The 127,367-nt window shown below is 36.6% G+C and overlaps 1 protein-coding gene and 1 pseudogene across 2 annotated transcripts; both read right to left on the bottom strand.

The window, feature by feature from the left end:
• Positions 1-17,413: 17,413 nt before the first annotated feature.
• On the bottom strand, positions 17,414-86,735 carry MTX2 (metaxin 2). Of its 2 annotated transcripts, XM_002812611.5 has the most exons (10): positions 86,306-86,735; positions 58,984-59,031; positions 57,996-58,042; positions 31,968-32,040; positions 28,532-28,608; positions 26,930-27,022; positions 26,399-26,437; positions 25,886-26,011; positions 24,715-24,791; positions 17,414-17,862 (listed from the first exon to the last, which is right to left on the bottom strand). In XM_002812611.5, exons 1-10 carry the CDS (start codon positions 86,343-86,345, stop codon positions 17,691-17,693), a joined length of 792 nt encoding a protein of 263 aa, XP_002812657.1. In that variant the 5' UTR covers positions 86,346-86,735; the 3' UTR covers positions 17,414-17,690. The 2 variants fall into 2 exon arrangements, with proteins under 2 accessions (XP_002812657.1, XP_024099525.1); XM_024243757.3 differs by lacking the exon at positions 24,715-24,791.
• A 25,821-nt stretch (positions 86,736-112,556) lies between these two features.
• LOC100460949 (small ribosomal subunit protein uS2-like) lies at positions 112,557-114,750 on the bottom strand (annotated as a pseudogene).
• Positions 114,751-127,367: the final 12,617 nt, after the last annotated feature.

Here is a 127,367-nt window from a genome sequence, read left to right as displayed (position 1 = left end):
ATTTTAGACCAATATCCTTGATGAACATTGATGCAAAAATCCTCAATAAAATACTGGCAAACAGAATCCAGCAACACATCAAAAAGCTTATCCACCATGATCAAGTGGGCTTCATCCCTGGGATGCAAGGCTGGTTCAATATACGCAAATCAATAAATGTAATCCAGCATATAAACAGAACGAAAGACAAAAACCACATGATTATCTCAATAGATGCAGAAAAGGCCTTTGACAAAATTCAACAACTCTTCATGCTAAAAACTCTCAATAAATTAGGAATTGATGGGACGTATCTCAAAATAATAAGAGCTATTTATGACAAACCCACAGCCAATATCATACTGAATGGGCAAAAACTGGAAGCATTCCCTTTGAAAACTGGCACAAGACAGGGATGCCCTCTCTCACCACTTCTATTCAACATAGTGTTGGAAGTTCTGGCCAGGGCAATTAGGCAGGAGAAGGAAATCAAGGGTATTCAATTAGGAAAAGAGGAAGTCAAATTGTCCCTGTTTGCAGATGACATGATAGTATATCTAGAAAACCCCATTGTCTCAGCCCAAAATCTCCTTAAGCTGATAAGCAACTTCAGCAAAGTCTCAGGATACAAAATCAATGTGCAAAAATCACAAGCATTCTTATACATCAATAACAGACAAACAGAGAGCCAAATCATGAGTGAACTCCCATTCACAATTGCTTCAAAGAGAATAAAATACCTAGGAATCCAACTTACAAGGGATGTGAAAGACCTCTTCAAGGAGAACTACAAACCACTGCTCAAGGAAATAAAAGAGGATACAAACAAATGGAAGAACATTCCATGCTCATGGGTAGGAAGAATCAACATCGTGAAAATGGCCATCCTTCCCAAGGTAATTTACAGATTCAATGCCATCCCCATCAAGCTACCAATGACTTTCTTCACAGAATTGGAAAAAACTACTTTAAAGTTCATATGGAACCAAAAAAAAGCCCGCATCGCCAAGTCAATCCTCAGCCAAAAGAACAAAGCTGGAGGCATCACACTACCTGACTTCAAACTATACTACAAGGCTACAGTAACCAAAACAGCATGGTACTGGTACCAAAACAGAGATATAGATCAATGGAACAGAACAGAGCCGTCAGAAATAATGCCACATATCTACAAGTATCTGATCTTTGACAAACCTGACAAAAACAAGAAATGGGGAAAGGATTCCCTATTTAATAAATGGTGCTGGGAAAACTGGCTAGCCATATGTAGAAAGCTGAAACTGGATCCCTTCCTTACACCTTATACAAAAATCAATTCAAGATGGATTAAAGACTTAAATGTTAGACCTAAAACCATAAAAACCCTAGAAGAAAACCTAGGCATTACCATTCAGGACATAGGCATGGGCAAGGACTTCATGTCTAAAACACCAAAAGCAATGGCAACAAAAGCCAAAATTGACAAATGGGATCTAATTAAACTCAAGAGCTTCTGCACAGCAAAAGAAACTACCATCAGAGTGAACAGGCAACCTACAAAATGGGAGAAAATTTTCGCAACCTACTCATCTGACAAAGGGCTAATATCCAGAATCTACAATGAACTCCAACAAATTTACCAGAAAAAAACAAACAACCCCATCAAAAAGTGGGCGAAGGACATGAACAGACACTTCTCAAAAGAAGACATTTATGCAGCCAAAAAACACATGAAAAAATGCTCACCATCACTGGCCATCAGAGAAATGCAAATCAAAACCACAATGAGATACCATCTCACACCAGTTAGAATGGCAATCATTAAAAAGTCAGGAAACAACAGGTGCTGGAGAGGATGTGGAGAAACAGGAACACTTTTACACTGTTGGTGGGACTGTAAACTAGTTCAGCCCTTGTGGAAGTCAGTGTGGCGATTCCTCAGGGATCTAGAACTAGAAATTCCATTCGACCCAGCCATCCCATTACTGGGTATATACCCAAAGGACTATAAATCATGCTGCTATAAAGACACATGCACACGTATGTTTATTGCGGCATTATTCACAATAGCAAAGACTTGGAACCAACCCAAATGTCCAACAATGATAGACTGGATTAAGAAAATGTGGCACATATACACCATGGAATACTATGCAGCCATAAAAAATGATGAGTTCACGTCCTTTGTAGGGACATGGATGAAATTGGAAATCATCATTCTCAGTAAACTATCGCAAGAACAAAAAACCAAACACCGCATATTCTCACTCATAGGTGGGAATTGAACAATGAGAACACATGGACACAGGAAGGGGAACATCACACTCTGGGGACTGTTGTGGGGTGGGGGGAGGGGGGAGGGATAGCATTGGAAGATATACCTAATGCTAGATGACGAGTTGGTGGGTGCAGCGCACCAGCATGGCACATGTATACATATGTAACTTACCTGCACATTGCGCACATGTACCATAAAACCTAAAGTATAATAATAATAATAATAATAATAAAAAAAAAAAAGAAAATCACTAATAAAAACTTGCTGGTTTTATGGCTTGGGGGGCATCATGGAACCTGCCGACATGTGATGTGTCCCCCGGACACCCAGCTTTAAAATTTCTCTCTTTTGTACTCTTTCCCTTTATTTCTCAGACCAGCCGACACTTAGGGAAAATAAAAAAGAACCCACTATCGGGGTCAGGTTCCCCCGATAACAGCAAAATAAATAATCAGCAGAGTTAACAGACAACTTACAGAGTGGAAGAAAATCTTCACAATCTGTACATCCAACAAAGGTCTAATATCCAGAATCTACAAAGAACAAAGAACTCAAATCTGCAAGAAAAAAGTATCCCATCAAAAAGTGGGCTAAGAACATGAATACACAATTCTCAAAAGAAGATACACAAATGGCCAACAAGCACATGTAAAAATCACTAATTATCAGGGAAATGCAAATCAAAACCACAATGCAATACCACTTCACTCCTGCAAGAATGGCCATAATCAAAAAATAATAGATGTTGGGGGGATGCAGTGAAAAGGGAACACTTTTACACTGTGGGCAGGAATATAAACTAGTACAACCGCTATGGAAAACAGTGTGGAGATTCCTTAAAGAACTAAAAGCAGATCTATTGCTTGATCCAGCAATCCCACTACTAGGTATCTAACGAAAGGAAAAGAAATCATTATATGAGAAAGATACTTGCACACACAGGTTTATAGCAGCACAATTTGCAATTGCAAAAAGATGGAACCAGCCAAATTTCCATCAATCAATGAGTAGATAAATAAAATATGATATACATAAATACATATATACACACACACATGCACACACACACATAACCACACACATACACACATGGAATACTACTCAGCCATAAAAAGGAAAAAAATAATAGCATTTGCAGTGACCTGGATGGAATTGGAGACTATCATTCTAAGTGAAGTAACTCAGGAATGGAAAACCAAACATCACATATTCTCACTCATATGTGGGAGCTAAGCTATGAGGATGCAAAGGCAGTGCTTAATTTTTTATTGCTAGTGTGACAGGTTAGGTATTTGAGATAACTGGGGAAGACACTTTTTAAACATGGCTTACACTCAGTTGGCTGAAGATCACATTGTCTTATTAGTGCCTTTACACTCCTAATAAACAAGTTCCATCTATTGCTTACGAGTTATGTTTTACATAAGCATAATTAAAATTTTAGAGGTTTACATCTTAAGTACATAGCAAATGCTTATCTTTTACAAATGAAGTATTCTTATCTTTAGATAGCCTATACTCGTAAACATATTTATCAATTTTAATTAATAGCAACATGTTTATACAAAATATGGTTTAGGAAGCACACACACACACAGAACGTAAACTGGTAGCATGACGAGTCTTCTACAAAGTTTTTCAAATAACACAATTATCTTCTAGGAAATTGTGGATTATTCAAATAGATTCAAGAAGTAGAAAGCTTGGACAGACAATACCCAAAGGATGAAAAAACCAACTAATTGCACCTAGAAAATAGCAAATCAGGCTTTCTAAAATACTCTAAGAGTGGAAAAATAAGTTGGTTTTTTTTTTTTTTTTTTTTTTTTTTTGAGAAGGAGTCTTGCTCTTTTACCCAGTCCAGAGTGCAATGGCGCTATCTCAGCTCACTGCAAGCTCCGCCTCCTGGGTTCACGCCATTCTCCTGCCTCAGCCTCTCGAGTAGCTGGGACTACAGGCGCCTGCCACCACGCCCGGCTAATTTTTTGTATTTTCAGTAGAGACGGCGTTTCACCGTGTTAGCCAGGATTCTCTCAATCTCCTGACCTCATGATCCACCCGCCTCGGCCTCCCAAAGTGCTGGGATTACAGGCATGAGCCACCGCACCCAGCCGAAAAATAAGTTTTATGGACAAGTTCTATTGAACTTCAAAGAACAGGACTCTATATTCTGTAAGAACTGTTCCAGAGCATAGAAAAAGATGGACAGTTTCCTAACATTGTAAAAGGCTCACAAAACTTGAGAGACAAAACTAGAGCAGACACACACACAAACTCTAAACTAAGCAGTTCATGAACAATATGCAAAAATCCAAAAATAACCAATTAAGAAGCTTCAGCAAAGGAAACAATCAACAGAGTAGAAGAGACAACCTACAGAATGGAAGAAAATATTTGCAAACTATTCATCCAACAAGAGACTAACATTCAGAATATACAAGGAACTCAAAGCACCCAACAGCACAAAAGCAAAAAAACAAATAATCCAATTAAAGAACAGGTAAAGAACCTGAACAGATATTTCTCAAAAGACATGCAAATGGCCAAGTATATGAAAAAATGCTCAACGTCACTAATCACCAGGGAAATGTCCATCAAAACTACAATGTGGTACCATCTCACCCCAGTTAGAATGGCTGTTACCAAAAAAAAAATAATAATAACAAACACTGGTGAAGACACTGAGAAAAGGGAACTCTTATACATTGTTAGTGGAAATGTAAATTAGTACAGCCATTAGGAAACACAGTATGGAGGTTTCTCAAGAAACTAAAAACAGAACTACCATATGATCCAGCAATCCGACTATGAGTATTTATCCAAAGGAAAGGAAATCAGTATATCTATGAAATATCTACACCCCCATCTTTAATGCAACACTATTCACAATAGCCAAGATTCAGAATTGACCTAAATGTTCATCAACAGATAAATGGATAAAGAAAATGTGGTATATATACGTAGTGAAATACTATTCAGCCACAAAAAGAATGAAACTCACAGCAACATGGATACAACTGGAGAACATTATGTTAAGTGAAATAAGTCAACCATTTCTATGTAGATAAATACTGCATGTTCTCACTCACACGTAGGAGCTAAAAAAAAAAAAAAACAAAACCTGAGCTCACAGAAGTGAGGAGTAGAATTATGGTTATTAGAGGCTGGGAAGGATGGGGGAAAGGAAAATCAGGAGAGGTTGGTTAATGGATACAAAATTACAGCTAGATAGGAGAAATAAGTTCTATTGTTCTAAAGCACTGCTGGGTGATTATAGATAACAATATTATATGCTTTTAAATAGCTAGAAGAGAGGACTTTGAATGTTTCCAGCAGAAATAAATGTAAAATGTTTGAGGTGATAGATATGCTAATTACTCTGATTTGATCATTACACATTGCATACATGAAGTATCACTCTGTATCCCATAAATATGTAAAATTATGTGTCAACTAAAAATAAAAACTCCCAATATTAAATTAAATAACTGATATAATTAAAATAGTAAATAAAATAGGAGAAATCTTTTAATCATCCATAAATACTCTAAAAGTATTTTTAAGTGTTTGATAGAATTTCATTTCCATTCTTGACTTAAGCACACCGACACATAATATTCCAAAACAAAAACTTTACAATTAGAAGGAAATTTCCTTAATCTGATGAAAGGACATTTACTCAAAACCTACTTATACACCGTACTGAATGCTGAAATACCAGCAGCATTTCCATTATTACTGGGAACAGGATGTCTGCTATCACTGTCTTTCAATAGTGCACCAAGATCTTGCCCCTGCAGTAAAAGAAAAAAAAGAAGGAAAGAAAAAGGAAGAGAAGGAGAAGGGGAAGGAAGAGACATTACACTGAAAGGAAAAAGACTTATTCCTCATTAGAAAACCCAAAAATAACAAAAGCAAAATAATGAAAGAGATCAGTTAGGTGGCTTGATTAAAGATCAGCATGTAAAAACCAAAGCTTTCTGATTCACCACCAATGATTAACTTAAAAATGAAATGAAAAAAAAAAAAGATTTAACTGCTAATAGTCCCTCAAAACCGTAAAACAAGTAGGCAAAAATTTAAAAAAATGTTTAAGATCTATATGCAGTAAAATATCTAAAGCTTCAGTGAAGTACACAAAAAACTTAAAGAAATTTACCATGTTTTAAGAGAAAACTTTTTTTTAAATGTTGATTCCTATCTAATCATAAGAAAAGGATCTTTCTTGAGAGGCCAAGGCAGGCAGATCACAAGGTTAGGAGTTCGAGACCAGCCTGGCCAATATCGTGAAACCCCATCTCTACTAAAAATACAAAAATTAGCTGGGTGTGGTGGTGCATGCCTGTAGTCCCAGCTACTCAGGAGGCTGAGGCAGGAGAATCGCTTGAACCCGGGAAGTGGAGGTTGCAGTGAGCCAAGATCATGCCAATACTCTCCAGCCTGGGCAATGGAGTGAGATGCAGTCTCAAAAAAAAAAAAAAAAAAAAAAGAAAAGAAAAAAGAAAGAAAGAAAAGGATCTTTCACTTTTATTTAGCATTAACTTAGAAGTCCTACTAACCACAAAAAGACAAGAAAAGAAAACAAAATTTTAAAGATTAAAAAGAAACCTGCCATTATCTAGGGTTTATAGCTTTCATCCATGGAAAACTACAAAGGACCCTTAGAAAGATCATTAGAATAAGAGAGCTCAAAAGGATTTTACTAGATGGATTCCATACATGAGAACATTTTTTACAGCAAAAATCTTAAATTTCAATTAAATATCATTTATAATAAATAGAAATGGAGAGAACAGACACACAGGAACATAATCAACAAAAGATGGTCAAGAGCTCCATGGAGATAATCATGAAACTTTAATGAAGGACATTAGAAAAAACCTAAACATGGTAGCATGACACATTTATGGATATAAAGACTTAATTTTGTAAAAATAATGATTCTCTCTAAAACAACCCTGAAATTCAATGTAAATCCAATCAAAATCCTAGTTTTTGTTTTTGGTAGATTCTATTATTTGTCATCATAAATTATCATCAAAAATCCCTGTACAGAACAGGATCTGGGCAAATGGAAGCTGGTGTTTGGTAGGACAATTCTTCATACTAACCAAAACCTGAAGGACTTTTTTTCTCCTAACTTTTATATACGGGGGGGTATCATGCAGTTGAAAATTATACCTTTCTCAATACGTCTGATATCAGTTTCCCATTGACTTCCTCTACAAATCTCAACAAAAAGTAAACTGAATATGCTAAGCAATCTCATAAAGTGTTCTTTGCTGATATTACTTCTGATGTATGGTTTTATTTTATTTTTTGAGACAGAGTCTCACTCTGTCACCCAGGCTGGAGTGCAATGGCGCAATCTCGGCTCACTGCAACCTCCACCCTCAGAGTTCAAGCAATTCTCCTGCCTCAGCTTCCTGAGTAGCTGGGATTACAGGTGCCTGCCACCAGGCCCGGCTAATTTTTTAGTATTTTTAGTAGAGACGGGGTTTCACCATCTTGGCCAGGCTGGTCTTGAACTCCTGACTTCATGATTCACCCACTTCTCCCAAAGTGCTGGGATTACAGGCGTGAGCCACCACGCCTGGCCCTGATGTATGATTTTTAAGGTCTCGTTTGATAAAGTAGGCAAAACTTAAAATGAGAACACTAAAACACACAGAAATATTTTGCTCAACAGTACACAATGGGTTATGTTTCCAGTCACCTGCTCTGTGGTACTAAGGTCCACCACAACCATGTTAGATCCCAAGACCAAGAGGTCTAAAACTGAACTCTGACTCATACATAAGAATTGGGAAGGATGTCCTGAACAAGACACAAAAAGTTCAAATCATAAAAAAAAAGATTGATCCTCACATTGACTATATTAAAGTTAAGAATTTGTGTACATCCAAAGACACCATAAAAGGATTGAAAAGACAAACCACAAACTAAGAACAGATATTTATAACACTTATAACCAACTAGGTGTTAATATCTATAATACCAATAGGATTCCCATAAATCACTAACAATAGAAAAACAACCCAACAGAAAAATAGACAAAGCAATTATGAATAGCTTTTTCACACACACACGCACACACAAAGAAAATAGCCAATTAACATTCAAATATACTTAGCTCAATGATAATCTGGAAAATACTAATTAAAACCACATTTGAAAAAATTTAAGTCTAATAATCCCAAATGTTGGCAAAGATATAGACAAGTGTAAGTGTGTAAATTGGCACAAGCATTTAGAAAAACAGTTTGGAATTATCTAATAAAGTTAAATACACACATGCCTGACAACCCAGCAATTACATTCTTAAGTAAACACTCCTGTATATCTGTACCAGAAGATATGTACAGGATTGTTCATAAACAGCTATTTTTATATTGTAGTGGAAAACTGGACACAATCCAAAAGTGTACCAATGAGAAAACAGAGAAATAAAGTGTTATATTTGCCTATGAAAAAATACTATACAACAGTGAAAGTTAACCAGTGCTAGGCTCAAAGTAGGCGAAATGAAAAAATATAATGTTGTGTGAAAAAAGCAAAACAAAATAGAGTACACACAGCATGATTCCATTTAAATGAAGATCAAAAACAGAAAAAAGTTAAATCATGAGAATGATTAACACAAAATCAGGATAATGGCAACCTCTAGAGGTGGGGTAAAGAGCTGGGATTAGATGAAATTGCTGTCACATAGAGATCTTCTAAGATACTAGTAATGTTCTATTTTTTCACCTAGGTGTGAATATGATCTATGTAATAACGAAATATTAAGAAAAAGAAACATGTTTGTGTAACACATTTTTAAAAACAGACTTACATGAACATATATGCAACACATATTCTTAAGTAAATAAAGCTTATTCTAACAATGGGGGTATAGACGGCCCTAATTTGGTAACTGTTTAAGTGAGGTAGTGTTTGATAGGTATATGAGACTCCTTTTTATGACTTACTCTACTTTTATATATGTTTGAAATTTGTCATAATAAAACCTGTTTTGAAAATTCAATACTTTTAATTCTAAATGAGTATTTTTTATCAAGAATAAAAAGGAACCTAGATTTCCAGCTTCTGCTTACAATGTAGAAAGATTTAAAAAGCACTGCTCCCACCCTAACAACAAACACCAGACAATATGCAAATTCACCACGGTTCTTGAACTTATCATACAGCTGAGGCTGCAGGACCAACGAATCCAAAATCTAACTAAGGACAGAAAAGTCACAAGCACTTGCTTACCTGAAACAGATACTACTGGACAACGGTAAGAAAAAGTAAGCCAAATTTTTTAACTAATTGCTAAAGGTTTATTATAAGCGAACAAGAGTCTCTAAAACCCCTGGGGGGTCACAGACACAAGGGGAATTCATATTCATTCATAGGTTCTTCTCCAAGAACCTCACAGAAAGTTAAAAAAAAAAAATTGCAGACACAGTAGGAATCCTAAGAAAGTGACCCTTGTTCTTTGGAGAGAACAGCTGCAGCTGTAGGAAAGGCTTAAAACCCCCAGTTGGATCCTTCTCCCCTATCTCTATCCCTATTTTGTCACATGTTGATGGAACAAAAGGTGCCAAGGAAAATAAATTGCAAAGCCATATGAAAAAAATAAAAGAGGAGACTCCTACCTCACACCATACATTAAAATTAACTCAAAATGAATCACAGACTTAAATGTAAGAGCTAAAACAATAAAACTTCTAAAAGAAAAAATAGAAGAAAAACTTCGCAACTTTGGATTAGGCAAAGATTTCTTACATATGACAACAAACACTCCATAAAAGAAAAAGTTAATAAATTGGACTTTATTAAAATTTAAAACTTCCGCTCTTCCAAAGACCACAGTGAAAAATGAAAAGACAAGCCACAGACTGGAGTACAGTGTGTATTATTTGAACATAAGCTGTGATTAAAGATGTACATTGTAAGCCTTGGCTATTATTTAAAAATTGAGTTATAAATAATAAACCAATAGTGGAGACAAAATGGCCTCATTAAAAGTCAATCAAAAGAATAAACGGTTACAAGAAACAAAGAACAAACAGAACAAATAGGAAACACTTGGCAAGATGATGTTTTAATCCACCTATGTCAATAATTACATTAAATGAAAATGTCCTAAATGCAGCAATTAATACAGCAGTTCCCAACCTTTTTGGCACCAGGGACCAGTTTTGTGGAAGACAATTTTTCCACTGAACAAGGTGGGGTAGGGGTATGGTTTCAGGATGAAACTGTTCCACCCCAGGTCATCATCAGGCATTAGTTAGATTCTTATAAGGATTGGGCAACCTAGGCCAGAGTTCATAGGTGTGGCCAGCGTTCCCGCTCCTATGAGAATCTAATGCCCGCTGCTGATCTGACAGGAGGTGGGTCTTAGGCGGGAATGCTCACTTGCTGGGTGCTCACCTGCTGTGCAGTCTGGTTCCTAACAGGCCACGGACTGGGACTGGGACTGGTACCGGTCCATCGTCCGGGAGTTGGGAACCCCTGAATTAAAAGAGAGATTGTCAGATAATCCAAGACTCAATTCTGAACTGTTTATACAAACACAGTGTAGGCTGCCACCATGGCTAATGTCTGTGATCCCAACACTTTGGGAAGCCAAGGCAGGAGGATTGCTTGAGGCCAGGAGTTCAAGACCAGCTGGGCAACATAGCGAGACTCCTGACTCCATCCAAATAAAAAAACAAAGAAAGAAATATATTTTAAATAAAAGGTTACAAGTAGGCTAAAAGTAAAATGATAAAATATATAAACCTTGTGGCTGGGAGCGGTGGCTCATGCCTGTAATCCCAGCTCTTTGGGAGACTGAGGCAGGAGGATCACTTGAGGTCAGGAGTTCGAGACCAGCCTGGCCAACATGGTGAAACACCATCTCTACTAAAAATAGAAAATTAGCCAGGCACGGTGGTGCGTCCCTGTTGTCCCAGCTACTTGGGAGGCTGAGGGATGAGAAGGGCTTGAACCCAGGAGGTGGAGGTTGCAGTGAGCCGAGACTGCACCATTGCACTCCAGACTGAGTGACAGAGCAAGGCTCTGTCTCAAAAACAAAAAAACAAATAAAAAACATATAAACTTTGCAAACATTAATCTAAAGAAACCCTGAGTAGTAACTGAAATAATTAAATTAATAGCAGACAAATAACTGTAGAACAAGAAATATCAGGGATAAAGACAGCACATGTTGCTAAGGGGATCAATTCTTCAAGAAAAGATAATAATCCTAAATGTACGCACATCTAAAAAGAGATCTTCAAAATGCATGAAACAAGTTGATAGAAATGGTAGGAGAAAAAGAAGCCACAATTCAACATCCTTCTCTCAGCAACGTAGACTACTCCTCTCTCAGCAATGAAGAACAAGGAAGCAGAAAATCAGTAAGATATAGAACAATTAAACCAGCCAACCAAGAAGAAAATCAACCAACCTGATCAACTTAATATTTATAGAATATTCCTCCCAACAACAGCAGAATAAAACATTCTTCTTTTTGTTTGTTTGTTTGAGACGAGGTCTCACTCCCTCACCCAGGCTGGAGTACAGTGGCATGATCTCAGCTCACAGCAACCTCCACTTCCTGGGTTCAAGTGATTCTCCTCCCTCAGCCTCCCAAGTAGCTGGGATAATAGGCGTGCGCCACCACGCCGGGCTAATTTTTGTATTTTTAGTAGAGACATGGTTTCACCATGTTGGCCAGGCTGGTCTCTAACTCCTGACCTCAAGTGATCCGCCAACCTCGGTCTCCCAAAATGCTGGGATTACAGGCGTGAGCCACAGTGCCCAGCCCCTAAAACATTCTTTACAATTGCACGTGGAACATTCACCAAGATAACCACATTCTGAACCGCAATGCAAACTTGAACATATTTAAAAGACTTCAAATTATATAAAGTCTGTTCTAGAAACATAACAGTTAAACTAGAAACCAATAACAGAACAAAATCTGGGAAATCTTCAAATATTTTCAAATTAAAGAATACAGTTATAAATAACCCATCGATCAAAGAGGAAATTGGAAAATATTTTGTATTGAATGAAAATAAAAGCACAACATATCAAAATTCCTCCCAAGCAGTGTTTAGAAGGAAAGTTTATAGTATTAAATGCCCATATTGGAAAAGAGTCTCAAGTCAGTCTAAGCTTCCACATTAAGAAACTATTAAACCCAAAGCAAGTATAAGGAAGGAAATGACAACGATAGAACAGAGAAGAAACTGAGAACAAAACTACAGAGAGAAAAAAGAAAGTCAATGAAACTGGAAACTAGGAGGAAAGTTTTAATTGATAAGCCTCTAACCAGACTGACACAATTTACAAATATGAAAAGGGAAAGATGGGATATTACTATAGATGCCACAGATATTAAAAGGATAATAAAAGAATACAAACAACTCTATGCCCATAAATCCAATAACTTAGAGAAAATGGACAAATTCTTTGAAAGGCACAAGCCAAAGCTCACCCAACAAGAAACAGATGACCTGAATAGTCCTAAGTATATTAAAGAAATCAAAATTTTCATTTAAAATCTTCCACAAAAAAACCTCCAAGCCCAGGTGGTAAAATAGGTAAATTCTACAGAACATTTACAGAGAAAATAATAATACAAATCTAAACTCTTCCCAAATGTAGAATAGGAAAGAACCCTTTCCAACTCTTTTAATGAGGACAATATTAACCTGATACTAAAACCAGGCAAAGGCATTACAGGAAAACTAGAGACCAACATTTCTCATTACTATGGACATAAAGATCCTAAACAAAACACCCAGAAATAAAATCCAACAATATAAAAAGAGATAATATATCACAATAAAATGTGATTTATCCCAGGATACTAGAGCTGATCTAATATTTGAAAATCAATTAATATAATTAGCCACTTCAACAGAATAAAATTTTTAAAAACCTGTGATCAACTCGATGGATGCAGAAAAAGCCTTTGATAAAATATACCATCTATTCATGACCTTAAAAAAAAAAAAAAAAAACACTTGACAAACCAGTATTAGAAGGCAACTGCCTCAACTCAGTAAAGGGCATCAATAAAAACCTACTCTGACACTTAATGGTGAAAGACTGAATACTTGCCCCTTAAGATACCACAAACAAGGTAAGAATATCCATTTTTTCATTCCCATTCAACAATGCACTGTGCTAGTTAGTGCAGTAAGGCAAAACAAAAGCAAAACAATAAAAGGCATACAGATTGAAAAAGCTGAAATAAAACTATATTCACAGAAAACAGGATTGTCCAAGTAGAAAATCTCAGAGAAACTATTACAGTCTTACCACAAATTCAATCGCCATAATTCAGCAAAAATGAAAAAAATAAAGATAGAAATCTTATTTCAATTCTTAGAAATTTAAAAACAAATTAGGAAAACATTTATATCAGTCTAGATATAATCAAACCTTTAAATATTTCCTTTTAAGGCTCAATAAAATTTATAAATGATTTAATATATGTAAACATAAATAGATTAGACATACTAAAAAATAGTTGACCAAGAAGACACTGGTTTTAATAAACAAAAATGTCAGTATGTTAAAAAAAATTATAGTATCTTAAATTTTACTGTGGAATGTAACATCTTAAAATACCTCAATATAACACCTATATGATTAAATGACAACCATATACAACAGTAAAATACCATTCACTATTTGTTCATCAAAAAAGCATCAAGACCTATTATACTAATCTTTCATATTGACATATTTTATAATTTCTAATTTTTCTGGATTTAGGGGAGGGGTCCCCAACCCCTGGGCCATGGACCCATACTGTTAGGAACCAGGCTGCTCAGCAAGAGGTGAGCAGCTGGCAAGCAAGCATATAGCCTGAGCCTTGGCTCCTGTCAGATCAGCAGTGGCATTAGATTCTCGTAGGAGCACAAACCCTATTGTGAACTGTGCATGTGAGGGATCTAGGTTGTGTGCTTTTTATGAGAATCTAATGCCTGATGATCTGAAGTAGAATAGTTTCATCCTGAAACCATTCCCCATTCCCCACGATCCCATGGAAAAGTTGTCTTCTACAAAACCAGTCCCTGGTGCCAAAAAGGTTGGGGACCACTGATTTTGAGTACCTAATGAACTAATACTACAGCTACTCATCCAATATTCAAATCAATTAAAAAGTAGTACGTTGGATTTCTAAAAAGTGTCATAGAAGATAAAATTATTTTAAACACAATAATGTAGATCATTCCAGTCATCAAATATGATACTGTAGACATTGTTGATTTAAAGTTTCTCATATGTAAAACCGTCATTCTGAAAAACTACTTACAATTTAAATTTTTATTTAAATAAGGATGCATGTGCTTATTTTAAAATCACAATATATGTAAGTATTTTGGCAGCAAAACATTTGTCAACAAACTGGTTTTACAGTGATAATTTTTAACTACTATGACTTGGCTTTCCAAACTCAAATTTAAAAGATAAAGGAAAAAAAAAAACACTGAATCATGAAATGAGATGTCAGTTTCCATTTTCTATTGTATTGTTCTGAGGGTGATTCACCTCAACACTAGAAAGAAACAAGCCCTCTCAGAGTGAGCCATGTAAGTCTTAAAAAAGAGTAAGCATCTCAACTTGGAATAAAACAACCAGTTTCCCAGTGTTCCTCATATTAAGAATACAGTCAGTTATAATCATTAAGATTAGAATATCACAACCAGGCCAGGTGTGGTGGCTCATGCTTCTAGTCCCAGCACTTTGAGAGGCGGAGGTGGGCAGATCGCTTGAGCTCAGGAGTTTGAGACCACCCTGAGCAACATGGTGAGACCTCATCTCTACAAAAAATACCCAAATTAGTCAGGCATGGTGGCATGCACCTGTAGTCCCAGCTACCTGGGATGCTGAGATGAGAGGATCCATTCAGCCCAAAAGGTTAAGGCTGCAGTGAGCTGAGATTGCACCACTGCACTTCAGCCTGGGCAACAGGGTGAGATCCTGCCTCAAAAATAAAATATCACAACCCATGTTGACACTGCAACTTTATATCTTAATATAGAAAAATCTCAAAGAAAAAATCAGAATTGTGTACACTGAGGTACAAATGGTACTTGTACAATTAAATAAATGTGATGGTAGCACTAAAAGAAAAAATGCATCATTATATACCAGTACACAAAAATGTATAGAAAACCTGTCATAAAAATTGTACAAAAACACAGGTAGCTGGGGATTTTAATAATACACATTACAATATTAGCTCAGGAAAGCTACTAAGAGCACTATAGCCCAAAGACAGTACTCAAAGTTTATATGGGATTTAGACGAAGGCAAACCTAATATATCCTTTACATGATATAAATTTCTATCTTTAAAAAAAAAAAAAAAAAGCATGATGATGATAAGCCAAACTCGGCCAGGCACCATGGTTCATGCCTGTAATCCCAACACAGGCAGGAGCCTTGGGAGGCCAAGGTGGGTGGAACATTTGAGCCCAGGAGTTCCACAACAGCCTGGGCAACATGGTGCAATCCCGTTTCTACAAAAACATACACAAATTAGGCATGGTGGCACACCTGGACTCTCAGCTACATGGAAGCTGAGGCATGAGGATCAACTGAGCCCAGAGGAAGGTCAAGGCTGCAATTAGTCATGAGCATGCCACTGCACACCAGCTTGGATGACCGTGAGACCTTGTCCCCCCAAAAAAAAAAAACTTAAAAAAAAAAGCCAAACTGATGTCATGACTCATGGGTGTGAATTCCAACTCTACCATTTACCAACTTTATGACCTTGGACAAGGTATTTTTTGTGTCTCCATTTCCTCATCTGTAAACTGGGAATAATAACCTTCATGGTGTTTTGTCTTTGTTGTCAAGTTTTTATTTTATAATCATAAACTGAACCATTCAATCTAGCTAGATGTAGAAGGGAATAAGGAAAATATGGAACCCAAAGTACTACAGTGAGAGCACAAAGATAATGGGATATTGCAAACAAGCAGAGTGGAAGATTGCTCTCCTGAGCTACAGAAGGAATAGTCTGGTAGTTAACACAAAATTCAAATTTATTAGAGTTGTCCACAGTTGGCAATGGTGATCTTCTTGCTGATCTTGCCATTCTTGGACCCAAAGTATTCCATGGCTTCCATGACAGTCATACCCTCTCTCTCACCTTTTCCCAAGACCACATGCCTACTATCTAAGCCTTCAGTCTTGGCACTACAGATAAAAAATTGGAAACCATTTGTGTTGGGTCCAGCATTTGCCATGGGCAAGATGCTAGGACCTGTATGCTTCAGGATGAAGTTCTCATCATCGGGTTTTTCCCCATAGATGGTCATGCCACCAGTGCCATTATGGCATGAAGTCACCACCCTGGCATATAAACTCTGGAATAATTCCGTGAAAGCAAGAACTCTTAAACCAAACCCTTTCTCTCCAATGCTCAGGACACAAAAGTTTTCTGCTGTCTTTGGAACTTTGCCCGCAAACAGCCCAAAGGAGACGCGAAACTCCTACTTGGCAGCTATGTGGGAGAACATGGAGCTGACAATGGCTGATGGCAGGCGCCTCCAGATGGTAGCAGTGTCTGCAAAGCCATACTATTTTTATAAGGATTAAATGAGTTAAAATTCCCTGGTACATAAAAAGAAAATATAAAAGTACTATTATTCTAGACATTTTTGAGAAATCCTTTTTTACATTTGTCTCTTTAGAGCATCCCTGGTTTTATACGATATAAACTATGAGAAAATTTGAAAAGGACACAACATATAATCCTTAGTGTTTACATAAAAATTCCTGTTAATACCTTTGTGAAAACTATCTTCCCTTCCCCACAAAGGAATAAAAGAGCATTATTAAAACGTTCTTGTCTCAAAAAAATAAGGTTCCTCAACCTTTTCCTTTATCAAATGTAAATCACAGCTGCTCTGATGAAATGTTTTTTAATTAAGTTCTTAAATGTCAAATCTGCACCAAAATTTAATTACCTTAAAACCATCCATATTTTCTAAGTGCACACTTGTTAAGAGTGTTTATTCCCATTATCTGCTTCACCATGTATCTAGCAAGGGAATCTTGGGAGTATGTAACACAAATTACTTGCCTTAGAAAAGACACTGTTTATTCCACGTGTAAAATTCAGTGAATGACTTTCAGAAAAATCAAAAGAAAGTAAATGTAACATCCATACAGTTGTTTAAGCTTTATTTTTAAATGCATGCATGTTTCAAGGAAACAAAAATTTCAAGATACAGAATACAACATATCAGATGAAATAATTCAAAATTATTTTAATGTATACACAAATAACAATATAAAGCACATATATAAGATACATTATATAATTTGTTTTGAGGTTTCAAAAAGCAGTAATTTGGTTTTAAAATTCTGACATCAATATCTAATACAACATTCAAGTAAAACATATTTCGAAAGTTAAGACTTCTGAGACTAACACATAAACTCTATGACAGCCTGCCTTTACCACGATCTTCAAAATAGTGCTGTTCAATTCTCCTACAGAAAGCAAGGAGGTTGCTATAGTTTTTCACTTTCTCAGAAAGTTCATCATTTGTCAATTGTGTGGTAAGAATGGTGTACAGATGGCCAAATACCAGTGCATCAAGTTCAGTAGGCCTAAAAGTAGAAATGAGAGTAATGTGAGTAAGTAGCATTTAACTTTTACAATAAAAAACACAGTTGGCCCTCTTCACCCACAGGTCCCATACTCACAGGTTCAACCAACCTCAGATCCAAAATATTTTAAAAGATTAGAAATAACAATATAGGCCAAGCATGGTGGCTCATGCCTGTAATCCCAGCACTTTGGGAGGCTGAGGTGGGCGGACTGTTTGAACTCAGGAACTCACAACCAGCCTGAACAATGTGGCAAAACCTCATCTCTACAAAAAATACAAAAATTAGCCAGGCATGGTGGTGCTTGGCTATAGTCCTAGCTACTCGGGAGGCTGAGGTGGTAGGATGGCTTAAGCCCGGGAGGCGGAGGTTGCAGTGAGCTGAGATCACACTACTGCTATCATTTAGATTGTGTGTATTGGGTACTATAAGTAATCTAGAGATGATTTAAAATATATGGATGTACATAGATTACATGCAAACACTGCACCATTTTTTCTTTCTTTCTCAATACATTAAATTTACATAAGCAATTATGCGATTTTATATAAGAGACTTGAACTCTGCGGCTTTTAGTATCTGTGGGGGTCCCGGAACAAATGTCCTGTGGATACTTGAAAGACCCCCGTGGATATGTTTTTTAAAATCATTTTATTCATCAACTTAAAAGAAAAAAGCCACATAAGAAACAAATCCTACCACAACTTGATATAACTTTACTTGGAGTTTCTGCTATATGAAAAAAAAATATGATTTGCTAGTTGTGTGACTTGCTTTCTTTAGTAACAACATTTAAGTGTGTTAAAATAATATAGATGTAATGATCATATTCATTTAATTCATTACTTTTGTCACTAAATATAGCAGATCTCCAATGTGCCAGAAACCATACCAAATGCTAGGCATAAAAACAAGAAAAATACTCTAAGACATGTACATGAAACATAAATTATAAAGTTGTTTTAATAAATACAATTTATTAAGTATTTTAATAGATGCATAAACAAAATGCTGTCAAAGCACAAAGATTTTGCTGTGGTGATAGGACCAGAAAAATGATACCCAATCACAAATCAACAACAAGACACAACTTTAATTTTGCCACATTTAAAGTAACTTAGATTTCTGAAGGAGACAAAATCATAAGGATGGCTTCAACATAAAAATTTCTAGGGTTTTTTTTTCTCTTTAATTATATATTGCTAACAACAAAATGAAATCTACCCCACTACTAATGATCTATAAATGGGGCATCACCAATTTACATTACATTAAAATAATTACTAATGCAATATTACTAAAACAAGAAAATGCCATCATAATTACGAGCTAATTATTACTCTGAGTCCCATAGTGATAAAGTTTTTGAGAAAATATGTGCTAGCCTACATAAACGTGAAAATATGTTGCAGTAATCTGGTTTGGCAGAATAAATTTGGGGGTTGGTAAAAATCCAAATTTGAATTCCAATACTATCACTTACTAGCTATGTAGCCTTGAACCCTATTGATAAGTAGTCTCCTAGAGATGCACGGCTTTAAATACCATCTTGATGCCACTGACTCCTAAATGTTTATCTCTGGTCCTAATGTCTCCCCTGAGCTCTGGATTCATACATTCGAATGCCTACATAACGTCTCCACTTCAATGTGGAGTATCTGTGGAGCAGGATGTGGAGCATCTTGACTAAGATGTGTGGGATACTTTATTTTCTTGATAGCAGTAATTTACAGTATCCCAAACCTGCTTGTCCCCCAAACTTCCCAAAATAAAAGGCACCACTATCCAACCAGCTGTTCAGGCCAAAAATCTAGGGGCTACTCTTTGAGTCCTTTCTTTCACCCTTCTATATCCATTAGCAAGTCTGGTGAGACACTACCTCCAAAATATGCCCTGAATGCCACCACTTACTTATTCTTCATTATGATCTCATAGTGTAACCTACCATCATCTGTCACCTAGACCACTGAGATAGCCTCCTAAAGTGTCTTACTGCTTCTACTCATTCTCCATACCATAGTCAGAATGACTAATGTCAGCAGATCATACCAACTCCAAGCACAAAATATTCGAATGGATTTCTGTTCTACTTATACTAAAATGCCAAACTCCTTACACTAAGCACACAGAGCCTTGATAATCTGGCCTCTGCCTGCCTCTTTAGCCTCATATCCTACCATTCACAGCATACAACCCAAACTGGCTTTGTTTCTTGCATTTGAACGTAACAAACTCAAGCCAATTAGGGAGCCCTGACTACAACTATTCCTGCTGCCTAAAATACTCTTCCTCTGACTTCACACTGGCTCCTTATTTTTTAGAATAAGGTTTAAATGGCACATCTTAAAGTCTCCTCAGACCACCCAAAGTAAAGTGGACATGTAGTCACTCCTTATCATGTGGTCCTTTTTTAATTCTACATTTGATAATTAATACCATATAATTTTTTTTTTTTTTTTTGCTTATTGTGCATCTCCTCTACCAGAAAGTCCTGTAGAGAAAGGACCTCACCTACTTGGTTCCTGCTGTATCCCCAATACCTAGAACAATTCCTTGCACAAAGCAGGAATTGTGCAATAAATTTGTGTTGAATGAACCAATAAAAAGGTGACACACTTCTCATATCATATTATAACTGTGTTCACTTAACTGTTTCCCTCACTACACTCCAAGCTCTTTAAAGGCAATGCTGCATATATCTTTATATTCCCAGTTCTTAGCACAGTATCTAAGGAACGGAAATAGCACTTGCTGAATAAATACATGAATTAAAAAAGAAAGCATCCTAAGATGTGTGGAATATTTAATTTTCTCAATAGCAGTAACTTACATTCTTTGAAAGCCTTCCACTCTTTTGACATTCATGAAGTGTTAATCAGTCAAATGTGCCATCTATGGCCATGTTTAAATGGGTAGCCAACAGTATGGTTTTTAAAAAAAAAAAATCTCAGGGGTCCTTAGACTCAACAGCACCATAATCTTATCATCACAGGAATGAATTAATAATGAATAGATCCCTGCAAAAAACCAAGGACGTAGAGTGGATAAATGTGGAGCTGAGCTGAGGCACTTGGTGAGAATAATACAAACACCAACTCTTCCACATCCCTAAACATATTTCTTAAGAGGTACATCTTATCTTACCAATTTAGAACTTATTTTCCTAATCTTGTTTAGTGCCAGCTACCCTATACTTCTTGTACTAGAGCCTAAAAAAGGTGCATATATTCTCTGATGCAACTTCAAGTAGTATAGATGGGCACCCTTTATTAATAAATGAAGGCTCTGAAAGAGTTCAACTATCAATGTATGCTCAAATGAGAGTGCTCCAGAAGTACCCCTGAAGTGGTTTGCTGCAAATATATATCCACATAACTCCAGAGGTATTGAATTATATATGGGCATGAGCATATAAAAACTGATCTGATTTTACATAAAGACAGCAACTTTGTGGCAAGTTACTTTAGAACATCAACAGAAGTAGAACTCAACAGATTAAACCAAAGCACATACAGTTGTGTGTTGCTTAACAGGAATACATTCTGAGAAATGCACTGTTTGGCAATTTTCTCGCTGTGTGAACCTCATAGAGTCTACTTACACAAACCTAGATGGTGCTATACACCTAGAGTATATGGTACACCCTATTGCTCCTAGACTACAAACCTATACAGCACACTGCCATACTGAATACTGTAGGCAACTGTAACACAATGATAATGTGTATTTATGGTACACAAATACTTGTGTATTTAAACATATCTAAACATAGAAAAGGTATAGTAAAAACATATTACAATCTCAAGGGACCATGATCATATATTTGGTCCATTACAGACTGAAAGGTTGCCATACAGGGTATGACTGTATATATCCACACACACTTAACCTTTAAAGCATATTTTTTGTAATTTTTCCAAATTTGAGCAACTCCTTATACTGACTCTGACATATATAAATTACTGATTCCAACAAGTCTTTCTTTTTAAAAAGTACAAATAATATTTTAGTTGATAGGTGACAGTTATACAACCATATGCCTTTGTTAAAATTCATAGAACTACACACATAAAAGTGCCAATTTTACCAGATGTAAATTACACATCAATAAACCTGACTTAACAAAAAGACAAGCAACAAATATATTTTATCCAGTATTTCTACTGAACTGTTTAATCAAGTCAAGATCTTCATATACCTCCAATTTTAATTATCTTGCTATATCATGTGAAGAGAAAACATAACTTTCTACCCTTCTGCTTACCAAATAGTTTGTGATTATAATTCAAATATAGACAGCAATTCCCCTCCTATGAGCTCTAAGATGTTTCATATATTATTGCATTTATCTTTATAGACTTTATTAGAAAAATATTTCAGGGTGACAAATATATTTTTAAAGTCCTAAGAAATTTGATGCCTTCTTACATTATTATTCTTTCCACATTCCTGTTGGTTATCTACTATTTTTTCATTTGAATATCAAAATAAAAACAGTAAAATTCAACGTTTTCCTAACATTTTCCATTTAAGATTTTTCTGGCACTCAGTAAAATTCAACATTTTCCTAACATTTTCCATTTAAGATTTTTCTGGCACTCATCTTTTTTGCTTTGCTTATTCATTATTTCACATTTATTTCTCTCTGATACCTTCATAGTATCATCTAGTTTCAAAAGCATTTTGTCTGAGTGTTTCCTAATTGTTCTTTCCCATTATTAACTTTTCATCTCTTTATAGTACTACAAATAATCTACGTATCTTTTCTTTACATCCCAATCACTTATCTTTAGGGCTGTCACTCAAGTTTTGTAAATCAAGCCCCTTGCTTTTTGGCCTCTTTTCCCAATTATTATTCTTTCTGTGAGATCTCCCTTAACTACCCTTTTCCTTTTCTCTCATCAAGTAAAGGTATTTGGTTTCTTTCATGAGTCCTCCCAACATCCCCAGTAGTTGAGCTAGAAGGAAAGTTAATTCTAATTTTAGGGGATTAATTCTAATTGTAGGGGGTTAATTCTAATTTTAGGACTGGCGTATACATAGAGAAATTAGAGTAACTTAGAGCTATGTCAGAGCCAAGAATAGAATTCAGACCCTCTGACCTGCAGTATAATACTATGTATCCTGACTTAGGCCACAGCTCTATTCAACATAGTATCTCACAAAGTAATGACTCCTGCTACAGATAAAGGAATGAGAAAAAATGTTGGCACAAGAAAGTGAAATACCAGTTACTTTTTTCTAAATGTACTTTATTTGCATTTTAATATTAATTAAATGATCAAATAAAATTAAAAATTAAATCTCTTCTATCTTTAATCTTATTTTTAGGGAAAATGTTTATCTAAGTATCATGTAAAGGAAAATTATGTCAAAACTCTACATCATAATATCAATTAAATAGTTCTTCAAAAGCAAGGCTTTGGTGTTTGAACTGTTCTAAGTTAGAAGTTTTCATCACAAGTTTAAATGTAATTGTGCCCTTATGAAGAAAAATGATATCTTGATATTTCCACTGAGTCACATGCCAAACTCTGGTTACTAACACAATGACAATGAGTTTAATTGAGAAGAAAAGTAAGTTAGATCTATTCTCCTGGCCTCCTCTAAAGACAGTGTGCGTAACAAAACTAAAATAGAATAACGCATTTCAATAAAACACACCCCTTCTGAGCTTTTCAATTCCTAAGAATTCCTCTGTTAGAAAGAAAAGAAATCACGTAATACTGACATTTGGATACATTTCTCTTGTGTTAGGGACTGAAAAATAGAATCTGCATAGCAAACATCACTAGAAATAGGAACAGAGTTGCAGAAGCTTTACCCACCAGAATTTCACGGTTTGAATTCTGAAGATTTTTCTGCACAGACCCCAGATTTTATTTTAGTATCAATTATATATAGTATATATTACTTGGTTATAGATTAATATAACTTAAATATTTCCAAACTATCATCATAGTCATTTTTACTACAAATATTATCTTTATCCAAATATGTTTTGATATGGTTATAGAAGAGGAATGCTTATGATGCTATAACACATAATAGCAAATAAAGCCTTTTAGAAATTATTAATCTAAAAATCAAATAATTTTTATTAAAATGCCAAGAAAAGGTTAGACTTTCTAGGGAAAGTTTTGAGATTAAAATGCTTTAAGCCCATCTTACACTGGGTCACAGGACAGCCGATTCTGATATATTAAAATTATAATTTTTTAACAAAGGATAATTCATTCTGTGCCTTCATTAGATTCTTTTCAAAACTGCAAAAGTAAATCTGTCAATGAAACATTATTCAACTTACATATATACACATATATTTAACCTATATCCTTCATATTAATTTCTGTGTTTTATAAATATTTTCATTAACATTTAAAAGATAAGTTCATAATAGTGCTTGTCCATCAAACAATATTTTTTAATATTTAGTTTTATTGACTCTTCTAGTCCTCCAGGTATCATTCTATATAGAAAACCATAGTTACATTAATAGTAACTTACTTTCCTTCATGTCTGATAGTCCTTTACAAGTTTAGAATTTCGTTAAGATTTTGTAGTTCCATATATAGCACCTTGAACTACCTCATTAAAACCTTATCATACAATGATTGATTTACATGACTGCCTTTAAGAGAAATTCTTAATGATAAGGACCATATTTTAGAAATCTTAGTCTCCTAGAGCCTAGCATTGTGCCTGAGAGTAAAGAAGTGCCACAAAAATATTTGAGTACAAAAATTATAAAAATAGCTAAATCTTTTCTTGAAAAAGAATTCTTTTATGAAAAAAAGAAATTTGCAACCTAACAGTACAGAAAATTAACTTTAAAAAAGTAAAATTTCTTACTGCTTATTGAAGAAATACGGTTGTGTTCCCAGTCTTTGAGAGAGAGCTTGACAGCACTGGTCTACATCCTCTAAGACCTAACACAGGCAATGAACCCCAAGGAAAAGTATTTCAATTAGCAAAACAATAAAAAGTATCTAAAACGTAACTTGTATCACAGTTTATAACAAAAATATAAATTTAGGTTAACCTTTTATATTTTAATAAGACTATAGACCACATATATATGTAATACTTTCTATATAAGAAATAGGAAGAAATTCTCAGTGAATGTCCTTCAAAACACAAGTACATTTAAGTTACTTATAAGGATTTTGTCAAGAACAAAAGTGTCTTCCTGAATCCATATATTCAAATGGCTTCGCATATACCAAAAAATCTACTTAATAAAGGTAACACCATTGACCCACCATGAGTAAAAAGCATTTGAGTTGTTTTCTCACTAGTGGAGATAGATTTTTATTTATTCTATCCCTATTCGTTTACTGAAACCCCCTTGTGGCCAATGGCACACATCAGTGAGATGGCTGGCTAGTATTAAGGGTAGCCTTGGAAAACACGGGCATTAATTAACTTAATGATGCTTGTGGACAAGATAAGTATTTTTAAGTTTTGCTACTTTAGTAGCAAAAATATAGACAGACAGATAGATAGATAGATAGATAGATAGATAGATAGATAGATAGATAGATAGATAGATAGAGATAGAGATATGTTAAGTACTGTATTTAACAGGGCTTTTTTTTTAAGCCCTGATGCTGCAGATCTGTATTTAGTTACATAAAAGGTGCCCACAATGTACTGTTCAATTTAAAAAAAAGAAAAAAAAAACTCTCAGGTTATACAGTAGCAGGCATAATGATCCCATTTGAGAAAAGGTTACTAAGAAACATCTAGAAGAAGGCTCTCCAAATAGTTAAGGGTGGTAATTTCTAGGTGATGAGATTTCAGGCAAGTTTTATTGCTTTTTTACACATATCTGAATTGTATTGTTTGCTTTACATCAAGCATGTATGATTTTTTAGAAATAAAATTACTTCATGTTAGTGAAAATAACAGCAAATGGTTTTCTTGCAAATCTTATATATTTTTTTAAAGGAGTATCAATATAAAGAATGATTCTTTCAATGCATAAAAGTTGAGGGTTTTGTCAACTTCAACCTGAACTGACCTGGTCCAGAGTCTTCTTTCCCCATCCAATAGCTTTCATCTTACGTTTGACTTCCCACTGTTTCTGATAGGCCAAAATATGATTCAGAGGCCAAGGGTAAGGAGATCCATACCTAGCATGAGTGATCTAAAACAAAAAGATTTTGTAAAAAAGGTGATCCTTCCTAAAAGCAACGCCCGTTTTTACAAATAGAATTCTAAAAGAAATATATTTTCCGAGAACATAAATAGAGCAATCTGAAAAAAATACACAGCTTGCAATCTAAAAAATTAAAATTTTAAGACATTCCCTTTAAAAATATATAAACTTTTATGTACTTTGCAACCCGTTATATCAAACAATGACACATAGCTTCCCTAAAACGTATGTGCAAGCAAAATTAAAGTAAGTGAAAAACTATATCACTAATGGTATAAACCACAATGTTTCATTTATGAGCAGGGACTTGCGATTCTGAGCAAAAGTGTTTTCTCATTAAATTTTAATTAAGATAAATGTTACAGAACCACTCACCTCCCCTACTGTAGCTTCATCACACCACTGAAGATACAGCTAGGAACAAAAGAACAGTCACTAAACTTTAGAATACCAAAGAGGAAAAGGATAAAGAAAGTTATTTTTTGCCAAGGCAATTTTTTATAAGCTAATTTCATAAGTCACACATGTAGCGGTTTGTTTTCCTTAGCTGCTATCCACAATTATTAAATGTAATGATGGTATGTTATAAAAATATTTTTATTCACACAATACATGTCTAAATACCATTAAAGTGTTTTACAGATATTATTTAAGTAAATTTCAAAAGGCCAAAGTAAAATAATGAGTAGGCAAGAATCACTCCTTTTTATAAACAGAAAAACTAGAACTGAAAATGTCAGATAACTTGTTCAAAGGTAATAATCAAATAATTTAGGTAGCCATCTCAACTCTAGAATTACTTGACTATTTTCCCATTTCTCAATAACTTTAACCCATAAGAAAGATTATATTTTATGAGAATGAGAGAAAAAGCTTATTTTCAAGCCATATCATCTAGTATTTTACCTCTGCAGTCAACAGCATATTGTTGACTAATTCCATGTAAGCTTTCATTTCTGCTTTTTGGACTTCATCCAGCCCATCACTAAGAGAATGGCCCTAAAGGGAATTTAAAAAAATTTAAAAGAGCATCATATTAAATATACAAAAACTTTCAGTTATCTTACTAACAAATAATATAACATGCAACTATACAATGAATTAAACTTCCAAAATGCCCCCTAAAAATTACTTTATATAAAAGCATAAATAATACTCTGCTATCACTACAAAATATTAGTATGTACTTATTTGTCATTATACAAATGTATCTTTCAACAGAGAAAATTACACTATCAATTACACTTCTTTTACTTCACAAAAGAAGAAAACAGAATGGTCAGCAAACCTTGTTTAAGAGATTAACCTTATTTGAAATAAAGGAAATGTCAAAAGACTGACATGTGCTGTTTATAAAGTGGTCAAAGATGAAAAAAATACTGTTAGTAAAGATATGGGGGGAAAAACCCACTTATTTTAAAATTCTAATACACTATAGTAACTAGGAGATACATAAAATGATATAACCTTTAGTTCAATCTGGCAATCTATTACAAGATTTTAAAAGTACATAACCTATGACATCCTAATACCACTCTTAGGAATTTATCCTAAGGTACCAATACCAACCTTAGGAATTTATACAAAGATGTATATACAAGAAAACTTATCTTAGTACTCTATAAAAACAAAAAATTGGCCATGACCTAAATGCCCATCAATAAACCTGAGTAAATAAAATTCTAATTTATCCAATACAGGGGGAGGGTGTTGAAGGAAAAAAAAAAAAAAAAAAAAATATATATATATATATATATATATATATATATATATATATCTATCTATCTATCTATCTATCTCCAATACAGCAGAGCACTATACAACAATGTGAAAGGATTTTATATATATATATATATATCCAATACAGCAGAACACTATACAACAATGTGAAAGGATGATATATATCTACAGCTATTAATATGGAAGAATTTCCAAACATATTTATGATTTTAAAAGGTATGTTGCAAAATAATACATACTAGTATGATCTAGGTTTTTCTATATATGCAAAAAGAAAAGTCTGGAATGATTTTTCAGAAACACTAATGGGAGTTGTTCCTTAATAACTATTAAAATCTAAACTGAATAAATTAAAAGCAGAATCATTCAAATGGATAAATACATTCAACTTCAAACAAATCCTGTATCTCCCTTTTCAAAGGTCAGCCAGACACTTCAAAACCTAATAGTTTTTCATTTATGACCACAGTTCTAGTAAGCATAAGTTAGAAAATCATCTACCATTTTGTAAAGATCAAACCATCTCTTTTGACTAGATATTAAAATTACATACCTTTAATAAATTTGACATCAATAAAGAAAAAAAACCTACCTCTTTTGCCATTATATCATGAAAAAATACTAACTTACACTTCAGAAATATTTTCCAGTAGTTTGCATTGGCATTTTATAAAACTAGGCTGAAATCAATGTAAATGTTAAGACACATTAAAGAATGATGAATGACTTGGTAACTGTGATCAAATACATTTAATATCTTTTTATTACCTTGGCTTTAACAAATTGGACTATTGGACCAAGTTCTGATACTACTTGATTTCCCACATGAATAAAAGGTACTTTACCTGTTGAAAGAAAAAAAAAAGTATTTATAACAATACTTCCAGTATGTTAAAGTTTATGATAATTTTAAAAAATTAACACAAAACTCAGGTATTTATAAATAGGGATTTCATAAAACTGTAACTTTTGAAAATTTTTGTCAGATGTGTATATTAAATTCTGTAAGTTTTTAAACTGATTACTAACCAACTTTAGAAAAAAAGAACAGGTAAATTCATTTCTAGAGTTCTCACTTAGACATAATAACAGATCACATAACATCCTCTTTTCAGAGCCAACACAAACATATCACCATATAGCAGCAAACACTAATTATCCAAATTACATGAACCAAGCCAGGACATTGGTACATGACCACTGATATATTTCAAAGAAATTTAAGCTTTCTTTTCAGAGTACAGTGAATCAATCTATACTGTGAACTACATTTAAAAAACCTTTTTACATCTTTTAAGTCTTTGATACCCATTGAGATCAACATTTTAAGCGGTAATTGTATATCAATAAATCTCTTTGACTCAAAATAGCAAGAATTAAAAGAATTAACCATCTTTGAAGGCATGCTAGTTAGTGAGTCGTAATACCAGAGTATGTTCCCAACATGTGGGAAAAAATAATAGTATGTTTATAAAAACTAGCTTCTATAGATAAATGTCACATTAAAAAAGAAATATTTCACTTTAACAAATACTAATACTTGATGGAATTATTAGAGATGAGAGAACAAAATAATCTCCAAATAGCAAGAAGGGTCTACTCCAAATGCTAAAGAATGAAACCTGCTGTCAGACCTAGTTCAAATAGAGTTCACACTAACAGCAGGCTTCTTCCTGTTCCTTTTCAATAGATTGACTCCTCTCTGGCTCAGTCAGCCTGGGGGTAATGGATGAAGTACAGGGGCCTAACAAAAGCTTCAACTGCATCCATAGGACAACATGCATTACAAAGAGAAGGCAGGCCTTTTGGAACACAACAACTCAATAGATGTATTGAGAAGATATTTCCCCGTTGCCAATTCTGCATTCCTTCCTTCTACTGCTTTATAAATCTTGCAAAAAAATTTTTTTTATCTGGTTAAGCATTAGGCCATATTGTTTTCTTAACTCGGGATAAAATCTTTGTAATTACTATACTACCAGAATTATTACAGGTCCCCTGAGGTCAAATGATCTGAGAATGAAAACTATTTAGTACCTAGACAAAGAGTATTTTGGGGTATAATATTTTTAGAGCAAAGCATATTCCTTGTTTTTAATGACCAGTTTCAGGTTCTTGGAAACAAGAGTTTGTATTTTGTTTCTTTTCTTAAAAATACATTGAGCGTTGTCAATTCTGAAGCAAAAAGAAGTGTGGATAGTCAACTGAGTATTAATCTTATATATCTCTAAATATAAAGAGATATATAAAAACAAAGACAACAAATCAGAAGTGAATAATGTTTTCTGTCACTAGCCTGCTTAATGAAAATGGAGCCAATGTTATCTCCTTATTGCAGGTATCAGGCAAAAACACAGTAAGACAGTTATTTTCTGGTGCCAATCAAAGGTCATATAAGAAAACTGAGGGCTTTGTTTACCGTCTTAGACAGAATAATCACTTTTAAAATTTTTATTCTAAAGAAAGCAAGAATATGTTGCCAAACAAGTTGGCAGATTTAAAGAACGCAAGAAATAGGACCTTGGATGTCATCTAATCTGACTACCTTATATTACAGATGAAGTCACTGAGGCGCAGAGAAGTGAAATTTCTCAAAGAAATAGTTAATATGTGACAAAGTCACAGAAGGATTAGTTAAAGATTTCCTAACTCTTTAGGAAATAAGAGTTTAAGTCAACTGGTCTTCTGACTATTCCATACTCTCTGCTTTAAAAATCTACCACAAGATCAAAGCAGCAAATACAATAAAAAACATTTCCCTATCACCTCAAATCATTAAATGAAAGAGAATACCAATCTGAGATATGATAAAATTTAAATATCTTAGTAGAAAGTGCCATTTTCATCTACCTATAGGAGACTCCTATGAAAGAATGTATATTTTTGTATGTCTCTAGAATATTTATGTTTGTCTTTTGCGCAGTCTAATAAAAAGAAAATAGGTATCTACCTAAATGACACTAAGTATAGTAATTTTAGGAAACAGGTGGATAAACTATATTGATATCTCACTTGCCAAAGATCTGAACTTTAGCATTAGATTACTAACCTTTTTACATAAATATACAAACACTTTTTGTATGACTACATAGAGGAAAAGGATGGACAGAACACAACATAACTTATTTCACCAGAATTCTGTAGTTCCTAAAATCTACGTATAAAACCAACACAACAATGAGTCAACGAATGCCCTCCAAGAATCTAAAATATGTTTACATTTACAAGCCTAGAAATTATTTTATGGAAATATTTTCTAAATGTATATTCATAAACCTCTAAAACCAGGTATTTATATAAAACAACATTCAGTATGTACAGAAGGGGTGTCTTCATACCTTTTAACAATTTCTACTACCCTTAAAAACTTAAGGTGGAAAAAAAAAAGTTTAACACAAGTCACTCCTAAATTATCATATCAAAATGAAAAATGTCTCCCTAAAAAGCAATGTTACACACTTATACCAATCATTTATATTTAATAATTTATTCAAAAAGGAGTAATTCTACTTATTATTGCTCCAACAAAACCATAATTACAATAATCATCCATAATTATGTATAACATTTATTTATCAGCTTTGTAGCACATTTTTATATTAAAAATTCTTTGAATTATTTATTTAAAACAGTAATTTAGTCTACTGACATAAAGATAATACTGATTTTAAAAAACAGGAAGGCTAAAGCATCTCAAATCCTGTTAAAATTAAGCATTAGAAAAAATAATTAGAAACCAAAAACATTCAGTGATGACTTTAAGATCTAATGACAAATTAATTTTTCTACAATCTCTCTTCTTTCACCTGTATTATGGGAGAATATAATTTAGAAAGACGTGTTGAATAGTAAATGGATTCATTATTACTAAAATTTGTTTTCTCAACAGGAAAGTCTTATGTACATTAAGACTAGGGAAATCTGAGATCATGTATTTCCTTAACATTTACTATTTAAAACAATTCCCTTACTATTAAAACCATTTCCACATGTCAGTAACCATCTCTGATCACAGTTGAAATGAATAGATATGCCAACCCCAAGACTGTCAAATTTGCAATTGTTACTTTCTAAAACCATGGAAAGATTCTTCAAAGGGTATACAAAAAAATCAAGCATTTTAACATGTAGATACAAACTGGACTATCACTATAATTTTATCACTCCATAATATTAACAGAGAAGAAAAAAAAAACACACTTACCAGATGGAGACATATATTCTGCATTTGCCCTACAAACTACTTTGATAGGCAAGTTACACATTTGCAAAAAGGCCTGTAAATCAAGATACATACAATAAGCCCAGTAAAAGCATATGCATATTTGAACAGAAATTTGTATGCATTTCTTTTCTAAACTGAATAGTTTCATACTACAAAACTCTAATAGAAAACAATGAACCAATTTAAAGTGAAGGATTTGTTTTCCAAACAAAAATAAAATGTCATTTCACTACTTAAAAATCAGTATGATTTAGACATCAGTAAATACATGAAACTTAATGTATGTATACCTAAGGAATAAAATGTAAATTATCCACATTTATGTTACTGTATTAGTTTATGTAAACCAGCAATACTACATATTTTGCTTTAATTTTCTTAAGTAGATGACTAAAGTCCAAATTTTATAAGCTATTAATTGCTTCATTCCACTACTTTCTATAGGATCATCATCTTCCTCATTTTAGAGGAAAACTCAAAATACTATCTCTGCTACCTCAAAGTTCTCTCCAGTAATACTCTATATTCCAACATGTAGCTTCTGTGCTCACTAAGTCACTTTTTAAAGACTTAAATTGTTTATCTTTGTTCATAGTTACAAAAATGTTATAAGCAATTTAAATGTCTAATAATAAGTTTATGGGGTAAATCATTATAGTAAATCCAAACTATGGAATGCTATACACAATAAATTTTAAAACTCATGCTTTAGAAAAAATTTTTCATCAAGAAAAAATGTACACATTATAATATTAAGTAAAAAAAGTAAAAAAAAAGCAAAACTCTATTAGTAGATCACACTACTTCATTTTTAAATGTTTTTAAGACACCAGTGAACTCTGCCAAACCCACTGTTTTTTACAATACTCCAAGTCCACTCCCTTTGTTCTCTCTTCTATGACTTCTTGGCTTCTTTTTCTCTACTCACAAAATTTACTATTGTTATTTCTATAAAATCATTCAGTTATTCAATTGGGGAGGTCACAAGTTACAATGGTTCTGATTACCACATACAAATTGGAAGACAAACCTTTTGTCTATTTTGAAATTGAAAGTACTATAAATAGCTGTCAAAAGTAAGATAAATTAATAAATTAACAAGGATATTATTTATCATTTTACTCAACAGAGATTTCTCATAGGTTTATTATAATTCCTTCCTCAACTCTACATTAGAAATAAGTGTTAAGACTCTTAAGTGTTAAGGGTACAAAACAGTGATTAATATCTTGTACAAAGAACTCCATTTACCCAAAAGTATGTCAATTCTCTTCTGTTTTCTCAAAACTCCAGTCCTTTAGAGATGCCTGCCTCCAAAAATAAATCCCATGTGAGTCTGATTCCCCCACTAATTGCATCCTCTGATTCTTACATTGCTCTGTAACTTATGTATGCATGTCTGATCTCCCCAAGTAAATGGAATCTCTTACAAAACCAAGCGGGAGATTTTTTATTTTTATTTTTTGCAATTCTGTTCTCCTCCCCGCAATCTCCCTCATTTTCCCACAATTAACCTTTCATAGTGCACTACTTATAATAAGCAATATTGTTTACTGATTGAGCCATTCAAAGCTCCCAAGAGCTTATCATGGCAGAGGCTGTTATCCCTGCCACATATGTTCTCCCCTTTCCCTACAGTGGTAGAAACTGTATCTGCACACAAGGCTGCCTAAAATAAAAACTTATTTTCCGGGCTCCCTTACAACTGGGTATGGCCAACTGGACTAAAAGTTCTGGACAACTGCTGGGAAGTTTCTTTAAAAGGAGAAAGTATCTCCTCTTTTTCCTCCCTGTTGACTAGAATGTAAAAAGGATGGCTATAGCTATAGCAGCCAAACAGAACCATGAAGTAGCAGCTGAGTGCTGGAAATGGTGGAGCAACGAGAGTAAAGGGGCCTAGGTTCTTGATAATCATGTAGTCACCAAACCTGGATTACCCATGTTTGTAGGAGAAGTGAACTATATTTTTAAGCTACCACTATATTGGGTTTCTGTCACTCACTGCCAAATCCAATCTTAATTAATTCACCTACAGTTATGATTTCTAAGTCTAAACACCATCCTGCCCCACCAGAAGTTGATTCTTCTGTGTCTATTTAAGTGGAAACTAACGGTCCTTTAAAACCTATAACCAGTGATTCCAATTCATAGCAATAATAGTGAGCTTCCTGACTGACCCACAAAGATAGGGTAGGGTGGTGATTCTCAAACTTCAGCATGCATCAAAATCATGTCAAAGCATGGCTTGCAAGGAAAGAATTAGAGAAAATGAATATAAACAGTTCTTTCAAAAAGCCTGGATCAGAAAAAAAGGAAGAAGGGAGGAGAAGGGTTGCCTCCCTTCTATTACATATGAAGAAGAGTGGAGCTTACTAAAACACAAAGAGAAAAAAAATAATGGAGATAGGCTGAAACTACATAAAACAAGTGAAATAACTGATATACAAGATCCATGTGGCCAGAAGCGGTGGCTCACACCTGTAATCTCAGCACTTTTGGGGAGGCCAAGGCAAAAGGATCACTTGAGGCCAGGAGTTCAAGACCAGATTAGAAAACATAAGGAGAACCCATTCCTATAAAAAAGTTTAAAAAATTAGCTGGGCATGGTGGTGCACACCTTTAGTCTCAGCTACTCAAGAGGCTGAGGTAGGAGGATTGCTTGAACCTGGGAGGTCAAGGCTACACTAAGCCATGATCACACCACTGCACTCCAGCCTGGGCAATACGAGACCCTGTCTCAAAAAAAAAGAACAGGTAAAAAGGGAGGAAGTAAGACTTTAGCTGGAGAGATCTGTTTTTGTCAGAACAGGACACTTTTCCCACTGTAATGCAAGAGGTGGTGGGGAATCAGTGATGATGACTGCAAGTTGATAAGAAAGAACAAGAATGTGAGTGCTCATATTTTACAAAATAGAAGGAGAAATCTTTTGCTGAGAATGAAAAACTAAGAAGGGATTGAGGCCTTCAGTAGAACAAAAAAAGAGTTTGAAATAATTGTTTAATATATCTTCTCAAAGGCATGAATAATATTCAACTGTTAATAATAATATTGTATAAAATAGTAAATATAGTATATTTTGCTAAACTACATGCGTAGTGGTAACTATGCTAATTAATATTCCAAAATGCTGTATTTCACTTAAAATAAAAGCAGAATTGTAATGTTCTGCAATCAAACCTATGCTTCTTTTTTTTGAGACAGAATTTCACTCTGTCGCCCAGGCTGGAATGCAGTGGCGCAATCTCAGCTCAACGCAACCTTCAACTCCCAAAACCCATGCTTCTTAGTCCCATGCTTTTTATTTTTTTATAAAAACTGACAATTTTACCAATTAAATGACACTCAACTTACTACAAACCTCAATTGATAGCATAATTCTAGTTAGCCAATTAATCTGTAGTTCACAAAAAAGTTTGATGTCACAAAGCATTTTCATCCAAACTTTAAAAATGCAAAAACAGGCCACTCCCAGTGCTTCCAGAGGCCGAGTAGGGAGGATTGCTTGAGTCTAAGAGTTCAAGACCAGCCTGGGAAACATAGTGTGAGAGTTTCTCTCTACAAAAATTTTTAAAAATTAGCAGCACAGGCTGGGTGCGGTGGCTCATGCCTATAATCGCAGCACTTTGGGAGGCCAAGGCAGGCGGATCACGAGGTCAGGAGTTTGAGACCAGCCTGGCCAACATGGTGAAACCCTGACTCTACTAACAATACAAAAAGTAGCCGGGCGTGGTGGTGCGTGCCTGTAGTCCCAGCTACTCAGAAGGCTGAGGCAGGAGAATCACTTGAACGCAGGAGACAGAGGTTGCAGTGAGCTGAGGTTGCACCACTGCACTCCGGCCTAGGTGACAGAGCAAGACTCCATCTCAAAAAAAAAACCAAAACAAAACAAAACAAAAAAAAAATTAGCAGCATGTGGTGGCAGGCACCTATAGTCCCAGCTACTCGGGGAAGCTATGGTAGGAGGATAGCTTGAGCCCAATAATTAAAGGTAAGCTATGATCATGCAAAAAAAAAAAAAAAAAAAAGCAAAGCCAAAACATTACTATGACTATTTTCAATAATATAAGCACTCTAAAACAACAGCAAGGTTTGACTCAAACAGTATTTCCCCTTTCTCTTGAAAGATGGAAGAAAACACTGGAGAGGCTCACTTTCACCTTCCACTTTGACTTTCAATATCTTGTCAGCACACAAAAATACTCCAAATAACTGGCATGGCACACTCATCTAAAACATATTTTCTTTTCAATTCGGAAATAGCAATCTGCATATTTTTATTCTTATGGAAGTCAAAGAAAAATGTATTTCAAATTATAATAATGAATAATGAACTTGGAACAACTCAGCTAACTCTTATTCCTCGGTTGAATACTTTATTCCAAACTAATTTAAATGAATAACAACATAAAATAATTTGAATAAAACACTAGCACATCCTATCAGAATAACGTTTTATAACTATGCTGTCCAATATGGTAGCCACTAGTCACATGTGGCTCCTTAATTAATGTTTGAATAAAATTTTAAATTCAGTTCCCTAGTCACACTAGCCACATTTCAAGTGCTCAACAGGCACGTGTGGCTATTGGCTATTGTATTTATTGAACAGCACAGATTCAGAACACTTCCATCATCACAGTGTGATGTGATGATGTCTACTGGATGTCTATCAGATAGCACGGATATATAACAACAGTAATCAGTACATAAAGGAGACCTTAGCAAGAGAGGCTGCCATCATCTGAAAGTGATTATACCAAACATTATTTTTAAAAACCTGCATAATAGCACAGTGTCCAAAAACCCTGCAAGTGATACAATCAACTTTCAATGATGGCGACACATTAAATACCATATTTCCAATTTCTGAGAGAATATAAAGATTACTCATTTGCTGAGCAACTCCAGTTGCTAAAATGAGGAGGCAAATGTATTCTTATGTGAAAACTAAGAACTAAAGAATAAATTAAAACTGCACTCATTCTTTATAAATAAATTTAGTGAGTACCTGGTAGGAAATTTTTTAAATGCACACATATGTATATGTACACATAACATAATTGCCCGTACCTGATTTCTAAGACCCTGAAATTTAATCAGCTTGATGTAGTTTCAACATATTGAATACATTAATTGAATTTGTAAGATCAAAAAAATTCACTTGAAAGGGTAGGGTCTCAGGGGTAGGGTTTTTTACTCTAAAAAAAAATTCAAAGAAAAAAAACTATTACCAAATCATCAATAACTGGTTAAACATGAAGGACTAAATTTACACATTTATCTCTGCAACCTTTAAAAAAATCTATTAAAATAACAATGAAGAAATAGAAAAGGTATACACCCAGAAAAACATAAAGAATAGCAGAGGAGACAAAAGCAGACCAGAGATGTCAACCCATTTTTCTAAGATGGAAAGCAGACTTAGCAGGGCAGAGGGCAGAGGAAGCTGAAACCTAAGAGTTTGCACAGTAGAAGATCAATACATTTGCATCACAGAAACTAGGAAGATTCCAAAATTGGAAGCACCAAGTAACACAGAAGGCAGAGGTGAGATACAGGACAGCAAATAAAGGACTGGATGAAAGTCTACATAAGCATCAGACAATTAGCCCTCCCCCAGTCTAGCAGGAGACAAAGGTTTATTCCTTGGAGAAACTGAACTACAGGGACCCAAACAGCAGAGGGCACTGGGTGAGGTGCCACTTTGAAAGAGGCAAAGTTAAGGGTAAGTATACATACTGATCGAGATTCACACAGGATCCCTCTCTCTCTCAGCTCCCAAACATAGGATATCACTCCAGGATATCTCTCTGGAGAAAAAAAATCTACATATTGATGGTTTTATTGGGGGTGGAGTGGGCTAGGAATAGTGACAAACAAAAATGACCTCTCAATATGTAATCAATCTACAGTGACATCCACATGTCAAAAAGTCCCTCATCTCTTTAGCCTCACTCTTAACTATAAATTGTCAGCAGAGATCAATAGATACTTGAGGAAAGCCTCAAACAAAATACAGAGGCAAAACAAACCACAGAAAAAGGAACTGGCAAACAAAACTGCAGAGAGCAAGACAACTTCACTGAAAAATTATAATGGTGAATATTTACTGAGCACTTACTATATGCCAAGCACTTGCACAAGAACTTTACCCTATAAGGTATGTACAAGTATCACTATCTTAAGATGAGAAAAAAGAACAGAGATCAGGGTGTAGAGAGAGGGAGGGAGACAAAAAGAAAGGAGGGAAAAAAGGAAGGAAAGAAGTTATGTGCCTGGTATATAACAGGCAGATAATGATTACCAGATGAATAAATAAATGAATACATGAAAATGTAAACAATAACGTCTAGTTTTAGTCATGTGAATTTTTGAAAACAAAGCAACAGAAACTTCTGAAAACAAAAGTTTTTTTTTTTTTAAAAAGACACTTAGTCAAAATCCAAAACACAATTTACAGTCAACCACTGGTTGTAATATACAATCAATGTGACCTTTTGAGGGCACTTTGGTAAGGTCTATCAAAATTCTATATGCACATATCCTTTGAACTAGAAATGTTATTGCTATAAATACATAATATGAACATATATGTATAAAATTATACAAGATATGTGTAAGGATATTCACACTTAAGCCCTATTTATAACAGCAAAATAATCAATAGTTTGATACCTATCAATAAAAGACTGGTGAAAACAAATTATGATGCATCCATCAACGGAATATTTATAGCCTTCAAAAAAGAATAAGGTTGGCTGGGCAAGGTGGCTCACACCAGTAATCCCAGCACTTTGGGAGGCCGAAGCAGATGGATCGCTTGAGCCCAGGAGTTCAAGACCAGCCTGGGCAACATGGCAAAATCCCGTCTCAACTAAAAATACAAAAAAATGGACAAGCATGATGGTGTGTGCCTGTAGTCCCAGCTACTTGGGAGGCTGAGGTGGGAGAATCACCTAAGCCCAGGAGGTTGAGGCTGTAGTAAGCCATGATCACACCACTGCACTCTAGCCTGGGTGATGGGCATAAGACCCTGTCAAAACAAAAACCAAACAAACAAATAAATAAACAAATAAAATAAAGAGTAAGGTTGCTCCTCAACTGGATTTCTTACACTAAATTCCAAAAGACATTTCTCCTCTGGAATCTCTAATAAGGGCTACTGAATTACATAAGATGACATACGCCAAATGCAAAACTGCTTTTCGTGAGGCTGTTTCTTCTAATGACCTAGAGCAAAACATTAAAACATAGTTCAAAAAGGCCTACAAAGGCTATTTGGTCCACTATGAAACTTCCTGGTGAGCTAACTTGCCAGAAAGACATAACTTTGAGTACCTACAAAAATAAATTCAACATGTATATACTGAGCACCCACTATGTATCAAGGACTGTCCTAGCTACTGGGACAAGCAGGCAACATAAAGTCTCAGTCCTTATGGAGTTTACACCACAATGGAGACAGATAACAAGCAAATAAACCAGAAAATATGCATGGTAATTCCTGCTACTTAGAAATACAAAGCAGTGTAAAGGTATGGCTATTAAATATAGGGTAGTCAGATAAGGCCTCACTAATAAGGTAACATCTGACCATAAACCTAAGAAAGTTAGGGAGCAAGCCATGCAGATATCTAAGGGGAGAACAGTCCAAGTTTAAATACCTGAAGCAGGCTTGTGCTTCAACTATGTTTCAGCAACAGTTAACAAGACCAGTATGACTATGTGGGAGTAAGGAAGTGAGTATTAAGAGATGGGATCAGAGAGGCAACCAAAAATATCATGTAGGACCTTATAGGTAATTGTGAGGTCTTGGCTTCTACTGAGTGAGACAAGAAATCATTAGACGGTGTTGAGCTGGGGATTGCTGTAATTTGACCGAACACTTCAAAGGACACAAACAACTACACAGAGATTAGACTGTTGAGAGCAGAGCCACTGAAGCAGGAGAACTAATTAGGAGGCTTTTGTAATGATCCAGGCAAGATATGATGGTGGCCTGGACCAGGGTGGGAGTGATGAAAGTGATACGTCAGATTCTAGCTATATTTTTAAGGGAGGGTCAAGAAGTTTTGCTGATAACTCAATGTGGATATAGGAAAAAGAATTCCAAAAATGACTAAAAATTTCTGGCATAAACAACTAGAAAGATGGAACTGGTATTTACCAAGCTAGGAAAAACTGTGGGGTAAGCAGGTTTTGGTGGAAGGAAGGGGACCTACATGTCTTTAGATTGTTGTCTCTAATTATCACTTTTTGGACAGACTTCTGACGAGAAATGAATAGCAGACAACTCTACTCTTTTTACAAAGGCCTAGAATTGCTAAGAGTACGGCCATGTGCTTTGAAAACCAGATAAGCAAGTTCTATTAAAAATTTGAGAAGCCTAATCCTCAAGGCCACCCAACCTCTTTTATGCACACAACTGACAGAAAAGCCTACAAATGTACATCATACTATCTGTTAGCACTTCCTGCAGGTATGATACTTATCAAGGTGCTAAGAAATGAGAAGAACTACAGATGTCAGGCAGAATAAAAATATAATCAAGGACCATCTTCATCTTTGGTCTTTTCTGCTTCCTGCACCTATAGCCTACCAAGTTTAAAAACTGAAAAGTCAATTTAACATCTTGGTTAAATGAGAAGTTTTAAGAAGCTAAGAAGCTGTCCCATAAGAGCAGTATAATCTTCTGAAAATTTACTGAGAAGCTACACATGAAGGAACCACTGTTAGCTTGAATCCTTTAAAATCTCAGCAATTATGGCCCAATCTTCAGGACTTCAAAAGTAAACAAGCAGGTCTTATAATTAAGAAAAGCAGGTAAACAGAATAACAATGTGCAAATCAACAAAACAAAACATCTTAAATATTATACATATCTAATTTCAAGTCTTCAATCCCAAATATACTAATAATACTCCAGAAAGAAATGTTGGAGGAAATCAGTGAAACTAAATGTATCAGTGAAACTAAATTTTTTTTTTTTTTTTTTTGAGACAGAGTCTTGCTCTGTCACCCAGGCTGGAGTGCAGCAGTGCGATCTCGGCTCACCGTAATCTCTGCCTCCCAGGCTCAAGCAATTCTCATGCCTCAGCTTCCCAAGTAGGTGGGACTACAGGCGTGTACTATTACACCCAGCTAATTTTTTGTATTTTTAGTAGAGACGGGGTTTTGCCATGTTGGCCAGGCTGGTCACGAACTCCTGGCCTCAAGTGATCTGCCCGTCTTGCATTCCAAAGTGCTGGGATTAGAGGCATAAGCCACCACTGCACCTAGCCCTAAATATGATGGTTTCTGACAGGAGTAAGGGAACAGACTCTACAACACTTTTTAAAATATCAAATATCCTTTGTTTTAACTGCATTAAGTTAAAAAAAAAAAAAAAAGCAATACACAGTTCAGAAAATGGTAAAAAGGGCTCAATGCAGTTGAATGGAAATAGCCTTGGTGGCTACTGTGCACAAGAATGATGCTAACTCATTGAGATTGCTGTCTTTACCATCCTTTATTCTTACTTTCTGTTGCTGAGTCATAAACCCTACCACTCATGACTGGGCAACCACCAGCACATTTTACTGATTAAATGCCCTAGCAGAACCTAATGGATCCTAACAGAGTACAGATTTTGAAAGCAAGTTACCTAAGTGAAAAAAAGATTAGAGTGAACATACATTTAAAAGAAGGAAATCCTCTGCATCAGTCTTAAGAATCAGTATAGAACAATAAGGCCAGGCGCAGTGGCTCACGCCTGTAATCCCAGCACCTTGAGAGGTCAAGACGGGTGGATTATTTGTGGTCAGGAGTTCAAGACCGGCTGGCCAAAATGGTGAAACCCTGTCTCTACTAAAAACACAAAAATTAGCTGGGTGGTGGTGGTGCACACCTGTAATCTCAGCTACTTGGGAGGCTGAGGCAGGAGAGTCACTTGAGCCTGGGAGATGGACGTTGCAGTGAACCAAGATCGCACCACTGCACTCCAGTCTGGGTGACAGAGTGAGACCCTATCTCCAGAAAAAAAAAAAAAAAAAGAATCAGTATAGAACAATAAGAAGTTAATGAGCAGAAGATCAGAGAGAGCTCTCTGGGTAGAATCCTGGGAACTGTGTTAGCTTGAAAAAGTACCTTTATCTCAGAAGCTTTCTCATTTCTAAATTAGACAATCAGGCAGATTAACTGAAGTTCTATATGTAAAACACTTTATACACTATCTGACACAGAGTAATTCAAAAAATATCAGGTATTATTATTAATAGTAGTAACAACATTCATAATAATAAATACTCATTTGTTCATCTGCAAAGGAAGAAAGACCACTTCACCTTGGTGACTTCAAAAGAAAGCTGGCTTCATTTATTTTATTACCTTTTAATGTCTCCTTATGAGAAAAATTAAAATAATTATTATGTACTATAATTTAATTGTATTTACTTCTATAAAATCAAAATACCAAGATTGTGTACTGAAATAAAAATTTCTAGAAAGATGTTAAAAGAATAAAGGAAAATAACCAAAAATGCTTTTTTCTTTTTTTTACTTTTTTTTTTGAGATGGCATTTCACTGTTGTTGCCCAGGCTGGAGTACAATGGTGCAATCTTGGCTCACTGCAACCTCCGCCTCCCAGATTCAAGCGATTCTCTCACCTCAGCCTCACTAGTAGCTGGGATTACAGGCATGTGCCACCACCCCTGGCTAATTTTTTGTATTTAGTAGAGATGGGGTTTCACCATATTGGACAGGCTGGTCTCAAACTCCTGACCTCAGGTGATCCACCCGCCTCAGCCTTCCAAAGTGCTGAGATTACACGCGTGAGACACTACGCCCGGCCCAATAGCACTTTTCAAAATAATAGTGAATATATGCTTTATGTTTTCAATATATATAATTACATAATATAACCTTTTCTAACCAAGCAAAAACAAGATATCTAAATATTGATATAGATGTTTGTGAATAATTTTTAGAGTCATACACACTGATAAAACTGATAAATGAACTGACAGAAGGACTCCATCCCCCAAGAATATATGGTTCATTAGTATACATAGACAATGTCTATCTTGTTTACTACTTTAGTCCTCGGCATACAATAAAGTCCCAATAAACATTTGCTTAATGAACAAGCCATAGATATTCCTAAAAATAAATGTAAACATTCCTAAGTTCACAGAAAGCTAGTAAGCTATAGCAAAAATTAGCATTTTGTAATTTTATGGGTTCAGAGCTCACTGCTTTAAAAAGTTAGATGTAACTCTTGTTAAGTTCAGAGATATTTTAAAAAATCAATAGTTACAAATATCAGTAAGTTGATACTGCTTTAGAAAACAGTAACAGGAATTCAACTTAAAAACTATTAATAATGATCTGGCCCACAACCGCAAGAGGGCCGAACAGGAATGGCTCCAGTCCGCAGCTCCCAGCACGATCGACGCAGAAGACGCGTGATTTCTGCATTTCCAACTGAGGTACCTGGTTCATCTCACTGGGACTGGATGGAAAGTGGGTGCAGCCCATGGAGGGCTAGGAAAAGCAGGGTGGGGCACTGCCTCACCCAGGAAGTTCAAGGGGTCAGGGGATATCCCTTTTCTAGCCAAAGGAAGTCGTGAGAGACTGCCTGGAAAAATGGGACACTTCCAACCAAATACTGTGCTCTTCCCACGGTCTCAGCAACCAGCAGACAAGGTGATTCTCTCCCGTGCCTGGCTCAGTGGCTCCCATGCCCACAGAGCCTTGCTCACTGCTAGCACAGCAGTCTGAGACGGATCTGTGAGACAGCCCCCTGGCTGGGGGAGGGGCGTCCTCCATTGCTGAGGCTTGAGTAGGTAAATAAAGCCACCTGGAAGCTCGAACTGGGCGGAGCCCGCCGCAGATCAACAAGGCCTACTGCCTCTATGTTCCACCTCTGTGGGCAGGGCATAGCTGAACAAAAGACAGCAGACGACTTCTGCAGACTTGTCCCTGTCTGACAGCTCTGAAGAGAACAGTGGTTCTCCCAGCACAGCGTTTGAGCTCTGAGAACAGACAGACTGCCTCTTCAAGTGGGTCCCTGACCCCCGTGTAGCCTAACTCGGAGACACCTCCCAGTAAGGGCCGAAAGACACCTCATATAGTTCAGTGCTCCTCTGGGACGAAGCTTCCAGAGGAAAGAACAGGCAGCAATATTTGCCATTCTGCAGCCTCTGCTGGTGATACCCAAGCAAACAGGTCTGGAGTGGACCTCCAGCAAACTCCAACAGACCTGCAGCTGAGGGACCTGACTGTTAGAAGGAAAACTAACAAACAGAAAGGAATAGCATCAACATCAACAAAAAGGTCTTCTACACCAAAACCCCATCTGTAGGTCACCAACACCAAAGACCAAAGGTAGACAAAACCACAAAGATGGGGAGAAACCAGAGCAGAAAAGCTGAAAATTCTAAATCAGAGCGCCTCTCCTCCTCCAAAGGATAGCAGCTCCTCGCTAGCAATGGAACAAAGCTGGACGGAGAATGACTTTCACGAGTTGACAGAAGTAGGCTTCAGAAGGTCGGTAATAACAAACTACTCCGAGATAAAGCAGGATGTTCGAACCCATCATAAGGAAGCTAAAAACCTTGAAAAAATGTTAGAGGAATGGCTAACTAGAATAAACAGTGTAAAAAAGACATTAAATGACCTCACAGAGCTGAAAACCATGGCACAAGAACTTCATGACGCATGCACAAGCTTCAATAGCCGATTTGATCAAGTGGAAGAAAGGGTATCAGTGATCGAAGATCAAATTAATGAAATAAGGCGAGAAGATAAGGTTAGAGAAAAAAGAGTCAAAAGGAACAAACAAGGCCTCCAAGAAATATGGGACTATGTGAAAAGACCAAATCTACATTGGATTGGTGTACCTGAAAGTGATGGGGAGAATGGAACCAAACTGGAAAACACTCTTCAGGATATTATCCACTAGAGCTTTCCCAACCTAGCAAGGTAGGCCAACACTCAAATTCAGGAAATATAGAGAACACCACAAAGATACTCCTCAACAAGAGCAACCCCAACACACATAATTGTCAGATTCACCAAGGTTGAAATGAAGGAAAAGATGTTAAGGGCAGCCAGAGAGAAAAGTGGAGTTACCCACAAAGGGAGGCCCATCAGACTAACAGCAGATCTCTCAGCAGAAACCCTACAAGCCAGAAGAGACTGGGGGCCAATATTCAACATTGTTAAAGAAAAGAATTTTCAAAACAGAATTTCATATCCAGCCAAACCAAGCTTCAAAGTGAAGGAAAAATAAAATCCTTTACAGACAAGCAAATGCTGAGAGAGTTTGTCACCACCAGGCCTGCCTTACAAGAGCTCCTGAAGGAAGCACCAAACATGGAAAGAAAACAACCAGTACCAGCCACTGCAAAAACAGGCCAAACTGTAAAGACCATCGATGTTGTGAAGAAACTGCATCAATTAACAGGCAAAATAACCAGCTAATATCATAATGACAGGATCAAATTCACATATAACAATATTAACCTTAAATGTAAATGGGCTAAATGCCCCCAATTAAAAGACACAGACTGGCAAATTGGATAAAGAGTCAAGACCCATCAGTGTGCTGTATTCCGGAGACACACCTCACGTGCAAAGATGCACATAGGCTCAAAATAAAGGGATGGGGGAAGATCTACCAAGCAAATGGAAGGCAAAAAAAAAAACAAAAAACAGGGGTTGCAATCCTAGTCTCTGATAAAACAGACTTTAAACCAACAAAGATAAAAGAGACAAAGAAGGCCATTACATAATGGTAAAGGGATCAATTAAACAAGAAGAGCTAAATATCCTAAATATATATGCACCCAATACAGGAGCACCCAGATTCATAAAGCAAGTCCTTAGAGACCTACAAAGAGACTTAGACTCCCACACAATAATAATGGGAGACTTTAACACCCCACTGTCAATATCAGACAGATCAACAAGACAGCAGGTTGACAAAGATATCCAGGACCTGAACTCAGCTCTGCAACAAGCAGACCTAATAGACACCTACAGAACTCTCCACCCCAATTCAACAGAATGTACATTCTTCTCAGCACCACATTGCATTTATTCTAAAATTGACCACATAATTGGAAGTAAAGCACTCCTGAGCAAATGTAAAAGAACTGAAATCACAACAAACTGTCTCTCAGACCACAGTGCAATCAAATTAGAACTCAGGATTAAGAAACTCACTCAAAACTGCTCAACTACATGGAAACTGAACAACCTGCTCCTGAATGACTACTGGGTAAATAACGAAATGAAGGCAGAAATAAAGATGTTCGTTGAAACCAATAAGAACAAAGACACAACGTACCAGAATCTCTGGAACACATTTAAAGCAGTGTGTAGAGGGAAATTTACAGCACTAAATGCCCACAAGAGAAAGCAGGAAAGACCTAAAATCGACACCCTAACATCACAATTAGAAGAACTAGAGAAGCAAGAGCAAACAAATTCAAAAGCTAACAGAAGGCAAGAAATAACTAAGATCAGAGCAGAACTGAAAGAGATAGAGACACAAAAAACCCTTCAAAATATCAATGACTCTAGGAACTAGTTTTTTTAACAGATCAACAAAATTGATAGACCGCTAGCAAGACTAATAAAGAAGAAAAGAGAGAAGAATCAAATACACACAATAAAAAATGACAAAGGGGATATCACCAACGATCCCAAAGAAATACAAACTACCATCACAGAATACTATAAACACCTGAATGCAAATAAACTAGAAAATCTAGAAGAAATGGATAAATTCCTGGACACATACACCCTCCCAAGACTAAACCAGGAAGAAGCTGGATCTCTGATTAGACCAATAACAGGATCTGAAATTGAGGCAATAATTAATAGCCTACCAACCAAAAAATGTCCAGGACCAGACGGATTCACAGCCGAATTCTACCAGAGGTAAAAAGAGGAGCTGGGACCATTGCTTCTGAAACTATTCCAAACAGGGAATCCTCCCAAACTCATTTCATGAGGCCAACATCATCCTGATACCAGAGCCTGGCAGAGACACAACAAAAAAGAGAATTTTAGACCAACATTACTGATGAACATCAATGCAAAAATCCTCCATAAAATACTGGCAAACCGAATCCAGCAGCAGCACATCAAAAACCTTATCCACCATGATCAAGTCGGCTTCATCCTTGGGATGCAAGGCTGGTTCAACATACGCAAATCAATAAAGGTAATCCATCACGTAAACAGAACCAATGACAAAAACCACATGATTATCTCAATAGATGCAGAAAAGGCCTTTGACAAAATTCAACAGCCCTTCATGCTAAAAAGTCTCAATCAACTAAGTATTGATGGAACATATCTCAAAATAATAAGAGCTATTTGTGACAAACCCACAGCCAATATCAAACTGAATAGGCAAAAATGGGAAGCACTCCCTTTGAAAACCCGCACAAGACAAGCATGCCCTCTCTCACCACTCCTATTCAACATAGTGTTAGAAGTTCTGGCCAGGGCAATCAGGCAAGAGAAAGAAATGAAGAGTATTCAATTAGGAAATGAGGAAGTCAAATTGTCCCTGTTCGCAGATGACATGACTGCATGTTTAGAAAACCCCATCGTCTCAGCCCAAAATCTCAAGCTGATAAGCAACTTCAGCAAAGTGTCAGGATACAAAATCAATGTGCAAAAATCACAAGCATTCTTATACACCATTAAAAGACAAACAGAGCCAAATCATGAGTGAACTCCCATTCACAATTGCTACAAAGAGAATAAAATACCTGGGAATCCAACTTACAAGGGATGTGAAGGACCTCTTCAAGGAGAACTACAAACTACTGCTCAAGGAAATAAAAGAGGACACAAACAAATGGAAGAATATTCCATGCTCATGGATAAGAAAAATCAATATCGTGAAAATGGCCATACTGCCTAAAGTAATTAATAGATTCAATGCCATCCCCAACAAGCTACCAATGACTTTCTTCACGGAACTGAAAAAACTAAAGTTCGTATGGAACCAAAAAAGAGTCTGCATTGCCAAGACAATCCTAAGGAAAAAGAACAAAGCTGGAGGCATCACACTACCTGACTTCAAACTATACTACAAGGCTACAGTAACCAAAACAGCATGGTACTGGTACCAAAACAGAGATATAGACCAATGGAACAGAATAGAGGCCTCAGAAATAACACCACACATCTACAACCATCTGATCTTTGACAAACCTGACAAAAACAAGAAATGGGGAAAGGATTCCCTATTTAATAAATGGTGTTGGGAAAACTGGCTAGCCATATGTAGAAAGCTGAAACTGGATCCCTTCCTTACACCTCATACAAAAATTAATTCAAGATAGATTAAAGACTTACATGTTAGACCTAAAACCATAAAAAATCTAGAAGAAAACCTAGGCAATACCATTCAGGACATAGGCATGGGCAAGGACTTCATGTCTAAAACACCAAAAAACAATGGCAACAAAAGCCAAAATAGGCAAATGGGATCTAATTAAACTAAACAGCTTCTGCACAGCAAAAGAAACTACCATCAGAGTGAACAGGCAACCTACAGAATGGGAGAAAATTTTTGCAATCTACCCATCTGACAAAGGGCTAATATCCAGAATCTACAAAGAACTCAAACAAATTTACAAGAAAAAAACCCATCAAAAAGTGGGCAAAGGATATGAACAGACACTTCTCAAAAGAAGACATTTATGCAGCCAACAGACACATGAAAAAATGCTCATCATCACTCATCATCAAAGAAATGCAAATCAAAACCAAAATGAGATATCATCTCACACCAGTTAGAATGGCAATCATTAAAAAGTCAGGAAAATACAGATGCTGGAGAGGATGTGGAGAAATAGGAATGCTTTTACACTGTTGGTGGGAGTGTAAATTAGTTCAACCATTGTGGAAGACAGTGTGGTGATTCCTCAAGGATCTAGAACTAGAATCACCATTTGAGCCAGCCATCCCATTACTGGGTATATACCCAAAGGATTATGAATCATGCTACTATAAAGACACATGCACACCTGTTTATTGCAGCACTATTCACAATAGCAAAGACTTGGAACCAACCCAAATGTCCATCAATGATAGACTGGATTCAGAAAATGTGGCACATATACACCATGGCATACTATGCAGCCATAAAAAAGGATGAGTTCATGTCCTTTGCAGGGACATAGATGAAGCTGGAAACCATCATTCTCAGCAAACTATCACAAGGACAGAAAACCAAACACCACATGTTCTCACTCATAGATGGGAATTGAACAATGAGATCACTTGGACACAGGGCAGGGAACATCACACACCAGGGCCTGTCAGGGGGTGGGGGTGCTGGGGAAGGGATAGCATTAGGAGAAATACCTAATGTAAATGATGAGTTGATGGGTGCAGCAAACCAACATGGCACATGTATACCTATGTATCAAACCTGCACATTGTGCACATGTACCCTAGAACTTAAAGTATAAAAAATAATAATAATAATGATCTATGTAGAAATCAGAAACCACAATTCAATAAACATAAAAAGCTTTAAAGAGAGTGAATTTATTACCAAAAAATATGAAATGCTATTTGAGAGAACATTTGAAGACATATCACTTCATAGACTGATCTTCCTTAATGAAACTCTCACCTAGAAACTACTCCTGGAATATTTGAGTCAATTTTAGATACATCAACATCTGACAGCTATAGAAAAAAATCAGGTTATTTCTGAAAGCAACAAAAAAGACAACTAGAATAGAGAAAGATATAAGCTTTCCCTGTGAGAATTACATATAAATAACGTGCTGATAGAACCGATAAATGAACTGATAAAAGCCCCTCCTCCCAAGAATATAAGCTTCATTAGTACATACAGACCATGTCTATCTTGTTTACAACTTTCATAAAGTTGTAGGGTCAAAATTAAGCAAGAGTTATAAAACAGTCAAAAGTACAGAAAGAACAATTCTTGTAACCCAATAACCTAACACAACACCAGTTACATAGTTAGCACTCAATGAACAGTTGGGGAGAAAGGAAAAAATATATACATTCTTTTTCTGAGCTCCTATAATGAATGCTTTAAAATTTTGTTACTTACAAAAAAATTCCCAACTGATAAAAATAATAACAAAAAAAATTAAAATTCTTAGGATGAACTAGCAGATGGCAGGAACATATATTCATTTCTTTTTAATTAACTAATAGTAACTCAGTATTGAAACACTTGCCAATGACCAGCACCAACTGTCTTCTTTCCTCTTCTTTATTCCAAAGACAAAATGAACACTTGTCTTTCAAGTTAGATACACAGCATACTCTCTTTAGTTACACCTAAGCAGTAAAATCAGCATTGCTTGCCAATAAAAATATAAAAGTAATTCAAAATTTTAAAGAATTGCCTTTAATAAGTTTTTAAAGATTAGATGCTTTACACTGATTAATACCATGGGATTCGAGGGGTTATAAACACAGCTTCTAAATTTATGTAAGTCACATGAACAAAGTTATTCAAATTCTAGATAGGTAGCAATCCATTTTCAGTCCAACCAGGTAAAGCTATCCTTAGACAGCAGACCTCAGGTTTTTCTTCTTTAGGACAAAGCTTCTATTCATTTCCTAATTAAATTTGAAATATTTTATGTAAGAATTCACTAACGACTATTCTCAAGCATGCAATGCCATTTTCAGGACACAAAATAAAAATGATTGTGAATTTTAATTCATATCCTTTTTCAACCAGACACCAAGGAAAATTTGTGACAACTGAAGAATTATTTTCTACCTTACTGAAGAGGCATGATTTAAAATTAAAAACCATGAACAAATCTATCTATAAAATAACTCATTTTTATATCAAACAGCTGCAGACCCTGTAATTGAAATAATGTATCTAAGGTTATAAATGAAAAGTGTTAGGTATCATTCTTGAAGTGACAGAGTAAGTTCCTAATCCAGTTACCATAATAGCCATATTTGTAGTTTAACATAAATTAAGACCTTAATTATATTTGTGACTATTTTAAACAAAATAACAAATTCCTTTGTACCTGTGAATGTAATTTATAGCAAAGCCAGGTTCATTTTCCAAACCAATCTATTTCACACTGCAGAAGTACTCTGGTATAATGGTATAATGTAATTCTTATTGTAGAATGTTGAAAGAATAGATTCACTAAAAGCACAGAAGGGGTTTGAAGATAAATGAAGATGCTATTCATTCAAGGGTAATTTCATCTTAGAACTATATGAAAGATGTTTCACTCACACAGGGTAGTGTATGGCCTCAAATTTAAGTGTATTTTCAGCTCAAATATAAAGCTGCTAGATTGATTATGTTGATATTGTATATCTAATAATGAAAAATTCTAGCCTTTTTCTGTTTAAAAAAAGGCTGTTGTTTTTCCATCTTACTACTGTATCTTCATGGTTCTGTTTAATAGCAACAAATTATAAAATCCTGCTTGCTATTTACTTTTTAAACAAAAAAGTATACAGTTGATATTCTAAGTTGCAATCTCTCAGAACTGCAGCAGTGTGAATTTTTAAGTTAAATACGTATTTATATCAGTAAACCATTACCCTTTATAACCATTTTACGTTATTTCACTAATTACTAAAAACAACAACTCCTATAGCCACCTAATTCTATTTTGAATATACTTCATTTCCACAAATTCTACACTAATTTTAATGTTGTATATACACCATGCCACTTAAGTGTTGAGAAACTAATATTGAGATTTGTTTTTTAATCTGCTAAATTCTATTTGCAATTTAAGTTCACAATTATCTTGATAAAGATCACATTTTATATACTGAAATAATCCAAGGTCTTATGAGCATAAATCAGCAAAATGCTTTAACATTTCTGGTACACAAACTATAATAATGTAAGACAATCAGTCTGAAGAATTTAAACTCAGTGATATCAAAGAAACATCTGCAGCCTCCATTTTGCTTGTTTGGAATACTGAAAAGGATTTTACAAGTCTCTATATCTCATAAATGTTCACTAAATTCTATTTATCCCTTAGCTTTCCTTTCCTTCACCTAATCCTGAAAGTGAATTCAGAAGCCTCATCTGACAGAGGACGATCAAATTGAGAGGAATGTACAAATTTTAAAAACCTAAAACTTTATGAGGCTTTAATAAAGTTTTGTCAATTTTTTAAATCTTTTTCATAAAATATTATATTTATTAAAATATGTCCACTCATGTCATCCTACTTCTATTTACATCAGGTTTAAACTGATCCTTTAAAATGGCATAAAACCCTGAACAACTCATTTAAAACAAAATGTTCCAACCAAACTGAAAATTCAAAATCATTTCCTCTAAAATTCTGCAGGTAGCTGTCTACTATAGGCATTTAAATGACATGACAAATTTACAGCAGCTGTATTTTCACACTCAAAGTTTTGTCTCTAAGGCAGTAATCAACCTGCAGCCTCAAAAGAAAAACAGATATTCCTCTCTCCTGCTCTTTCCCAAACACTACAATTGGATATTATCATTAGCCAATAATTAATACATCCTAGAAAGCATCATTTGCTAAAAGGAAAATGCAAGGGTCAGCTAAGTATTTATCATCAAATCTGAAATGTGAGTGTTCATGGCCCAGCATTAATGGGGCCTATAAAAATGCTGACTTTTGGTCAGGTGCAGTGGCTCACACCTGTAATCCCAGCACTTTGGGAGGCTGAGGCAGGTGGATCATTTGAGGTCAGGAGTTCAAGACCAGCCTGGCCAACACGGTGAAACCCCGTCTCTACTAAAAATACAAAAAAATCGGCTGGGCTTGGTGGCACACATCTGTAATCCCAGCTGCTCAGAAGGCTGAGGTGGGAGAATCACTTGAACCTGGGAAATGGAGGGTGCAGTGAGCCGGAGATCATGCCAGCAGTGAGCTGAGATCACGCCACTGCACTCCAGCCTGGGCGACAGAGCTAGACTCCATCTCAAAAAAACAAAACAAAACAAAATGCTGACTTTTAAATTATATACTATATTCAACAGAAATAAAACAGTTTTTTTCTGTTGTCTTCCCTTTCATTTTTAGAGAAAAGTATTTATTAACAAAGAGTAAGAAAAAGTAAAAATATTAAATGGAACAAGGACATTCTCCTTCACTTGACCTTAAATGCTATTCTTACTTGAAGTAAAAAGGACAAAGTAAGATTACTTGTTCGTGCAATATTCTAATAATGATCATCAGTTTGAGACACTCTAAAAAAACAAATTCAAATTTTTATAATATCTAGATTAAGCCATACAAAAAAAAAAAAACCACCAGATTTTTAAAATTGGCTTCACATACATAAAGCGAAATTCTTTCTACAACTTACTAGAAAGTCTCTGTTGTGCAATGGATACCACACTGGACTTCTAAAACTTATTAGAAAGTAACATTTTATTATATGAAGACACTCACAAAATATGTACATAAATCTCTGAAGTCAAAATAGGCACTAATTCTGTATTCGACATCTTACATTCCTATTCCTTTCACTTTTTTCAAAAGAATTTCCCATTTATTACCTAACTTGAGCTTCATAATATTATAGAGGTAAGACTATCCCATTTCAAAGATACAAAAGCTAAGACATGTTCTTTTACTCCTTAATGTAAACTATTAATCATAAGATATAATTTACTAAGAAATGTCAGAAATAATTTGTGATTAAATGATCACTTATTGTTAGGTGAAACTTCAATATCTGTTATCACTGGACTAGACCAATATGCAGCAAAGTATTATGAGTGTGGACTGTTGATCCAGACTTCCTGGGTCTGCATTCCAGCTGTGCCAAGTACTATTTATGTAACTTTGAGCTGTTTAACCTCTCTGCCTTACCTTCCTAATCTGTAAGAAAATAGGAATAATAATAGTACCTACCTCATAGGGTAGCTGTGTGAAAGGATTATTTATGATACCTACCTTATACAGCACTTACCTCATACAGTTGTTATAAGGATTAAATGGGTTAATATGAATTAAGAGCTCAGCACAGTGACAAGCACAGGTGGCACTCAACCAATGTTGTTGTTGTTTTCTGTTTATCTCCACAATTTGTGGGTTCTATGAAATGTGGGCGAAGCATCTTTGAGCTTCAGTTTCCACATCTTTAAAATGAGGATAATTTTAGTACTGTGCACTAGGGTCATGGGAAGGATTGAACGCAATGCTCCACATAAAAGCTTTCAATAGTGTCTTATACAATGAAAGTATTTATACTTTTTATTTATACAATAAAAGCTTTTTATTTATACAATAAAAGCTTTCAATAGAGTGTCTTATACAATAAAAGTATTTATACTTTTTATTTATACAATAAAAGTATTCAATAAATATATATATGATAAAATATATACAATAAAAGTATTCAAATAATATTTCCCAGGTTCAATTGGATGAAACTGGAAATCATCATTCTCAGTAAACTATCACAAGAACAAAAAACCAAACACCGCATATTCTCACTCATAGGTGGGAACTGAACAATGAGAACACATGGACACAGGAAGGGGAACATCACACTCTGGGGACTGTTGTGGGGTGGGGGGAGGGATAGCTTTAGGAGATATACCTACTGCTAAATGATGAGTTAATGGGTGCAGCACACCAGCATGGCACATGTATACATATGTAACTAACCTGCACATTGTGCACATGTACCCTAAAACTTAAAGTATAATAATAATAAAATAAATAAATAAATAAATAAAAATAAAATAAAATATATTATTCAGTATCAATAAAATTTTGTTTGCATTAAAGCATTCAATATTAATTTTTAAAGAATGATACAAAAATTAATGTTCACACAAACACAAACATGTCCAAAAAAGATTCTTACACATAACATTTATTTTCAATTACTCTAGTGTTTTCAGGTCCTATCAAGGCTGCAAGCTTCCATTCCTCTTGGTGACACTGAATACGTGTATTTCTTTCAAAGAATTAGGAGAGAAAGAAGTAATAAACAGCATTCATTGCATATTTACAATATGCCAGGTACTCTTCTAAGTGCTTTACATATGTTAACATATTCAATCCTCATATTCAATATGTTAACATATTCAATCCTATCCTACCCAACAGGATAGCTTCTACTATATTTCTATTTTACGTTTGAGCAAACTTGAAACAAAGAGCTCTATTTAGGGTTTGCTGTTTTTTGAAACAGACACCAATTGGAATCTTCTATAAAAGACAGCATATACTCAATCAATAGACATAAACTTCTTAAATAAAACAATTTTGGCCAAAACGTTTGAGAGCATATATGTATTTGCTCACATTGTATTCTAAACCTGCAGTGTCTAACACAAAAGCCACTAGCTATGCGAGACTACTGGGCATTTGAAATCTGGCTAGCATAAATTGAGAGGTACTGTAAGTGTAAAATACACATCATATTTTGAACTTAATATAAAAAGTCCCATTAATAAATTACATATTGGTTACGTATTAAAATAATATTTGGATATACTGGGTAAAATAATGCATATTGTTAAAATACATTTTGCCTATTTCTTTTTACTTTGTTTAAATGAGGCTTCTAGAAAATTTCAAATCACATATGTGGCCAACATTGTGTATTTATTAGATGGCTGGTTTGGATTTGGGGGTAAGAGAGAATAGTAACAGAGAATTATTATCAAAGTTACTTTTTCCAATCAGCATAAGCTTAAGTCCTTCAAAGCACAAGTACAGAATGGAAGATCTCTCTCTCTCTCTCTGTCTCTCTAGTGTGTGCATGTGTGTATAATACTGCATATATACACATTCGGCTCAAGGGACCAGAGAAACATGCTATACTAATACTTCACTATACTCAACATACAAGAGTGAAGGAAAGCAAATCTAAGGGGAAATAGCTACAGGAAAAAAAAAATTATTTTTAAACTGAAATCATAAAAGTTCTTAGAGTTCAAAAAGACCTAATCACTCAGTTTCAGGGGTATAATAAACACCAAGCGTATGTGTTAAGTAAAATTTAAATTTCCTAATGGCCTAACTGGCAGACTATTAAATATCTGATGTTTGATATCTGGTATCTTCTAGAAAATAATCCAGTTTGTGGATACCTGTCACATTGTTTTGATCAATTTTATACATCAAATGTAGGCCTTTAACTGATTCTTCTAAACGAATGCTGGCCCACTATATAGAAGAAAATTACTCCATAAAGTTTATATCAGATATCTGGAAAAGTCACATTTATAGTCATGGCTACTATCAGCTGTCAAGCCAAAGAATATTGAAGAAAACCAAGAAATTTTAATATATGCTGCTTAATTTATCATCGAAGTGACATATGTAGGATAAAAACATTGAAATGGTTAAGGAAAATTCTACATTGTAAAAGGTCCTTTTTTCTGGTTTTATTTTTAATTGCAACTATGATTTGAGAAACCATAGAAAGCAAATTAATAGAAATCATAAAAATAGAATTAACAAATAAAATACACACTAAGATTTATTTTTTCCTCCCTTCTCCGGATTATTTAAAACGTTAGTTTTTTTAAATGGTAATATACTGGTATTTTGGTTTGTACTGAAAACTGGCTAACCCATCTATTCCAGGATTTGTCAACCTTGACAAATCTATTTACATTTGGGGCTGGATAATTCTTTGTTGTGCAGGGACTACTCTGTATGTTTTAGGATTTTTAGCAGCATTTCTGGCATCTACCCAATGGACGAGAATAGCACTCAACCCTTCAATTGTTTTGACAAGCAAAAACACTTAAATATTGTCAAATGTCACAGGGTGGCAGTAGGGGCAGTACTAAACAGCTGCCCAGTTGGAAACCACTGTCTATTTCTACCCAAAATACCTTTCTATTTGATGAAAATTACTTCAGCACTTCCTATACTAGTATTATGTAGTTTTAGGGGCTCTTCCTAAGGGATCCAGATAGCTTCAGCAGGGAAATCAGTAAACCTACTGAAATCACATGCAGAATAGTCTGGGTATATTTTCTGTTAAAATGTTCTACAGCTTTTGCCAGATCCTGAAAGGGTTATCCCCAAAATAGCAATTTTAAAAGGGTTAAGAATCAGTGCTTCAACTAAAATATTCGCAGTGCCTTCAAACTGTCTTTCCAAAGATATAAAGATTGAAAATATTATTTTATACACAGCAAATCATTTACTTTTACATTGGTTATCAAGGCATGATTACTTTCACCATACTTACAAACCATTCATACAACAGACATTTAGTGGATAAAGTCTACATGCTCAGTCCTATGTTAAACTACACAAGCTAAGTAAATAGCAGCTAAATATGCAAAATGTTTGGATAACTATAATTCTATAACCTACATCATAAACATTGTTTTTCAAGCAAACCATCCCCAAGTATCCTATTCTTCCTATAATGCAGCTTAAAGTTTACAGGGGCACTAATTTTTTTTGGATTATACAAATGTTATATACAACTTGAAGAGCTGTTACATTTCATAAATGGTTTAGGGGATAATAAACACTCATGTAATCAATAAATATATGAGGAGTGGCTAGAGAACCAGAACACTGCTACAAGATTACCAAGCAGATTAAAAACTAGAGGCCAATGAGTGCAATGAGCAAAACAATGCTTAAAAATATGTGATAAATAAATCTTAACAAATTAATTAGAAAATAATTGAGTCCACAAATGAACATATCACCCCAAATAATCAACACCATCATATCTAGCCAAAAGCAAAACAACTGCTAAGACACAGAATGTGCCTAGCACATAAAAGTGATTTCTAAAAAAATAATAATTTTTATGTTTATTTTATATACTGACAAGTGACTGAATAATATTACATAATAAGATTATTCTTCACAAAGAAGCAATGTTATGTAGATAATGGTAAATCACACAGAAAAAAATCTAAACATATAGTATCAGACTTTTTGGAAGGGGAAAAATATAATTGCAACTCAAAATGATGCAAACCACCTAGGGGGTGAAAAAGATATTACATTATTTACATATTTACCTGCACTGCAAGAGAAGCTGCATTGTCAGAAAGTAAAATTTGCTCCCCTGTGGAAATACAATGAAGCATAACTGTTAACCAAGTAGAATATAATATTTTTATTTTTAAAAAGTATTTCTATTTTTTCAAAGGTATCGCCTACCACTAATTTCTAAAGTTTTATATCAATGTTATTATATAATTATAATTTTGATTAAATTATCACAAATAATGATAAACTAGGACAGTTTCCTCTAAAACTATTTGATCACTTATCTCATTTTATCAGCAATGTAATTAAAATTGTTTACTTAAAATCGAATTCATTTTTCAAGTTTTCAAGAAATGTTCCTCTTCATTAAAATTAAGTAAAATCTGCTGAAACCTTTCTAGTTAAAAGTAAAAGCATTCACAATAATATAAAACCAGCTTGCAGTTAATATTGCACAGTGTGTCTAGGTCTGTCACACAAAAGAAAGATGACAAGTTCGCTGCAATAAAAATTCCATGCTTAGAAGACTAGGGCTGCTGCCTATTAGTCTTCATTACTTTGCAGTCTTCTGACAACTGTAGCAGGCTGCTAAGCCCCAAATGGGGTCCATAATGTGATCTGATGATATATGAAGAGCTGCTAAAGGGAGCCTGAACCATCCTAGCCTATACATTTTAACAGTTCCTTTTTACTGAGAGCCCACTTTACCACAGGACTTCAAAAATCTGCTGTCTCAGCTATTGGTGCAGTAAATCTGCCAACTGCTCCTGCAACCACATCATTTTACACCGCCTACAGCAGCCAATATAATGAGTCAATAATAAACTAAGGATCTTATATGCCATGAATAGTTGGTTTACACTGGCAGATACAAGTTTAGGTAAAACCTCCTAGACAAATTATACAAGGGAATCCCTTCTTTACATTTTACATTCTGCTAAATTGTATTACTGAGGATTTTTCTGTAATAAATATACTTTGATACAAAGCCATTTTTAATTGTGAACAAGAACTTACCTTTCAATTGCTGATATAATGTAGCATTTTCAGGCCAAGGTTCTGCAGCTATGGAAACAAGGCAGTGATAATTAGGCACACAGAGCAAAAACGTATCAATAACAAACCAAATTAATAAGCATGTACATTTGCCTACAGCATTTAAAGTCAATTGCTAAGGTTGACTTATACATGGCAACTAATCACACTATCTTAGATTCTATGGTAACCTGTATAAGTAGGTTAGATAACTTGTTTTAAAAGCACGTTTGGTTTATTGTTTGGTGATTTTTTTTTAATGGGGAAGAGGGGAAGATACCTTGCCCAATCCAAAATGAGAATTAAAAAAACAAAATAGCTCATATGCTACAATTCCTTTAGCTTCTTTCAAACACAGACATATCCTAAATATTACTCATATGTATAAAAAGATACTGATGTTTAATTCACTACAAAAAATATAGTGAAATAATATTTTTAATATTTTACGGTAAACTTTTAACAAAGTAAAATTTCAAGCAGACATTATAAGAAAGAATCAAATATATCTGTATCAAGCTGTCCATCTTTCCCCACAATCTGGCAGTATTTAAAAATACAGAGAAATCCTGTTGTATTCCAGAAGATTTCATTGCCTTGACCCTACCAACACCACCCCACAAACACAATTAGAGCGAAGTTGCATGATGAAGCATTACGTACCTACAATGTGAAATAATGCCAGTAAAGATAATTTTAGGCCTGAAATGAAACTTGACTTGACCCTTAATTTCTCATCCAGAGAAGACTGCAGCTACAAAGAGAATATTACCAACCTCCCAGTGTTTGGGAAAAGTACTAGATTGGAATTTTGTCTAATCAACTGCACTAAAGAAGCAATGGCTCCACTGACAGAATATATAGGATATCAGGATATCACTTGTTGGATTCTTCTTTGTAAAAGCCGTAAAACATCAGAATCACCCATTTTAATAACGTAACTACATTTGCTCTCAGCAACTAAATATATGAGATTTGATAACAATTGGTATATTTCTAATTGTGTTTATACTACTTTAGTCTCTGTGACATAGCAACAAATAACTTTAATATATAATTCTGGCTGATTTTTTAGAAGAAATTTATACATGTGAAGCATTTTTTTCTTAAGACTGATCATTTAAAATGTTCTAAAGCAATGCCTAGAATGGGAAAAAGGAACTCCTTAATTTGCTTTTACTTATGCTTTAGAATAAAAAGAAAAACACAGTATTATTACAATAAATAACAAATGTGACTTTTAGGTTTAGTTTGGTTTGGGCTACACAAAATTAAACTTGTATTTAGAGATAATGCCATGAAAACATCAAGTAAATAATGAACTACACATAGTTTTGTATGCTGTCACACACAATATTACACATATATGTAAGGGCTACTGAATTTCAATGCACATACCAACACAGCAATGAAACAAAATATTTTGCTGTCAACTTTTAACAAAGCAAAATTTCAATAAGAACCCAATTAACTTGTATAACAGTTTTTTAAATAAAAGGAAACAAAAACAAGCTGACATCAGCAAATTACTCAAAAAATAACCTTTTAGGATAAATTGTACGGTCAGCACACCTATATTGCTTACACCTATACTAAAAATACAATGAGATTCGTTTGTTATAAAATTCTAAATCATCGAAGATTCAATCATATGCATTACATTAATCTTACTAGCAATAAAGCATAGGAATAAAATTCACAAAATTTCAAAGAATAAATATTGAAATCAAGTTCCTTGGAGGCACAGATGTGTCATATGCATCTGTGTACCCTACACTGTACTACACTTTGCATACAGTTGACGTATGTACTTCATCTGTACACAATTACAATACAGTTAATTGTCTGTAGAAAGAAAGAAGATATTTGATTAAACCTACCATTTAATTCCCTAAACATGCTGGCTAATTAAAGTTTTACTCAATATTATCATCTATGTTAAGGTAACAGGATATTCTAATTTAAAATTGTGGTAATTTTAACTCTTGGTTAGCTATTTTGTGCACATACTAGGCATGCATTACAAATTTTTAAAACAATGAAGTATTAGGTTGGTGCAAAAGTATTGCAGTTTTTGCCCAAAAACTGTATTAAATCTGTATTACTGTGTTAAAATTGGTGATTCTGATGTTTTATGGCTTTTACAAAGAAGAATCCAACAAATGATGTCAAAAACTGCAATTATTTTTGCACCAACCTTTACATACACTAGCATTAAACATATGCTGAATATGATTTAAGTGTTCTCTGATAAATCAGAAGCTACTTCACTACTCTGTAATGTAAGAGTTCTTATATGAACAGCAATTTATGTGGTCAGTAATTTCAGTTACAAGTTAATTCATCAGCTGGGTGCCGCGGCTCACACCTGTAATCCCAACACTTTGGGAGGCTGAGGCGGGTGGATCAAAAGCTCAGGAGTTCAAGACCAGCCTGGCCAAGATGGCCATCTCCACTAAAAATACGAAAATTAGCTGGGCATGGTGGCTGGCGCCTGTAATCCCAGCTACCCAGGAGGCTGAGGCAGAGAATTGCTTGAACCCAGGAGGCAGAGGTTGCAGTGAGCCAAGATCACGCCACTGCACTCCAGCCTGGGTGACAGAGGGAGACTGTCTCAGGAAAAAAAAAAAAAAAAAGTTAATTCATCATCACCCCCATGGATTCTCCAGATCTCATCCAAAAGACAAATATGAAAGTAATAGAAAGTTTGCAACATATTACTTCACTGCAAATAAGACTAACGAAGCTTCCTACAAATACCAAAAGCTCTGTTAAGAATCTAAAGCTGGAAATAGGTGAAAAGGGTGAATATTTTACTCAATCTAAGACATCAACTCTGTTTCAACTCAGAAATCATTATTGAAAATAAATTCTCAGAAAGTAACTCTACCAAAACATCCAGTGTTTTCATCACAAATAGAACCTATGATTTAAAAAGAGAAGGCAAATAGACTGATATAAACCCATATAGCCAGCAGCTAGGAATTGCAGTTTATCATGCAGTAGACAAGAAATGGTGGAGTATACAAAGAATGACCAGCTGCCTATCTTACCCATGAGCAGCTCAGAGAATATAAATATCACTGACTTAAGTGCATCACCTACATGATTCTGTTAGGCTGTTGGCATTGTTGTAAAGAGATACCTGAGACTGGGTAATTTATACAGAAAAGAAGTTTATTTTGGCTTATGGTTCTGCAGACTGTACAAGAAGCACAGTGCCAGCATCTGCTTCTGGTGAGAGCTGCAGGAAGCTTACAATCATGGCAGAAGGCAAAGGGGGAGCAGGTGTCACACATAGCAAGAGCAGGAGCAAGAGAAGGGGGGGAGATGCCACTCTCTTTTAAACAACCAGATCTCGTGTGAACACAGAGAGAGAACTCACGATCAAGGACAGGACTGAGCCATTCATGAGGGATCCACCTCCATGACCCAAACACCTCCACCAGGACCCACCTCCAACAATGGGGATTAAATTTCAACAGGAGATTTGCAGGGAACAAACATCCAAACTGTATCAGTGACAGAGCTCATATAATTACATAATAACTGGTATATTTCTAATTGTGTTTACACTACTTTAGTCTCTGTGACATAGCAACAAATAACTTTAATATGTAATTCTGGCTGATTTTTTAAAAGAAATTTATACATGTGAAGCATTTTTTTCTTAAGACTGATCATTTAAAATGTTCTAAAGCAATCCCTGGAATGGGAAAAAGGAACTCCTTAATTTGCTTTTACTTATGCTTTAGAATAAAAAGAAAAACAGTATTACAATAAATAACAAATGTGACTTTTAGATTTAGTTTGGTTTGGGCTACACAAAATTAAACTCATATTTAGAGATAATGCCATGAAAACATCAAGTAAATAATGAACTACACATAGTTTTGTACGCTGTTACACACAATATTACACATATATGTAAGGGCTACTGAATTTCAATGCACATACCAACACAGCAATGAAACAAAATTTATTTTGCTGTCAACTTTTAACAAAGTAAAATTTCAATAAGAACCCAATTAACTTGTATAACGGTTTTTTAAATAAAAGGAAACAAAAACAAGTTGACATCAGCAAATTACTCAAAAAATAACCTTTTAGGATAAATTGTATGTAAATTACATGTAAAGCATGACATGAGAGAAAAAAAAATCTCTAGTTTGTTATTCCCTAGGAGTGCCAAAAGTGAAAATCCTAAACTGGGCAATGGATCTACAAATCAATCACGCAGGTATCATTCTAGGAAATGAGCTCTTTAACTGTCTTCATATGTAAATCTATGAATCATGAAAATTATTATCCACACCTAACAGAAAGAAAGCTTATTTGTTGGTTTGGGAATACCTATTATGTAAAAGATAAAATCCAAAAAGACAACTTCTTCCCTACACTTCTCTTTCCCAAGGTCAAAGTCAGTAATCATCCCTTGCTCCTGAGCACGTGTAAAAGAGGAGATTAAGGATTTAAAATCATGGCGCTGACAATATACATTTTAAAAATCTGTGGCATTTTAAAAGAAAAATCATTTTAAAACAACAATAAAACATTTTTATATTTTACTAGTTTTTCTTCAGTTGACCTGAAATGTTTTAGACCACAAACTACTTCAATAGTAAATAAAATGACATGACTCACCTACTCCACCTATTTTCGGTTTCTATCACCCTGGTGTGAAGTGCCATTTTAAACACACCTAAAGGAAGGGACAGCCTTAGAATAAACATAGAAGGTGAGACTGAAAGTTTCTAAAAAAGGGGTTGGTAAGAAATGGAAGCCGAGGAAGAAAGTTGTCCAATGCTGTCAAAGTGCAAGTTACTGGTATTCTCACCACATCAAAAGTAAATTTCACGCTTAAGACACATCAATAGTTACGTGTGGTTCTTGGAATAAAGACCAAAATCCTCAACATGGCCTACAGGGCTCTACTTAGACTTTCAAGTTACCCTATCAGCCTACCTCATCACAGACACATCCCCAACCTTGACTCTGCACTCCAGCCACGCTGGCCTTCATCCAGTTTCTGAACGCACCATCTCCCCACTGCAGTTTCTTCTGCCTGGAACAATTTTATCCTCCTATGGTATTGTCACATCTCAGCTCAAAAATCACTTCCTCAGGTACAGCCAGGTTCATGAGCGTGTAACCTGTGCACCTGCATAAGGCCTGCACTTGGAAGGGCCCCCTGCTTGGTTTAATGTTCTGCTGTCTCAGTCTTGAAAGTGGATAATATTTGAACACTTTCATGTTGCACTGGGCCTTAAAAATTATGTAGCCAGTCCTATCCTCAGGGAAGTTTTCGCTGACCTCCTTGAATAGTTCAAACACTCCTTTTACAAGCTCTTATAGCATGCACTCCCCGTCTGTATTTTTACATTTAAGTATTTGATTGTTTATCTTCTCCATGAGAAAATATGCACCATCAATCCAGCATTCACGTCTGGTTTTTGCTTACCACTTTATCCCTAGAACCTAGCACATAGCAGGTAATCAGTAAATGTTGCTGAATAAACATTTGTTTTCATTATTAGCACTATCATCATTGTTGTTATTACTCTGTACTATTCAGGCTAAGAATGTAGCAGGGAAGATAAGAAAAATTCATGGCAAAACATAAAAAATAAAATAAACTTTACTCAAACAACTTCAACACTACAACCAACAACACAACTCAAAAAAATACTAAATAGCTGCCTAAAATTCCTGGAATTTGAATTTTATCTCTTTTAACTCTACTTTCTTTTTTAGTGTACGTTTTATAATGTGCATGATATATCGGCTCAGCAATTAACAACTTTATGATTTCTAAATTCAGGCCTGCATGCTCAAATTTTTATTGATAAGGACATGAGATTTTCATAAATGACGATTCTTGGGTTAGAGTCATAGGAAATGGAAAGGGGAACAGTGAGACTGTTTGTCAGATAAGCTTAACTGAGGAGTGATACAGCAGTAACATCTGATGTAAACTATATATTTAATATAAAACATTGTATAGAAAGAGATTTCCAGTTTTAGGGTTAGTGCAAAGGTAAGAAATATATAGTTAATTTATATGTTTTTCTTCCTGTATTTCAAAGGATTGTCTTGCACACATATTACACGTAAAGCATGACATGAGAGGAAAAAAAAAAATTAGTTATTCCCTAGGAGTGCCCAAAGTTGAAATCCTAAACTGGGCAATGAATCTACAAATCAACCATGTAGGTACCATTCTAGGAAATGAGCTCTATAACTGTCTTCGTATGTAAATCTATGAATCATGAAAATTATTATCCACACCTTATAAAAAGCTGATCTCTTGGTTTGGGAAAAGACAAAATCCAAAAGGACAACTTCTTCTCTACTCTTCTCTTTCCCAAGGTCAGACAAAGTCAGTAATCACCCCTTGCTCCTACATACATCTCATCCCACATTGGAGAACAACGTTCTAATTAAATAACTACTTATTTGAAGTTTTTGCAGGAAACCCAGTCATTCATGTACTCTGGAGCAAGGAAGAATCTTGCTCTCTTCTGGTAAAATCATCCTTTTTGACCAAGGAGAAAGCTTGCAGGGGGAACACACGTGAATTAGTGAGGAGAATGGGGATCCCTGCCTACTACCTCCCTAACATGACCCTTGTATCAACCAGAGTACTTCAAATCTCCCCCACAAACTTCATACTTTCTCATCTTTGTGACTTTGCTCAAATTGTTCCCCTTAAGTTCAGAATACTCCTTTACTGCCATATACCCAAATCCCATACCTTTCTCAACCAAGTTTAAATGCCACATCCATCAAAAAGGCTTTTAGGACTAAGCAAATCTAATTTCTCCTTCATCTATACTGTCCATAGCAGTCTGCATTTTTCTTATATATCATTTTCTACTCTATCATATTGTTATGTCAATATCTTATTTCTCTTTCTAGTAGGTAAATTCCTAGAATGTGAAGAATTCTTGTGGTCCCAAGGTTATTAAAAACTTGGCTTCTCAATTGCTCCAAACTGAAGATGACATCTACAATAATACATGCCAAAATACGAAATTTAAATTAACCAAGATTAAATTTTATATAGGCATCATTTAAGCTAATATCTTCATTATAAGAGTTCTAAATTAAACTACCCACCTTTTAGAAATTAATTATTTCATGATAAAGAAATTCCTGTACCACTTTCATACCAAAGCAATAACTTACTCTAAGGTACTCCTAGTGACCTACATTAACTCACTCTTTAAAATTAGAATTACTATTCTAATAGTATTCTCTAACAAAAGATGCATTAAATTTTTATCATTTTTATAAAGAAGAAATATATCCCTATATTGCAGATAAAAAGAATACCTAGAAATAAAGCAAATATCAGAGCACCTCATAACTAAGTGCATATCCAATTAGTTATTAAAAGTCCAGGTAGTTCTTTACCTACTTCCCAATTTTGCCCAGGCCCTGATTATTCTATATTTAGTGTTTTCTTTACCAAGAGCAAAAGAGATGCTGCTTAAGGTTTCAGGCTTTAGTGGGAGAGTTTTTTTATGCAAATGAATATTTCTTAAAGAAACTCATAAGTATTTACGTTGGAGAACAAAGTAAAATCAAAAAGAAGTGACACATATTCTTGAACTTTTGAAAGCCATAAAATAAATAATGCATAAATGTTAGAAATGCACACATGATAAAGCAACACCCGTGACCCAAAAAAATAAGTATTTGCTTCTCATTAATTTTAATTATCTTTAAGTTACCTATTTTTAAGCTTTATCAACCAACACAACAAAAACAATATTCTTTACTATTAATCCATTATCATTTTTAATGAAATGACTGCTAACCAATAAATTCACATATGTATACCCGTAAGTCTCTTAAAGACTTTATATATTACTTGTAGTATTCTCTTAAATATTAGGTTAGGATGGTATATCTATTTATTCCATTCAAATCAAGGTATTTCAAAGTATGAAAGTGCTATGACCTAAAAAAAATTAGTCTAATTCTGAAGTCCATCTCTCAATGATCTAATGTAAGAGGATTAAGAGAAGGGCCATGAAAAGAGATGCCCTCTGTTGTTTGTTTCTTTAAGTTCTGCATTCTTGATGTACAACGTGACTCCTCTGCCATATGAATGTAGGTGAAGACATAATTTCTAGAATAATAGGCACTAATATTACATGCTGCTTCAGTTCTGTCATATTTCCAATCCATCAAATTGATTAATGCTATAATAACTCTACACAAACCTATCATTTGTGCACTAATGAAGTCAAACTCAGTTTATCCTTAGGCAACTAGATTCCAAAAGCTCATAGATGTCATCTCTTCAGCACAGCAAGACTATTTTGACAGTGTTATATAAAAGGAGCAAGAAACATGTGTAGCCTATCTCCAAATTTGGATGGCTTCCTGCCAAAGTTGTAAATGCAAATACTGCTAATATAACAAAATGTTCAAAGAGCATTCGGCAGCTCTTAAACATGGACAAGTTACTGCAAGACACACAGAGAAAGGAAGGAAATTTGTTAATTTGACATAAATATTATACTAATGATATCAGTGATATCAACATAGACACCATGCTCAAAATCCATCAAGTTTTAGGCAATATATGAAGGTTTCACTTAAAATAGATTTTTAAGATGTTTAGACTTAAAATATGATGATATGGGACTTTATCAAAACTGAAATTTTAAGGGCTATATATTAAATTCAAAGCAATTCAACCTGCAAACTATAGTGCAAGTCAAACATAACACTATATAATGATGGTCATGAAATTATTAAATAGTAATGCCCCTTAGCTAGTGTTTCATAGGGAATGTTTAATGATACGATACAGGATGTGTAAGCAGAAGTGACTCTTCCCACAAAAGGTGTTTAAAACCATTTTCCCATTATCTCAATAGTCAGAGATCAGTGTTTATGTAAGAAAATGGCTTGTGTTGGAGAACAGGGAAGTGCAGCGTCATACTGTCATTTCCATAAACGTTAAAAAAAAAAAAAAAGCAGGCAGTATTGTGTAGCACAGTGGTAAGGCTACTTAAAAAACACATTTGCAAGCAGGTGTAGATACAAAGATATAGACTACCTTCAATTAAAATAGAAATCCTGAAGCAGAAAGCAAACATTCTAGGACAAAATAGAGAAGTATTAGACACAAATACAAAAGTAGTCCTAGATTCTAGAAGATTTTTCTAGAAGAAGATTCAGACCAGAACTATTCCTTTGGCTACACATCATCATAAGTTTTTAGGAAAAAGAAACTTGTTGACTGACATAAGAGTCTATTGTATATCCATTATTGCTTTTTACATACAGGTTGAGTATCCCTTATCCAAAATTCCTGACACCAGAAGTGTTTCAATTTTGGATTTTTCTCATAGTTTGGAATATTTGCATTATATACTTATCAGTTAAGCAACCCTAACCCGAAAATCAAACATCCAAAACACTTCAATGAGCATTTCCTTTGAGCATCATGTTGGCACTCAAAAAATTTTGGATTTTGGAGCATTTTCAGATTTTGGACTTTCAAATTGGGGATACTCAGTGTATAGAAATATGTATAGTAAATTATACATACATCTTATTTCAGAAAGTAAATTTAGCCACAGCTACAAATCAGTTTTATCATTCATTCAATAAATATATTGAATGCATATAAAATGTCAGGCACCATTCTAAGAGCTAAAGGCACAATTATAAAGAAAACCAAGTAACTGCCCATAAGGCACTTCTATTTTAGAGGTATCATGTGGCCTCTCTCCTTATGTGTACCTTTACAATGTCTGAAGTTAAAAACACTAAAAAATACTGAAGTCTACCTCATTATGACAATAGTATCTGGTATACATATAACAAGGCTTAATTCTGTTTGGGCTACACATTACAAAAAAACCAAGAAAAAAAACATACACAACAGTGTATGTTTTAATAGACTGTTATATTATAACACTGTATGTTATAATCTTCAAAACACTAAATGAATTCCAATTTACTGACCTACGGCAAATAACTCAAATAATATTCCACAAATAACTATCTCCAGCAACCCATTCATTTGGAACAAGGTAGTAAGCAAAAGATTAAAATGACCCAGAGTGGGTCGGGCACGGTGGCTCACGCCTTTAATCCCAGCACTTTGGGAGGCTGAGGTGGGTGGATCACCTGAGGTCAGGAGTTCGAGATCAGCCTGGCCAACATGGTGAAACCTCATCTCTACTAAAAATACAAAATTAGCCAGGCATGGTGGCACATACCTGTAATCCCAGCTACTTGGGAGGCTGAGGCAGGAGAATCGCTTGAACCTGGGAGACGGAGGTTGCAGTGAGCTGAGATCATGCCACTGCACTCCAGCCTGGGCAACCAGAGCGAAACTCCATCTCGGGAAAAAAAAAAAAAAAAAAAAAAAAAAAGACACAGAGTGAGTAATAATGAATGAATGAGGACAGTAGAATACCCAAGGCAGATGGGTTTTAATACCCTGCCATTCTAGAAGCACAAGATGGAAAGCAACAAAGATTGAAAACACAGAAAAATGAAGGCAGAACTTCCCTCTCACAACCAAAGTTGGAGCCCAAATAAAACTAGAGAATAACTAGACTCTATCTCCCGGTCAAATACAAACTAGACTTCTATTTAGGCAGATGATGATGATGATAATGACAGCAATTAAGATTCCGCAAAACTCATACAGCATATATCCAAAATATGTTAAGAAACTCTTACAACCCTAGAATAAAAAGACAACATAACCCAATTTTAAAAATTGAGCAAGGAATGTGAATAGCCATTTTTCCAAAGGAGATATACAAATGGCCAAAAAGCACATGAAAAGATACTCACCATCATTAGTCATTAGGGAAATGCAAATCAAAACCGCCATGAGACGCCACTTCACACCCAATAAGAAGGTCATAATCAACAAGACAGACAATAACAAATGTTTAGCAAATATGGAGAATTCAAAAATTCTCACATGTTGCTGATGGGACCATGAAAAGTTTGGCAATTTCTCAAAATGTTAAACACAGAATTTTACCATATGACCCAACAATTACACTCCTATGTATTCACCCGGGGAAATAAAAATAAATATCCACATAAAGACTTATATACAAATGTTCATAGCAGCATTATTCACAATAGTCAAAAAGGAAAGCAACTGAAATTTTCATTAACTGGTGAATGGACAGACAAAATGCAGTATATCCACACGATGGAATACTATTTGGCAATAAGAAAGAACCAAGTTAAGTACTGATACATGCTACAACATGAATACATGGATGACCCTCAAAAAGCATTATGCCCAATAAAAAAAAAAGCCAGACACAAAAGAAAACATATGATTCCATTTATATGACATGTCCAGACCAGGCAAATCTACAGAAACAGAGTAGACCAGTGGTTGACTCAGGCTGGTGGTGGGAATGAGGAGTGGCTATAAATGGGCAAGGAGTTTCTTTTGGAGGTGATGGAAACCTACTGTTAGACTGTGGTAACTGCAGAGATGAGTGGAAAACTAATAAAAAAAAAAAAAAAAAAAAGATGTGGCAACAGTCACACAATTATGTAAATATACTAAAAATCATTGAATTATAAATCTAAAAGGGTATGTAAATTATATCTCAAGAAAGCTGAACAGAAAATCTTAAAAGACTTTTTGTACTTACTGTACATCTAAGTGCTTGACATATATTAAACATCCCACAACTTTATGAGGTAGACACTATTATTACTATTTTCCCAATTTTACAATAAGAAAACTGAGGCTCAAGCATAAGTAATTTGTCCAAAGTCACAATGCTAGTAAGTGACAGCAGCCAGGATTTGAACCCAAGTAGTGTGGCTCTACAGTCAGTGAACACACAACTAAATTAGCTAACCTCCTGCAGAGCTCACAAATAAACATTTTTGGGTAATAATTATTAGAATTAAAGCAATTATAATTATCTTACAACAGTAGTTCTCAACTCTTCCTGTACACTTGAGGAACTTGATAAAGTTACGTATTTCCTAAACTCAGAAGTTCTGATACTGTAGAGATGAGAACCAAAAATCTGCACCTTTAACAAGCACTCCTGGTAAATCTGATGTAGATGGTCTGTGAATACCACAACAAAGACCATCCTAGAGACACAGATGGCACTTGAGATAAGATTATGTTCTTTTTATCTCTTTCATTCATTTAGCTCAGAGAAAATGGTAGTAAGGATGTGTGTAGATTTTTTTCAAGAAGATTTTTGACCATCTTTTTATCCTTAAGCATTGTGGCTATGGCTTAAAGCCATGTTTTAAAACATGCCTTAGTAACATGTTGCTATTTTATAACGTTCAAGAATAAGCCTTTAAGATTAATGAACTCAGGCCACATTTATTTTGCAATCAAAGTGGTAACATGATAGTTTTTCCATTAGAAGTATTCGATAAGGAAAGTAAAAATAAGTTAGTAATTATGAATATCAGTTGTGATATCTATTTGTGACTAGAGATCAATTTCAAAATGGTATTCAAGGACCAATTTTGTAAACCTGACAAACTTCTAGAGGTTAACAAGGGTCAAGAAAACAAATTCATAGCACCAACAAGCCAATAACTCAGGGTAAAGTAAATAAATACAAGTCAAATTTAAAACTTTCCATTCTTTCTTAATAAGTATGTATGCGTCATGTTCTCAAATGGTTATGTTTAGACTTTGATCCATTATAAAAATAATCCATCATAGCTGGACATGGTGGTGTGCACCTGTAGTCCCAGCCACCTGGGAGGCTGAAGCAGAAGGATCCCTTGAGCCCAGAAGTTTGAGGCACGCCTGGGCAACATAACAAGACCCCATCACAAAAAGAAAAGAAAAAAAATCCATTATTTTTCATTAATTTCCAATAAAAAGCAGGCCAACTACATATGATTATGATAAATTAACAGAGAAGAGTCTTGTAGTTGTTACTCAAACTTTTTTCATTTTCAAAATGGTAATCTGAAATTTAAAAAAAAAGAAGCACTAATACTATGAGCTTTTCTCAGAACTAAAAATGAATATGAGATCAACAGCAGAACTATAGAAAAACAGCTGGTTAAAAGTCTAATCCATCTGGCCAAAAAACAGATACAAAAACAGCCCCACACAACTGTCAGACCTCAACAACATTAATCTTCACAGTGCAATAGTTTAATGGTTCTCTAAATCTAACTCTAGAGACAGAAAACAAATATCTTTCAAACTAAGTAGTTCTTCCCATTTAAACCAAATACAATCACTGTAACGACAGCACCTATTTTTTTAAGTATCTACTATGTGATTATGGCTCCAGGTACTGTACATATACTTTGCTATCTCGTATCAAGCTAGCTAACCAAAAAACTCTATTCCTCTTCCTTCACTCCTCCCAGCTAGTTATAGAACAAATTATCCCCCACAGAGAATCTGACTTATTATTATACCACCTGAAATGCTGACAAAACTGCAAGATTCTCCAAGAAGAAGGAAACAGGAAATGAGGTAACAGTCAAGAATTTCCTTATGAATATGAGAACACAGTAGAAAATGCTCAGAGGATTCCCCCTAAAAAATATTAAAGGCATTTAAATGAACAAATAGGTGATAAACATCCAAAATGTACCCACAACTATAATACAAAGACAAAGATGAATATAAAACTGTCATTGCCCTCTAGGATCTAATTTTGTTGAGCAGGTGAAGAACAAAGAGGGAGGTGGGATTAGGGGTGACTAAGGTACACATAACCATTTAAAATACATTAAGCAAATACAGGTGGTGTAGGGAAAAAACACATTTCAGAGTCACACATACCTGGCTTCCCCTCCCAATTCTACAACTTATTGTGTGAGTTATCTTGGCCAAACTGGTTAACCTATTCTTGTCTCAATTACCTCACTGTAAAAGAGGGAAATATTAATTATCTTGTTGGGTTATTGGAAGAATAAAACTAGATTGGCCAGGCGTGATGGCTCACACCTGTAATCCCAGCACTTTGGGAGGCCAAGGTGGGCAGATCACAAGGTCAGCAGTTCGAGACCAGCCTGACCAACATGGTGAAACCCCGCCTCTACTAAAAATACAAAAATTAGCCAGGTGTGGTGGTGCACGCCTGTAATCCCAGCTACTCAGGAGGCTGAGGCAGGAGAATCGCTTGAACCCAGGAGATGGAGGTTGCAGTGAGCTGAGATCGTGGGACTGCACTCTAGCCTGGGCAACAGAGCAAGACCCCATCTCAAAAAAAAAAAAAAAAAGTAGGTAAACTATAAGTACCCTATAAAGTCTCTATCTCACAGTATATTTTCAATAAATAATTCTTAATATACACATTAGAACAAAAGTGTGTATAAAGCCCTATAGAAATATTCATGAAGAAATAATGAAATCTGCCTGAGGAAAACAGGAAAGAATTCACAAAAGGAGATGAAATCTGAATTGGATCCAAAAAAATAATCCAAAGTATGCCAGATAGAAGGTAGGGGGCATGGAGACGAGTTTAGATATTTACCAAAAACCTAACACCCCTAATGCAGTTTGAAGAAACGGAGGCAAAATGTTCAGCAAAGGCTTACTAAACTAGATACCTCTGTGCAGATTTCTACTATAGATATAGCTCTTCATATTAAAATGATCTATTTCTGCAAAAGAATATAAGCTCATGAAAGGCAAGAATTGTTACTTATTTTTGTACCCCCAGCACCTGGCAGAGCACCTAGCACAAATTAGGTACTCAACAAACATATTCTGCAGAAAATATAAGCAGGTCTTTTGCTATCTAAAGCCTGAAAGGTATCTGACAGCAAAAAAAAAAAAAAAAAAAAAAAAAAAACAGCTATAACTCTAAAAATAATTCATTGAACCAATTTAAGGAAGGATAACATCTCAACAATGGGTACCAAATTCAACAGTGTAAACTCAAGAATTCACTTTCTCTCCAAATCATTCAGTGGTTCCTAACCAAAGACACAAAGACAAATGATCTACAGAGTATTTGAAAACTATACTTGTTTTATCTCCATCCTCAATCTTTCCATATGATAGGCCTTTGGTGAGAATAAAGGAGTATTTGTATATGCATGCATGTTCAAGCAGGCATCACTAGCTTTAGAGAGTTCCATAGATAACTAATTACAATGTACAAAACCACCCACACTACTCTACTCACCCCCAACTCCCTATCTATCCCCATCCTTCTTTAGAACCTTTATTCAATCATGAGTGTGCCTTGTCGGTTCCCAGATCTAAGGAAAACAGGCAGTACCACCTTGGTTACTGTGGCAAAGTGTATGTCTTAAATACGTCCACAACAGTAATTCCTGCTCTACAATTCCCCTTCCCTTGAATCTGGGCCAGCTTGTAGCTCCACTGTGACCCACAGAATATTGTGGAAGTGATGCTGCAGGACAATTGAGAGTAGGTTATAAAAGGTGATGCAACTTCTTTCTTGCTAGCTCAGGCATTTGTATGTGGTGCACTGAGTCACTACATAAAAAGTCTGACTACCCTCAGGCCACCAAGCTGTGAGGAAGCCAAGCCACATGAAGAAGCCACATGTAAGTATTCCAGAGAACAACCCCAGCCAAAGTCCTCGCCAGAATCAACTGTCAGATATAAAAGTGAAGATGCTTCCAGAGGTTTCCAACCCTCAACCACTGGATCATTCCCAGCCTTTGAGTCTTTTCAGCTTAAGACCCAGACATCATGAGTGAGAGACAAACCATCTTTCTTGTGCTGTGTATAGCACCCTATACATAAGTAACCCTATCTTAGAAAAAGACCCCACCTTACATTTAAAAAGGCATCATGCCAACAGGGACCACATGTTCATCTAATCAACAGAGACTACACGTACCAACCAGATAAAGACATAACCAGACACACTTTTTACTATCAGTCCTCACCAGAAGATGTGAGGGCTATAAAAAGAGCAGAACTCCACCAACTCAAGATGGCCATCTTAATAGACACGGTCTGGCAGTCACTCATGATCAGCACCCAGCATTTGCTGCCAAATGCTCTGCCCAAATCAAGAACTCTTCCTTGCAAGACACTGACAACTGTCTGGATCAGCCCAGGACACTATCCTTGTCCACGACGCTCTCCTTAGACTGGTTCATTACCTCTTTTCCTGTCCCCTTTTCTCTTGATGTTAAATGTTACTGTGTGACGTGGAAATTTTAATCTATAACATTTATATATTAAGTATACTACTACATGCGGTTTGCAACATTGACTGACTTGTGGATTGGCTTAGTCTATGTGCCACAGCTCTGACTACTGAGTGAACAGGTAGCACTAAGGAGAATTGCCTCCTTAAGGAATTCGATGTTGCTTATTGCTTTTATGACTGAATAAGCACCAATAAAAGTCTGACCTTGTAGAAAGACACAAATGTGTGTGAATATGGTTATGTCTCACCTTGTGCCACTCACAACATGTGCCCTGTCTGGATTACTGACCCACAGGATCCATAAACATAAGAAAGTGGCTGTTTTACACCTCTAAATTTAGGGTGGTTTGTTACACTGCAACAGTAACTTGACAGTTAACACTTTTGATAGTTACTATTAATCACACAAAATGTTGACTCGTCTGAAGCCTCAGAATTCCGTTTATCTAAATTGGTTACCAAACTGACTCCTGACCATATTATGTTTATAAATTCCACTTTACTGCTTCAGACATAGATTTTGACACTTGCACTTTCCCTCCAGTCAGTTTCACCTTACTAATCCAATATCTTGAATCTTTGCCTTCCTGAAATTTCACTCTATCTCCAATTTGCTGACCATATCACCCTGACTCCTTGGCCTCTAGTCCGCAGGATTTGGTACCCAGTGACTAGAATGGCTTACATCCATCTTTAAAAACTGACCTGAATAGCAGTTGCTACATTATTCACGGATTGAGGAAACAAAAGAGAATCCAAGAGAGAAACAACTCTAGCTAAAGTCAAATCTAACTATATCTTTTCATAAAAGTCAGACCAATAGTCATTAACCTATGATACAAAGATAATCTAAAACAGTAAATAATGAAAGCATAGTTTATATTTGTCTTTAATCTGCACTCTGTAATTTCTCACACATTAGCACCATTTCTAAATATTTATTTTAATATTAAAATTATTTTATATTCTCCAAACAGCCACCAAATGCTAGTATGAGAAAATCAGTGCAAGTAGATGGCAAAAAGGAGAAAACTGTTTAGGGAGAAAATACATCAAAAATAATTCACAATCTCAATGTAAGAACAAATGTCAATTATCACTTAAATAGTTAACATTATGTAACTACTTCTCCTGGACTAGCCAACTTAGAATCTTAACTCGATGAACAGTAATAACAGTAATAGTAAAAATAACACTCTAACGAAAAACTAGATAGCAACTTTTATTTTTATGTTATTTCTTATAAAGACAATCTTTTTTTAAATTTATAAAAGAAAGAAACATTACTTATAATTCATAATGCCAAAACATTTTTCTATAACATAAAAGCTAACAATCAAAAGAAATGGAGGTCAAAAGAAGGCTAGATTATTGAAGAGTCAGCTGCCAATATTACTTTACAGAAATAAACACTGGAATAATAGTGGCCTCTTCATGTTATACAAATGACACAATTTATTCATATTAAGTTCTGATTAGTGCTCTAAATTGACCAGGTAATAAAATATGACATGTGGGGGTAAATACCATTGTAATACTCAAAGATACTATATCCACTGGAATAAATATACACATCAAAAGTCTATTTTTTTCCATCTAAAGACAAATCAAGTTATGAAGAAATTCTTTGGCTTATACAAGTTCTTAGAGATAAAATATATGATCAGCAAAAAACATAGCTAAGTGTATAAAAACAGTGAAATGCATTTTATGGTTTCTATTCTGCCAACACAGTTACAGTTAATGAGAATTGTCATGACAAAATGATTGCTTTTATGAAAAGAACCTTTTTTATTACTAACCAATCAAGTTTCATTTTTATTACTGATGTAAAAAAGTTCAAAACCATTATTCATTTATAGAGCATACAAAAATAAGAAATGTTCAAGAATAGAGGACAGATCATTTACAAAGCAATAAAAAATTAAAGCAGGCATTCCTCTTACTGGCAAGGCAAATACTTCTACATATAAATGTCTATAGCTGGACTTTCTGAATATTATAACTTCTGTCTTTGAACAAAAAAATGAGAAGCCTGAATTTTCAATATCTCATCTCCATTTGATATCTTCAGTCCATCTGATAACTGCTTATCAAGAAACTTCAAAAATGTTTGAAAAATATTAAAAAGTTTGGTGGCGTTTTCTTTCAATTTTCACCAAAATATGGCAAGCTTGGGCTAACGTTAATAACTCAAAAGTCTTCAAAGAAATAAGACTGACAAATTTTATGGGGCACCCATCACCAAAATCTTTTAAGTTAAAAACGAAAAATCATGTAATTTCAGAGTATAAAATGTTAATAAACCACATTAAGTAAATTAAAACTCATATTACAGCCTATGAACTATTTCATTAGCAGAAAACAAGCCTTTGAAGGGATCTTATTATCAAAGTTTTCAAAAATTTACATAATATTGCTGTTAAGAATTTAGTTTTGGCCAGATGCGGTGGCTCACACCTGTAATCCCAGCACTTTGGGAGGCCGATGCAGACAGACCACATAAGGTCAGCAGTTCAAGACCAGCCTGGCCAACATGGTGAAACCCCGTCTTTACTGAAAATACAAAAATTAGCCAGGTGTGGTGGTCGGCACCTATAATCCCAGCTACTTGGGAGGCTGAGGCAGGAGAATCACTTGAACCTGGGAGGCAGACATTGCAGTGAGCCGAGATCACCCCGCTGCACTCCAGCCTGGGCAACAGAGCAAGACTCCATCTCCAAAAAAAAAAAAAAAAAAAACTAGCTTCAACCTATTCAGCAATACAGTATAATAAAATATAGGATCCACTGCTGTCAATAAACCGTATCTTGCCTCTAGTCTGAAGTATAACCTATTTTGTCACTGTTTTGCTTTACCATCTGCACCATTCAATCTCAGCTTTGTATCTTCAAGGTCATAAACACAACTGTGTAAGATTATTCATATGACTAATATGTTTTTCTTTTAATTCTCTGAAACGTGACGGTCAGTTCAATAACTTTTTAATAATTCCTCAGTGCCTTCCTCAATACTGGAAAATCCTCAGAATATTAAGTAAAAATAACAAAATATCTTTATTTTCAAGAGCAAAAGATTTAAGGCTGGGCACGGTGGCTCACGCCTGTAATCTCAGCACTTTGGGAGGCTGAGGTGGGCGGATCACCTGAGGTCGGGAGTTCGAGACCAGCCTGAACAATGTGGAGAAACCTGGTCTCTACTAAAAATACAAAATTAGCCAGGTGTGGTGGCACATGCCTGTAATCCCAGCTACTCAGGAGTCTGAGGCAGGAGAATCACTTGAACCCAGGAGGCGGAGGTTGCGGTGAGCCAAGATTGCACCATTGCACTCCAGCCTGGGCAAGAAGAGTGCAACTCCATCTCAAAAAAGAGAAAAATGAATTTAATGCATTGTATTTCTTCAATTATCTGTTGCAACTGTCATCATTAAATATTCTGATACACGGATATACACGCCTTTACCATCATTTTCTTCATTGTGAGCAATAGCATCACTTCTATATTACAAAAGCCTTTAAACCTGTATTTTCTACTTCCTTTAGCCTCTGGAACTCTTCTGAATGCTTTTAAAGTCCAGATTCCCCAGTACTCATGTGAGGAGGGATGGAATGAAAACACTTTATTACCAATATAAAAACAAATTTTTAAAAACATACCTGTTTTGATCACACTTACTTTCAAGATGCGTACATATAGGTTCCATGGAACCCTGCAAAACTACTTTCCTAGCTCATACTATAAATTAATGCTACTGTTTAAATGAAGTTATTAATAAATTTAAATAATTAAGCACCCAAATGCCGACAATGAGATAAATGGAATATTCCGACCATTCTTTTTTCATCCTTTATATAGTTTACTGAGCTTCTAAATAAAGAACAGAACAGATATTGTTCTTATTTCAAAAGATTAATAAATTATAGTATGATGAAACTAACTGACATGCTTAAAATATGGCAAGGCACCGGTGGAGTAATAAATCAGAAAAGATGGTATATGAGTAAAGAAAAATAAGAATACTTTGGGCATTTTCTGCTGTCCAAAATGGTAATGGGATACTAGATGTTATGAGTTAATATCCTCAAGGGTCCCCTTACTATAAGGTGAAAGGCTCTTGGGCAATAAAAGTAACAATAGAAAGTAACATGTACTGAACATTTATTATCTACCACCCTATACTAGATACTTAATATACATTGTAAAATACATTATCCCCTTTTACAAATGAGGAAACTGAGGACTAGAAAGGCCTGTCCAAGATCACACAAGAAGAAGCAGGGTTGAGCTTAGAACTCAGCTCTCACTCCAGTGACCTTGTTCCTAACCTTTATACTGAGTTTCAGTATTCTTATCCACAAAATACCTAACAAGACCAAATTGTTATTATCAGCAATTACGTATATAAATCATTTAACACAGTAGCTCAAAAGCTTACTCTTATTATCAGTAACCAGCTATGGCAATTCTAATTAACAGACCGTCAATATGACCTATACCAAGATTCAATTTTATAATGAAAATAAACATGGCTGGAGCATATCAAATATATATATCTTGAAGTAAATATCCTGGAATAACAAATTATTCTAGGATACATTACTAAGTAATTTTAATAACTGCAATAACTGTATGTAGATGCTTCATATTATTGAATGAAATTATCTGTTATTTACAAATAACTTTTTAAAGCTTTACCAAAATTGTATCTTTAAAGTAACATATTATTTTCACCATTTTACAAATGAGATATCTCAGGCTTAAAAAGGCAGTTAATTTGCCCAAGTTCACACAGCTAGGAAGTAGCTGAATAAGAACCCAGGTAGACTTTTCACTTCAAAATCCACAGAAAGTGTAAAAGCAAGGTGAAGGAAGCAATCAACACTGCAGCCAATTTCTGCCATTTAGTGCTCAACACCTCTCTCCCTTCTTTTGTGTATCTGCTGGCACTGTGGAGCCCTAATACCTGGAGCCACTCCTGGCACAGAGATGGGCAAGTGAGTTAGGCCTGTCCACCCAAGTACTCTACCCTTTTGGCTGTTCCAAATGTGATCATGTAGCCCAAATGGGATCACACAATCCTCCCCTATGATATATTCATAACCAACTGACTGTAAGAACAAAATTAAAAAAACAAAATGTGAGTAATGTATTGAAAAATCTTGCCATTAAAAAAAGTGAAAACTTAAATATACAGGTTATAAAATATTTTTAAACTATTTTTAATAATATCCAGGTCTATTTTTATCCTTTTAAAATTCTAGGCCAGGCACAGTGGCTCACACCTGTAATCCCAGCACTCTGGGAGGCTAAGGCAGGCAGATCACTTGAGGCCAGCAGTTCAACACAAGCCTGGCCAACATGGTGAAATCCCATCTCTACTAAAAATATAAAAATTAGCTGGGCATGGGGGCAGACACCTGTAATCCCAGTTACTCAGGAGGCTGAGGCAGGAGAATAACTTGAACCCGGGAGGTGGAGGTTGCAGTGAGCCAAGGTTGTGCCATTGCCCTCCAGCCTGGGTGACGAGAGTAAAACGCCATCTCAAAAAAAAAAAAAAAAATTCTAAATCCAGCACATCATCATCTAGAGAAACAACTATTCATTCAAAAGCATAACTTACCATTTCTTTCCGTATTAAGCTAAAAGAACAATTCAAAATTATCTTCCACTTTAAAAAATATGTTCCAAAAAACTACTGAACAGATGCATAAATATGTTTATGTAAGCACTGCTTACAACAGACAAAAATCACACACACATGTGATGGCTTTGGGACACATCAGCTTACCTACACTGAATACACTTGCCAAAATTCCCTTTCTACTATGTCTCTAGTTAAAGTGGGCTACAAGGGATATTCTCCGCCAGGTATTGGGAAGAGAAGAGAGGCAACAGCCATTTTGTAGCAGACACACACTTCCTCGTAGCTTTTCTAACCCTAATCTAGGTGCTGCCATAAAGGGATTCTGCTGATATAATTAAAGTCCCTACTTAGTTAGCTTTACATTAATCAAAAGGGAGAGTATCCTAAGTGGCCTGACTTTATCAGTTGAAAGCCTTTTTAAAAAGGGTCTAAGTCCTCCCTGGGATCAGACACTCCAGGCAGCACCTGGTCTTGCCACTGCCCTCTTAGTCCTGAATCTCCCCCCTTCCTGACTGCCTGCCTTGCATGCTTTGCACTTACTTTGCCAGCCCCCACATTAAAAGCCAATTCTTTGCCATGTGTTTGTGTATGCACATACATGCATGTGTGTGTGTGGCTAGAGAGAGAAATAGATATCCTGGTACTTCTGCTTCTCTGGTTGAACTGACTGATAACTCTCTAAATACCCATCCGAGTAATACTACATAAGTAAATTTTGGCTTCTTCATTACAACGAAATACTACATAACCATTTTAAAATGATGATGTGTAATTCCATTCACAGACATGAAAAGAGACCCCAATATATGACAAAACAGATTACAAAAAATTATGCATATTATGTCGATTTTTTTAATTCAGGGAAAGAGAATGAAATAGCTTTGTTCATCAAAGTTTTAATGATGGATGGAATTTTAAAGTCTTAATCTGTGTGGTATGATTTCAGGTAATTTTTACTTTATCTCTGGATTGTTTTCATTTTCCATAATGGAAACATATCATTATCATTATCAGGAAAAAAAACTCGACAACAAACCTTTCTCATCTGACAGGAAAAAAATGTCAGGTAGACTTACATTAAATGGTTAAAATGGTGCCCAGAGTCTTAAAGGATGAACAGGAGTTATTCAAGCAAAGTGGACATCTCAGGCAAGGGGCAAAGAAAGAAGCAACAAAACATGAGGCTGTCCTACTGACAATGAGAAACCAACAAAATGTTAAAACAAGAGGAGGTTTTTTTTTTTAAGGAAAATTAAAATAAAACAAAACAAACAGAAAACCCACTGAGGCTTGCAGTGTATGGACTCTACTGGAAGGAAGCCAGACTGGAAGCAGAGAAATCAATTCAGAACTACTATGGTTATCTAAGCAAAAAATGACAAAGCTTTGAACTAAGGTAACAGCAGTAGAAATGGACAGAATAAGTCCTATTTAGGAATAATAACTGAGGAAAGTTGGCAAGGGAAATGTAGTAAGGAGATAGAAGCAGTTCACTTAAACTGGGGAGTTCAGAGAAGACTTCTAAAAAGATATCCTTATGAATAAGGATCTCAAAGAAGTCACTTCAAGAATACCACAGAGAGATGCCAGGTATCTTTAAATGTTTCCAAAAGAAATAATCAGTGTTAGCTCATGTCCACAGGAAGGAAAGGTAATAAGCAAAGTGTTAGATACACTAAAAATCAGAGCTCTCAACTATAAAAACAGATTCATAATTACTTAAGTTATAACAGATCTATATAGATACGTATCTCCAACCTGTACTACCAGAAACAAAATACTGTGAATAGTTGCTGGATTTGAGTCACATTTATAAGTCATTTACAAGTCAAACACAGGGTTTCTGATAATTTATTACTTTAACCACTGCTATAGTCTGAATATCCCCTCCATAACTCATGCTAAAATGGAATTGCCATTCTGACAGTATTAACAGCTGGGATTGTTAAGAGGTGATTAGGTCATGAGGGCTCCACCCTCATGAATGGATTCATCTCTTTATCCCAAGAGTAGGTTGTTATAAAAGCAAGTTCAGCCCTCTCAGTCCCTGGCTCTTGCCCTCCCTGGCCTTTCCACCTTCTGCCACAGGATAATGCAGCACAAAGGCTCCCATCAGATACTGGCACCTTGAAGCTGGAGTTCGTTGCCTCCCGAAATGTGAGACTTGAAATTTTTTTTCTTTATAACTTACCTAGTCTGTGGTATTCTGTTATAGCAACACAAAACGGATTAAGACAGCCTCCTGTTTTCACTTCTTGACAAAACATAATCTTATAAATTTTAACAATTACAATCATTTAAATTACAAAAGTAAACTATGCTCACTATAGTAATTCAAACAATTCAGAAACATAGTTCCTCTACCCTCTACCAACACTCTATCTTTATTATCTCAATCACTAGTTAAAATTAGTTGAATATTCTTAACATATATAAACATATGTACGTTTATATAGATTTCATGAGTTCATACAAAATAGATATTATTTTATAACTTTTTACTTAATATAACCATAGCTTTCAAAACAATGTATCTAACAGATATACTTCCTCATTTTTGGATCCGTAAAAATGTGACCATACCATAATCTTTGTATAAATGTTTTTGACAAATAATAACTGTGTACATTTAGGAGGTACAATGTGGTATTTTGATCTAAAGAATAAATCAAAGAATAGAAAGAATAAATCAAGCTAATTAGTATATCCATCACCACACCAACTTAAATTTTTGTGGTGAGAATATTATAAATCTAAGCTTTTAGCAATTTTGAAATATATAATACATTATTATTAACTGTGGTCACCTTGCAGTGCAATGGATCACTAAAACTTTTTCTTCTAGTCTAACAAACTTTGTTCCCTTTGATCAACATCTCCTCTTCTCCATTCCTCTTCCCCATCTCCCACCTCTGTCCCCTCAGCTTCTGGTAACCACCTTTCTATTCTGTTTCTAGGAGATCAACTTTCTTAGATTTCCCTAAAAATATTAGATTTTAGCTCACTACTTGTCTTTCTGTCTAGCTTATTTCATTTAGCATAATGTCCTCCAGATCCATCCATTTTATCACAAATGATAGGGTTTCCTTCTTTTTTAAGGCTGAATAGTATTCCATTGTATCTTATATACATCTTCTTTATCCATTCATCCACTGATAAACACCTGGGTTGCTTCCATATCTTGGCTATTGTGAATACTGCTGCAATGAACATGGGACTGCACATACCTCTTAGACAATTTCAATTCCTTTGGATACATGCCCAGAAGTAGAATTGCTGGATTGGTATACAATAATTTGACATATATTTAAAACATTTCTAGTTTTTCGCTATTACAAATAATGCTGCAATTAATATCATTGTGTATTTCTTTAAGTACTGGTCTTTACATTTCTATCAGATAAACCCCCATAAGTAGAATTTTCAGGCCAGAGAATGTCATTTTAATAAATATTGCTACATTACGTTCCCAAAAAGTAATACTAACTTACAGACCCAATAGTTTAAGAGCAACAGTTTTCCCCATGCCCTGGCAGTACTAGAAATCATATTCACTTTTGTCTGTCTGATGGCAGGAGCGGGAGGATGCTATACATTATTAGGGACAGAGAACATCTTTTCACCTGTTCACTGTCCATCTATATTTCACCCTTTTGTGAAATGCCTGTTCCAATCCTTTGTCCTTGATTCTGTTGGTTTGTCTTCTTAATTGTACTAACTTGAGATGTCTTTTATCAAAGTTTTAAAATTTTTTCTGCAATCAAATCTGCCAATTTCTTCTCTTATGGATTATGAATTCTTAAGTTTTGCTTAGGCCCCTTCTGCTATCCAAGAATTATTAAAATCATCTATGTTTCCCTCTAATTATTTTATTACAATTTTGTTGTTTTATATTTAGATCTTTAATCAATCTGGAATTTATTCATGTGGTGTAATGACTTAGTAGTTGTTCCAACACCGTTTATTGAATTATCCATCTTTAAATGCTTCCTCCTAGAGTAACAGATCACTACAAATAGCTAAGACGGCAGACAGACAAAATGCCTAGAAATTTTTAAACGTCACTACTTAAAGCAGTATCAAAAGTTTATTAAAAGACATTCATCATTTTCTCATTAAAAGAAATCACACATTAGGACACATGCACACAGTGAACCACTCTCAACATACACTGTGAAGTTTTTTTTTTTTTTAAACACAGTAGCAAACTAAATTAAATCGCTGATCTAACTATATAAGCCTGATTTTGTTTCAACATAAATGGTAAAAGTAGAAATAATCATTGCTTGAAATCTCAAGATTAATCATTGATTTGGGTCGCAAATATTTATTGAGCACCAACTGACTATGGATACAATGGGGAACAAAAGTAGGGGATCCCTACTTTCAGGAAGCTTGCAATCTAGTAGGAGCTTCTCTCCTCTAAAAAATAATGTTTTTAAGTGAAAAAGGAAAAAAAAAGAAATGTATGTTCACACAAACGCAAAGCAGTGAAAAACATTCCGGCAAATTTTATGACACATTCTGTACTTCCCATTTCCAAAATACTATCTTATTACTTCAAATGTACCTATTTATTGTGGTGACTGTCTTCATTACTGTACTCATGTTGAAAACACTGCTAGGGAGTTATGACTAATTCCATTAGCTTCTATCTCAAAGTGCCTATGTTTAGTCTCCTCACTTTCTCAACAATATTTAAGTTCTTTCATTACAATAAATAAAAACCTCAATAAGAGAATTTATAAATCTATATACATCAGTCATGTTCAGTCCACCGACTCAAAGGTATTTCTTTAAAGTACATGCAGATTTAAAAATATTTCAATGAATCCGCGCGGGCGTAGTGGCGGGCGCCTGTAATCTCAAACACTCGGGAGGCTAAGGCAGGAGAATCGCTTGAACCCGGGAAGCGGAGGTTGCAGTGAGCCCAGGTCATGCCACTGCACTCCAGCCTCGGTGACAAAAGAGAAACTCCGTCTCGAAAAATAAATAAATAAATAAATAACTCCTAGAGTCTTAGCAAATGGCACTACTGTGTCGCTGGGAGAGGAAGCAAGAAGTCTGGTGTTCCCTCAACAGTAGGTAACAACTGATTAGTGACAGTCACCTTAAACTTTGAGTACCAGGACCCAGAAACTGCCACCACTCTTAGACTGAAGCGTTCAGATGCTTGCCCCTGTGGTCACGCCCCCCACCTCAATCCCAATCCAAGGCCTCCTCCTCATACTCCAGCACCTCCCAACGGAATGGGGAGGTGGGACAAAGTACCGCCCAAGCGAAGGAGACGGGACTCCTGCTCCTGCGGGGTGACCTTGGCCAAGTGTCTCCTTCTCAGTTTTCCCATACGTGAGATAAGGTTGGTAGTCCGTGCCCGCCTCCACCCTCCGGGCCGGGTTCAGCGTATAATGCCGCAAGGCTGGAGGAAAGCTCCAGCCCTGTACCCCACGCGGCTCCCCAAGACCGCGCCGCCACCTTCTAGGTCTGCGGCCACCCGCGCTACCTGCAATCTGGGAGACGAAGGCTTCCGCCACTAGAGACATGTCGGCTGGGAGGCCCGGCGCCCGGGTGCCTGCCCCCCACGGGCCTCAGCGTCCTCCACCGCAAACCCGGCGGCTCTCGGCAGTTAACAAGCCTAGCCCCGCCAACGTTCAGACTCGCAAAGCCCACTCCAACAGCAGCGGCGGCGGCAGTGAGGCCCCCAAGGTTACCGCCAGGCCCGGCTAGGAACTTCCGGCGCAGCAGACAACGGCACTCGAGCGCTTCCGCCGGCCCCGCCCCCGCGCCGTCCTACCGGGCGCCGGCGCTGCGAGCTGCGTCCAGCCAATTCCAGGCTCTGCGTTGGGGCCCCGCAGGTGGAAGCGAAGTATCCAACTCGTCTCCCACCCAGGGGACGGGCAGGGGGATCTGGGAGATTTTTAACGTCCTTTCTGTAAGCCAGAATTTTGTAATCGAGTAACATTTGTAAACGCCCACTGGATACCAGGCACTTATATACATATATCTACACACACATATATACATATATACACACACATATACACATATATAATATATACACGTATCCATGCACACATGTACATATATACACATATATACATATATTCTATTTGACTTTGTCTTCTCAACAACCTATTAAAGTAATAATATTATCGCCATTTTACGGATAAGAATATAGGCTTAAGGAGTTTAAACTGCCTGCCCAGGCAGTCCTCTGAGGACCAGATTCAAGGCTGCGTGAATTCCCTCTATTCCATTATATTGCTGGGTTGATTAGTCCGTGGATAGATATTAGTGTTTTGTTGTTGTTGTTTATTCAAACATGCTTGGCAGAAAGGGGGCTTGAGCAGCGCCGAAGCCAGAAGGTAATTTGTCTTTCAACTCCATACACCCGAAATGATGCTCAGCTTGGAGAATAAGATACTTTAGTTTCAAACACTTCTCACCTTTCAGGGGTGAACGGGGCAGGAAGAGGAGAAACTAAATTCCCTGAGTAACTTTCTCTTAACCTAATAGCTTCTTAAATTACACAATTAAAGAAAAATCATATGCATTACCGATTGGTGGTATTACAAGTGGGACAGACTTCAGAGCTGGTAACCCAAAGTCCCCTTCACTGATGAGAAACAGGTTCAGAGAGGTGAGGTAACTCATTTTAAATCATACAGTAAATCAAAAAGTCAGACAGCTTACTAGGTTTTTGCAGAGGAAACCTGTATTCTAAGAATTACTGTCCATGACATTTAGAAAGCTGTATTTCCATTCTTTATATCCATAGATCTCTATTACTGTTCATTCTGCCTCCTTAACTAGCGTGTTGGTTTCCTAGAGCTGCCGGATTACCACAAACTGGTTGGCTAAACAACAGAAATTCATTCTCACAATTCTGGAGGCTAGAAGTCTGAAATCAAGGTGTCAGCAGGGCCATGCTGTCTTGCAAGGCTCCAGAGGAGGGGGTTGCCGGCAATCTTCCATGTACTTTGGCTTGTAGATACATCATTCCAATCTCTGCCACCACATCACACGGCATTCCCCTTGTGTGTCAATGTGTTCAAATTTCTTTCTTCTTGAGAAATAACAACAGTCATTGTGTTAGGGACCCCCACCCTAATCCAGTAGGACCTCATCTTAACATTATTTCTTTCTTTTTTTTTTTTTTTTGAGATGGAGTCTTGCTCTGTCACCTAGGCTGGAGTGCAGTGGCGTGATCTCAGCCCACTGCAACCTCCACCTTCCGGGTTCAAGCGATTCTCCTGCCTTGGCCTCCCAAATAGCTGAGATTACAGGTGAGTGCCACCACACATGGCTGATTTTTGTGTTTTTAGTAGAGACCAGGTTTCACCGTGTTGGCCAGGCTGGTCTCGAACTACTGACCTCATGATCCGCCCGCCTTGGCTTCCCAAAGTGCTGGAATTACAGGCGTGAGCCACCATGCCCAGCCCCATAATTTTTTTAAGGTTAAGTCATATTTTCATCTCCCTCAGCAAAAGGAAGCTTCTTAAACAGCATTTAAATTTACCCAATAATTTACATTGACATAAACACAGCAGCGTCTTAGGAAGTAGTGGCTTCTCTATAGCTGAAATTCAGAGTTGACAAGCAGCTGTGAATAGTAGAAATACAGGGAAGATAATATTAATAGGTTTTTCTTGTTTGTGCAGAGAGAGGTAACACTGATAGTAAAGAATACATGAGATCCAATTTCCTCCTCATCCCATAGGTATTATTGACCAAGAGAAATGAGCTATTCCAGATACTTTGTTATCAATCAAAAGAAAAGCTTTCAGGCCCTGTCTGTTCTCCTCACAGTGGAGAATTATGTATAACTGTAATAATGAAGAAGACATATCATCACTTTAAGTTCTATTATTAATTTTGGTTTGTCATTTCTATAAAGCTGAAGACACAATATTTTGACTACTTTTTGACAGATTTGAAGTTTAAGATTTCTCCATATCATAGGGCCTGTGTGGGAACTTGAGCCAAAGTCCCTAGAGAGTAATGAAGATTCAACTGGGGAAACCAAAATCAAACATATCCAAAGGGTAGAAGTGAGCCCCAAAGTGGAAGGGACTGGAAAGAGCCAGAGACTGGACACAGATGCAAGAGAAACAGAGCAAGATTAGAGGCAAAGTAGAATGTGCCCTTAAAATTTAAGTTAAGTAACCATGGCTTGATGCATGATACATGCATGAACTGAGCTGGCTCAAAGGTACTGGTTTGGGACTGACACCAATCATCTTTATTATGGCAAGTGCCTTAGTCCATTAGGGCTGCTATAACAAAATATCTTAGTCTGGATAATTTATAAACAGAAATATACTGCCCTGACTTCCGGAGGTTGGAAAGTCCATGATCAAGGCACCAGCAGATTCAGTGTCTTGGGGGTCCTAGTTCTCACAGATAGCACCTTGTACATGTCCTCACATGGCAGAAGGGCAAAAGGGGCAAATAAACTCCCTTGGGCCTCTTTTATAAGGACACTAATCCCATACATAAAGGCAGAGCCCTCTTGACCTAACTACCTCCTAAATTCCCCGCCTCTTCTTAATACTATCACATTGGCAATTGAGTTTCAACATATGAGTTGTTGAGGAACACAAATATTCAAACTATAGCAGCATACTTTTTAGAAAAAAACAGAGATGTGCTGGGGGCATTGTCCATACTCAACTCTTTCTTCATTTTAGTCAGGGAAGCAGAATCATCAGCACCATATGGATTCACTTTTTCCCCCTGACTGATGGTTCTTTTGCTTCCCACAGAGGCACACTTAGGCTGGAAAGAATCTGTAATGTGGGAGGTCTTTATTACTAAAAATTAAGTTCAATAAAATGCAGATGTCTTTATGGTGCCCACAGATAAACTGTCTTTGTAATAAATAGCCAACTGGAGAAAATATATTTACGCATCTGTATTAGAACGAATGGCAGATTTAAAACTGAAGATCTGTTTAAGATCACCACAATTCAGGGAAATACAAGAAAACAAGCCACAAGAATTTTTAAGAATGAGGTTATAAAACAAAAGTGCTGGGGAATCCATATGTTACTAAAAAAATAATCACACAATTTTTAAAATAAAATATCAATGCATGACATTAACAGTCTTATTGTTTGCCTTAATAAAATCACTTTCTTGCAAAACTATTATAGAATATTTTCATGTCCCTAATCTAGACTTTTATGTTACTGTTTAAATGTAAGAAAATAAGCAGTTATTATGATGAATATATACTTTAAGATTAAAATACTAAGATATTTTATCTACATTTTAATTTTCTCTGACAGAATGTTAGTATTTTTAAGGTAAACGTTTTATTTTTAAAAAGGTGTCAGCAAGGTAACATTTTTGTCTATGATTCCTTTAAAATTACTATTTACTTGAGAACAATATATAAATTCAGAACTTTTTATCAAATTACTCCCTCATATGTCATCAACAGAATTAACTATATTTAAATCAATCAACCCAAATAGAGTGTTAATACAGTTAAAAACACTAAAATAACTGTATTAGTTCATTCTCACACTGCTATAAAGAACTACCTGAGACTGGGTAACTTATAAAGAAAAGAGGTTTAATTGATTCACAGTCTGCAGGCTGAACGGGAAGCATGGCTGGGAGGCCTCAGGAAACTTAACAATCATGGTGGAAGGCAAAGGGGAAGCAAGCATGTCTTACCATGGTGGAGCAGGAGGAAGAGAGAGAGAAGGGATAAGTACCACACACCTTTAAAGGATCAGATCTCGTGAAAACTCACTCACTATCACGAGAACAGCAAGGGGGAAATCTGTCCCCATGATCACATCACCTCCCACCAGGCCTCTCCTCCAATTGTATATGAGATTTGAGCAGGGATACAAATCCAAACCATATCCGTAACAATGTTATGCTTCAGTGCCTTAAGTTCCTCTGTTAATAGTCTTTACTGCTTTAGAAACAAACTGTAGACAACTATAAGCAATCTAATAAGGTTTACAAAGGTATTTTTAAAAGGGTAGATAAATGTGACAGTCATTCATCCTTACATCCCTCAACTCCTTTCCTCCCCTTATAATTCCTAAGAAATTATAGCCAACTCAGGACTGTTAAATTCTTACCTTTTTCTCACTTTCTGTTCTTACCCCCTATTTTAGGCTAGCACACTCTCACATAAACTATGGCATATTTGACCATGCTTTGGAAAATACCTACAATATTGATTGTAGTGGACCTAGATTATTCAAATATTAACTGCTTTTCAAAAATATTAAGAGGCTAAATTTCCAAAATATTCTTCCACCTTGAGCCTATATATTTCCTCATTTTCATAGCTTTACCATATTCTAGGGAGCTGAATCTTTTTACTCTATCTATTGCCTGCTCTTTGCTGCTGGTGGTAATGTCTTATCTACAGTTACAGGAACTGTATTAGTTAGGACTTTTCTGGTTGCAAGTTATAAAAAAAAATACACACACAATTAAACTTAGGTTAAGAAAGTTAAATTTTATTGCTCCATAGTGGAAGAAAAGATACAGAAATAATTCACAGAACAGAATGGAGGGTTCTAGGAACCAATACCTTAGTCCTTCAGCTCTCTATCTCCCATCTCTGTTCAGCTTTATTCTTTTTAACTGAAGACATGCCTTCTCTCAGATGGCAGGAAAAATAGCAGCCAGCAGCACTAACTTGACATCTTCCAGGCTTGGCAACCCAACAGTAAAGAGAGTTACTCTCTTCCAACTTCCTTATGCTGTATTCATTTCAGGGAAGAATTATAATTGTCCTTGCTTGCATGGTCTCACTCTGGATTAAGTACTTTGTCCAAGTGAACAGCTGAATGATTTACCAGGCCAGGGGGAAATGTGGCCTGTGACAAGAAGGAAAATGGGAGAAAATATGCTTGAGGTCAGGCGAAGTGGCTCACGCCTGTAATTCCTGCAGTTTGGGAGGTTGAGGCAGGTTCCAGACCAGCCTGGGCAACATAGTGAAACCCCATCTTTACAAAAAATATCAAAATTAGCCCGGCGTGGTGGTATGCACCTGGCGGGAGGATCTGCTCAAGCCTGAGGCTGCAGTGACCTGTGATTGCACCACTGCATTCCAGCCGGGGAGACAGAGTGAGACCCTGTCTCAAAAAAAAAAACAACCATATCTATATATATTTGCTTGACATATATAAGCATATGTGTGTGTATATATATATACATATATATATATACATATATATGTATATATATATGCTTGACAGCCAAAACTATAGTACTGCTGTCCACAGTAAGAATTGGAGTGCTGTACTGTGGATACTCTTGTTTTAAAACTTAGACAAGCCAGGCGCGGTAGCTCACGCCTGTAATCCCAGCACATTGGGAGGCCGAGGCAGGTGGATCGCCTGAGGTCAGGAGTTCAAGACCAGGCTAGCCAACATGGTGAAACCCTGTCTCTATTAGAAACACAAAAAATTAGCCAGGCGTGATGGCACATGTCTGTAATCCCAGCTACTTGGGAGGCTGAGGCATGAGAATTGCTTGAACCTTGGAGGTGGAGGTTGCAGTGAGCCAAGGTCGTACCATTGCACCCCAGCCTGAGGAACGGAATGAGACTCTGTCTCAAAATATATATATAAGTAAATAAATAAAACTTAGACAAGTCACCTAAGCCTTTTAATATTTTTCGTTTCTATGAAAGAAGTAAAATATAATGATGCATTAATTACCACCCCTGGGGTGGGCAGGAGGGGGAATTCAGATGATTGGGTTAATCAAGAGGAACAGAACTGAAGATGCCTTCAATAGAAGTATTATTTTTATGTGAAAGTAACCACTTTCTTTCACATAAATACAATTAACACTAAACAACGCTAACAAAAATAGTCAACACCAAATCATCATAGCAATAAATTTAATATTTATAAGAGAAAGCAAAACACACACACACAATTGCCTCATCCTTTGGTGTATATTGTGCTTCCAGACCTGGCTAACAAAGATATACTTTCTTTCTGAAGCTTTAATTAATATGTATGAAATCCATGTAATAGCATGAAAAATGTAAATGATGCAATGTTAAGGAAAAACAGCAGAATGCAAAGTGTATTTTCTTGTGAATACAAGTATGCAAAAAAACTTATATATAAAAAAACTGGATGGGATTTCTCAAATGTGATAACACTGTTGTATCAAGGCAACATGTGATTTTTATTTTTATTTTTTGTTGCCTTCTAAACTTCCTGGAATATTTTTATTCCACTTTTACCATTTGGGGAAAAAGGGTGTTTTTGTCACACTGGGCAGAACTTCTTTAAAAGTGACTAATATAGCAAGTGCTCTAACCTGTCGGCATCTAGGTCTTGCATAATAGACAGCCTATTAATTATACTGCTGACAGGCTATTTCAAACCAGCTCCATGTTTGATGTTCCATGGCAGAGATTCACTCTTATGGTAAAAATGAGAGAACATGTGCAGACAGAACAACAACACTGGCTAGGCACGGTGGCTCACACCTGTAATCCCAGCACTTTGGGAGGCCAAGGCGGGGGGGTCACAAGGTCAGGAGATCGAGACCATCCTGGCTAACACGATGAAACCCCATCTCTACTAAAAATACAAAAAATTAGCCAGGCGTGGTGGCGGGTGCCTGTAGTCCCAGCTACTCGGGAGGGTGAGGCAGGAGAATGGCCTGAATCCCGGAGGCAGAGCTTGTGGTGAGCAGAGATCGCGCCACTGCACTCCAGCCTGGGTGACAGAGCGAGACTCCATCTCAAAAAAAAAAAAAAAAAAAAAAAAGGCTGTATACAAATGGGCAAGACACATCTGGATATGTGATTTCTATTGTTGAATACTAAATAATGTGTTAAGCAGGGAGAAATTGGCAAACTTTGTAGACCAGTTATAGACACTTTTGTTAATTTGACATTGGTTTCAAACCGTATTTGAGTTGTTACATTTTACCTTATAGCCCCTAAACAAAGCTGAAAGGATGGCAATGATGCTTAAGGAACCCTGAAGCAAGAGCATTGGCAAATAACTGGTAAGGAGTTTACCCTAAGAAAGCAGAAATTTGAAAGGATTCCTGAATACTTGGAACTACTTTGAGGAAGAGGCTGCCATGATGGAGAAATAGGTCCCTCTAATATAAAGCTGACAATAATGCAAAACAGCATGGTCATCACCATTTTCCTTTGCCTTCTGTTCAAATCAGAATCTATAGTAGAGAATGAGCTTCATTCACTCATTCATTCTTCAGGTAATTATTGAATTTCATTTTGGAGTGTTGGGTCCTCAATATCTAGAGATACATGGTGAACAGAAGTCAGTGTCTGCTCTCCAGGGGTTTACCATCCAATTAAGAAAATGGTCAAGCAAACAGGCCATTTCAACACAGTGTAATACATGCTACTGAAAGAGTGTACAAACACATTCAAAGTTACAGGCAATGTTATCTAAGAAAGGTTTTATGTTGCCATGTTGCACAGCTACCACACTCTTCAGGGTAAGTGATATGCCCTTGCCGGGATACCAAATGACTTTCCGAAATTTGGATATCTGAAAAATAACTAACTGGGCTAATAGAAAATGCACCTTCAGTAATTTCAGATATTTGAAACCTCATCAAATATCTCAGCGTTCACAAGAATAATGTCCAACCTTGTTTTGGCACATGCTTGAGCCTCACAATTCCTCAGAGGCACAACATGCTTTGTTCATAGCAATCCCTTCCTTACTACATAAAATGAAAACATCACACCATATAACTCTTCAAAATTATTGAAAGCAACCATTTTAAGCTGCTAGTTAGTATGAAATAGTTGGTATCTTGCCAACTTCCTTTTTCTTTTTCTTAACAGTATCCCAGAAATAAAGCACAGGAACTCAAAAGGAATAAAAATGACTAATATCAGATAGTAATTCCTCCTGCCTATCACAGCAATCATTTCCATTTTTTCTCTGGATTTTTTTAATTGACTAAATATTCTTCTCTTCCCTGTTGAAGCCAGTTATTCACATGAATCCACATGAACTTTATCTTCTATTTAGTTTTGTCTGCATTTTACTGCAAGTAAAGAACCTAATTCCAAGTATTAAAAATCTCATCTTCGTCTGCTTTGTTTAAAGTTGTTTTTAAAATGCCAGTAGTGCTGTCAGGCTACTCCTCCGGTTCAGGAAAAAAAGGATATTTTTTGTATGGAGCACTCCAAGCACATCAGCTGCATCTACACTGCAATCTAAGGCTAAAGTATTAAAAACTCAAGAAGGCCTTTCACTAGCTTAGGAAAGGAACAGAGAATTCAATTTCTCCACACAACTCCCTCATCCAGTTTTCTCCAGAGGATTTGTAACTAGATCCCTACACAGCTGAGAAAAGAGAATTAGCTTATATATCTAGGAGTATAGTTGGGCACATACAACAACGCAAATATGGAAAACAACTTCAGTGTCTTAAAATTAAATGAAGTCAGGGTAAACAAAGATACTACTTAATAACTTTTTAAAAATAATAATAAATTTACTTTGGTCTCTAACAACAATTTAAAGGTCATATAAGTAACCTGTATATTTTTCTTATATCTCTTAACTTTTCCTTAATGCCCATTAACATGTTGAACCGTATGTTAACAGCAAGACACAGGATTTTAGAAAAAAATTGGCATACCAGAAAGCATGTTAAGCTTACCAGCTCTGCCAGATTATGTTGTCATAAGAAAATACTTTATGGGCCCAACATGCTTCTACTGTGCTACTCTGCTACATAGAAAATACTTTAAAGAAAATGTAAATTGGATTAAAATATGCTGTAACAGGACGAAAATTAAATATCATTGCTTTCTCAGTAGGTTTTTTAAATTTCAGTTCTTGAGTATTATTTACTCCTAAAAGCTGAAAATTATGTGCTAATTTATCTGTCTTTAACTTTTATTTTGAATAATTTTAGACTTATAGAAAAGTGGCAAACATTGTACAGATAATTCTCATATACCCTTCACTCAGATTTCTCTAATGTTAATATCTAATAGAGAAATAGAATTTTTTATTTCATGTAAATACAAAGTGGTATTTGCAAATGTAGTGTACTCGTATTTGTAAAATGTACATGTATTTGTTAAGTATAAAATATAACATAGTAAAACTATTGAAACCAGGAAATTATAATACAATTGACCAATCTATGAAGTTTACTCTAATTTCTTCCATTTTCCCACTAACTTCCTTCTTCTGGTCCAGGATCTCACATTGCATTTAGTCGTCATGTCCCTAGTTTCCAATCAGTGACAGTTCCTCAGTTTTTCTTTTATCTTTGTCTTCCATGACATTGACACTTTTGATAAATACTAGTCAGTTCTTTCATGCAATGTCTCTTAATTTGAGTTTGCCTGATATTTCTCATGATAAATTGAGGTTATGTGTTTTTGGCAAGAATACCATTGAAGTGACATTGTGCTTTTTCCAGTACATCATGTTACGGGGTACACATCAATATATTTTATTACTGGTAATGTTAAATGTGATCGTTTAGTTAAGGTAGTATCTGCCAGGTTTCTCAATTATAAAGTACTTTCTTTTCTTTGTAATTAATAAGCACATTGTGGGAGCTACTTTGAGACTATGAAAAATCCTGTTTGTAATCATACTTTTGTCGAGCAACTTTAGTATCGGTAGATGGTTCTTGCCTGCAACAATGATTGCTTTGGTGTTTGCCTAATGGCAACTTTCCATAATATTTTTAACATTTTTTCTACATTTATTCATTTAAATTCTACTTGTAAAGAAGAGTTGTGCCTTCTCCCACTTTATTTATTTATTTGATTATTTGTATCAGTATGACTGTATGGGTGTTTATTTTAGGAATCCTATTGGTTATAATCAAAAACTAACTTTTTTTTTTTTTAGCTCAAATTTTTCCAGATTGGTCTATTGGTGATCTTTCAAGTTGATTTCTGTGTCCTTCCAAAAATGCCTGTATTGTCTTTTGAAAAATTCTTTATTTCCTTATTTTCTGGTGCTAGAAGATATTCTAGACTAATTTTCTACTTTCCCTGCCCCAGACACAGAAGCAATCATTTTCCAAGGAGCCTTGGTTTCTTTTAATGGAGAATGATATTTTAGAAACCAAGATCTGGGCCGGGCATGGTGCCTCACACGTGTAATCCCAGCACTTTGGGAGGCCAAGGCAGGCACATCACATGAGGTCAGGAGTTCTAGACCATCCTGGCCAACATGGCAAAACCCCATGTCTACTAAAAATACAAAAAAATTAGCCAGGTGTGGTGGTGCGCACCTGTAATCCCAGCTACTTGGGAGGCTGAGGCAAGAGACTTGCTTGAACTTGGGAGGCAGAGGTTGCAGTGAGCCAAGATTGTGTCACTGTACTCCAGCCTGGGCCACAGAGTGAGACTCCATCTCACAAAAATAAATAAATAAATAAAATAAAATAAAGAAAAGAAAGGAAAAAAAAAGAAACCATTATCTGTTTGTTAGGTATGCCCAATGTTCCTGGGTCGTCATTTCTTCCAGGTCTTCTCAGCCCAGAAAGATAGGAAATACGTGTGTATATTAACACACTCTCACACGTCTGCATTTATTTCTAAAAATATCTGTGTGTGTACGTGCATATAAAACCATGAATTTATACTGATACCTTCCATTTTAATCCAACACAAAGTTCATTCTTAGCCTTCCCCTCTTTCCTTATTTGTAAATTTTTCTCTGACAGTAGGAAACCTGGCTCTCATTATCCACAATATATTTTCTTATTTGTTCAATCATAGTAATGTGTACACATAAAGTACTTTAAGAATTGAAAACCCATCTCCCCAAGAAACAAATTTACTAATTAGAGTACAATATTTCTATCCAGGTTTTTGGTCTTTCATCTTACAGTTTATAGTCAAAATACTATTTTCCAAGGATACTCAAGTTAGTTCTTTCCTCCCACACTTACTTCAGTGTGATTATGTTATTCATTTAATACACATAGTTTTATCTACCACTCTTCATATTCCATTTGGGGTTCCCCCACATCCTGGGTGATTTTAATTACTTATTTGAGGAGGTGGATATGTGGGCTGCTACCATGTTTATGATAGTCAGAGGTATACAGAAAGTTGTACAGTCCTGGCATGGTGGCTCAGGCCTGTAATCCCAGCGCTTTGTGAGGCCTGGGCAGGAGGATCACTTGAGCCCATGAGTTCAAGACCAGCCTGAACAACGTAGTAACACCCCCACCTCTACAAAAAATTTTAAAAATTAGCCAGGTGGGCCGGGCGCAGTGGCTCACGCCTGTAATCCCAGCACTTGGGGAGGCCGAGGCAGGTGGATCACCTGAGGTCAGGAGTTCGAGCCCAGCCTGGCCAACATGGAGAAACTCCATCTCTACTAAAAATACAAAAATTAGCTGGGCATGGTTCCACACACCTGTAGTCCCAGCTACTCAGGAGGCTGAGGCAGGAGAATTGCTTGAACCCAGGAGGCGGGGGTTGCAGTGAGCCGCGATTGCGCCACTGCACTTCAGCCTGGCAACGGAGCGAGACTCTGGCTCAAAACAAAAAAAAAATTAGCCAGGTGTGGTGGTGCGTACCTGTAGTCCCAGCTACTCTGAAGGCTGAAGTGGGAGGATCGCTTGAGCCTCGGGGTTTGAGGCTGTAGTGAGCCATCATCATGCCACTGCATTCCAGCCCGGGCGATGGAGCCAGACCCTGTCTCAAAAACAAAACAAAGCAAAAACAAAAGATCTATACAGAGAAGTGGCACTCTCCCCTCATTCTTCCTACACATTCTTTCTGCCCCATCTTTGTCCGCTCCCTGTAGGTAACCAATCTCATTGTTTCTGGTTTATCCCTTCTGCATTCCTTTTTCAAAAGTGAGCAGATAAATGTTTATTTTCTTAAAACCCCCTTTTTACATGAAGTACTTTATCTTCTTCAGTGTTTTCCTTTTCTTGTAGTTTTTGTTTTTCAGTGTTATCCTGACTATTCTTGCGTGTTTATTTTTCCACATGAACTTTGTGTCAACTTATACAACTCCATAAAAAAGCTTCTTGGTATTTTCATTGAGATTGCATTAAATCTATAAATTGATTTAAGGATAACTGACATAATATTGACTCATCTTATCCAAGAATAGAGATTGTCTTTCCATTTGCACAAGTCTACTTTTCTGGCTTTCAGGAGTGTTTTAAATTGTTCACATCTAGGTTTTTCATATTTTGTATTATGTTTATTCCTGAGTTTTTAATCTTCTTTATTGCTATTAAAATGGGATTTTTCTGTAACTTTATGGACTGTAACTGGTTATTTGTTATGTATATGAAGGCTATTATTCATTTTTGACATTTTGCCTTATATTTTAAATGTTAAATAGTTAACTTTGGTGACTAAATAGAGGTTATCCTTTGTGATTTTAATAAAAGGACATTAAGAGTGATATCATTTCTTACCACCACAATTTCTCTTAATCTAGTATCTATAGTACATAATGCAGGCCTGAAAGTGCTAGATTCTGAGGAGCTTTCCCCCTCAAAATAATGTCAAATGACAGGCAAAAAATAATGCCAAATGACAGGGTTCTATTCAAATGAAGCCTTTACTTAATATTTCTAAAAATATATTCTCCTCAAAAATCATAGCCAAAGTGACCAGTCCTTGGGGGAAATCAAAAAAGACTGCATTTTGTGGAAAGTGAGATATAAATCTGTTGAATTTGAGGTGCCAGCAAAACATACAAGTGAAAACGTTCTGGGGCATTTTGAGATGCAGCACCAGAGCTTGGAGACATAGTAGGGATTAATTTTTTTAAGTCCATATATGAGGGATGATTGAAGACAATATATAGAATGTGACCCCTAAGGAAGAAAAGAAAGAACCAAGCTGAGGCCTAGACCTTGGAGAACACCCAGGTTTAGGACACCATGAGGAGGTAGGAGGAGCACTAGAATAAGGAACATCACAGAGACCAAGAAAGATGAAAGGTCCAGAAAGGGAAAATGAGCTTCTCTGGCAAAGACAACAGTAGCTGCAAAGGAAATGAGGCCTGAGTCAATGCCGTTAGGTGCAGGTGGTTCTAGTGTTTTCCAAAGTGTGGTCCCCAGCATTCTAGCTGCTTCTGGATGATAATATGTATTATTCCAAAAAAAGTTGCAGAGGTCAAAAAGTTTGGAAAACACTGTATTAATCAAAGTCAAACAGGTTACCTTACTACAGGGCTTCTCAGGGCTGTCAGCATGCTGCTGTGGATTGCAAATTTCTATGAACAAGGATAGTATGCAAATTTCTATAAATTTCTTTTACCAATTTCATCTGAAGTACTTTGACCAAGCTCGTTTTTCTCCTAGGCATTTCTCAAGATGAGATGTATCATAGAATACACTTTGGAAATTTTAGAGCACACTGTAAACTAATCTTCCTTAGCTTTCTCTCTGCCTTCAAAGTCAAACATAGAAGCTCGGAATCCTATGTTATTTTATGGGAAACAGCACTTTCTAACTCTGGAAGATTGCTGGTACTTCTAGCATTTTGCACAGCTCCAGCTGAACAGAATGCTGAAACTCCTCTAAAGCAGGAACTGGGAGCTGGAGACTGAGATGGAGACAGCAAGAGGATGGGCTGAGGAGGAGGAGGGCTCTGTGGAGGGCAGCGGGGAAGAACAAGTAGCCATTTGAGTCGAGGGTTCCGGAGAATTTGGAATCTCAAATGCAATTTGGCAGCATCAGTTCCCAAGAGATCTGACCCAAAAGGGCCAGAACGACCTTGTGGTTCTCAGAAGCAAACCCTCAACCCTAGGAGTAGGGAAGCTGCAGGCTATTTCCAGAAAGAAGGGAGCAGCTCATCTGGACTGAGCCTGCAGCTGGACAGCAATACAGCAGGCCATTAGGGTGGAGAGATGAGGGCCAACTGGGATTCCATCTCTCTAACAGAAAACATTCTAAACTTGGGGGGGAAATCCTGGAAAGTTCAAAGTAAAATTTTCTAAAATGAAAAATTACTCCCGTAAAGATACTTTATCACAAAAAAAGTGCTTTCTGTTTTATAAACACCTTAAAAGAAATTATAGTGATAGTGGAAGCCAGATAGCAGATTTGGATGGACTTATCATAAATTTGTTCACTGAGATTCAACATTCATTCAAATAGAAGTCATGTCTGCAAAAAGAAGTATTTTTACATGATATTTTGAAGAAAGTTAAAGGGATGACAGTTGTTTTATTACCCAATACTAACGTAAGATTATTCATTTTTTAAGATCTAAGGGTATTGCACAGTCTAGAGATAAGTGGACATATAAATATAGTTGCTTGTATCAGTTCCTGCCTCGTGAAACTCCAACCAGCACTAGGCCCTAAATTTGCTCAAGATCTGAGCAAGAAAGCCTGGCAGCATATTGGAAACTCCATTCCCATAAGCATGTAGGGTCTGGAACTAGCCATGTTAACCTAAGTCTGGTGTCCAGGGTACCCATATTTCCAACCCTGAACTATGTCATTCCTGCTTTCTATCTTCCTCATGCATGCCTAATCTAGATTACAGAACTTCTTTCCCAATTTATGTTGTAGGATATACATCTTCCCTACATTCAAGCCCTCTTGACCAGGGTCTTGACAGTCACCCAAGTCCTTGTCAGCTGCTATCTTCCACACCTACTCTGACCCCTCCACCCCTGCTACCTGGTGGCTAGAGTCTTGCTTTCAACTGAACAGAATTTCACAGCCACTATTCTTCCACCATTTTACTTAAATTATCACCACTTAATGAAGATCCATGCCATGAGGCTTCACTAAGAAAATCTGACATTTTAAATATCAGCATTAATTGAATAGAGTGGAAGTTCATGCTAGCCCCTTGAACACTAGGTTTGAAGTGTTGACAATCCCCAGACATTCATCTTAGCCCTGCTTTGTGCCCAACTTTCTCCGCTTTCCCAATAATCTGCCCAGAATGAGGTCTCAAAATATCTTTTTTTAAAGTTAATGACTTGTTCTTTTCTAATGATTTTAATTTCTTTTTTGAAGTCTTCAAGTATATAAAGATTTTGTAGGCCAGGCGCGGTGGCTCACACCTGTAATCCCAGCACTTTGGGAGGCCAAGGGGGGTGGATCACTTGAGGTCAGGAGTTCGAGACCAGCCTGGCCAACATGGTGAAACCCCCTTTCTACTAAAAATACAAAAATTAGCTGGGTGTGGTGGCGGGCGCCTGTAATCCCAGCTACTTGGGAGGCTGAGGCAGGAGAATCACTTAAACCTGGGAGGTGGAGGTTGCAGTGAGCTGAGATCATGCCATTGCACTCCAGCCTGGGCAAGAAGAGCGAGACTCCATCTCAATAAAAAAAAGATTTTGTAATATCTAACTAACCAATACTTCTATTAATTGAAGTTCTTGAAATATAATCATGCTATTTGATATATCTGCTAACTCTCACTCATAGTAGATTATTTCCTTGTGTCTTTGTAAGTTTTTATCTTCTCTGCTTGCTGTATGGAATGTATGTGCAACTAGGGTGTAAGAGGTAACCCTCCAGAAAGATACTGCATTTGCCTCCACCAAGCACCCTGGAGGTTTACCAGCCTGACCTTGATTACTTTTTTCAGGTGAATTTCTCAGTGTGGGAGAGTTCCTGGGTTCTACAAGTGGTGTAAGTTCAAATGACAAATGAGGGCTTGTGGTTACGAATTTTAAGGCGATACTATTTTGGTCCATGTGGAGCATACATGAAAATCAAGCTTTCTTGTTGCCTTATGTGTTGGTAGACATATTTTTGTTAGCTAGCCCTTTTTTTGAGGTCACAACATTTTGAGAGGTCTAGCAGTATGTGGGAATCTAACCTGCCACTGGCCCAAGGTCTTGCATGGGAGAGTAAACTCAAGGCTCTAGGTTAACAAGACCAACAAACTCTTCAGGCAGCCATAACATCATCTTCCCCGGCACCACTTTTGTTTTCAATTCCTTCTTCATTTTTGGTGCATGGATATGTTTGATTTTACCCTGAGTTTCCAAATGATTTTTCTTAGTCCTTTTTGTTTTGTTTTGTTATTGAGAGAGAGTCTCGCTCTATCACCCAGGCTGGAGTGCAGTGGTACGAACTCAGCTCACTGCAACCTCCGCCTCCTGGGTTCAAACGATTCTCCTGCCTCAGCCTCCCGAGTAGTTGGGACTACAAGCACCCGCCACCACACCAGCTAATTTTTGTATTTTTAGTAGAGATGAGGTTTTGCCATGTTGGCCAGGCTGGTCTTGATCTCCTGACCTCAGGTGATCCACCTGCCTCAGCCTCCCAAAGTGCTGGGATTACAGGTGTGAGCCACTGCTCCAGGCCTTCCAAATTATTTACAATGGAGAATTTTTCAGGTTATTTAATCCACAGTTTTTCTATAAATAGAAATGCCAGTGTGTCTTTTTAATAATGAAAAGGTCAACTGTCAGTATAATTATATATTATTCAATATGTCTTTTACATAAACAAAAGTACCTTCAACAGAAATAATGCAAGACCTTACTAGTGAATATTTCAGAGAACATCTCACTGTAGTTTATACATTTACTGTAAAACAAAAGACCTGGATATATTTTCTGCTCTGTGAACTATTAATAATAAAATATAATTCATTTCCTATTGTCTTTTTCCATTTTCTTTGCATATTTACTACCACTCTTGTTTGGGCCATAAACTCATGTCAGGACTTACGAAATAGACTCTTAATTGATTTTCCTGTTTCCAGTCTTGCCCAACTCCAAATCATGCCACAGATAACCCTGAGGTTAATCGTGCTAAAATGCTACTCTTGTGGTAACATGTTTTCTACATATCAGATACTTCTGTGCACAACTTAAACATTTACTCATTATCCCCTTGCTCCCCTTGTTAATTCTTGCATTTGCTCATAATTTTCCTGTCATCTAGTTTTCCCTTCTACCTTCTGTCTGCCTTTCCAACTCCCACCTATTCTTAAAGGCTCTGCATAAATCCTCCATCTTGAAAAGATCTCTCACCTACCCCACTGGAAGCAATCTTGCACTCTTCAGCACACTTTTAGTGTCTAGTATCTGACACATACATTTAATATTTATCATAATGAATACAGAGAACCCCCAATTTTATAAACAGGATGTGTTCCAAAAGCATGTTTGTAAATTGGCTGCTTGAAATGCTAAATACCATTTCCCTCAGAAGTCCTATTATAAATGCTGCTTAAATTTTGGAGCTAACTCACAAAAGTCTATTCAGGCTTTGATGAAACAGAACCAAAGTACTAATCATACCAGTTCAAGAATCTGTGGATCAAACTTTATGCTGTCAAGGAAAGAACAAAAGGTTATAGTGAAGTATTCTCCCCTTTTGATAAGGCAATAATTTCTATGTTTGAGCAACTTTCTGCTTAATCTGACAAATGCTTACTAAACAATTACTTAGTGCCAATTACTGTTCTAGGTCCTGTAGAAATACAATGAACAGGAAGAACACATCCCTCGGCCTCATGGAAATCCTTTGTCACTACCCTTTCAGGTACACAATCTTCCGCCATCCCACTGTGTCTTTCTTCCAGTGCCCAAATCTTCTGACCTGGGGACTGGGTTGTTGGAAGTAGTACCATTCACCAAGGGTAGGAATTGTCAGGGAAAGAATGGTTTGGTGGGGTTTTGTTGTTTTGTGGGGGATGGAGGTGTCAATTGAAGTGGTTTCTGTTTTTCTTATATTTGCTTGTTGTGGGGTACAGGGGAGATGATGTGTCAGGGAGAAAAAACATGTATTCTATTTGGAACTTAAACTTTGGAATGGAAAACATCAGAGTGAGGCAGGTGTCAGGAGGAAAGTGGCTGTGGAGGAGTGCAGTGCCCAGGGGAACCCTGCGGAGGGCAGGGGAGAGCAAGCACCCTTATCATTGTCATCATCATCAGAAGCCACATCCAATGTACAAAAGTGGGGTGTGACCTGAAGGAAGCAGATTCCTCCTGCAGGACCCAGGAGACACCCCAAATACTGTGCTGGTATTCACCACTGAGAGACCCACAGACAGTTCACATCACAGGACTCTGTGCAGACAACCCCCATTACCAGCCCAGAGCCTGGCAGACTTGCTAGGTGGCTAGATCCAGAAGAGAGACAACAATCACTACAGCTTGGCTCTTGGGAAGCCACATCCATAGGAAAAGTGGGAGAGTACTACATCAAGGGAACATCCCATGAGACAAAAGAATCTGAACAACAGCATTCAGCCCTAGACCTTCCCTCTGACAGAGCCTACCCAAATGAGAAGGAACCAGAAAACCAACTCTGGTAATATGACAAAATAAAGTTATTTAACACCCACAGAAAATCACACTAGCTCACCAGCAATGGACCGAAACCAAGAAGAAATCCCTGATTTACCTGAAAAAGAACTCAGGAGGTTCGTTATTAAGCTAATCAGGGAGACAACAGAGAAAGGCGAAGCACGGTGCAAGGAAATCCAAAAAATGACACAAGAAGTGAAGGGAGAAATATTCAAGGAAATACATAACATAAATAAAAAACAATCAAACAGGCTCACGCCTGTAATCTTAGCACTTTGGGAGGCGGGCGGATCGCCTGAGGTCAGGAGTTTGAGACCAGCCTGACCAACATGGTGAAACTCCGTCTCTACTAAAAAAAAAATACAAAAATTAGCCAGGCAAGGTGGTGTGCACCTGTAATCCCAGCTACTTGGGGGGCTGAGGCAGGAGAATTGCTTGAACCTGGGTGGTAGATGTTGCAGTGAGCTGAGATCGTACAACTGCACTCCAGCCTGGGTGACAGAGCGAGACTGTCTTTAAAAAAAAAAAAAAAAAAAAAAAGAAATGCAAAATGCTTTGGAAAATCTCAGCAATAGAATTGAACAAGTAGAAGAAAGAAATTCAGAGCTCAAGGACAAGGACTTCGAATTAACCCAATCCAACAAAGACAAAGAAAAAAGAATAAGAAAATATGAACAAAGCCTCCAAGAAGTCTGGGATTATGTTAAGCGACAAAACCTAAGGATAATCAGTGTTCTTGAGAAGAAGAGAAATCTGAAAGTTTGGAAAACATATTTGGAGGAATAATAGAGGAAAACTTCCCCAGCCTTGATAGAGACCTAGACACCCAAATACAAGAAGCACAAAGAACATCTGAGAAATTCATCGCAAAAAGATCATCACCTAAGTACATTGTCATCAGGTTACCTAAAGTTAAGATGAAGGAAAGAATCTTAAGAGCTGTGACACAAAAGCACCAGGTACCCTATCAGGTTAACAGCAGTTTCTCAGCAGAAACTACAAGCTAGAAGAGAATGGGGCCCTATCTTCAGCCTCCTCAAACAAAACAATTATCAGCCAAGAATTTTGTATCCAGCAAAACTAAGCTTCATGCACGAAGGAAAGATAGTCTTTTTCAGACAAATGCTGAGAGAATTCACCACCACCAAGCCACCACTACAAGAACTGCTAAAAGGAGCTCTAAATCTTGAAAGAAATCCTAGAAACACATCAGAACAGAATCTCTTTAAAGCATAAATCTCACAGGACCTATAAAATAAAAATACAATTTAAAAAACTTTGGAATGTTTGGAGGTCACTAGGTAGAGGATATGTAGTGTGAACAAATGTAAAGGAATCCTGTCCTAGAGTTGGTGGGGTGAAGTAACCTGGACCAGAGCTACAGCCTTGGGGTGATCAGTGTACCAAGGTAATCTTTCTCATCATGGGTATGAATAAGATCACTTTTGTAACTGTGGGTTGCTTGAAGATTTACATTTTGAAAAGTGCTGAATTCACTATATAGCCTTGTACCTTATTTTGGTTTTTCCTTGCAGCCATTTTATAACTGCAACTAGTTTGTTCCCTTAGGGCAAGAAACTTTCCAATCCAGTTTTATACCCCATAAAGACTTGCACACTATATGGATTCAATAAATATTCGCCGATTGTTCCACTGTGTCAGTGTTACATTCTGAGACACATCAATAATTTCCCTAGGGTTAATAAAAGTAATTGTAAACAGTTGGATAGTCTGATGTACCACAGGTTAGCTAAATATAGCAATAATAGCTATCACATTTGCTAAAATAACAGCTAAGCTGCTGTATACAATTTGGGATTAAAGACTCATTAAATAATAACACAATTCTTTCCAGCCAAACTACCTTACTTTTTATTCTAAGCCAGGCATTGAATATTCCAGCTCTCATGTTTCTGGTGACTCCATTTATCTTGTCTGTTAAGACCTTATTGCCATATTCTACCTTAACCTCTCTAAAGTCCCCTCTTTGAAGGTCTTCCCAAATGCCCTGGCCTAGGTTGTCATTGCCACCCAGTATACAATACTCTATTTCCTTAATTTTATCTATCTAACCCATCTTCCCAACCGGATCTAGCAGGAATCTCTTAAACCTTCTAGTATCCCCTTGACTAGCACAATGTGGTAAAATAATAGGTATTCCATAACTCATTATTGTTGATGATGATTGAAGGATAGGCACCAAGTAAGTCCCAGGATCACGGACTGTTAGTGTTGGAAGGAAACTTTGGGACTTCAATGATCTGAGCTTAACAGCTGATAGACATTGTATGTTTGTCCTCAAATTGACCACATAGGCTAATCAAAGGTTCCCAATCAGGAGTCCCAAGACAGCTGCTGAAATGAGGTCCTCCAGTGATGAAGCTGGTCAGAAAAACTAGCCTAATCCAATGTTATTTTGAAAATGAAGAAACATAGTTCCAAAGAGCTGCAATTATTTTTCCTAGGTCACATGACTGGTTAGTGATAGAGTCTAGAAACCTAGTTTACTGACCTCTACCTTGAAGATCCTTACACAACACCAAAGTATCTGGAGACTGATACTTCAGCCATATTAACTGTATAAAGGACATATGTACTTGACAACTTTTCCTTTCTGCTTTCAGTAATGATATTTTGAGTTCAAAATCCTTTCGATAATTAAACTAGACAGTGACTGGATAAACATTGTTCTTTGGGTTAACCAAAATAACTTTGTACTTAAAAATAATTTTTATGGTTATCACCACTGAGGCTTAACTACAAATAAAGTGAAGTAAAAGAAAGCTTCCAAAATCAAATTGCTTCCACAATTCTATCCTTGCTATGACCTCCAACAAGGACAAAGATGCTGTGAACTACTAAATCCTCCAAAATAGTTCTTTAATGTAGGTATGTCTTCTTTGATTTTGTAAAATTATCATGCTTCATTTTGTTTTGAACATTCTAGAAAGAATTCAATTGTCTTAATATATAAGATGCCTTTTAAATGGAGTATGCTATGATACCCTCTCAAAAAGAGAGTTTATTAAGTAATTGAGCATACTTAGCTTTCATTGCATCCTCACGAAGTTCTGGTAATGGGAATAATCACTGCCAAAATAAAAAGCTATTTATTTCAGATCTATTCATGCTTTTAAGATTTTGGGGGTACTATCTCAATTTTTTAAATGACATTTAATATATGAATTAGCTTTATTGCTCTCTGCTTTCCCCCATCTTTTAACTAACAAAAAAATATGAATTTTAATTTTTAGACAATTTATTCAGCCTTGCTATTGTTGTATCTCCAGGGACTAAATTTACATTTTGAAAAAATACCATGATGTGCAAATGTGCATACCCTATTCAGCCAACATATCATAGATACTGTATAGTAACATCTGGGAATATTAAACTTTGCCTTTACTGGCAACCCAATTGGCATCTTGAATTTACAGTGCAGATGTTTTATACTGATGTGTTTTGGAAATCTTTGAAGTATTCTCAAGACAGTATTCTGAGGTTTCTGCAGTGGTCCACTTGAGCCTTTTGAAGTTCCCTATACAATAGGATACATACATAGATTTTCCAAAACATGTTTTAGTGGGAAAAGAAGAAAAGTTCAAGTTGGCAGTATAATAAGCTTCCCTGAGTTGTCTGAACCGAATTCCTTTTTGGCACTATTGTTTTGGCAGTCAGTAAGCTTTATGAGACCAGTCTGATAAAACCGTTCCTCTTCCCAGACTGCTTTGTAGATGCTAAATCATTTTAATGCCTCATATTTATGAAGCACTCATATTTCTAAAGTACAGATATAAAATTTTAAATTTACCTCTGAGCATCTGATATTTCAGCTGTGCCTTATCCAAGGGTGATGCCCCACAATGGTGGTCACTGCCTGTGTGTGAGGAAATGCTAATGAGCCCAATGTGAAATGATGAGTCCTTCCACAGTGTTCGCCCTGATCACTGTGCTTTCATTCACAGCCTCAGCCACTTCTGACGGTGCTTGCTCCTGTTTGCACCACTAGCTCCTCCACTGGAGCACAGTGTGGCTTTTTAAAAAGACCTGCCTCAGCCATCTGTTGCTGGTGGTTGCCAGTGGTCCACTACTGTGCTGCAGGCTTACAACATGGATTTCAGAACATTTCTAAAGCACAGTTTATATCTCCCCTATTTCAGTGTGGTGTCATTAGCACATAGAAAGCACATAGCTCTGGAGACAACACATGTTCCTGGATGTAACTCCCAGCTCCATCACTTACTAGCTGTAAATCTTTGGACAAAATCTCTTTGACTCTCAGTTTTCCTTCTCCTCTGGTGGAGTGGCGATACCTTCCCAATTAGACCATGGTGAGGATGAAATACAACCATGGGTGTAGAACACTTTTCATATATCAGACCTCTGTTACGGTGTGCAGTTGCCACTCTGAACTCCCTTGATTAGCCAAATGTTAAAATGCACACTGCTTCAATTCTTTTTTAATGCAAAATACACATAACATAAAATTTGTCATTTTCATCATTTTTAAGTGGTCAGTGTCATTAAACACATTCACATTTTTGTGTTACCATCACCACCATCACTTTTTCATCATTCCACACTGAAACCTGGGGCCCGTTAAACACTGATTCCCCATTCCTCCCTTGTCCCAGCCCCTGGTAACTACCATTCTAGTTTCTGTCTTTATGAATGTGACTATTCTTAGGTATGTCGTTTAAGTGGAATCATATAATATTTTTCCTTTCTCTTCAATTCTTGTAAGTTAGCTACGATTCAGGAATTATTGATTACCTTGCCTTGGCATTAAAACATTGCCAAATATATAATGTATTCAAGCTGTTAGTGTTTATGTGTGTATGTACTTACTATCCTTCTAATGGGATATTAGATGGCAGGATGATGATGGTGGTGGTGGTGGTGTATCCTTCCACTGTTACCTCCCCAGCATTCTCCTTTGCATCCTATGGAGCAATAATTTCACTGTTAGCAAAATCTTCTCATCCTCTGTCTCTTCACAAGATCTGCCTCACCTCTTGCCTATGGAGAACTTAAGAACACTCTACATCCCCAGCAAGCTACTGCAGCCCTCTGGAGTGGAGGCTATTCATTTTGCATCTCCCATATTCAGTGGGCCCAGAGGCAATATTGGCATTCTCTTAGTATTTCTGTTTTTAAATGCATTACTTTTTTATCTTTATGCAAAAACCCTTCATCCTTTAGGTCTCTTGTAAACTGAGATTAGCTAATAAAAGTTGCTAAGGCATTGGATGTGGGGTATGAGAAAAAGAGTGATGTGAATGATGATGTCCAGGTTTTAGGCTTTGGAAGGATGGAGTTACTACTGACTAAAATGGAACTGAAAAGGTGGTTTGAAGTAGAAGGAATACCTGGAGCTATGTTAGGACATGTTAAATTTGAAATACTCAGATGCTCATCAGATAGCCAATGGGAGATGGCAACTAGGCAGCCTAGGGGTCAGGAAAGAGGTAAAGGAATTTGAAATTCATCAGCCTCTAGATGGTAAAGTCGTGAAGTTGAATGAGATAATGTAGGGAATAAGTGTAGACAGGAAAGAGGAGAGAGCCAAGAATGGACACACCAACATTTCCAGGTCAGCCAAAGGAAACTGAAAAGAAAAGGCCAGAAAAGTGGGAGGAAATGCAAGCTAGAACGGTATCCTGGAAGACAGGAAAAGAAAGTTTTTGAAGGAAGAAGGTCATCAATTGTCGAATGTTGCTGACAGGTCAAGAAAAATGAGGACTGAAAAATGTCCATTGGGTATGGAAATCCGGATGTCACTGATGACCTTAAAAAGGCAGTTTTAGTGCAGTGGTGGGAGTGAAAACCTGCCTTAAGTGGGTCCACGAGAGACTTATGGAGAGATATTGGATACAGCTAGTATAAACAACTAATTTAAAGAGTTTTGCAGGAAAGGGACAGAGAAAAAAGTGTGCTTCTTGGAGGAGGAGGGAGGGCCATGAGAGGTTTTCTCAGATGGGAGGAATAGCAGCAGCATGATTGTATGCTGATGGGAATGGGGTCACAGAGAGGAGGAAGAGCTGCCCCAGCAGCAGCCTTGCATTGAAGGGCATGACACCAGCATTCAGGCAAAGGAATTGGCCTTTGCTAGGAGCATGGCGGTTTGTCCATAACTAATGTAAGAAAAGGTAGTGCATGTGGGCACAGATACTGGTAGATAAGTAGAAATGCCAGGGAGAGCTCATGAAAGTTCTCTTGTAATATCTCCAAGTGTCTTGGTGAAGCAAAATCATCAGCTGGCAGTGATGAAGGCTAAGGAAGTGATGGAAGTTTGAGAAGAGAGAAGGTACAAAATATTCTAGTCACTTAGAGCAGTAGAACTCAAGAGATATTCCGCAGACCAGTGTTTTTTTTTTGTGCAAATTATTTGTTATCTGTCCATGAAAAGATGAGTTCAGAAATTAAGAATATGCATTTAGAAGGTTCTGTAGCAACTGGACAGAGTAAAATTAGAGACTCATATTTTTATGTCTATCTTTATTTCATTTTTGTTGTAGCCCATTTTTGTTGTAATTTACCAAAGTATTATACCAAGATGGATTTAAAATTATAAGAAGCTGGTCTCTCTCACTATGGATAATTTGAGAAATGCTGGTTTAAAGATGGAGCTAAGCAAATATAGGATAATTTCTGGGAAGCATTAAAGGCCCAGTAGATGTTAGTACTCTTAAATTTGAAATAGTCAACATAGTCATTTTTGTCTTGTCTTATTCAATGGCACAGATCAATTTTTATTAGGAGAGTGGGATTTAAGCAAGGTTTTAGTTTCTCCAGGTGAGTATGGTAAAGGGAGAAAGGACAAGGCTGTCAGAGTATATAGCAAGGATTCGGTTATGACAGTGGTTTCCAACCCTTTTGGCACCAGGGACTGGTTTCTTGAAAGACAATTTTTCCAGAACAGGGCATGGGGGTGGGTGGGGGAGACAATTTTTCCAGCAGGGAGAGCTGGGGAGGGGGAAGGGAGGTAGGGAGGATGGGCGTGGTGGTTTCGGGATGAAGCTGTTCCACCTCAGATCATCAGGCATTAGTTAGATTCTCATAAGAAGCACCATAACCTAGATTCTTTGCACATGCAGTTCACAATAGGGTTCCAGCTCCTATGAGAATCTAATGCTGCTGCAGATTTGACAGGAGGCAGAGCTCAGGCAGTAGTGCTGGCTTACCTCCTGCTGTGTGGCCCGGTACCATCTGGGGCCCAAGGGCTGGGGACCCCTGAGTTATAAAGAACGATATTATTTGCCAAAACTCAACAAATGTAAACTTAAGATTTGTGCATCCCTTCATAAGTACATTTTACATCAAAAGAAGAAAACTATAAACAAATATTGAACCTGATATGCATGCTGAAATATTTAGGGGGAATATAGGGAATCTGTGATTTACTTTGAAATATATTTATTTATTTTTATCTTTTATTTAGAAACTGATGTTTATTTTCCATCAGCATTATTTCCATGTTGCTTAAGTGCCTATGCAAGAACAGCTTAAGAGCTTAAGACCATTCAGTGGTTGCTTCTACCCATTCAGTGGCTGGAGCAGTGGGAGCTGCACACCAGCCTCCAGTGGCAGGCTAAGCACTCCAGGCTTCAGTAGGGAACTGCTGAGTAAGCACAGAGGACACCTGCATGCATTCAGACAAGTCTGCACCCTCAGACTGAGTAGCGGAGAACTTAGGAGCTGGCATAGTCCTTTCACCCTGAAATTCCTCCTTGGTCACAGCGTTTTCAGCAGCAGCCTGGTCTTTTTCCATCTCTTCAGGATCTCTGCAGAAGTAGAGATCAGGCATGACATCCCACAGATGTTTGTGGGAAATGGTGCCAGGCATGTGCAGGACTTTCTGGGCCAGCATCCACCACGTCAAACCCCCTGAGTGAGCTCCCTTGTTGTTGCATGGGATGACAACGTCCACATAGTGCAGAGGAGAATCTGTGTGACACAGAGCAATGGTAGGTAGGTTAACATAAGATGTCTCTGTGAGGGGCTAGTGGTCAGCCCTGGGATCAGTAACCACCAGAAGCCGTGGCTCCTGGAAGGCCGCCTGGATCTGGTTAGTGAATGTTCTAGGAGTGAAGTAGCCAGCAACAAGAGTGGCTCCAGTGACAGCAGCAAATATCAGCGTGGCTTTCTGGCCAGTTTTCCTGGAGGATATGACACTGACATCAGCAGGGTTTTCAATGGCAACAATGGCATGAGCTGCCAGCAGAAACTTCTCCCAGGTCATCTTCTGATTTAGGATGTAGATGCCATCACTTTTCATATAGATGTACTGTTCCATTTGGAAGTCAAGGTTGGTGCCACCTAAGTGGGTTCCTGCTGAAAGGAACTTGAGGACATCCTCCTCCTTCATTGGCAGGACATCAAAGGCTCTGGATATTGTGAACGTTTTCCTTTAAGTTATGAAGGGAATCCAGAACAACACAGTATGGATCCCTCTGTGGGTAGCGCAGAAAGGCAAAATATATTTATAAGATGATGAATTGGGTTGGGTGCAGTGGCTCACATCTGTAATCCCAGCACTTCCAGAGACCTAGGCAGGCAGATTGCTTGAGCTCAGGAGTTTGAGACCAACCTGAGCAACCTGGTGAAACCCTGTCTCTACAAAAAAAAATAATTAGCTTGGTGTGGTGGTGTGCACCTGTAGTTCCAGCTATTCGGGAGGCTGAGGTGGGAGGATTGCTTGAGCCTGAGAGGCGGAGGTTGCAGTGAGCTGAGATCGCACCCAGAACTGTACTCCAGCCTGGGTAACAGCATGAGTGAGTCCATCTCAAAAGAAAAAAAAAAAAAAAATTGATGGATGGATAGAGAAATGGCTACATGAATAAATATATAATAAAGCTTAATGGCTGAATTTAAGTGATGGATATATGGGTAGTCACTATAAAATCTTTCCATTTTGCTGTTTGAAAATTCTTATAACAAATATCAGGGGAAAAAAATGCCTTGAATTTTTTGTGACCATTTTATCTTCTCAGCCAGATTATTAGCTCCGAAGAGCAAAGGCAGCTATATCTGGAAGGTTATCTAGTTGTATTTCTTATTTCACAGATGAGGTAACTAAGTCCTGAAGATACTAAATGACTTTATCAAGATCAGGTGGCAGCCGGGTGCGGTGGCTCACGCCTGTAATCCTAGCACTTTGGGAGGCCAAGGCAGGTGGATCGTTTGAGTCCAGGAGTTTGAGACCAGCCTGGACAACAAGGCAAAACCCTGTCTCTACAAGAAATACAAAAATTAGCTGGGCATGGTGGCACTCGCCTGTAGTCCCAGCTACTTGAGAGGCTGAAGTGGGAAGATTACTTGACCTAGGGGGAGCGGAGGTTGTAGTGAGCAAGATCACGCCATTGCACTCCAGCCTGGGCAACAGAGCAAGACCCTATCTCAAACAAACAAACGAACAACTGCAGATGGAAAGTTAGGGGCATATTTGATTCCATACTTTGTTTTTTCTCATTACACTAGGGACAACTGAAGCCCATAACTCAGGCCTAGAAGATCCATGGAAGGGCTTCTGGAATGCCCATAAAACCCCAAATTCTGAATGTAAAACTTAAGTATATGTTCAAAGATACATTTTCTTTTCTTTCTTTTCTTTTTTTTTTTTTTTTTTACAGCGGTACTTTTATTTTTTCTTACACAATGACGTGTTGCTGGAGCCTAAAGATGCATTTTCTAAGGAGAAAAGTCATAGCTTTCAAAAGATCCTTAAGTGGTCTATGACTCAAAAGGAGTTCCTGTCTCTAAAAAGTTACTAGGATTAACTTTATTTCCATCAAATTCCTCCTTGAAAATAGTGAGCACAGTGTTAAGACATTCAGGAAATATTTTTAAACTGATAATATTTATTGATAATCCGTGTTAAGCTAATATTTTTAACTGATTAGTGATAATGGTATTCAAAAAAGCTTTTTGGAGTTCCAAGACAGATTGTAAGAACGTGTAATGTGAGACACTCAAGCCCTTTAGAGTTTTTAATTATTTTTTATCTTGTCTCACACAAAGCTGTGGTGACCCACATGAAGCTGGCTAAGTTCTGAAAACATATTTATCTTTTTATTTTTTACTTCCTTGACATTTGGAGATCACTGTGTTCCTTAGCAAAATCCATCCAGAGCTTTTCCTTCTTAATTTCCAAGCAAAATAGTTTATTGTAACACCTTCAGGTTCAGGCTATAAGTTATTCTGCCTTGAGTATGCACTTAGCAAGGGGTTGCCTCCAAGTATAGAGTTAGGCCTGTGAGCTTTAACCTCATCCTCTGCTCTACCATTAGTTACAGGAAAGCCAACTCTCTGAGCATTAGCTTTTTTTAACCTATAGACTAAATTTAATATCTCCTGAGATATCCCACAAGGTTTTGTTAGCATAAGTAAATTGATATTTTTAAAATAGCTTGTAGAATATGATACAGAACTTAAAAATATGGTGTTACATTTGGTCAAGGAAAAATATATATGTCTTGTTTGTATTCTTTAAGAAACCAAACACTAAATTATGGAAGAAATAAATAATTTGGCAGAATTTCTTCCAACATTCAGGGAAAATATTCCATATCTCATAGAAGGGTCACTTTCCCGAGTGACCCTTCCATCTACATGTGCCTGAGTTTGCCATCCCTCTATTTTTATTTCTCAACTCAGTCAATGCCTAACATTTGTTATATCACAAAAGCATATAAACATGAATTTTCAGGTTTCTCCTGAATCTCCCAGAGATAAACTGAATAGATACATCAGCACAGCTAAAACAAGACTGTCTGTAAATCTGCTCGGGCTGTCAAAAGAAGAAGAGAAGAAGAATTGTGCAGGAAGTAAAAGAGTCAATGAGACAAATTAAAGGAAATAAAGAATTCTGGTGTGGATTGAACTGACAAGCTCAAGAACAAAATGATAAAGACCTTTAATCACGTCAGAAAGTCTATAAAGCTATGTAAGTACAAGAACTAGCGAATGTTAATAATAAACCTTATCCTATTACATAAGAGACAAAATGAACTGCCAAAACTCCAGAAAGGTCAGATCTATCATATATTGTATCTGTATTGAATGCTCACATTGAAAACTAATTGGAAGTCTAATGAATAACTTGCTTTGCTAAGAAAGAATGATCTGTTAATGCATCAGATGATTTAAAATTTAGAAGACTCTTGGAACCCTATGATTGCCACAAGATCATGCCTGAATTAGCCTGCTGTGGGATGACATACAAGGAACAAATGAGCTGTCCCAGTGGAGGCCACGCTAGATTAGGCAAACAGCTGGTCAACTAGTGAGAGAGCCCTAGCTGAGATCAGAAAAACCATACAGTCAAGGCCCGCCAAAATCAGTAAAACTGCCCAGCCAACACAGAGTTCAGTCCCTCCATAAAGAATATCCTTGAAGAGGTGGGATGAGGTGGGAGCAAGGGGAAAATGGGAAGACCAGTGAAGAGGCTACTGCAGTATGCTATGCTAATAGCTCCCAAACTACGGGATCAATGTTAACATCACTAAAAGAGAGATAACAGGCCAGGAGCAGTGGCTTATGCCTGTAATCCTAGCACTTTGGAAAGCTGACGCAGGTGGATCACTTTAGGTCAGGAGTTCAAAACCAGTCTGGCCAACATGGTGAAAACCCGTCTCTACTGAAAATACAAAAAAATTAGCCAGGCATGGTGGGAGGCACCTGTATTCCCAGCTACGTGTGAGGCTGAGACAAAAGAATTGCCTGAAACCAGGAGGTGGAGGTTGCAGTGAGCTGAGATCACGCTACTGCACTCCAGCCTGGGCAACAGAGTGAGACTCCGTCTCAAAAAAAAAAAAAATAGAGAGAGAAAACAGGCATTATTTGCCTCCTGATGTGATGCATAGGGAATACACAATACCGCTTAGGGAGTAGTCTTCCCTCAAATAGAACCTGCTCTGATTAAGCATCCATATCTAACTACAAATTTGCAAGAAATATAGGGGACAGAAAACATATTAAACAATGACGGGGGTTGCAATCACATAATCTGGGATATGGAATACCCTACAGGACAAATTAGCTGGTGTCTTCAACAAATAAAGGGTAAATATAAGGAGGGGGGAATCTAGACTAAAAAATATTCTATAGACAAATTGGCTTTAAAATACATATTTATGAAGCAATCAGGGGAATTTAGACAATGACCGGATATCTAACAATATCAGGGAATTATTAGTTTTTTTATAAAAGATGTGATAATGGTATTGCGGTTACTTTTTTTGAGTTCTTATAGAAATGCATACTGAAATACTTATGAAAGAAAAGATATATTTGGATTTTCTCCTAAATAATGCACATGGGAGTGGGGAAGTGAGTGGGGTACAATATGAACAAAATAAGATTAGAGGTGAATTGGTAATTATTGAAGCTGGTTGATGGGTACGTGGGGGTTCATTATATTTTTCTCTCTACTTTTGTGTATCTTTGAATTTTTCCATCAAAAATGTTTTAAAAGTATGGAAGAATATCATTTATATACAACATATGACAGGAAGAGGTTCATAGATACCGCTCTTCCTCATCATTGACAATTAAGCTCTGCTATTGCAAAAAGGCTTTCTCCTTTTGCAGACATGTCCTCTGGAAACTCTCCAATGATATTATTAGTGCGATGATCCCCCTGGGCTAGAGAGTGGCTCAAACCAATATAAGAATGAAATTAGATTCAACAATCCTACTTGTGGGAATTTACCGAAAAGATTCAAAATCAGTGTGTCCAAGAGATGTCTGCACTCACATGTTCACTGCAGCACTATTGACGTAGCCAAGTTATAAAACCAAGCTCATCAACAGATGAATAGATAAAGAACACTTGGTACATATACATAATGGAGTACTATTCAGACTTAGAAAGAATTTCTGTCATGTGCAACAACACAGATGAAATTGGAAGACATGCTAAGTGAAATAAGCCAGACACAGAAAGGCAAATACCACATGTTCTCACTTATATGTGGAATTTAAAACATTCAAACTTATAGAAGCAGAGAGTAGAATGGTGGTTGCCAGAGGCTGGCGTGTGGAAGAAATGGGGAGATAACGGTCAATGAGTACAAATCCTCAATTAGGAGGATTAAGGGGTTTTTTTAGCTCTATGGGTACAGCATGGTGAATATAGTTAATAATAATGTATTGTACATTCCAAAATCACTAGGAGTGCATTTCAAGTGTTCTCGCCACATAAAATGATAGGTATTTGAGGTGATAAATATGTTAATTAGCTTGATTTAATTATTCTACGTTATATTCATTAATCATGAAATCATTTTGTACCCCCATAAAATATATACAATTATAACTTAGCAATTTGCAATCAAAATTTTTTAATTAAAAAAAATTTTTAAAGATTAAAATGAAAGCATTGTAGCGACACGTATGTACAATGTGTGCTATCCACTACAGTATTTATTTTAGTGTACAAATACATATTGTGTATTTTATACATAGTCACTGAATTACTTTATTATCCTTTTAAAATTAGACTTATAAAATTACCCAGATTTTTTATTATTAAAATAAAATGTTCGTGACCAAAAAACCTAAACAGTACAGAAGATGAGGAAAAGGCAAAAAGTAAAAGTTCTTCCTCTGAACACCCAGTGAGTCTCAGTCTCAGTGGTGTGGAATCACTTAATTAACACATTCTTGAGTATCCTTTCAGAAATGTTCAATGCATAATTGTGTGTGTGCTGGAAAAGTTGTTTTTAAGGAATATTGATTAAGCACAAGGGTGACCTGGCTTTTGGTTAATTTTATTGTAAATAATTATTAGTTAATATATAATACATCTTTGTTTTGCAGAAATACTTTTATATTCACAAAGAAGGCATACAGCTTAATCATAGCCCTTTTGTCATATGATTATCCATATCATTATAATATAGTTATTTATGTTTGTATTGATCATTTGAAAATATAACTGAATTTTTCACCCTAATATAAAAAAGATACATTAAAATGAAAACACATTAATGACTTACCATTGTTTCTTTCTTTAAACCGTTCAAATTGAAATTGTTTAATAGATTTTCCTTTGGGGCTATTATGTTGCTGTCTCACATCAACAAAGTAATACAAAATTTTAGGGTATGAAAAGAAAACAAGATTGGTATCTTGCTTATTCTTACATTATCTGCCTGAATTAAAAATTAAAATAAAAATGGTAGATATATGCAATAAATTTTCAAAATATATTAAAATTATGAGGGTATTTCTTTTATATTACCTTTCTGTATGTTTTAACGTTCATATTTAAAAAGTTGTAAGATTTGCAGCAATAAAACAGAAACGATTCATTCTTTAAAAAAATTAACCACTAATTTTCCACAGAACTACATGATTAAAGATGGCTTTCAAATGAACATTGACTACGAGTGTTTTTCTTTCTATTTAATTTTTTTTTTTACCACATTTCAAGATTCATCTAAGGCTTGAGTTATCCATTACCAAGTTATTTTTTAATGCTTCCCCATTGGCACGTGCTTATTTTGTTTGTGTTCTTCCAGTGATTACTGATTCTTCAAATTACTGAAAAAGAGAAGAAGGAGAAGAAAGGCAACTCTTACCTTGGTGACATGCAGAGCTGGTTTCAAGGGTGCATGATGTGCACAGTCACAGAGTCCCACGGTCAGAAGTGTCTCATGGTTGGTTTAATGCTCTGCAGTCGCCATCTTGAAATTCATAATCATGTTATCTTAAACTTGTATTTTGTAAGTGAAGCCTGAAAAAACAATGGCGTTTGTGCATGAACGATATGCACAATATGTTTGTATAGTGTTCCTTGCCACCTCATTTTCATACATCCTTCTGATGTTCCATGAGCAGAGAATTCCAGTGGACCCAGCATGGGAGATCAGCAAGACAGAAGGAAATAGATAAACATTTTATGGGAGCCACTGGCTTCCACACAGTGTTGGTAGAACAGGCATGTATCAAAAAGTGGAATAAAAAACAGTTGTTAGGTTTTTTGCATCATTTCCAGTGTTCTGGTAAGAACAAAATACATATGCATGCACAAACTACAAAATACAAATTATATTATATCAGTGGTTCTAAATACAGTTTTGCATTTAAAACTGGCATTCCATAATATAAAGATGAATGGTTTTAAAAAATTATGCCAATAATTTAAATTTTTAATTTTTCTTCACTTAGACCAGCATTAAATAAAAAACAACACCATGACAAGTCAAGAGAAAGACTGTGGAAGCAAGAAGAAAGCTTTATATTTAAGTACCTTTGATGGCACTTTTCCCCAGATTTCAAAACAAGGGCCCTGTGTTTTCATTTTGCACGGGGCCTCACAAATACTGTAACCAGTACTGGTTACACATTCTTTGTCTTCCCCCAGAATCCTCCTGCAGGAAGCATCTGTCTTCTATTCTAAAGTCATTAGTTCACCCTTGCAGCTGAGTTTGGGCTGGAGAAAGGACATCTTTATTTTGGCAAATGGCAGAAGAACTGGCAAACAGAAATAGCAAAAGGAATAGACATGTTTCCTGAAATCTAGTATGGTAAAATGCTTAGGCTCTTACAGATTAGGTTTTCTTTGCTTCACTGTGGTTTACAGCTGTGGATTTTTCACACTGAAGGGCAGCTGTCAAATAAATATTTCTCCTTCATCACTTCTTTACACTCAAGACTTCTCAGTATCAGTACCATCTTACTATGAATTTCATTTTATCTTAGAGCTACTAGAAACGACTTAAGACCAACAAAAAGCTATGTTATTAATTTTTATTTTGTGCTTTTTGTCATTTTCTCTATGAACCATTTTCAGATTGTTTCAACAAATATTTTTGGAGAGCCAGCTTTATGAGGACCACTGTGCTAGACACTGGGGACACCCAGTGAAAGAGTCCCCACCTGCCAGGGGTTTAGGTCTAATCATCCTCCAGAGGGAATAAATGGGGCCAAAATGTGATGGTGAGGGCTGGTTCATGTGGAAAGTTCTTTGGGTTTTGTTTTTTTTCTTCACACAAAGTGAACTCTATTCTTTGTGGTACATAAATCACTTCCTAATAGTGAGGTAAGTCCATTAAGTTAACTTAGAGCACCACTGGTTATATTATTGCTGCAGGAAATGGCAAGTCAGGATTGCAACTGACTCATTTTAGAGGAAGAAATGCCCCTTTGAAAAAAACTATTGTCCTTTGGAGTTGAAATTTCTTTCCCTGATTTTTAAAGCCAAGTACAGAAAGGTTGTTTAGGAGAATGAGACTAAAATAAAACTCCCTAAGTCCCAAATCTGTGATTCAGAGTAACTCCACTGACAATGATCAAAATCATTCCTCAAGTCGTGGCAGGCTGCTCTTATCCTTCCAGAGTCCATTTATCCATAAGTCTCTGAGGCCCTTTGTTTTCAACATTCACTTGCTCTTCTTCATTCCTAACACCTACATTAAGAGTGATCAATTGTGATGTGCTTCTGACACCAGGTTCTTGAGAGTGGTGCTTTTGGCTTTATTAGAAAACTCCTCCTGAAAATGGTTTAATGTATATTTTAAATTATGTATTTAACACGGAAAGACAAACTTTTTGAGACTTGTTTTCATGAAATTCTCATGGATACTTTACTCTCAATAGTTCCCAGTTACATCATATTTGTCTATTCCCCAACATTTATTCTTTCCCTCTTCCTTGCAATAATACTGATTTTCAGCTGGGCAACCTGGAATAAAGCCCACCAGAACAAATTTAGCCACCTGGAATAAAGACATTTCCCAGCTTCTCCACCAGCTAGGTATGGCCACATGACTAAGCTTTATATAATATCCCTCTCTGTTGGCAGAAATGCACATGTAATAGCTGGAACTTTAGCAGCCACTTTGGACTATGAGATGGAACATCAAAGACAGGAAAACAAAAAGACAGAAGTTTGAATCCCCGATGATTTCAAGGACTGTCTACTTCTAGACTTTTTTTTTTTTTTTGAGACAGTCTTGCTCTGTCACCCAAACTGGGGTGCAGTGGCATGATCTCAGCTTACTGCAACCTCTGTCTCCAGGGTTCAAGCAATTCTCCTGCCTCAGCCTCCTGAGTAGCTGGGACCACAAGCATGCGCCACCACACTTGGCTAATTTTGTATTTTTAGTAGAGACAACATGGGGTTTCACTATGCTGGCCAGGCTGGTCTCGAACTCCTGACCTCAGGTGATCTGACCACATCGGCCTCCCGAAATGCTGGGATTATAGGCTGAGTCACCACACCCGGCTGACTTATAGACTTTTAGATGAAAGAAAAGTGCAACTCCATCTTGTTAAAGCCACTATATTACTTTTTGTGTCTCTGTTACTTGCAGCTAAACCTAATTCTAACTGATAACTTATTATAGATTCCTTGTTCATTCTGCCTAGATGAATGCAGTCTTTTTTTTCTTTTTCTTTGAGACGGAGTCTTGCTCTGTCCCCCAGGCTGGAGTGCAGTGGGGCGATCTTGGCTCACTGCAAGCTCTGCCTCCCGAGTTCACGCCATTCTCCTGCCTCAGCCTCCCGAGTAGCTGGGACTACAGGCGCCCGCCACCACGCCGGGCTAATTTTTTGTATTTTTAGTAGAGACGGAGTTTCACCGTGTTAGCCAGGATAGTCTCGATCTCCTCACCTTGTGATCCGCCCATCTTGGCCTCCCAAAGTGCTGGGATTACAGGCATGAGCCACCGCGCCCGGCCGGTGAATGCAGTCTTAATACTTATTCTTTTTTCTCTACCTTGAAATTTATTGCTCCTTTGGCTACAGAATCCTTAAGGAATATTATGTTTTTCACAGTTCAGTTAATTCGTCTTTGTTATAAAAATGACTTAAACAATATAAGAGCAACAAATATTAAAGTAATAGCTGTAAATAGCAGTTATTGGTTTTCTGTCAATGCATATTCTAATTCTGCTAAGACTTTGAGTTTGGCTTATCTAGAGCACTCAGCACTGAGCCCACCTCTGGATTGGTTTCTGGTCCTACCCATTTCACCAGCTTCCACAAATCGATGTTTAATTAGCAAAATTAATTAATTAATTAATTAAATTGAATTAAGGAACAGAGCATCTGACTACCACCTCAAACCTGTATCAAGTCTGATGAGAGCATCATGTCTCCTTCTAAGTGGAACATGGGAGAGCATGTCCTGAGATGACATTAAGGAATTGCTAGAATGGGGGAGCCAGGAGATGATGCTGAAGTTATAACCTGAAGACTACTGGTGCCCTTCCAATCCAAAGGACAAGGTGAGAACTCGATGGACAAATGAGTTATAGAGTCACCAGCAGAGAGAGTCTCAGAGGGATGGGGGAAAACCAGACTGGGTCTACAAAAACAGTTTAGGACTTAGTCCAGCAGCAGAGTAGCACTGGTGGGGAGGGGGCATTACCAAGTGCCTTGCAGATACAAGTGAGAAGGATGTTCCAATGGCCTAAAAATTAAAAAGAAGACCTAAGATCATGAGCAAATTACTACAAATATGAGAAGAACATGCTGGCTGAAATAAAAATAAAGTACCTAAATAGATAACTACATAAAAATAAAAGTTTTGAAGAAAGTTATGGACAAAATTACCATGCTTTAATTGGTGTAACTTTTTAATTTGAATTTTTGGGTACCTAGATGGATGAGATGACATTAATACCAAGTGATGGTGACCAACATAAGGTCTACTGTCCATTTTAAACTACTCAGTTTCCCTGCACAGAACTATTTCCATCATGAAAATCCTGATGCATAAATAACATTCACTTTAACTCGAAGTAAAAAAGACCAGGAGTGTTGGAAATTAAATTAGTAATTGAAGAGAACCACTCCCAAACAATCTCAGAATATACTCATTTGAATTACTGGGCACTTTAGTTCCTAAGAGAGCAATAGTAAAATATATCAGCCAGTGGCAATAAATATCAAGAATTTAGCAAGAAAACTAAAACAATAGACTGTGACTGAACTCCAGTGAGCCTCAGATAAAGTCTTCACTTTCCCACTCTCTTTAATGAGGTGGGTTGGAAAAAGATTTCTCATCCCTGAGAGTTGAAGCCAGTTTAGCCACGGAGCTCCCTGTTCTTTCCTCTTTGGTCTTTTCCTTATTTGAAAAGGGTTTTCACAATGGGGTTGGGTGGCTCACCAAGAATGGGAGCATCTGAGCTCCCAGGAAGAAGGACTGGAATGCAGGAGCTGGCCCAGTCTATCAGACATCTGGAGCTATACAGTCTGATTTGACAGCTGTTTCAGAGTGTACAGAGAGCTAAGCAGGCATTATTCCCAATCTCATTTCCTTCTTTACTTTGAGGCTAGGTACCTGTGATGCCTTTGACACCATGGCAGACGGAGTAACAAACTCTGACTTACTAACAGGAAACATAAAAAGTATTTACTGAATATTATCTATATGCTTGGTACTCAATGGATACAAAATAATAGATATGAGTTCTGCCCTATCCTTATGAGGAAGTTGGCAAAACAAGGAACAAACACATATAATGATCTCTTCATGTATCGCTGACCTCTCTTAGACTGTAAGCGCTGTGAGAGTAGGGTCTGTATTCATCATATTACAACTGCTCATAATAACCCAGTTCCTGCCCACTCAATAAATACCCGAAAACGAATAAACATGAGCCATTGAAGTAACAATACAAGGAAGCATCTACATAGTTATGTACCAAAGAGAGAGGTAGACAATTAAAGCTAAAAGCAGTTATAGAAAGCAAGATAGCTAAGCAGACAGTCAGTGGGTTTAAAAGTGAGATTAGGCCAAGTGCAGTAGCTCATGCCTGTAATCTCAGCACTTTGGGAGGCCAAGGTGGGCGGGTCACCTGAGGTCAGGAGTTCGAGACCAGCCTGGGCAACACGGTGTAACCCCCATCTCTACTAAAAATACTAAATTAGCCAGATGTGGTGGCGCATGTCTGTAGTCCCACCTCCTCGGGAGGCTGAGGCAGGAGAATCACTTGAACCCGGGAGGTTGAGGTTGCGGTAAGCCAACATCGCACCACTGCACTCTAGACTGGGTGAAAGAGTGAGACTCCATCTCAAAAACAAAACAAACAAACAAAAATGAGATTAGCGTTGGTCTTTTCCATTACTTGCAGAATAGAAGAAGTTCTCTCAGCTGGCTGGAGCCTGACTTTGGGGTCTTGACTCTGCCCCATCAAATGTATAAAGCATTCTCAAGAGAGGACATAAAGTGGCAGATGCCCCAGCTCCAATGTCAAGGCTATCTTTCCCATATAGAACAACAGCGGTATCTTGGTAGGGATTCTCAGGACAATCTCTTCTCTGGAGTCTGGGGTCTCCAAACAAATGACACTGTAAAAACACTTTCTTTGGTCACTAGACTGTTCTTTAAAGAATTCAAAGCCTGAACACCTTAGATACTGCTTTGGTTTGGGTGTGGTTTGTACCCACCAAAACTCGTGTTGAAATTTGATCCCCAATGTGCCAATGTTGGTAGGTAGAGCCTAGTGGGAGGTGTTTAGGTCCTGGGAGCAGGTGTCTCATAAATTGATTAATTCCCTACCAAGGGGTTGAGTGAGTCCTCACTCTTATGGGAATGGATTAGTTTCTGAGACAGCGAACTGTTAAAAAGCATATGGCTCCCTCAGTTTCTCTCTCTTGCTACCTCTCTTGCTGTTTGATCTCTTTGCACATGCCTGCCTTGATTCTGCTTTCTGCCATGAATGGAAGCAGCATGAGACAGAAGCTGAGCAGCTGCTGGTACCATGCCCCTTGAACTTCCCAACCTGCAGAACCCTGAGCTAAAAAAACCTCTTTTCTTCATAAATTATTCAGCCCCAGGTGTTTTGTTATAGCAACACAAAGTAGACTAAGACAAATGCAAAGCTTGATTATAATACTGTAATTTAGGTGTGAATGATAGGCTTGAAAAGTGAGGATTTGGTTGACGTTTAGCTATATAATTTTTAAGAATCAGTAGATGTTTGGACAGCTCAGCCCCAGATTGCCTAGCCACTCTTGACAAGGGTCCAGGAGGAATGTAACAGTCATCTCCCCAGGACAGCCCAGGACAAAAGTTCACTGCACAGCCCAGGTCTCTTCTCATGATATGCTGAAGCTAATGGAAATGTCCCTTCACGTTTGACTGGAAGTGGAAGGATCTGGCTTACCTTTTTGTTTTTTGTTTTTTCAGACAGAACAGTGGCACAATCATGGCACACTGCAGCCTTGACCTCCTGCGCTCAAGCAATCCTCCCATTTCAGCCTCCTGAGTAGCTGGGACTACAGGTGCATGCCACTACGCCCAGCTATTTTTCTTTACTTTTGTAGAGACAGGGTCTCCTTATGTTGGCCAGGCTGGTCTCAAGCTCCTGGGCTCCAGCAATCCTCCTGCCTCAGCCTCCCAAAGTGCTGGGATTACAGGTGTAACCCACCACACCCAGCCCAGTTTTCTTTGACTCATAGCTGTTGGAATAACTTATCTCCCTTTAGCATTAGCATCTGCCAAACCCAGTCTGGAGTAATGAGAAACCAGATCCTTCTTTGGCCAAGATGCCCCCTCTTTCTTTCCTAAAAGTTCTGGTTTGTGACAATAAAGTTTGTGTATCACTCAAAGTCCCAGTGGAAAACAGATGGCACACTAAAAATGGATAATTTAAGGAGAGTTTGGTAAGGGCACTGTTTATGAGGGTGTGAGCAGGCTATAGAGAATCAACAAGGGATAGCACTGCAGTGCCCCAGGACTGTTGCCACCCTGAAATATATGCAAGGGAATAGAGAAATTACTGGAACCTGAAGAGAGAGAGGCTATGTGCAGAGGACCACCAGATGGGAGCCAAGGCACCAAGCTGATGAAACCTCTCAGAGAGGAAACAGACCAATAAGTACTCTCTTCCCACCAGTCTTATTTGGTAATACTCACAGGAAGTTGGAGGGCAAGGGAGCCCTTTGATGGAGTCTGTCCAGATGAGACTGGTGCAGAGAGCAAGATGGACAATGGTGAGAGTGGATCTCAGGGGCAAACTGAAGCTCTCCAGCACAGCTATGCTTTATCCATTCTCCAAGAATCTGTGTCTGTAAAACCCCACTCATTTCAAGTGAAAAAGACCTCCTTTTAGAATTAATCCTTAATCAGACTAATACAGTGAACCAAAAGCAAATAGAATTGGGGAAGCAAGACCCTACATTCCAATCCCATTTCTGCCAGTAATTTGCTGTGTGAGGCTGAGAAATGTAAGTTTTCTGCATTTAGGCTTGTTTGTCTACTGCTTACTATCTCTTGAGAGTATTGTGAGGATATTTGTGGCACTTGAATATGTATCAGCCTCCTTTTTTTCTTCAATCACTTTCCTTTATAGCATAACTACCAGGT

Source organism: Pongo abelii, chromosome 11, assembly GCF_028885655.2.
Source record: "Pongo abelii isolate AG06213 chromosome 11, NHGRI_mPonAbe1-v2.0_pri, whole genome shotgun sequence".
NCBI classification, from domain to species: domain Eukaryota; kingdom Metazoa; phylum Chordata; class Mammalia; order Primates; family Hominidae; genus Pongo; species Pongo abelii.
The sequence above is the reverse complement of the archived record's forward strand: the minus strand, read 5'-3'. Positions and strand labels throughout refer to the sequence as shown.

Bases quoted from the DNA above. Each gene is read 5' to 3' on its own strand.
- MTX2 (XM_002812611.5), bottom strand. From the start codon at position 86,345: ATGTCTCTAGTGGCGGAAGCCTTCGTCTCCCAGATTGCAG. The intron at 26,012-26,398 runs GTGAGTGGTTCT...TTTTTGTTTTAG, and splicing joins ATGAAGCTACAGTAGGGGAG to ATCACTCATGCTAGGTATGG. The intron at 24,792-25,885 runs GTCAGTTCAGGT...TGCCTGTGTTAG, and splicing joins GAAAGAAGACTCTGGACCAG to GTCTTAGAGGATGTAGACCA.